The 137,709-nt window shown below is 42.3% G+C and overlaps 2 protein-coding genes and 4 long non-coding RNA genes across 7 annotated transcripts in view; 3 read left to right on the top strand and 3 right to left on the bottom strand.

The window, feature by feature from the left end:
* ssp6 (short spindle 6) overlaps nucleotides 1-3,820 on the top strand; it is a 363,586-nt gene extending 359,766 nt beyond the window's left edge. For both annotated transcript variants that reach the window (XM_068392001.1, XM_068392003.1), the window contains exon 5: nucleotides 1-3,820. This exon is cut by the window's left edge and continues 421 nt beyond it. In XM_068392001.1, the coding sequence (XP_068248102.1) occupies nucleotides 1-2,915 (2,915 nt within the window). In that variant the 3' untranslated portion in view covers nucleotides 2,916-3,820.
* A 14,931-nt stretch (nucleotides 3,821-18,751) lies between these two features.
* LOC137656979 (uncharacterized) lies at nucleotides 18,752-59,773 on the top strand. The gene is made up of 5 exons (XR_011047075.1): nucleotides 18,752-18,943; nucleotides 32,378-32,528; nucleotides 41,724-41,911; nucleotides 58,196-58,318; nucleotides 59,526-59,773. It is a non-coding gene; the product is annotated as an uncharacterized lncRNA (long non-coding RNA).
* A 2,085-nt stretch (nucleotides 59,774-61,858) lies between these two features.
* LOC137656978 (uncharacterized) lies at nucleotides 61,859-84,597 on the bottom strand. The gene is made up of 3 exons (XR_011047074.1): nucleotides 84,487-84,597; nucleotides 83,751-83,886; nucleotides 61,859-61,979 (listed from the first exon to the last, which is right to left on the bottom strand). It is a non-coding gene; the product is annotated as an uncharacterized lncRNA (long non-coding RNA).
* A 6,063-nt stretch (nucleotides 84,598-90,660) lies between these two features.
* Nucleotides 90,661-95,965, bottom strand: LOC137656977 (uncharacterized). The gene is made up of 3 exons (XR_011047073.1): nucleotides 95,814-95,965; nucleotides 90,891-93,250; nucleotides 90,661-90,831 (listed from the first exon to the last, which is right to left on the bottom strand). It is a non-coding gene; the product is annotated as an uncharacterized lncRNA (long non-coding RNA).
* A 1,192-nt stretch (nucleotides 95,966-97,157) lies between these two features.
* On the bottom strand, nucleotides 97,158-106,074 carry LOC137656976 (uncharacterized). Its single transcript, XR_011047072.1, has 2 exons — nucleotides 105,900-106,074; nucleotides 97,158-97,290 (listed from the first exon to the last, which is right to left on the bottom strand). It is a non-coding gene; the product is annotated as an uncharacterized lncRNA (long non-coding RNA).
* Nucleotides 106,075-136,366: 30,292 nt separating this feature from the next.
* LOC137657622 (NADH dehydrogenase [ubiquinone] 1 alpha subcomplex assembly factor 3) overlaps nucleotides 136,367-137,709 on the top strand; it is a 346,628-nt gene continuing 345,285 nt past the window's right edge. Inside the window, exon 1 of the transcript XR_011047169.1 lies at nucleotides 136,367-137,709. This exon is cut by the window's right edge and continues 4,642 nt beyond it. The gene's annotated coding sequence lies outside the window, so the exon portion shown is untranslated.

Genomic DNA, 137,709 nt, shown 5'->3' with positions numbered 1-137,709 from the left:
CATCACCCTTTGTCTCTATGCACAGCCACATTCACCACCCTCAAGATGTTCCTGCCATCCATCGAGAAGATGGTTCAACTTTGGATGACCTAGCAAGAAATTATGCTCGAAAAATGAGCTGTATTAGTTCACCACAAGCCAAAGATTTCAAAGATAAACCTTCTTTTGGGGATACAAGTGACTGTAGGGTAGCGGAAAAAGTAGATAATTTGAAATCACCTTGTCAAATGATGAGTGGCACAAATGTTTTACATAACAAAGATAACCAAAACAGCACACATGGGTTTGTAGGATGGGATAGCATTATTCAAAATGAAGGAAACATTAATTCTAATACTATTTATACTCACATTGTAAATAACAGAATGTCTGTTGGTCTAAGTCCAAGTTACACAAATCCTAATGAATATCATAGTTTACCTTGCACAGTTCCACCCATGTATATACCACCTCAAAGCAGCATGGGTTGCTGTAACCCTCAATGTACTGCGGGTCATTCATCCTCTGTGGTCAGTGGAGAATGGAAACATCAAGCCTTCATAAACATGGATTGCAGAGGAAGCACTAGGTTACCTGATGAAAGTAGAATGAAGAACTATCAGAGTCACAGAAGAGCTCACAGTGTTGAAGCATGGAGGTGGCCAAGAGACAGGGAAAGCTGGCATGAGGGTCAAATACACAAGTTTGGTCATGACCATTTGGGATTCTATCCTGTTCCATTCAGTAATGAGGCAATAACTACGGATAGCAATTATGTTAAAAAATCAAAACAAGGTTATCAATCACGGGCAAGCTTTTCTAGAAAGGACAGCTTTAAGAGAGAACAGGCTAACATACAAAATAGTAGGAGCAGTAAAACCTACGATTCACTCAAAAGAAATTCACCTAAAGCCGATAATGAAAACAGAAGAAACAAACAGGAATACAAGTTAAGTAGAGCAGCTTCAACATCTTGTATGCCAAATAATCAGTGCTTGATGTATGATACCGTTATCAAAGAGCTTAAAGGTTGTGTAAAACAAGACTCTTCAACAATGGAGACGCCTAACTCTGTTTTTGAGAAGACATATTTGATCGGTTTAGAGGATTATGATCATAGCCCTAAGCATTCTTACAATCTACATAAGCAATCTAATTTCAGCTATTCTACTTCCAGTTTGCCACACAGAAGAAATTCAAAGAATAAAAAGAAAAAAGATGGCAGTTTATCTCACCCCGTTAAATGTAGATCTCTCGATGAAGATAAATTGGCAAGCATATCTGGTTCTGATGAAGCACTGAGGATTGAATATGGTTTGGAAGACAATCAGGATATAAGTAATGAGCTCTCGTCACATGTTCGGCCATCAGAGCTTCATTTGCACCAGTTTTTCTCTCTTCCTTACACATCGGCAAAAGTTGCTCCATCTCCCTCTGGAAATATACCTGTACCTGCCCAAAGTGCACAAAAAATAAGGCAAAACTCTGAGGAAAAGCCTTGGGGTCACTCAAGACCAAAGAAGAGTGGTTCTGCAAATAGCCCTCGTAACCCTGGCAGAACTCCCCCTCAAAGACAGTCTTCGTGTACCTCTTTGTGTGATAAATCTTTGGAATTGGCAAGAGATATGTCGCATAAAGATGGACCAACCATGAGTCGATCTGAATCTCTTCGCCTAACATCTCGTCCTTCCTCTGGGTCTTTCAGCACTCCAAGAGAGTGTGCAAAAAGTGCATGTATGCATGGTACCATGCCGAGGCAGTCAAGGGGAATGACTTTTAGGTATGACAGCTGTGATAAAAGTATGGAGGTAAGTGATTTATCTTCATCATATATAATGAGTCGTATTTCAGGAGCTTATCCAAAAGAAGCAAGCATGAATAAAGAAAGTAATGTTTCTGTAACAGATGATAAACATCATAGGTCTCATCCATCTCTAAATGAGATGTTTATTCGAAAGCCTGAATGGAATTGTCCATATTTAGATAAAAGCAAGAGAAGGGATGGAAGTTCAGGAAGAAGAGAGGCAAGCAGTAAAGATGTCGGAAGGGAAACTGAAGTAAGAGGTTGTATGGGCGGCAACTGGATGTTTCCAAACCCAAAACCTGAAGAAACAAAGAGCTGGCAAATGCCAAGAAAAGCTTCAGTCAAATCTTCATCAAAAAATGAACCTTGGCCATCTCAACAAGACCCTACTTTCCAGCAACAAGCTAAACACAATCAACAACAACATAAGAGAAGAAGTCGTCCAAAATCTTTGTATTCATGGACTGGGAGTTGTGATGGGATAAGTTCAGCCACTGACCATTCGGGTAAAACTGTTGTTTCTGCTCGCTCACGATCTTTGTGTACCGATTCTCTCGTAACTCCAGCACGTGATGTGCCAAACTCAGCGGCAGATGTTTATCGATTTGCTCCGTCTCCACAGGAACCTCGCATGCGGTCAGATTCTTTAGAAGCTCGCTGGTCTTCAGACAATTCTCTTGAAGATCACCCAACAGACAGAAGACAACCTAATACCTACTATGATAGTTTATATTCAGAGATATCAAGTGAATCGTCAGTATATGGGACTCCACAACCCCGGGAGACACCACATGATTGTCTTTTACCCAAAGAAGATAGAGGTATTTTATCTGATGATGAAGCATCTGTCGATTTAGATGCTACTCCAAGGCAACGGCGTAATGTTACACCGAGACGAAGAAAATCTCAAGGGAGTCGGTCAAATGAAGATGCGTCAAGAGTTGGGGAAAGGAGTGCCTTGACCCCACCTCCACTTAACCTTTCATCTTCCTACCGCCCAGGCATTCCCCCAAAAGCAGTATCACCTGCCAGTGGCTCATCCAATGGTGACTGGTTTCAGCCGGCAGATGTGAGCCGAACTGTGGGTGCTTTGGCAGATTCCCTAACTACATACCAAGCTAACCTTGTATAAACCTTTTCATTTATTGATGTTTCCCATATTTATAGTACAGTATATATTTTCAGCCATATTCCATTTAGAATTTAATGTTTTATGTTTTGACTGATTTTATTTATTTATATATAGCACACTCCAGTACAGAGGAAATTTGTTTACTTACTGTCTGAGAGAGGATCTATTTAATGTGTATCATTTAATAATTCCTATTAAGAGCATGTTAATGTTTGAAGCATGATTCCCCATGTGGAACAAATTAAAAGTTTTCATATTCTTAATTCTAGCATGAACTGCAACAGTTAAAACAATTCCATTATTGTTTCTCATTTGGAGTTTATGAATTCATAATGCCTATTATCGAGATACTTGTACCTCTCACTGTAAATAAAATAGTGCACTCCCTAGCTTTTATATACTTACTAAAACTTGAAATCTCATTTTCACGTGTTCAGGAGCTTATTTGTATGGTTTTTAATATACAAGAGCTATTCATCTAGCTTTTTGCAATACACATTTTCTTTGTTTTAAAAATTGTCCCTGAACACGTTAAAAGCTTTTACTGACAACGGTTTATGTCATCCTGGTGCTTCTTGTCTCATACTTCCTGGCTCCCTTATAAACTTTTCAGATACTAATACTACTTACAGCATAATATTTCACAAGTATTTCAGTGTGAGATAAGTGGTGATAAGCATGACAAAAACCAACTGTCAGTGTGACCTTGCACTCCTTCAACTCAGATTGACGCTTCATTGCCTGGTCTGGTGGTTTCTTCCTCAGCATGGCGGTCCCAGGGTTTCCGCATCCCCCAGCACCACTTGGTGTCCGGCCGTCAACCCCAGCACCTCTACCATCACCATCACCACCACCAGCACCACCATCATCACCACCGGCAACTGCTTCCTGCCTCCAGCACCACCTCCTCCCCCATGCCCACCTCCTCTAGGGTGCTGCCCCCACCCCTGCAGTTTCGCATACCTCCTGCCAGCCCTTGTAGTACTCAGAACCCAATACAATCCCAACAAGACCTATGGAGTGCCATGACCTCTACCAACTCCCAGTCTCATGCCCCATCACCACTACATCACCACCGTCAGCACCATCAACATCGACAATATCTTCAACTCAGCTGTTCCCCAGGTGCTAAGCGTCGACCTCAAGTGTCATCAGAGTGTAATTCTCCTGCCCAAACATCTCACACTCCAACAGGTTCTACTCCATGTGTTGCTAAGCAGAAATGGCAGCAATGCAAACCTCACTCGTGGGACAACCTCTTGTCCACCCGAGCATTTGGTGGATATGGCTTTGGATATGGGTTTATTGACACAATTCCACCAAGAGGAACTGGCAGGGGAGATAAAATGCGATCTGTCAGTACCCATCGACTGCGAGGAGACGATAAAGAAAATGTGGCAGCGGGTGGGGGAGGAGTGCGGCCTTCTCCACGTTCTTCGGAGAATCTTGTCTCCCCTCTAGATGGCTCATGTTTCTCATGCGATTGTCTAAATATCGACCCTGCACCTCTCCACACCTGCCTCTTCTCCAAACCTAAAAGCACAGAAAGTTTACTAGCACCTCGTTCCCTCCACCCTGCTGCCTCAGACTCGAGCTTAACTGGTGACCACCAGCAACCCCGTCGTCGTTCACGAGCTGCTTCCTTAGCTGACTGTCTCGGTGCAACTAGACATTCACCGCCTGACCAAGATGAAATGACGCATCTGTGACGCTGCTAAGTCGTTTTTATCTTTTGGGAAGAGATGATGTGTCATATATCATTAACATAAGACTTCTGCAATCGCCAGTAAATGAGAACTGATTGACTTTTTAGTGTTTGTCCTGTGCTAAGAGTATCAGAGAAGAAAACATACATTTCGACTTGGACTTTGATGCCAGCTACGAACTTAATGCAACTCTTTTGATATACCAAATATATTTAAATATATATAAATATATATGAATATATAAATATATATATATCTATGAAGGTAATACTATGCCTATGTAGTAATCAATTTGTGATAGTTCAATTAATTTATCTTTGCCAGTCGTGTGCAGCACAACAATATGAGATAGTTAACTAGGAGAAACTGTAAACCACGTTATATTCATAAGTCGAGCTTATTATCATACATTCATGAAGAACAGGAGGATTTACGTTTAAGACTGGTCACTTAATATGTAGTATTTGATTTGAAATGGGTTGTCTTGATAACGATGGCTATTTCGTACTTGAAGTATTAAGATGTATAAGATATGAAGTGATTTATACCACAGATTTTCATCAAATTGAAACAGTAATGTAGTATCTTTGGCAGTTAACGATATGTGTATTTCAATGACTAGTGGAGGTAAACTTGGTCTGGTCCTCTGGAGCCAGTGGTTGCCTGAAGCTGGATAATTAATTCATGAATTATGACTCCAATTGCATTGTGAATCAGGCCCTATATTTGCTCTCTCTTCTATAGTTTTACATCAGTTGCAATTTTCAGTTTGATCTTGTTATAAAACCAAAACAATCACTAGCTAGAAGCTTGAATAATCTTTATCTCAGCCATGTAAGCGAAGAAAGTTACTACTGCATAATTCTCCCTTCCATATAGCAAAAAGGGGAGAAACTCGTCTATCATATAAACAACACAAAATGAGACCCAGAAAAAAAGATCAAACATAATCTGGAGGGTGTCTCAAATGACTAGCTTCCAAAACAGCTTGGGCGGCGTTGTTAATTGAGTGGTTAGCATCCTGAATGTTCCAACCTCACGCAAGTGTATCTATAAGAAAAACATTCAAAGTTTTAACATATTTGAATCAACATTGCTGTCCAAAATCGTATCATACACTTATCACGCTCTTTGGCAATATTGAAATAGGCATTCTGGAATGAAGAAAACTATTGGGCCTTTGATTTTGGTTTTTGGTGGACTGTGCAAGGTCTTGTTTACTGTACAAGGTTTATTGAAGATACTGAGGCGAAGGATAACAAAACCAATCATAGTAATGTTCTGAGAGTATTTCTCAGGAATATCAAGACCAGCAATATATTCTGTTGTCTATGACTTGTTGATAAATGGATAATTGTTTGTAGTAAACAGAAAACTATGAGAAAGTTCCATGGATGAATCTTGCTAATGGAGACTAGGAGAAAAAATCTTGATTAATACAGTATATTTGCATCACTTTGGTGCACTTTAATATCAAAACTCATAAGGCATTTGATAGGTTACACAAATAACAATAACAGCCAAAATGATAATAATATTGATAATTCTGGTGATATTTTGTTACCAAAGCCATTTGGTAGCGAGAGAGGCCGTCAAGAGATCCAGAGAGAGAGAGATAAAGAGAGAGAGGGGTCTTGTCAAAATTCCACGTTCAGTGCTTCCATCTCATTTATCTGTTAGCACCACACAGAATGATAACCAGACTTACATTCATTATTCTTGGCTATATCATCAGTGTTTTTATTTATGGTTCAGTGTTTTCCTTTATAGAGTGTTCTTTTATTTTCATGACTGCGGAAGATTAGATATAACTTAGCATGGAGAACACCATCACGTTAACGCACTGAATGAACAGCTGCTGCCTCATTATTGACTATGTGATCTACCAAAAAAAAAAAAACAATGTGTATACAATTTCTTTTCATTTATGTTGTGCATGGATGTGTTTTAGTGTCTCATTTACTGAGGAGTTTCTGTGTACTTCCCGAAACACCGCTGTGTTATTTTCATTCTCATTGTTAACAATGCTTTCATTTTGTATCATTATGTATACATAGCCTATGACGATCACACGTGGGCCAATTAGACATACACTGTATACATATATACATGTTTGACATTTGGTGTTCATAATTGCATTAAGTGTTTCATCCAGAATCAGTTAAAATTCCTGAATTGTATTTTTTCTCTTTTTTTATATATACCAAAGCTTATGTCAGGACTGGAGGTTTTAATCACTGAGAAATGCTTTAGAGTAAGTGATCATGCAGTGATAGACCATTTATATGATGGATCATTATTTTTTTTTTCCTCTAGACCATTCACTGGAATGTCTGTGTTAATCCCATAAAATTTCATTACTCAATCAAGTCAGAAATCGATATGACAAACTGTCTCTTCCAGATGTTGGAAATGTATCTGCTGAGTCGTCAATTGAATGAGTTTTTTTTCATTTTATATAACATAGGTTCGTTTGAATGGAATTCACAGACCCAGCACCGTGTTATATCACAAAGTCTATTATTCAAATTATAGCCTGTGAAAGGAGTAGCCAATGGCCTGCTTGCCCAGCCCCAGCGCGGGTTTATAGGAGTTAAAGTCTAAATAAAATTATAACTTTTGGAAGGAGTAGCCGATTACCGTTAGTCTTTTAAACTTTCTATTTGATAAAGTTCTTCAAGATTTCTACAGACCTTAAATTCAAATGTATTAGAGTCCTTTCCGGATTTATCACTATCAATATCAGAACGTGGTAACAGTATGACAAAGAGAGACCTCGTTAGCTGTCCGTGAAACTAAACCGAATTAACAAAATTTTAATTTAAGTTTAACAACTGGACTTCAGTTTATCTGTGAGAATCTCGCTTCTATCGATCGATTTGAACTAAAGCAGCAACTACGTTTGACCAAGTAAGATATCTCTATGCTAGAAGCTCTCTCTCTCTCTAAAACCATCCGCTAACCGTTGGGTAGATGTCAGGGGTCACTTGGTCCAATATGGAACAAAGTAAGCGCCGTTGCAAAGGCTATGCCTCACCCGTGAACCTGAACCAGATGTCGAACAGAACGGTGAATATTTCAGACTTGTCTCGACCTCTGGCCGGAGACGAAAACTTCCAAGTAAATCGTGTTTGCTTTGGACAAAATAATTGAGAATTGATAGAACGTAGATTTTTTAAAGCGCTCATTCACAGGTACTGCCGGCGAACGGTCTAGGTATCTGAACCGTGTGCCAGCGTTTCAAAGCGCTACATCTCGAAGTTTAAATGTTTGTCAAATCCTCTGACAGATGTCCTTAAATTTATTTGTATTCTTGTATTCACTATAACCTTTTTTTTCTAAATACTTAAGTTCTTGGCCTATCTCAGTGAACGTGCATTAATTCCCTGTAAAACTGACTTTTGTATTGGCAGGTAATAGAATACGTAGACACTCCAAATGCCGCGCACACCATTGTCACCGAACTCTAGAAAATTAACGGATTAGAAAAAAAATAGAATAGAATAAAAAGCATCGCTAATGGAATATCTAATACCTTTCGGTGGAATTCAAATCTCATAGATTCGCAAGATGGAAAATTTTTGGGTCTAATATGGAGTCTAATAGTTTAGGTTCTCCAGTTGGATGATCGTCGACTCTGTAAGACGCTCCTTTATATATATATATATATATATATATATATATATATATATATATATATATATATATATATATATATATATATGTATATATATATATATATATATATATGTATATATATATATATATATATATATATATGTATATACATATACATATATATATATATATATATATGTCATACATGTTGTAATAAGGTTAAGTATATAGAGTATAGACGGGGGGCTTCTTCGTACCCATCGAATATATAAACCAAATCAGAATTACGAGTTGTTCATTTAAAGTATTAAGTTTTAATAGCAAATATGGCGTTCACTGAACACCCATCCAAGAAGAAATACCTAAAAGTATTTGTAATATCTCAGGTATATTAATTAACATTGTCAAATGCCATTAAAAATTCTCAAATATGTAATATGTCATCTTAAGTTCTTCAACTCGTCAGATGAAAAGAAAAGAGTGTAACATGTAACAGGACTTTTCTATTTCTCTATAGAAATAGAAAAGTCCTATGTGACAGAGACAGGTGATTAATAATGTTTTTATTCTGAAGTTGAAACTGTTATTATAATTAGTGATTTCAGTAAGATATAATGAACCGGAACTAGGACACTGATGTGAATTGGATATTTTTAGGCACTTTTCAATTACTAGAAAAAAATTAAGTAGCATTTGTAAAGAAAATTAACAATATGCACTAACTATAATTTTTATGCATATATATATATATATATATATATATATATATATATGTATATATATAAAGTATATATATATATATATATATATATATACTGTATATATATATATACACATATATAATGTATATATATACACTAATGTTGAAAATAATCATTTAGATTTATATAAACACCAAAAAAGAATGCAAATTTACAAACCACATGAAGGGTTTGCTTAAGAAAAATCTTTTAGTAACCATATTTTGAGATCATGTAAGCAAAAGTATCCCTGCAATATCTCCTGTGTATACATCATAATCAAACGGTAAATGGCAACAATCAAACATAAGTATTCTGATTTGATGATGTCAGCAAAACAGGAGTTTGATCAAGTCATGTAGTGTCCTTTGAAGGCATAGATAAATGAAGTCGATTATTTTTTTGCCATAATATATATATATATATATATATATATATATATCCTTGTTATATATATATATATATACATATATATCCTTGTTATATATGTATATATATATATATATATATATATCCTTGATATATTATATATATGTATATATATACATATACAGTATATACATATATATCCTTGTCATATATATACATATATATATATATATATATATATATATATATATATATACACATATATATGTATATGCATACTATATATATATATATATATATATGACAAGGATATATATATGTCTTGCCATTCGATTCCAATGAATTAAACAAAAATGTCTTATGTAACGAAACCTATGATCATTGCAAATCCCATTAATAAGTGTATGTAACCTGTACCATCAATGAAAAATCCTGGGTGTAAAAGGTGTAAAGATATACAGGTGTATTTCACAAGTGTACTTTTCAGAAAAAAAACTATCATTCAGTGAAATATGGTCATATGTGATTTGTTAATTATGATTGTAATATAATGGAACAATTTAAAGGTATATGTAATTTATGTTGACTAAGCTGGGTATATTGTAAAAGGTAATATTTATATATATATATATATATATATATATGGTTATCTTAAAATTGAAATCACTACTTCAGATAATGCCAAGCAAGATAAAGTATTCTTTGTTAGCGGTTCATTTTTTTAAGTTATCATTTAATTGACGAATCATTTCAAACCTCTTGTCTTAATTGTAAAGCACAATATTGAGGTTGATGTGAGATTTTTATATATATATATATATATATATATATATATATATATATAGAGAATGAGAGAGAGGCTGCAATTGGTGAATTAACTCTAGGAGAAATTATGACACAATAAATGTGATTGTTCTTAAAGACTCCTTATATTATCGTGTGATTAGTAATTGTTAGTGGCTAATATTCACGTGGAATGCAAATATGGCGCCGGGGAAGTTTTCATCCAAGCGGAGACACTCTCTCCATAGATATCTATGCTCTCTCTCTCCCTCTCTTGCAAATGTCGAAAGGTAGTTCTTTACCATTTGATTTTTTTTTTAATCTGTGCTTGTACATACGAACGAATTCATGTAAGCATATATGCAGTATGTGTGACGTATATTAAACATCCACTAAACAGGAATAAGTAAGCAAGAATGTATCAACCTGTTCATATGCATATGACGAAATATACATCTCTTTTTTTGCCATACTCACGTACTTCAATATAAGACAAAACATTATATATATATATAGATATATATATATATATATATATATATATATATATATATATACTACGTGTCTTGTATGTAAGTATGAACGTATGGCTTAATTGCACTTTAGTTGAGCTGCGAGACTCCCATACGTCATTGCTTTGTGCCATAGTTTTCGATAGACTGATAGACGCCTCATGCAGGTTCCGTGTGCCAAAAGAAATAAGATAAGCCTAACAATTTCTATAATCAGTATTTCAATTTTTTTTTTTTTTTTTTTTTTTTTTACATGTAACCAATACTGTCACTATGATACTGAAAGATAAAAATGTTTGGAGTCGTTTGCATTGTCTGAACGGTTCTTGGTTAGTGAATGAATCTAGTCATGTTCAAGTCACTCTTGCCTATTGGTACACTGAGCGTTTATTTAAAAAATGCGTAAATATATTAACGAGTACTTTTGAGCTTACGAACACAGGTGTTTTTATACATTTTTTTTTTACATATAAAACGCCGTCAATAATACAGACAACTCCCTTTTATTTGAAATATGTTACAATTACTAGAATATTTGATTCAACTATTGAGACCTGTATTCGTATTGCTTTCTGCCTTAATTGTAAATAATTACACGACGTGTCTAGCGAGGGCAGTTCACATTCCATTTACGACGCTCAAAGTTAAGAAAATCAGCAGATACATATCATTTTAAGAGGTAATTTTTCGATAAATAGTTGAAGCCTGTGTAGATTGTCTCAATTGCCTGTGACTGTGAGCGATAGAATCCTTCTCAGATTGAGTTATTTTCACAAGTTAACGACATATTTGATACTTTAATTGCAGTACATATCGATGCCGAGAGGCCGGCCCGGCCCCAGTGCCGAGTGATATAGCCAAAAGTCTTTAAATCCTTCATTTTTCGAACAACCGAAACTTATTGGTCTAGTGCGCTCAATTACGTTGTCCAGAAAATCTAATATAGAAGTGCAAGCTTTGTATATAATATACAGTATTGCTATATTACTTTAGAAAGAAAATATACGTAAAAAGATTGATATACAGAACTTTACAAGTTAAAGCGATTTATTTATTAGTATTGTTCTCTGGCGTCGTGTTAAAAGTGGCAGCGAACGGGGACCTTCTTTTGGTAATGTATTTTTCATTTCCCCTTTTTATTGTAAAAAAAAATTATATAAATTTTTCGTTTTCTGTAGCTCACTCAGGCGTCTCACATTTTTTTGTTATTATTATTTTAGATATTTTACAAAGAACTTCTCTTATCTAGGTAGATGTCTTCCTTTAGCATCAAGGTCTCGGATGCGTCACGGTTTATATAGATATGATATTTTGCGCAATATTTAGACCGTTGATGTATTAAAGATTTCCTTTCACAATACTGACGTAAGTTTGTTGACATTATCAGTATTGAACAAAAAGGTTTGAAAGAATAACTGCCTGGACAATTTTATGACTTAATCGATTCATTAAGAACTTTGGTACTGTCGAATGCAAATTATAGAGTAGCGGTAACATATCCCACAATTCATAATGAAAAAAAAAAAAGGTGTCAATGATGATAATGAAATCTGTTTTTTAGCTTCAACGAAATAAAGAATATAACATCCTATTTTTCACAGTAACTGGTTATACTTGGGTCAACGCATATAGAACAACGATTGTGATTCTTATATTTTTCGCTGTAAGAGACTCGGTCTCTTCAAATATCACCTCCCATGGAGCTCTCGGTTTCAGCTACCGCAAAATATCTATTCTTGACACAATAATAATTCATAGATATCACTGGGCAGAAAAATAAACTAGTCATTTTCAAACTGTCCTTGCGCAGAACTAGTCTTAGTTACAAACCTGGTTTGAAATGCAGTTTGCCGCTTTTAGCTAATTATCATTGTCGCAAATCAGTTTGATGATAGTATGATGATAAATCTCCCTTCCCCCTTTCTTGGTATAGTATTTATCCTCCTACTTTAACCTACATTCGCGTATCCTTTCTTTCATCTTGCAATCCAACCCCATTTAACTTTTTACACCATAGTACAATAAAAGGGGTTTTTCTATCGTTTGCACCTCGCTCCTTGCGCTAGATCATATGTTCCATAATCCGTAGACCAATAATATATCGCTACACATTTTTCATAGTTAAGGGGATATAAAAATACAAGCAATTTGTTTTATATCTGTAGGGGAAGCTGAACCTTCAACTTTTCTTAAAAGAAAAAAAAAATGAATTCATGAAATATCGAAGTCCCTTGATTTTAGCAGCTGCTTCGTGAGTCTAGCCTTCTGTAACAAAATTTTGTGAAGTAACAGTCTCTTAAATAAGTAGCGGACCCTATAGTTTAGAGTGCGCTTCACTATTCTAGATATTCACACTTCTAGCAGTAATTCCCCTAACCAAACTGTGCTTTACGTATGTCACCTAAGTTAAGTGATTTATAGGCACAAATGTACCAAGTCTGAAAAGATTATCCACAGAACAACTATCACAATAGTATCGAATCTGTTAAGCTCATGTCTGCTCATTTATAACTTTATCATTAAGCTGTTTCTTTGTTTCTATCTGAACTGTAATGGAATTTCCCTCACATGGCTTCAAAATACTTTTAAATTCCCCTGTGATGATATCCCCTGGCAGGTTCTACAAGGCTCGCTAAATGATTCTCCTTGCACGTTAGAAAACAACCCAACCTTTAAGTCCAACTTCTTATATGAGCCTCTTAGATAAATGAGAACGTGATTTTTTTTGCATAAATAGAATCTGTATATATATATATATATATATATATATATATATACAGTGAATTAGGTTAAAGTTGTGATAAAGAATCCCCTAGTCTTCAAGTGTGCATAATATAAAAGTCCTTTTAAATCTTTTTATTTTTATCTTCATTCACAAGACGACCTAGTTTTTCTCTCTCCATATTTTTGTAGTATCAGCTGGTTCTGATCCTTGTCGATTGTAGAGAAATACAGTAGCAGTTGTGGAGTTGCACCGGGTAGATGACATACGATATTTTAATACCAAAGCTCCTTTCTTTTTTTAAATGACATGCCTGAAATGACCGGATCCAATGTAGTCTTTCATTTTTCTCTTTTGTGTTTCTATCGAACTGATAACTTTCCGTTAATTTGCTATAAGCCAGAATATGTGATTATTATGTACATAGTGAGTTGTAAGAGTACCTAGTCCCAAAGCATTTTTATTACTGACCTCTGGTGTCGACGACAAGAATGAAACGCACTTATGAAAGATGGCGGGATGACAGGCGAATCTTGTGATTTGTAAAATCCATTTTTTTTTTATTCGATGTCATCCTTCAATCTTCATTCTGGCTTTCGCACAATCTTGTCGCGTGTGACGGTGGAAATTATATACCATTCTTCATGTGCAATCATTTCCATACCTACCGTAGGATTTCCAGTGTAATGTATAAAGTATTGTGCATATTCGGAAATGTTCTAATAATCTGCCTTTTGTAGTCACAAGGATTTATTAAATACCTATAAACAATTTGTGTGTGTCTTTCAGTCAAGAACCTCTTCTTTGTTTGCTCGTTTAAGATATTTATTCTAGTTTGAAAATTTAATTCAGTTATGTTTTTATCAGAAGGGACACGTTGAAATAATCAAGAATTGTTAGTAATGATAAGAGAAGAGTGTCAATTGTCCATTTTGCAGGGAAGAGCTGTGTTGAAAATATAAAGAGTAATCTCTCTCTCTCTCTCTCTCTCTCTCTCTCTCTCTCTCTCTCTGAGACGAAACAAGCACTTACAAGAGCAAGTTACTGTAGACTGATCATCACGGTTAGCTCTCTCTCTCTCTCTCTCTCTCTCTCTCTCTCTCTCTCTCTGACACGAAACAAGCACTTACAAGAGCAAGTTACTGTAGACTGATCATCACGGTTAGCTCTCTCTCTCTCTCTCTCTCTCTCTCTCTCTCTGAGACGAAACAAGCACTTACAAGAGCAAGTTACTGTAGACTGGTCATCACGGTTAGCTCTCTCTCTCTCTCTCTCTCTCTCTCTCTCTCTCTCTCTACATCTTCCAAAATCATGATACTAAGATTAGTTAACTTACAATAAGAAAACATGACCACGTATGAAATGGCTCTCTTAAGATTAGGAGCGTTAGTAACATCTTCTTAGAAATGTATTCTTGACAGCATGGAAATGAAGTTTAAGAAGTAAAGAAAGAACAATATTGAAAGGATACGAAAGTTTTAACAAGATTCTGAATGAGTGGTCTTCGCTACTGGAAAGAGGTAAGTCACCCAAGACATTTATTTTTTAATGTTCCCCCATCTGTTCAGTATTTACCTATGTGTATAGTCAAGAAAATCATGGAAAAGGAAAACTATTGAAAATTTGAGAATGATAATGTGCAAATTTTGAAAATGGGAGAATTTGGAACGGTATTGTGCAATTTTTTAAATTTTCATGTTTTGACATTTTCAACTTTTTCGTCAAAATTTAATGTGATTATACTTTTATTTTCGTGATTAGTAGCCTTCCCTAAGGCCAATTTCATCTAATTTCAGACATATTTCCTTTCCAATTAAGAATTATTTGATTATATCGTTGTTATTTTTGTGGATGTTTAAATGTGCATAAAATACAGTACAGTTGCAATCAATGCAAATATTAGCCAAATCAGTAAAACGTACTGTATGAAACGGGGCTTGGTACAGTATATTGGACCGTTGATTACAGTTACAGATGCAGAATATTGCCAATGGTTTGCTATAAGTATTCTAAATCAGCCAGACTTTTTTTGGCGGGTCAAAACGAAATTTTCCTTTCAGCTGGTTCAAGTGTCTCCGCATTCATCAAAATTTATTTTCATCAGTACTTTGAATCTATGAAAATATATGAGTCCAGGGGGGAAATAGAGACACATATTCAACTTCCTGTATCTAAGGAAGGGTACACACGAACCGTTCTATTATTTCATTATTGCAAGCCAAGCTGCAACTCTTGAAAAAAAAACCGAATTTTGCAAATTAATAGCCAAAGGCCCCAATAGAGGGAATAGCCCAGTACTGAATAAAAACAGATGAAGTAAAGAACAAACTAATAAAGACGAATATATATATATATATATATATATATACATTATAAGTCTATCAAACAAGATATGCATTGTTTCTTTACACGAAGTTGCATAAAATTCATCAACTGACAACATTGTTGATGAGTGGTATACGCAAATGTTAAATTATTCTGAATTTTGTAATCAATACATGACTATCATTTGAAACAATGCCCAGTATTTACCGCTACAGAGTATTATTATTATTATTATTTGCTAAGCTACAACCCTAGCTGGAAAAGCAAAATGCTATAAGCCCAGGGGCCCCAACAGGGAAAATAGCCCAGTAAGGAAAGGAAAGAAGGAAAAATAAAATATTTTAAGAAGAGTAACATTAAAATAAATATTTCCTATATAAACTATGAAAACTTTAACAAAACAAGAGGAAGAGAAATTAAATAGAATAGTGTGCCTGATTGTACCCTCAAGCAAGAGAACTCTAACCCAAGACAGTGGAAGACCATGGTACAGAGGCTATGGCACTACCCAAGACTAGAGAACAATGGTTTGATTTTGGAGTGTCCTTCTCCTAGAAGAGCTGCTTACCATAGCTAAAGAGTCTCTTCTACCCTTACTAAGAGGAAAGTAGCCACAGAACAAATACAGTGCAGTAGTTAACCCCTTGAGCGAAGAAGAATTGTTACAAGTAGTTACAAGAATATCAACAACTGTTGCATTTACCCCAATGCCTCAAGAAGGATATATGTAGCCTATTTGGAATGCAAGGATATTCATAACTCATGACTGGTTGCAAAAAATAGATTACCATTGATGTTTTAGTGTACGGTGTATTTTAACGTAAGTAGCGAGTGATAAAATTTCAGTTTAGTTTTTTTGTCAATGACCTTGGATTTCAGGATGCCAGAAAACCTAAAATCAAATCAATCAATTATGACGGCAAATGACGTGAGACACCTATCATTGGTTACACGTTAATGACATCATGAACTGTACCATTGTTCATGAGTGTATTTTCTCCCTTACTACAAGGGGAAGAAGGTTGTTTGCACTATAAATAGACTCCCATTCCAGTCTAAGAGCTCTTTGAATTAACGAAGGCTCGCCACCATTACTGTTACGATAAATTATGTATGGTCGGTTGGTTGCAGATATAGCCTTGCCTGATGCAAGTCACGGCAAAGGCATGATTATGTAATGACTGACGTCATACCTTGAGCTTACTTAAACACACTGTAACTTACTTGGAAGGCTATTGCCTTCATTATCATATGCTTATGCAAGAACAAGGTAGCCAAAGTGTATCTATAATTTAAGGTATGCTTCCATTATCCAGCATGTGAAGCCTCGAAGATCATCTTTGATATACAGTGTGAGCATACCAAGATATTTGGTGAATATACACAGGATTTAAGGATTTTTATTAACTCTAGCGACCCCTCTCATTACAAAATATACAAAATTATAATTTGATTTACAATAGTAGTACAAGATGGCAGTAATAAAAAAGCAAAACTACAATTCACATATTTGATTTTGATTCCAAAGCAAAGATCATAAAGGGAATATAGAAACATTGCTAAAATGTTCGTGATCAAGCTCCTCTTTAGTAGGGCGCGCTGGCAACAGATGGCGCTAGTGCACTATAATATTTTTCTTTTTCTTTGCTGTTGAAGTTCTTGTTTATTTTGTATACTTCAGTCTTCAATGTTCACTGTAAAAACTATTGACAATGCTGTCGCCATATGTGACGAAATACCTGTCTGTATACCAACACTTAAGAATAGACTGCAATTAAATCACTTTTTATTTCTTCGTATTTACCGATGCAAAGATAAGGTAAGGTTGTAAATTAAATGTATATATCATTATAACTTGTAGAATGTGTGTATTTTTCTAAAGTCCGTGAAAATCTTAGTTTACAGATGTAGATATTTTTCTTCTGAAGATATGACTACGTAGTATTAGTGAAATACGATTAGGCCTATAATCAAGCCCTAGTCAATACCAGACCACGACCACTTAACTTCTCTCCTAGTTTAGTTTTGGGCACAGGCTCTATTTCGGATGTGTGATCTAGAATGTCTTCCATATATTCCGTAAATCATATTTGCAAAATTATATATGGCTTAATTTGTTCTCATAATTTATTTATTTCCTTTATTCCTGTCCTCCTTTCCTCACTGTACTATTTTTCCCTGTTGAAGCCCTTGGGCTTATAGCATCTTGCTTTTCCAACTAGGGTTGTAGCTTGGCTACTAATGATAATGGTAATTTAATACACGACCAAACTTTACCTTGCCTTTAGTAAATGTGTGAAAAGTCTTTTCGGGATTTGCCATGTTTTAATCAAACATACGCAGCCGTGTGTAATAATAACAATAATAAATAGCTTATTGCATATCGCACGTGTAAAGAAAGAGTCCCCTCTGATTGTGAGACAATAAAATTATTAATATGGCAAGAATGTAGGTACCTTATTGCTAATAAACATGAATTAATACGAATACAGTATATGAAAAAAATACAAGGTGAATATGCAGGCCCGTAGTTAGTTGTGCTCATTGGCAATAGGTGGCACTGATCAGGTATTTAGGCGTACAGGTTTTTCCTATAGGGCTTTCCAGTATTTTCTTTATTATCTTTGATTCAAAAGAAAACGTTTCGTAGCTTTGTTTTCTATAATTCAATAACGTTTCAAGTTTGGATATAAACAAAATTTAAAATTACATGACGGCTGATATTACTTACATTCAATTAAATCATGGCTGGATTCCTATTCTTGCTCACATTTGTTTTTAGATTAACATTTCATGGCAATAATACCTTTAAATTGAATATAAATGATGGGAGTCAGAAGGGTTCTCAGTTATTATAATAAAACCTACACTAAATAGAGTAAACTTTCATGTCATTTGATGAAATGATTTTGAATGAAATAGCATATGCTTCTCTATCGTATTGTGGGAAAAATTAATACATTTTATCATAAATGGAATCAGTTATTTATAAAAGAGAACCAGCACTTGTGAAAACTCTAATTGGTTGGATTAACTTTGATAGAGAAAGTGTAACATCCATTCCTGCTTCCTTGGTGTGTTTGTAAAGGTAACCGTAGTACCTAAGTCCATAACTTTTCATAGTTGTCATTCAAGAAACTGAAGAACGTTTTGTCAGTCTAGAAATCTACATCAGGTCATCAACATCCTGCACGTGTAGACCCAGTTCAGAACAAAGTTCACCATAATTTCAACCCACTCAGGAAAAGAAGAGGTATGTTAAATATGACCATCTACTACTTGTCTCCATAGCTCGAGAAAAAATAAATTTTCTATGCATTAGACTACTGCAGTTGCATAGAAGCATATCTTTAGTGTCAAAAGTGTAAAATGGGTCTTGGTTTCTCCCAGTGTCTTAGGCTAAACAGGCCAATATTCAAGTTAGACTTTCAAGGTTAGGCCATATGGCGTAAACCCAGAGCTCGGACCACAGATCAGGGCCACATATATGCTGCTGACTGTAAGAATGACTGGTCTTTAATTTTTATATTTTGAATTAAAACCAATGTAGAGCTGCTGGTACCACCACATACTAGATTTTACAGGTTACAGATGGGTAGTGACGTGTTGGTACTACCTATTACTGTAATGACATGCCAGCATGGGTTAGGTTAAGTGGTAGACTTATAGGACAGTGCAGTAAACGATTTGTAGAAAATAAGACTATTTTAATGTATTTTGTAGTTGTTAAGGTTTTTGATGAATGATATCTGGCGGAAGTCCATAGTTTTTGAGTTATGGTGGGTCGACTACCATAACTGAAAAGGTATGGATTTCGGCTAGGAATCGTCATCAATTACGTTCGAAACACCATGAAAATAAGCCGTGTACCAGCCTAGTTGTATGATTTTTAAATCAACTTTTTTAAATTTTCCTGTTTTAGTCAGTCATTTTAAAAACCAGTCATCATAATTAATAAATGGCTACCCTAATGAAAACAGAGTAATAGTGATGAAACACTGTTAAAACACTGCAGTTTATATTGCCCAGGACTTCCTAATGCATGGAAGGGTATTATTACAGTTTCATCCATTATGGGAAATCTATTATAATAATATATTTCCCGAGTAAAGCGAGTCTTTTGTAGTATTTCTGTAAAATATTATCTGTCGCAAATGCCTAGTTCTTTATATATCGACGATCAAATTTTTTCTAAGTCTGTTGTTATTGTTATTGTTGACTGTGTCTTGTATTTACTTAAATGAGCCCTGTAACCACTATAATCCGCAGACTAACTAGGCCACTATAAAGTCTTACACGTTTGGCCAATCACAGCGCCTGCCTACTATGACGTCATACATGTTTGGCCAATCACAGCGCGACAATACATTATCTTACCCAGGCATTTCATTTCGTTCTTAGACATGAAGGCCATAGCAAGAACGTCATCTCATGTTGCACAAGAAGTTGAAATTCCATCTTCTTGTCCTGACTGTTTCCTAACTTACAATGAATTTGTTGTAACTTATTCGGGAAATATTGAAAAACTAGTGGATTTGTGCCAGAGACACAATTTAATTTTACAAAATAAAAATTGTCCTGCATGTTAAGGTACCTTCGCAACGGCTTCACGTTTTCCTCAAAGCACCAGCACATCTTTATGAACCAACAGTTTAAGGTAAGCTTCATTAATTTATAGAGCATATTATAATGGTGATAGTATAACGATGTATACAGCAGTACCATCACTTTGGATTTGGTTTGATGGATGTGTTAGGTAGTGGCTGTAAGGGGAGGGGGGTCGCAGGGGCTAGGCCTAGGTAGGGGTACAGGGCCCTAGGTTAGGTGGTTGTGTTAGTTTCGGTAGTGTCCCAAAAATCACCGTGGCCTTAAGGGGGGGTCGCAGGGGCTAGGCCTAGGTAGGGGTACAGGGCCCTAGGTTAGGTGGGTTTATTAGGTTCAGTAGTGCCCTGAAAATCGCTGTGGCCTTAAGGGGGGGGGGGTCGCAGGGGGAGCGGAGCCCCCCCAGTAGGGCTAGGTAGGGGTATAGAGGGAGGGGGTGGTGGAAGGATAAGTATTCATTTATTGCAAATATCATTTGACGTCCCCCCCCCCCACCCAAAACCCCGGTTCCCACCTGGTGTCCTTCATAATTGTTGGGATGAAGTAGGGTCTTTCTGCATTCTAGAACAACTTGTTGTTTTAACTCCAATTACATAGGAAATCTCTAAATCGGACGGTTTGCGGTCAAAATAAACGTTAAATTCGTTGGAACTACACTATTTCTGATGCAACAAATATATTTTTATTCCAGTTTCCCCATAATGGATGAAACTGTAAATTTACCCATGGAAGACATTATTTTTCATTCCATTTTCTATGGAGTCTTTGTAAGTGTAAATCATATTACAAATACTTAAGAGTGCTAATTTAATGGTCTTTTTTGCTCTGCCTTATGCTTGCTTCGCTCGCTATTTAACATCTCATTGCTCCTATATTCTGGCAGTGGAATATGTTTTCCTCTGCGTTAGTCCTTTGACCTAGTTTTTCGGCGTTACAGTAATTATCAGTTATACAAATGTAACAAAGGGTTCAACACACCCTTGACAAAGGGGTGAGTTGTAGCTTCACGATCCAGCCTCTGTTTGAACACGATCTTGTCTTCCATTTCCCATAATCAGACCAAATATATCAAACACGCATTTATAACCTAACCTTTCATTATTAACATGGTTAATAAGATAAGCGTGATAATTGCATTGTTTAATCCAATATTGAAAACAAATAACAGAAAGGTTTAGAATATGAAACTTTGGGCTATTTATTCTATTTGAAATAGTACAGTAACTTACTACAGAAGCCCCACCTACTAGTGTTTATTCTGAATCAGTGGGTGGAAGCAGGCTCCAGTAGCCTGTGCTAAGATGTCAAAAGGAGTAAAGCAAGACTCTTTTATTACAATTTGTAACGTCGTTGACAGAGGTTTCTGTCTGTAATATATGGGATTCAAAATAGTCTATTTGCTAAGAACTATTTACTCATGAGTGTTCCAATGTCATAACTAATATTGCACTGTTCTATAATGAAACCGATAAAGTGTGGGCTCTTTAGGTTAGGACATATCGTCATTTGGTAAAACAAGATTCAACTTCCTTTTTCAATGCATTTGGCAACCAATGTCTGCTGCTCTCTAAACCTTCCTAGAACTGTCTGTAAAAGAGTGTAGTTTAGGTATTAGGTTCCTCTTGTTATTCATTCCGATCAAGGTATCAACTTCGACTGTCATAAAGTGGTGATTTGTTAGCCTGATTATAGACATAGAACAAGGTTTTGATGGCTTAAATCTGTGACTATAGACATAGAACAAGGTTTTGATGGCTTAAATCTGTGACTATAGACATAGAACAAGGTTTTGATGGCTTAAATCTGTGACTATAGACATAGAACAAGGTTTTGATGGCTTAAATCTGTGATTATAGACATAGAACAGGGTTTTGATGACTTAAATCTGTGATTATAGACATAGAACAAGGTTTTGATAGCTTAAATCTGTGATTATAGACATAGAACAAAGTTTTGATAGCTTAAATCTGTGATTATAGACATAGAACAGGGTTTTGATGGCTTAAATCTGTGATTATAGACATAGAATAAGGTTTTGATAGCTTAAGAACAAGGTTTTGATAGCTTAAATCTGTGATTATAGACATAGAACAAGGTTTTGATGGCTTAAATCTGGGAACTAACTAGTGTATTGGTAAGTGCCTGTTTTCACATTTTTTATGCCAGGAAACTCGCAATTTATCAGTGGCTCTAGCCTGAATATTGTTTATAGTTATTATTATTATTATTATTAAATATTATTATTATTATTATTATTATGTAGTATATAGATGCCTTGACAGGGTTTCTATTTCATTGTATTTCCATCCTACCAGAAATTGTATAGGATGCTAGTTACACAGTACAGTATATCTCAAAACGGTAAATTGTCTGACCTGGCATATTATTCATAATAGAGTTTTATGCTAAGACACTGTAAAGCTCCTGTGATAATCTTCCATCACAATTATTTGCCATAAACAACAAACAAATCATAGCGTGCATCACAGGTACGGTATTATGATAGTTTCAGCCAACATCTTGTGTTTACATTTTTTAATTTGCTATACAGTACAGTAATAACTTCCTGAGGTGATTGATAGGAAAGGCTTGCTCAAATTTATCGGAATTTAATTAATAGATATTTTCTTATCATTACTATTATCCTTATTATTATCCTATGAACACCTGTACAATACCACAACCTGTAATTGTTGCTCTGGGTGGAATTTTGTTTTTGGCAATGACTTCTCTGGGTAAAAATTAAGCGATTATTTTAGGAAACTGCATTAGTTGCATATGCAGTTCAAGTACAGGCTGTATGTGACATTTGAAGGTACTGTATTTGTATTTTACAATCATCAGGCAGTTTCACAAACTTTATCGTAGAACACGTGATTAAAGTGAATAGGTTTCTTCGTGAACATTCAGTCTTTAGAGAAGACCAACATTGGTGTTATTTTAAGAACTCGGTACCAAAGAAAACATGGTGGTTTAATTGCATCCTAAGTGATTTTACAGGAGCTTTTCTGATTCGCAGCTTGCTCCTGTTCGGGTAGATGAAACAAGCAATTGGTACCCAGCCTAACACTTCTGTAACTCCAGATTTTATTTAACTTAGTGAAGTAACTAACCATATGTACATTTTTATTCCATGGTTTGTGAGTTTTCAATTGTAATAATTAAGGTTGAGGGAGGAAGGATCACAGTGACGATGCTCTCCTTGGTAGATAAGTAAGTAGAATCCAGCTCCTAGGTTAGGGTAGGTGGGCATGGTTAAGATGGACAACTTCCCTTATTTGAATTTTTTTTTCTTTATTATGCATTTCTCTACTCAAAAACCTTGATTTCTCATTGTGGAACCAGATTATTTTTGTTCATTAAAGAGATCTTGTACAGTATCTCTAAAATTACTAATTTTTCAACAAAAATAAATGTTAAATTTATTCTTAACTTTCTGTATTAAGTAGGAAATTATATTACTGTATCCAAAATCTGGTGTTGGTTGAAACTAATTTTTCCGCGTCCCATTTTGTAATTTTGGTATGTTAACGAATGGGGATCACTACCGTTCCTTGGTAGATATGGACACTGCAATCTAAGTTAGGTTAGGTTACCGGAGACTAGTATGCATTCTGCCAATTCATTCCAGTGAAAGGACAATGGCTGACATAGTCATCTGTGGCATAGAAATTGGGACTGAAATCCACAAAACTACATTTGCCCAATATTATTATTATTAATTTATTAATATAATGGTAATACAGTAGTATCAACCGAAGATGGAAAAGCAAAATGTTAGGGAATTTTATTAGCCTAGCCAGATAGATTTAGTGGGTTTGCATAGGATCCTTGAAAGACCGGAGGAATCTGTTTAAAATACAAGTTTAGTTTTAGCTAAAATTGTGTAGGCTGGTGATTTTGGGAAGACTGATCTTGCAATGTAATTTTTATTGGCAAACTTAGTCCTTGCCATAGGAATGACTCAGTATTTATTGGTTTGGATAAGGAACAGATTCAATTATAACAAGTTCAAGATTGATACTTATATCCTGAGATGATGCCCCATTTTCTGCAGATATGGGGTTTTTTATTGCTAGCTGTAGCCTACAGTTTCATGTTATTTAGGATGGGAATTACAGAATAGCTCATTTTAATCTTGGCCGCAATGAGTAATCACTTTTGACTAGGATTTTTTCATACTTTTCTTAGTGACGAGTGTTTTTAACTTGACTACAATTGCTTTTAACAGCAAAAGCACTCCAAAAGGTGAATGTGATTAAATTGATTTTGCTCCTGCGAGGATAAAAACTTTTGGGTTCCCAAGGTGCTAAGCCAATTTGTGAAAGGGGATTGTAAGCAGCCCTCACCTCCTCTTGTGAGCATTACTCTTGCTCTCCTAGTGTCGAAAATGATTTTGGAGCCAGCTTGACTATTTTCACATTAGTGTCCCATTCGTATTAAGGTATTGCTTTCATTTATTTGATTACCTTGATTTTTTTTTCCATAATGGGTCCCATGTGGTAAACCCACACCCGCCAAAGAATTGGGCTGACTCATACCAAGTGTTGCTCGTACCTCCTTGCAAAATAAGTAACATTATTTGTCTACTTGGCACACCTGGCACCAGATTGTGAAATGATGTAATCTGGCAGTTGAATCTTTGGAAGTTCAGAAGTGCTAACTTGTTGCAAAGCATTTTCTGTTGGTCATGTTGCCATGTCTCTTTTCATAGTTTATATATGACAAATGTACAATATTTTAAAGTTTTTATGGATCTTGAAATGTTTTATATTCATTACTTTTCATATACAGTACAGCTTAATTATTATTTCCTCGTCTCCTTTTCTCACTGGGATAATTTTTCTGTTTTAGCCTTTGAGCTTATAGCAACCTGCATTTCAAGATAGGGTTGGAGCTTGCCTAGTAGTACTAATAAAACTCTTTTCATTTATTGACGCTAGTCTTTTTACTCATGAGCCCATTTTCTCATGAGCCCATTTTCTCAGTTTAAATTTTATTTAGAAAAGCAGGTATATTAAACACAAACATAGCAAGTTGTGTACTGTAGACACAAGGAGACCACTAATTTACTTTGGTCTAATGATTACCACTAACCCTCTTTTTTCAATATTAAACTTAGCCGGTGATTATATAAGCTGCAACTCTGTTGCTCGACAGAAAACTCTACGTTAAAAATCCGCCAGCGATCGCTATACAGGTAGGGGGTGTACATCAACAGCGCCATCTGTCGGGCAGGTACTCAGTACTCAATGTAAACACAGAACTCAATTTTCTCTCTGTCGGGCTACCAGCAAGACCTACTAATTCGCTGTTGCTAACTGGATTTGTTTTCATAACTATTTGGTGAAGTACACTATTCTAGTTTTGAGCTTTCGCTATGCAGGTGTTTTATCTTCATCTTAAAACTTGAACTCGTTTTGGATAGATTTAATTATGGTGACAAAGAGAGTATGGACTTTCTTTCACTTTTAAATGGCCGACCCTTCCCTTAGACGGAAGTGTGTTTAAGCTTTTAGTAATTATCTTATCACGTTATAGATTTTGCTATATATATTTTATATCTCTCCGCCTTTATTAGGCCTCTTCGATTAACTTTCCATTTTTTATAAACATATAAAAATAAATTTTTAATGCTTTGTTTATATAGAACTTTCCTGAGAGTAGGCGGTCCTAACTTGGAAACCGAAGTTAATCAACGTTGAGCCCTTTATATCGTCTTTAGCTTTTAAAGAGCTAAGGATTTAAAACTTTTTAAATGTAATTTTTTATGAAAGAATTTCTTTGATAGTCTTCGTACTGTTTTCAAAGATGAACTAACGTTTAGTTTTTTATGCTACGCAGTTGTTGACGTTCAGGACGTTCAACATGGGCTCTATCGTTACGATAGAGAGAGAGTGTATCACGGTTTCACTTTGCAGTAAGAGTAAATCGATTCTGACGTTTTGTTCATTCTTTCTTAGCTTAAATGTTTTAAATTCTAATTTAAATGAACTTTTTATTTGAAAAACCTTTCAGTTTTTTCCTTTAGTCAAATAACATGTTTTTTTGACGATATATAATTGGGCTCTTCTCTTAGGTGCGAAATCAAGAGAGAAAAGAGAGAGAGATAGAGACGGAGTGAGAGAGAGGAGAGAAAACGTTTCGTTCAAGCGGTAACGTTGTTCTCGTGTTACTCACGTCCCTAGTCGCTGTACGGGGAGGAAGGATAAAACTTTTTTAGGTTTTTATTCTCGTCCCCAGGCTATGTGCGGTGAGAGATTGAAAACGTAGTTTTATGAACTAGTGTTTAGTCTCTTTCCCAGCCACTGATTTTCTTTTTATCTTAAAATATGTTTTCTGTTTTTTGCTGGTATTATGAGCTTGCATTATACGACTAATTTCGCAATTACTACCTTTTAATGAAGGGTAGAATTGCGTGTTTCAGGTAAAAATAAGTGCAAAACAGAAAATCGAAGTGATAAAGTGATATGCGCAAAGTGTTAGTGTTGCGTCCGAGGCGCAAAGTGTTACAGTGTTGCGTCCGAGGGTTCGTCTGTTCGTGCCTGTCGTTCACCTAGTCCGGGACCTCTTACAAGCTCCCAAGCCCAGGGGAGAAGTAATGTCAAACGACTTATGGGTTCGAGAGGCCTTGACCAACGAACAGACGTTTTCCCTCTATGGTATCGGGTGTATCTTACCAAGATCTCCCCTACCATAAGACAAGAGAGACGTTGTTTCTCCTCGCCATCCGTAGGCTTTTCGCATAAGAAATCTGTCACAAGGTTTCGGAGCCCTTAAGCGAAAGTCAGTCCTTTCAGGACAGGTCCAGCGTCCTGGTTACAGCCATTAGGACAGCTCTGACCCTATGCAGTCATCGGATAACTGCTCGCCGCCTAACAAAATCGTAACACAGACTCCGAGAGTCTTTTTTTTGTAGGCAAAGTGTTGCGGTCACAGACGTTACCCTCGTCTATTACCACAACCATTTCCGTTGATCCTTAAGGGGTTGTATGGCAAAACATGCAGTATATGCTTGCCTCCCTTATGGAAGACTATTCTGCCGATTAGTCCGTTGAGTCTAGCCGTTTATCTCATCGATATCCTGGCTTTCAGCCAACCTAACGTTCCTTTGTGCTTACTGTTGACGTTGGCGTAGCTTAGTCACGTCAGTCAGGTTGTTTAGAACCACACTCGATGCGGTCTCGTGTGGTTTTTCAGCCGCATTTGGACGTTAGGCCACTTGCTGATGCTTCTGTTGACGTTCAAGACGTTCACTAACAATCGGAGTTGACTTGTTTTGACGCTGTGCGTCAACCTCCGCATTCTAGAGTTGTTTTGACTGCTCAGTCTAGGAAGTCAAAGCAGTCTCGAGTGGACGCTGTGCGTCCTCACGCACCTGTTGTGGTTGACAGTACAGTTGTTGACAGTTCACAGACTGTCGAGCAGTTACATGACGTTGCGTTCTGGTCCGCTACTAATGCACCAGTGAGAGACTCTGCTTTTATCTGACAAGGTTCCTGTAGATGAGGAAGTTGCTGTTCTCCCTCCTACTGATATTCCCTTGAGGATTCTGTCAGATGGAGAGGAGCCTAAAGCTGCTTAGCCTCCTATGGACTTTAATTAAATCATGATGATTTTTTTAAGGATCTTCATCCGGATCTTTTTGTAACTGCTGCTCCTCGTTTGCCTAAACGTCAGAGCTTACACTAGACCTAGCTACTTTGAAGCCGTTGTTTTTAAGCTAGTGCTCTCTCGCTCTCCTAGAGAGCGTTACGTTGGCTAGGCGACTGGTTTTTCACCAGGAGGAGTTTGGGGGATACAGCCTTTGCTTTCCCTTCTTTTAAACTGGTTTATAGAGCGAGAGTCTGATATGACACGAGAGATGTTCTCGGCTTGGGAGTTCATGACTCTGCCCAGATAGACTTCTCAATTCTGGTAGACTCTCCCTGGCGCCTAGCCAGGAGACGCTCCAAGTTGTTTACAGGTCAACTTCACAGCTGTTGTCGAGCCTTTGAAGTTTTGCTGTACTATTATGTCACGCATAACAAGGCTTTCAGGGATGGTAAACGGTTCCGCCTCAGTCGCTAACCCCGTCTGTTGCCACACCTGCTCCCGTAGACCCTAAATGGGCTTTGCTGCAAGACATGCAGTCCAAGCTTGCGTCCTTGATAGAGGACTTAAATGCGGAGAAGAACTGTTGACGCTGAGGTAACCTACTCGCGTCTGCCAGTTGAGGTTGTTCCTCCACCGATGCGACCCAGTGTGGGTTGCCAGCCGCACGTTGACATTAAGCGACGCTCGGAGGTGGTTTTTGACGTTCAGGACGTTCAACAATCAGCAGAGGTGACTTGTTTTGACGCAGTGCGTCAACCTCGGCAACCCGGTAGGGTGTTGACTGCACAACCCAGACGGTCTAGACAGTCTCGGGTTGACGCTGTGCTTCCTCGCGCACTCATGGTTGTTGACAGTTCACAGACTGTGCAGCAGTTCCATGATATTGCGTCCGGCTCCGTCACGCATCCACCAGTGCGACCGGATTCAGCGAGCCAGACGTTGCCCACTCCGTTGCCGTTTCCTCATCAGTTTCGGATGAGGAACCCTCTGATGAGGACGTTGCTGAACAACAAGACGATCAGCCCCCAGCCCTGCTATCCATCCAGAAGATGCTGAAGAAGGAACGCTGCTCAGTCAGGCTGTGGATGAGTCTGGTAGGGACACTGTCATCCGTGGATCAATTTGTGTCGCTAGGAAGACTACACTTCCGTCCTCTTCAATACCATCTAGCTTTTCACTGGAAAAAGGACAAGACGCTAGAAGCGGTCTCGATCCCGGTTTCCGAAAAGATAAAGTCTTGTCTGACTTGGTGAAAGGACAATATCAACCTAAGAGAGGGTCTTCCCCTGGCTGTTCAGACTCCCAACCATGTTCTCTTCTCGGACGCATCGGACGTAGGCTGGGGTGCGACATTAGACGGTCGGGAATGCTCGGGGATATGGAACTCGAGTCAAAGGACAATGCATTTCAACTGCAAGGAGCTACTGGCAGTACGTCTGGCCTGGAAAAGCTTCAGGTCTCTCCTTCAAGGCAAAGTGGTGGAGGTGAACTTGGACAACACCACGGCTTTGGCGTACATCTCCAAGCAAGGAGGGACCTACTCTCTGACGTTGTACGAGATCGCAAGGGACCTCCTCACCTGGTCAAAAGGTCTAAACATATCACTAGTAACGAGGTTCATCCAAGGCAACTTGAATGTCATGGCAGATGGTCTCAGTCGGAAGGGACAAATAATTCCAACAGAATGGAGCCTCCACAAGGATGTATGCAAGAGACTTTGGGCCACCTGGGGCCAGCCAACCATAGATCTCTTCGCAACCTCGATGACCAAGAGGCTCCCAATATTTTGCTCTCCAATCCCGGACCCAGCAGCAGTTCATATAGATGCCTTTCTCCTAGATTGGTCACATCTAGATCTATATGCATTCCCTCCGTTCAAGATTGTCAACAAGGTACTGCAGAAGTTCGCCTCTCACGAAGGGACAAGGTTGACGCTAGTTGCTCCCCTCTGGCCCGCGAGAGAATGGTTCACAGAGGTACTTCGATGGCTAGTAGACGTTCCCAGAACACTTCCCCTAAGGGTGGACCTTCTACGTCAGCCACACGTAAAGAAGGTACACCAAGGCCTCCACGCTCTTCGTCTGACTGCCTTCAGACTATCGAAAGACTCTCAAGAGCTAGAGGCTTTTCGAAGGAGGCAGCCAGAGCGATTGCTAGAGCAAGGAGAACATCCACCCTTAGAGTCTACCAATCGAAGTGGGAAATCTTCCGAAACTGGTGCAAGTCAGTATCCGTATCCTCAACCAGTACCTCTGTAACTCAAATAGCTGACTTCCTCTTATATCTGAGGAAAGAACGATCTCTTTCAGCTCCCACTATCAAGGGTTACAGAAGCATGTTGGCATCAGTCTTCCATCACAGAGGCTTAGATCTTTCCAACAATAAAGATCTACAGGACCTCCTTAAGTCTTTTGAGACCACGAAGGAGCGTCGTTTGGTTACACCTGGTTGGAATTTAGACGTGGTACTAAGATTCCTTATGTCAGACAGGTTCGAACCGCTACAATCAGCCTCCCTGAAAGATCTCACCTTAAAGACACTTTTCCTGGTATGCTTAGCCACAGCTAAAAGAGTCAGTGAGATTCATGCCTTCAGCAAGAACATCGGATTCTCATCCAAAACGGCTGCATGTTCTACAACTTGGTTTTCTAGCCAAAACGAGCTGCCTTCTCGGCCTTGGCCAATATCGTTCGATATTCCAAACTTATCGTATGGTTGGAAATGAACTAGAAAGAGTCTTATGCCCTGTAAGAGCTCTTAAGTTCTATTTAAAACGAACTAAACCTTTACGAGGCCCGTCTGAAGCTTTATGGTGTTCAGTTAAGAAACCATCTTTGCCTATGTCAAAGAATGCTTTATCCTATTTTATCAGACTGTTAATACGAGAAGCTCATTCCCATCTGAATGAGGAAGACCAAGCTTTGCTGAAGGTGAGGACACACGAAGTTAGAGCTGTCGCAACTTCCGTGGCCTTTAAACAAAATAGATCTCTGCAAAGTATAATCGACGCAACCTATTGGAAAAGCAAGTCAGTGTTCGCGTCTTTTTATCTTAAGAATGTCCAGTCTCTTTACGAGAACTGCTACACTCTGGGACCATTCGTAGCAACGAGTGCAATAGTGGGTGAGGGCTCAACCACTACAATTTCCTAATTCCATAACCTTTTTAATCTTTCTCTTGAAATGTTTTTATTGTTGTTTTTGGGTTGTCCGGAAGGCTAAGAAGCCTTTCGCATCCTACTTGATTTGGCGGGTGGTCAAAGTCATTTCTTGAGAAGCGCCTAGATTAGAGGTTTTGATGAGGTCCTGTTGTATGGGTTGCAACCCTTGATACTTCAGCTCCTAGGGGTCGCTCAGCATCCTAAGAGGATCGCGAGGCTCCGTAAGGAAGACGTACTTTAAAAGGCAGAGTAATTTTTCAAGTCGACTTCCTTACCAGGTACTTATTTATTTTATGTTTGTTATTTTGAATAACTGCTAAAATGAAATAAAAAATCCTTAGCTCATAATAATGTAAACAATTATTGCTGGTCTCTACCCACCCCCTGGGTGTGAATCAGCTTATATAATCACCGGCTAAGTTTAATATTGAAAAATGTTATTTTTATAATAAAATAAATTTTTGAATATACTTACCCGGTGATTATATATTAAAGGACCCTCCCTTCCTCCCCAATAGAGACCCAGTGGACCGAGGAGAAAATTGAGTTCTGTGTTTACATTGAGTACTGAGTACCTGCCCGACAGATGGCGCTGTTGATGTACACCCCCTACCTGTATAGCGATCGCTGGCGGATTTTTAACGTAGAGTTTTCTGTCGAGCAACAGAGTTGCAGCTTATATAATCACCGGGTAAGTATATTCAAAAATTTGTTTTATTATAAAAATAACATTTTGTTAATGTGTGAATCAGAAATAGAATTTGAGTAGAAGTAAAGTTGAAATTATTTTCATACAAGAATTCATGGAGGAGTCCCCACTCCCTGCTTTCCATGGTACTGTATATTATTTGTTTATGTTGCCAAATATAAAATTATTCATTAATTTGCTTTGGAGAAGGTTAATTTGAGTTAAGTTATGTGCTAGAGACTTCTCTATTATTTACTGGGATATCTGCTTAAGCTAATCAGGGAGACCTCTTTTATATGGTGAATCTTCTCAATTTTTTTCCAGTAAGTATTAGGTTTTGAGTTGTACATTTTTTTTAGATGGGTTAACATCCATTATGTAATAGATAGGATGCTTGCTCGTATATTTGGTCTTTGTACTAGGTAATTCTTATCCGTAATTCATGTAGGAAAGGAAGTACAGTAGATATTTGGATTAACATGAGACTCCTTTAAAAAGAAAAATTCAAATAAGGAGACCGACAATTGATCACTCTGATCTCATTAAAGTTATTGAAGATTATCCCAGATATTAGATGGAAATTTGTATATCATTGTTTTTAGATTTTGTTTTAAGATAAGTTTGTGCATTTTACATTTTAGGCAACGTCCAGCAGCAGCCCAGTGACGACAATTTCAATTATTAAAGTGTCCAACCTTAGAAGACCCATAGAGCAACTTGGAAATGCCTGTACTGTATTTAGTTCAGTACAACATGATACCATTCGAGTATACCCTATCTTCTCAAATACAGGTCAGAATTATTAAAGTAATTAGCATAAGAATTCTATATGTAAATATGAATAGCTACCCACAAGCATAAGCATTTTTCAATGTTTAGTGATCAGGCAAGTCTCAAATTGAGACATTAAGGTTAGGATAGGCTGTTAATATATAAGTTTAAGAGTTGTGAGGGGGAAATAGTCTCTTATTATTCATGAAAACTTGAGATTACTCAAGTGATTGCCATATGTGGATAAGATTATGGTGAGGGTTAGATAGAGATGATTTGGGCATGCTCTTTTCACGCCCCAAGGGAGATTAGTTCAGCAAATTTTGAATTGGCCTACATGGTTGAGGACTATGAAGCATGAAGTAGATGATGATGAATGGAGAAGTATCGATTTAAAAGCTCAAGATGAAGAATACTGGTGAAATCTAACAGACGCCTTTTGTGTTAGTAGGCAAAGGAGATGATGATGATGATTATTATATATGTAACATTGAATACCAGGTATTTCCATCTAGATGAATGTAATTTCTAAGTTCTGTTAGGTCTGGTGCCCTAAATGGTCACTAGAAAGTAAGCACAAGTAGACAATTATCAGACCTAAGTATCTAAGTTGGCTTCTTACCTCTAAATAATTACACCAATGCTCTACACTTGGGTTTTAATATATCCACTTTTCTCTATAATATTGATATTGAGGGCTTAGGAAATATGTAAAGTAAAGATTAATGCCATTACAAGAGAGGTCTTGGTTTAAAGCAAAATTAAAAATGCAACCACACCAAAGAGACCGTTCCAACATCTATCCAGCAAGAGACTTTCTATTCTGACTAAAATCATTTGGCATGTAATTCGTTGAAGGTACTTCATAAATTACTTTGGTTGACTTTTCCCTGCAACATGCTGAGGAAAAGTTACTTTGTTGTTACAATTGGACATTGTATCTACAATTTATCCAACATATCTTAACTCTACTTGAGTCTAAAAAATAGTGGTCACTGTCTCACTGATCAACCCCAAAGGTACCATTTGGTGAAAAAACAATGTTGGGATTCAAGAGAGGACATCAGTAGCTGTTAGGCCTTCCTTACTGTTGCTAACTGATCCCGAAAGTACCAATCGTAAAGTCAGCTCGGTGTTGGCTACAATCTGCAACAGAATGAGGAGGTACTATAGCATGAACAATACCCTATTGACCTACCTAACAGTGCTGAAGATCATTCCGGGTAGTAACTTTCACCTGCTAAGGATGAAGCCCCAGTGGTTGTTACACCCAGTCTCGTGCTTAACTGACCCCAAATTTACGGACCGATGATTTGGGTAGTAACATGAATAGTACCTCGATGTAACCATGGTAACTGAAACACCGGCTCACCCTCTGCTTGACTGACCCCAAAAGTACCCGTTAGCTAATGAGTACTGTTACTCCTTGCAGAATGAGGATAGCTATTGCTTTAAGTCCTGAGGAACGTTTACGAAAATCCTTCTCGAGTAATTGTCTTATTCAGCTTCTCCTTATGGAGGAAATGTCCTACAAAGAGAAATGAGAAGTGTGAAGAGGTTGGTAGAGGAGGAATAGAGAAAATAAACTTCCTCTCTTGTTTGCCAACCGTTTTTTTCGTGCTGTCACAGAGAAGTCATAGTTTGGGAAACCAATAATGATTGTCCTGCCTCAATGGAGGAACCTACAAGAGCTTCTTCTACTGCAACACAAATCACTTCACTGGAATTTTGTTACAAGGGCTGCACTGGGAACACTCATTGACATTGCACTACACAGAGGTAACCACCTAGCGAACAATGTCGATGCCAGGTTTGCCCGCCAGTTGAATAATATTCATTATCAAGCATGCAGGGATGAGAAATACGCTGTCTGATTTGAGTAATTCTGTTGAGGGCTGTGGATTTACCACAAGAGCTCCCATATGTCCAAAATGATCAGGTCATCTAACAAATGTAAGTATTTCTGTTGAGGGCTGTGGATTTACCACAAGAGCTCCCATATGTCCAAAATGATCAGGTCATCTAACAAATGTAAATAATTCTGTTGAGGGCTGTGGATTTACCACAAGAGCTCCCATATGTCCAAAATGATCAGGTCATCTAACAAATGTAAGTAATTCTGTTGAGGGCTGTGGATTTACCACAAGAGTTCCCATATGTCCAAAATGATCAGGTCATTTAACAAATGTAAGTAACTCCCTCCTAAGGAAGTAAAACTACCACAAAGTTAGACTTGGAGTTCACAGTCTTTCTGATCTGAGGTGCGAGAACAAAAGACTAAGGGAAGATGATGGTTGCTTACAGTCAGTCATTCCCTCACAAAAGCAGGTGCATAACACTTTGGGATAAGATTTTTATCATAGGAACAAAATTCCCTTTATCACTTGCATACTTTTGGATGCGGTTCCATTATCACAAGCGAGAGCGCACTAAAAAAATACTTGCCACTCCACATAGTAAAATAAGTAAAGATCCAACAGCCGAAAAAGCATCATGATAGTACATCTGTATTCATTGCAGCTAAAGACAAAAAAACAGGTATGCTGGGACAAGCAGGTGGGTGGGACTTACCACTTGAACCACTTATCTTTTTAACGATTAAATAACCTTCCCAGCGTTGCTGAAGTCATATCCCTATTTTAAAGGGCAAAATATTTGCAGATGCATTCAAACAAACTATATTTCTGATTTGTTTCTTCACAAATTCAAACTAGATTTCTTTAATAAGAGTATGATTTCAATGAAGCTGGTACCTGAAATTGCTAATAAAATTTATAATGGTGTCTGTAGTTACTGGTGGGGAAGCCCCGCCTCCTACCATCCTACTGAGTAGCCACTTTGATTCAGCCGCTGAGTAGTACAGATGCACTTTTGGTGTAACAAATTGAGCTATATTTATGCTTTTTCTTTTTTCTATTTGCAAGTTTAAATGGAACTGTGAAAATGGAGAAACCACATGCTGGTATGTGGTCCTGCCCAAGAATTCTAGGTTGCAAATACAGTATGTTACTTTAATATTATTATTATTATTATTATTATTATTATTATTATTATTATTATTATTATTATTATCCAAGCTACAACCCTAGTTGGAAAAGCAAGATGCTACAAGCCCAAGAGCTCCAACAGGGAAAAATAGCCCAGTGAGGAAAGGAAATAAGAAAATAAATGATGAGAACATATTAACAATAAATCATTCTAAAAACAGTAACAACGTCAAAACCGATCTGTCATAAATAAACTATAAAAAGACTTGTCTCAGCCTGTTCAACATAAAACATTTACTGAAACTTTGAACTTTGGAAGTTCTACTGATTCAACTACCCGATTAGGAAGATCATTCTACAAGGAAGGATTCCCATTATTCGTGCCCTTCTTAATGCATGCCGTCATCATCATGTGATGTGTTCAGCCCTTCGCATGCAGGCTACTGTTCGTACACTCTCTCTAGCTAGAAAACACTCTCCTAGAGTGGAATTAACTGTTGCCAGCAATCTCTGGCTAAAAAATACTCTTGAGAGATGGCTCGACTCTCTGTGTGCACTCCTCAGTTTGCTCGCATGCATGTCCTTTAGGTAACGGATGTTTACATATCGAGAAAGTCTTCCTTTCACATGTAATATTTATTCGCTGTTCGGGTCGCACTTAATACTCTTTAGTTTGAGCACACTTGCCTCTTGCCATGTGATCCTCAGGAGAAGATTCCTAGAGCGCAGGTCAACGAAAAAGGTGAAGTGTGAAATTTTACTTACAATTGATCACTTTGAGCACAAGCTCTATTGCACACATAAGGTCCACTTTGTCCACCCCTCCTCTGGAGAGCTCACACAAGCCAAGAAGTTGACACATGAGGTTAAGTTCACCATGAGCTAGTTCCCCCTTTAAAGGAAATGAATTGTCCTCAAGACTAGAGAGGACAGGTATTAGATTCCTCTTTGGTTGAGGTGATAAGGGGAGCAAAGGGCACCTCAAAGGCTGTAAGGGACAATCCAGTCTCATTGATTTTTTTGGATTACCAACTAGGCACAGATTTTGAACCAGACAGAAATGCCGAAGAACATCCTGCAGAACGAGGTAACTCTGCACCACTGAGGAGTGAGTATTCAATAGATACTATTGACCCTATGGTACCTGATCCAGGTCCACCCCCAGTGAAGATAGAATATCCGGAGACTGAATTCACTTTCTTTAAGGTGCAGGCTCTCATAAGACAGGTTCATGTCTTAGAAGAGGCAATGAGTGCTTCAGTAAATTAGCTCAAGGGTTCTATAGATCATCTGTATGGATCCTCACAAGGTTTGAGGCTTGTTCGGGAACTCCCCTGGTCAGAAATGGCCAATGAGGCAATAGACAGCATTGACATTCGGGTCTTCGGCAGGAGTAATTCTCTTTGAGCCCAACTATCAAACAGAATCTTGCCCCCGGCATTATCAAGGCACCAGAAATTCTGTCCCAGAAGAGGACATTCCGTTACCACTACCAGTTGACGTAGCTGTCACAACGCCTACTCTAGGGACATAGCTTATGAATTATCAGTTAATGAATATTTGAAGGGTAATGACCATTTCATAAAGAGTGAAACATTAATAGTTTGAAGAACCAAAGAAGTGTTTGGTGAAATGCACTAGCTATGTGCCAGTTGGTCTCACCACCAATAAAATGAACTTTACAACCACCATGAATATTTTAATCAATTTAAACGTAAAAGCTTATCAAAAGGTTTATATGAATAAAAAGAAGTACTTGATTTTACAAGTTGCTCTTGTTTGTCACATTTGATAAGTACAAATACCTTTAAGGAAATATTGGGTACTGTCACACATGCTTCCTTAATCATTACCATAGGGCTATTAATTTGCATTGTTCACTTTGTACGTACTGCTCATAAGTTATCTATTAACTGTAACTTGTAGTAGTGTTCGCCTTAGCCAATTAATATCTTGTAAAGAGTAGAGGTCCCCTTTTTGTTTTTGTTTCATTTGTTGATGTCGGCTACCCCCCAAAATTGGGGGAAGTGCCTTGGTATATGTATGTATGTATTAATAGCCCTGTGGCTAAAATTCACGAAGCATATGACCGTATCTAATATTTCCCATCATCTTATCATCCTTACTTCATTGTTGATCCTCTCGGTGCAGTTCTACCCTCAATATTAGTAGAGCTCTTGACTTCATTACCCTCCATATTTTTTTATAACTTCTTCCACTATGAATTTTCTCTCTTGGTAATTGTTAAATAAAATAAATAAAATTTCTTTCAATTAAATGGAGAAATTTTATAAATATGTTAGGGCTTCACTGTTATTTTATTTTAGTTTACTGGATGATAGAAATTTTAAGTAAATAATAAGTAAGATTATTAAATTATATTAATTTTTTATTAAAGTTGTCTGGATGGTATTAATTTTCTTATAATTTTAAATATTTAACTTAGCCGGTGAATATATAGCTGCAACTCAGTTGCTCGACAGACAACTCTACGGAAAAACTCGCCAGCGATCGCTACACAGGTTGCGGGTGTGCCCAACAGCGCCATCTGTCGACCAGATACCCAGCTCTCATGTAAACAAAGACTCTATTTTCTCTCTGTCGAGGTGTCGACAAGACGTACTTTACTCGCTGTTGCTAAACTGGAGTTTTTCACATCTAATTGGTGAAGTACTATATTCTAGTTTCGAGATTCGTTTTCGAAAAGGTGGTCTACCAGTTTCGGGCCCTGTGCTTTGGCCTAAGCACAGCTCCTCTCGTGTTTACGAGGCTGATGAGGAATGTAGCCAAATTCCTCCATTTATCGGACATCCGAGCCTCCCTTTATTTGGACGACTGGCTTCTCAGAGCCTCTTCCAGTCGTCGCTGTCTGAAGGATCTAAAGTGGACTCTAGATCTGATCAAGGAATTGGGTCTCCTTGTCAATATGGAAAAGTCACAACTGGTCCCATCCCAAACTATTGTGTATTTAGGGATGGAGATTCACTGTCTAGCTTTTCGGGCTTTTCCGTCGGCCCCCAGAATAAGTCAAGCCCAGTTATGCATCCAGAACATGCTGAAGAAGGAACGCTGCTCAGTCAGGCTGTGGATGAGTCTGGTAGGGACGCTATCATCCCTGGAATAATTTGTGTCATTAGGAAGACTACACCTCCGTCCGCTTCAATACCATCTAGCTTTTCACTGGAAAAAGGACAAGACGCTAGAAGCGGTCTCGATCCCCATTTCCGAAAAGATGAAGTCTTGTCTGACTTGGTGGAAGGACAGTATCAACCTAAGAGAGGGTCTTCCCCTGGCTGTTCAGACTCCCAACCACGTTCTCTTCTCGGACGCATCGGACGTGGGCTGGGGCGCGACATTAGACGGTCGGGAATGTTCAGGACTGTGGAACTCGAGTCAGAGGATCATGCATATCAACTGCAAGGAGCTGCTGGCAGTACATCTGGCCTTGAAAAGCTTCAGGTCTCTCCTTCGAGGCAAAGTGGTGGAAGTGAACTCGGACAACACCACTGCCTTGGCGTACATCTCCAATCAAGGAGGGACCCACTCACTGACGTTGTACGAGATCGCAAGGGACCTGCTCATCTGGTCAAAAGGTCAAGACATATCACTAGTAACGAGGTTCATCCAAGGCAACTTGAATGTCATGGCAGATTGTCTCAGTCGGAAAGGGCAAGTAATTCCAACAGAATGGACCCTCCACAAGGATGTATGCAAGAGACTTTGGGCCACTTGGGGCCAACCAACCATAGATCTCTTTGCAACCTCGCTGACCAAGAGGCTCCCAATCTATTGCTCACCAGTCCCGGACCCAGCAGCAATACATATAGATGCCTTTCTCCTAGATTGGTCACATCTAGATCTCTACGCATTCCCACCGTTCAAGATTGTCAACAAGGTACTGCAGAAGTTTGCCTCTCACGAAGGGACAAGGTTGACGCTAGTTGCTCCCCTCTGGCCCGCGAGAGAATGGTTCACCGAGGTACTTCGATGGCTAGTAGACGTTCCCAGAAGTCTTCCTCTAAGGGTGGACCTTCTACGTCAGCTACACGTAAAGAAGGTACACCAAAGCCTCCTCGCTCTTCGTCTGACTGCCTTCAGACTATCGAAAGACTCTCGAGAGCTAGAGGCTTTTCGAAGGAGGCAGCCAGTGCGATTGCTAGAGCAAGGAGAGCATCCACCCTTAGAGTCTACCAATCGAAGTGGGAAGTCTTCCGAGACTGGTGCAAGTCAGTCTCTGTATACTCGACCAGTACCTCTGTAGCTCAAATAGCTGACTTTCTCTTATACCTAAGAAAAGGACGATCCCTTTCAGCTCCCACTATCAAGGGCTACAGAAGCATGTTGGCATCGGTCTTCCGGCATAGAGGCTTAGATCTTTCCAACAATAAAGATCTTCAGGACCTCCTTAAGTCTTTTGAGACCACTAAGGAGCGTCGTTTGGTTACACCTGGTTGGAATTTAGACGTGGTACTAGGATTCCTCATGTCAGACAAGTTTGAGCCGCTACAATCAGCCTCCCTGAAAGATCTTACTTTAAAGACACTTTTCCTGGTATGCTTAGCCTCAGCTAAAAGAGTCAGTGAGATTCATGCCTTCAGCAAGAACATCGGATTTTCGTCAGAAAAAGCCACATGTTCGCTACAACTTGGTTTTCTAGCCAAAAATGAGCTGCCTTCTCGACCTTGGCCTAAATCGTTCGATATTCCCAGCTTATCGAAGATTGTAGGCAATGAACTAGAAAGAGTCTTATGCCCTGTGAGAGCTCTTAAGTTCTATTTAAAGCGCACTAAACCTTTACGAGGCCAATCTGAAGCTTTATGGTGTTCAGTTAAGAAACCATCTTTGCCTATGTCAAAGAATGCTTTATCCTACTTTATCAGACTGTTAATACGAGAAGCTCATTCACATCTGAGTGAGGAAGACCAAGCATTGCTTAAGGTGAGGACGCACGAAGTTAGAGCTGTCGCAACTTCCGTGGCCTTTAAGCAAAATAGATCTCTGCGAAGTATAATGGACGCAACCTATTGGAGAAGCAAGTCAGTGTTTGCGTCTTTTTATCTAAAGGATGTCCAGTCTCTTTACGAGGACTGCTACACACTGGGACCATTCGTAGCAGCGAGTGCAGTAGTGGGTGAGGGCTCAACCACTACAATTCCCTAATTCCATACCCTTTTAATCTTTCTCTTGAAATGTTTTTATTGTTGTTTTTTGGGTTGTCCGGAAGGCTAAGAAGCCTTTCGCATCCTGGTTGATTTGGCAGGTGGTCAAAGTCATTTCTTGAGAGCGCCTAGATTAGGGGTTTGATGAGGTCCTGTTGTATGGGTTGCAACCCTTGATACTTCAGCTCCTAGGGGTCAATCAGCATCCTAAGAGGATCGCGAGGCTCCGTAAGGAAGACGTACTTAAAAGGCAGAGTAATTGTTCAAGTCGACTTCCTTACCAGGTACCTATTTATTTTGTTTTTGTTATTTTGATAACTTCTAAAATGAAATAAAAAACTCTTAGCTCATAAAAGTGTAAACATATATTACTGGTCTCTACCCACCATCCTGGGTGTGAATCAGCTATATATTCACCGGCTAAGTTAAATATTTAAGAATGATATTTTGATTATAAAATAAATTTTTTAATATACTTACCCGGTGAATATAAATTAAAGGACCCTCCCTTCCTCCCCAATAGAGACACAGTGGGACGAGGAGAAAATTGAGTCTTTGTTTACATGAGAGCTGGGTATCTGGTCGACAGATGGCGCTGTTGGGCACACCCGCAACCTGTGTAGCGATCGCTGGCGAGTTTTTCCGTAGAGTTGTCTGTCGAGCAACAGAGTTGCAGCTATATATTCACCGGGTGAGTATATTCAAAAATTTATTTTATAATCAAAATATCATTTTTCAGTAAACCACAACTACACACAAAAATTGTGAGATTGACTATAGCTATTTTATTTGCAATATTATTACATTAATTCTCATTATTGCATAGACTGCAAATTTTAGTGATTATCCTATGCAGCCCAGCTTACACTACTGTACTTCTCCTGATACAGTATATTAGGTAATTAAGAAACTAAAGTGTCCAAATGCATATTCAATTCCAATGACCAATAACGGGAAGGAATTAATACTTGAAAGACATGAATAGTATTTTAAGATGAAACAAATGGTTTTAAAGTAGAAAAAAGGTATAGAACATGTCACAGATTTCAATATTTTGCTTAATTTTTCAGATTGAAGGAATTGTAGAAACTATGGTTATGGATAACTAAGTGTCCATTGTGAAGTAATAGTGAATTGATATTTTGTTACAAAGCTGTTAAAGTATCAAATATTATGATGTGGAAAATAAATGGATTAAACCTTGTCATCTTCATAATGCAGTAAGGAAGGAGTAGAATGTGTGTAAGGAAATTACCAGGTAAGGCTTAAACCCTATTCGCTTTTTATTAGGTTGAAGTACTCGGTACATTAGGTAAAGGTATTCATATTAGTAATCAAAATGAACTTTTCATTAGCCATAATATCAACTGATTTATTTTTAGTGTTATTCTCAATCCTGTTGTTTCACTGTGTAAGTTTCTTTTAACTGAATATTTACTTTACTTTGATTTTATTTTTCCACTTTTTAACTAATCTGGCTTGGAAACTACTTTTGTCACCTTTCTTTGCTCAAATTCTTTATTCTGCTACTGGCATTGCTACTTGCTTTACAATCTTAGATGCTGCATTCTTCTTCTTGCTGCACCAGTTATAATGTTACTCCTGCTACTAGTGGTGATAACATTTTCTACTATATTAAATTGATCTTTTATTATCATGTTTCTTTCTTCTTGTCAGTCATATTTGTAATCTTTAGATTCCAACTATCATTTTTCTCACAGCTGCTTTCTGTTTAGAAGCCACTTATTTACTTCTGTTGCAGCTGACAGTAACGTTTTCTATATCTTTAATTAATTGATTTATTTATTTATTTTAATTTTTTTTTCTAGCTCTTAATTTTACAGTTAGATGCTATATTCAATTTATATTTTTCAATATTAATCTTACCCAAGATCATGTAGCTGTCAACTCTGTTGCCCGACAGAAAAATCTAAGGTCGGGATACGCCAGCGATCGCTATACAGGTGGGGGTGTACATCAACAGCGCCATCTGTCGAGCAGGTACTCAAGTACTTCTTGTCAACAAGAACTCAATTTTTCCTCTCGTGCCACCGGCAAGACCTACTTGGATACGCTGTTGTTTCTGGAGTTGTTTTTCACGATTTTGGTGATGTATTCGCTCTAGATTTTAGCCTTCGCTATTCAGGAACCTTTATCATTAGCTTATCAAGCTTTTTGATTAGATTTGGATTAATTGTTAATGAACTTTGCTAGTTTTTGGATTTCCCCCTTGACTATTTCTGGAATTCAAGATGTCTGACCATTCTCAAGTCCCTAAGTACAGGCAGTGTAGTGTTAGGGCTTGTTCTAGGCGTCTTCCGAAGGCCTCCATAGATCCTCACACCGTTTGTTCCAATTGTAGGGGTAAATCCTGTCAATTAGAAGATCGATGTGAGGAATGCGCTGGGCTTTCGGAATTCGATTTTAACGAATTCCTAAAGAATGCACGTAGGCTAGAGAAGGATAGGATCAGGAGGAGTTCTTCTCGCTCTTTTGATTTTTCCTCTCCCCATGCCCCTCAACCTACTCCTTCCCCTGTAGTGGTGACTCCCGACCCTGCTACTAGTGCTCAACCCTCCATGGCGGACATGATGCGTGCCATTCAGGCTCTTGGTGACAGAGTGGAGTCATTAGCTAATGACCGTAATCAACTTTTGGCCGATGTCAAAGAGTTGAAAGCGCGAAGTGCAGTGGGAAGTGTAGTGAGTGCAAGTGAAGTGAAAAGTGTCAGTGTCAGTGTTGCGCATGAGGGTACTCCTGTACGTGCCAGTCGTCCTCCCAGTCCGGGACCTCTTGCAAGCTCCCAAGCCCAGGGGAGAAGCAATGTCGAAGGACCAAAGGGTTCGACAGGCCTTGATCAGCGTACGGATGTACCCTCAGTGGTTGCGGACGTATCTGTCAGAGATCGTCCCATCCACAAACAGACGAATGAGCCCTATTATTCCTCGTCTGTGGAAGAAGTTTCGAGGAAGAAACGTTGGACCAAGGTCTCACGACCTCTCAAGCGTAAGGTCCCTTCCGAGCGAGTCCAACGGCCCAGGTGTAGCCACTGGGTCAGTTCGGACTCGCCGCAGTCTTCCGAAGACTGCACACCTCCCAAGAGAGGTAGAGTGGTTCCGCAGCAGGCAACTACTCAGTCTGTTGCCGCACCAACCACGGTAGACCCTAAGTGGTCCATGCTGCAGACTATGCAGTCTCAGCTTGCTTCCTTCATGCAGGAGTATCGTGCTGAGAAGGTTGACACTGCACCTGTTAACCTACAACCTGCCACGGTTGTGCGCTCAGCAGATACTGCGGCTGCCTGCTCCCACACTCCACCTGTGAGAGCTCCACCACCGATGCGCAGTCGACCCTGCCAGACGCATGTTCATGCTGCACCCTCCGTTGACATGCGTGAGCTTCCGCATCAGCAGTGGGAAGGTGCTGTCGAGCTGCCGTGTTTTGACGCAATGCGGCATGCTCCGCAACCCACGGCAGTCCCTCCCACGCACCAGCACTCCGCTTTTGTTGTTGCCAGCTCGCAGACTGACCAGCAGCGGCATGATGTTGGATCCGCAGCAGCTACGCATGCACCCGTGCTGCCGGATTCAGCCGTTCAGCTTTCTGCTCCACCTTTGCCACTTCCTCCTCAGCTTTCGGATGATGGAGTATCTGATGACGATGAAGCTGCGCATTTGGACGATCCGCACTCCGACTTAGAAGAACCCAAGTCTACGCCTCCCTCCTTAGACTTTAGGAAAGTCCTTGCCCTGTTCAGGGACTTGTATCCGGAACAGTTTGTGTCTGCAACCCCTCGCTCTCCGCCCTCCGAGTTTGCGTTAGGCATGCAGTCAGCAGCTCCTGCCTTCACCAAACTCGTTCTCGCACGCTCATCCAAGAGAGCTTTGAGGGTTATGGGAGAGTGGTTGCAGTCCAAGAAGCAGCTAGGAAAGACTGCTTTCATCTTTCCGCCTACCAAGCTTGCTTCCAAATCTAGCGTCTGGTATGCCACGGGAGAGGAACCCGGCTTGGGAGTTCCTGCCTCTGCCCAGGGCGACTTCTCAAGTCTGGTTGACTCTCCCCGCAGGCTGGCTATGAGACGATCTAAGATTTGCTGGTCCTTTTCTGACATGGATCATCTGTTGAAGGGAGTTTTTCGTGCTTTTGAGATCTTCAACTTCCTCGATTGGTGTTTGGGAGCTTTAAGCAGAAAGACTTCCCCTTCTGATAAGGACTCTGCCATGCTTATCATGTCTAGCATGGACAAGGCCATTCGGGATGGGTCTGGTGAGCTTGCGGCTTCGTACGTGTCGGGAGTGCTTAAGAAGAGAGACCATCTTTGCTCCTTCTTGTCTGCTGGGATCACTCCATGCCAGAAGTCGGAGTTGTTGTTTGCTCCGCTTTCCAAGTGTCTCTTTCCGGAAGAGCTGGTCAAGGGGATGGCTGCCTCGTTGATCCAGAAGGACACCCATGACCTGGTGGCGTCCTCCGCACGTAAGGCCAAAGCTTTACCTTCCGTGCCTAGACCTAGGATGGACACACCAGCGTCTAGGTTCATCCCGCCCTTTCGTGGCAGAACCTCCAGCAGAGGAGGTACCCGTGCCGACAGTCATCGTGGCAAATCGAAGAAGGGTTCCAAGTCCTCAAAAGGCAGAATCTGACTGCCTACCTCTCCAGACAGCAGTGGGAGCCAGGCTCAAGAACTTCTGGCAGGCTTGGGAGAACAGAGGTGCAGACGCTCAGTCTGTGAAGTTGCTAAGGGAGGGGTACAGGATTCCGTTCTGCCGCAGTCCCCCTCTAGCAACTTCTCCCATCAACCTCTCTCCCAACTACAAGGAGAAGGACAAGAGGCTAGCGTTGCAACAAGAGGTGTCGCTCTTGCTACAAAAGGGAGCGGTAGTCATAGTCCGGGACCATCAATCCCCGGGCTTCTACAACCGTCTCTTCCTGGTAGCGAAGAAGACAGGAGGTTGGAGACTGGTGCTGGACGTCAGTGCTCTCAACGCTTTTGTCACCAAGCAGACGTTCACAATGGAGACTACGAAGTCGGTCCTAGCAGCGGTCAGGAAGGAAGACTGGATGGTCTCGTTGGATCTGAAAGACGCGTACTTTCATGTTCCCGTCCATCCAGACTCCCAACCTTTCCTAAGGTTCGTCTTTGGAAAGGTCGTGTACCAGTTCCAAGCCCTGTGCTTTGGCCTAAGCACGGCACCTCTTGTGTTTACGAAACTGATGAGGAATGTTGCCAAATTCCTTCACTTGGCAGACATCAGAGCCTCCCTCTATTTGGACGACTGGCTTTTAAGAGCTTCGTCAAGTCGTCGCTGTCTGGAGAATATCAGATGGACTATGGATCTGACCAAGGAATTGGGTCTCCTGGTCAATATAGAGAAGTCCCAGCTCGTCCCATCTCAAACCATTGTCTATCTAGGTATGGAGATTCAGAGTCGAGCTTTTCGGGCTTTTCCGTCGGCCCCCAGGATCAGTCAAGCCCTAGAATGCATCCAGAGCATGCTGAGAAGGAACCGATGTTCAGTCAGGCAGTGGATGAGTCTAACAGGGACACTTTCATCGCTGGCCCAGTACATCGAGTTAGGCAGACTCCACCTCCGCCCCCTTCAGTTTCATCTAGCTGCTCACTGGAGAAGGGACCTGACGCTAGAAGCGGTCTCAGTGCCCATTTCCGAAGAGATGAGGTCTTCACTGACGTGGTGGAAGAACAGCATTCTTCTCAAGGAAGGTCTTCCATTGGCTGTTCAGACCCCCAACCACCGTCTCTTCTCGGACGCATCGGACACGGGCTGGGGTGCGACACTGGACGGACAGGAATGCTCGGGCACGTGGAATCAGGAGCAAAGAACACTTCACATCAACTGCCAGTTCATCTGGCCTTGATAAACTTAAGTCCCTCCATCTAAGCAAGGTGGTGGAGGTGAACTCCGACAACACCACAGCCTTGGCGTACATCTCCAAGCAAGGAGGGACTCATTCGAGGAAGTTGTTCGAGATCGCAAGGGACCTCCTCACTTGGTCAAAAGATCAAAAGATTTCGCTGGTAACGAGGTTCATTCAGGGCGACATGAATGTCATGGCAGATCGCCTCAGCCGGAAGGGTCAAGTCATCCCCACAGAGTGGATCCTTCACAAGAATGTTTGCAGCAGACTATGGGCCCTGTGGGGCCAGCCCACCATAGATCTATTCGCTACCTCGATGACCAAGAGGCTCCCGATGTATTGTTCACCGATTCCAGACCCAGCAGCAGTTCACGTGGATGCCTTTCTTCTGGATTGGTCCCATCTAGACCTGTATGCGTTCCCTCCGTTAAAGATTGTCAACAGGGTACTACAGAAGTTCGCCTCTCACGAAGGGACACGGTTGACGTTGGTTGCTCCCCTCTGGCCCGCGAGAGAATGGTTCACCGAGGTACTGCAATGGCTAGTGGACGTTCCCAGGACTCTTCCTCTAAGAGTGGACCTTCTGCGTCAGCCGCACGTAAAGAAGGTACACCCAAGCCTCCACGCTCTTCGTCTGACTGCCTTCAGACTATCGAAAGACTCTCAAGAGCTAGAGGCTTTTCGAAGGAGGCAGCCAGAGCGATTGCCAGAGCAAGGAGGACATCCACTCTCAAGGTCTACCAGTCAAAATGGGAAGTCTTCCGAAGCTGGTGCAAGGCGAATGCAGTTTCCTCAACCAGTACCTCTGTAACGCAGATAGCTGACTTCCTTTTACATCTAAGGAATGTAAGATCCCTATCAGCTCCTACGATCAAAGGTTACAGAAGCATGTTGGCAGCGGTCTTCCGCCACAGAGGCTTAGATCTTTCCACCAACAAAGATCTACAGGACCTCCTTAGGTCTTTTGAGACCTCAAAGGAGCGTCGGTTGGCCACACCAGGCTGGAACCTAGACGTGGTTTTAAGGTTCCTGATGTCAGCAAGGTTCGAACCGCTTCAATCAGCCTCTTTTAAGGATCTCACATTGAAGACTCTTTTCCTAGTTTGCTTAGCAACAGCTAAAAGAGTCAGTGAGATTCACGCCTTCAGCAGGAACATAGGTTTTACATCTGAAACGGCTACGTGTTCCTTGCAGCTTGGTTTTTTAGCTAAAAACGAGCTTCCTTCTCGTCCTTGGCCCAAGTCGTTCGAGATCCCAAGCCTGTCCAACTTGGTTGGGAACGAACTAGAGAGAGTACTTTGCCCAGTAAGAGCTCTTAAGTACTATTTAAGACGTACAAAGCCATTACGAGGACAATCAGAAGCTTTATGGTGTTCTATCAAGAAACCTGCTTTACCGATGTCTAAGAACGCAGTTTCTTATTACATCAGGCTTTTGATTAGAGAGGCCCATTCTCATCTGAAGGAAGAAGACCTTGCTTTGCTGAAGGTAAGGACACGTGAAGTTAGAGCTGTCGCTACTTCAGTGGCCTTCAAACAGAACCGTTCTCTGCAGAGTGTTATGGATGCAACCTATTGGAGAAGCAAGTCAGTGTTCGCATCATTTTACCTCAAAGATGTCCAGTCTCTTTACGAGAACTGCTACACCCTGGGACCATTCGTAGCAGCGAGTGCAGTTGTAGGTGAGGGCTCAACCACTACATTCCCATAATCCCATAACCTTTTTTAATCTTTCTCTTGAAATGCTTTTTATTGTTGTTTTTTTGGGTTGTACGGAAGGCTAAGAAGCCTTCCGCATCCTGGTTGATTTGGCGGGTGGTCAAATTCTTTCTTGAGAAGCGCCTAGATTAGAGGTTGTGATGAGGTCCTTTAGTATGGGTTGCAGCCCTTCATACTTCAGCACCTAGGAGTCGCTCAGCATCCTAAGAGGATCGCTAGGCTCAGTAAGGAAGACGTACTTAAAAAGGCAGAGTAATGGTTCAAGTCGACTTCCTTACCAGGTACTTATTTATTTTATGTTTGTTATTTTGAATAACTGCTAAAATGAAATACGGGATACTTAGCTTCTAATGTTAACATGTATGCTGGTCTCCACCCACCCCCCTGGGTGTGAATCAGCTACATGATCATCGGGTAAGATTAATATTGAAAAATGTTATTTTCCTTAGTAAAATAAATTTTTGAATATACTTACCCGATGATCATGAATTTAAGGACCCTCCCTTCCTCCCCATAGAGAACCAGTGGACCGAGGAGAAAATTGAGTTCTTGTTGACAAGAAGTACTTGAGTACCTGCTCGACAGATGGCGCTGTTGATGTACACCCCCACCTGTATAGCGATCGCTGGCGTATCCCGACCTTAGATTTTTCTGTCGGGCAACAGAGTTGACAGCTACATGATCATCGGGTAAGTATATTCAAAAATTTATTTTACTAAGGAAAATAACATTTTACCCCCAAGGTTTTAGTTTTCTTCTGTTGCTTCATATTTATATAAGGGATTTTGATGAAGGAAAAATCTATTTCTGGGAAGAGACCTGTGACGCCCGGTGAAAGTGTCCTTCTTTACACTTTTCTAATATAAATCTTCCAAATATACTAGAGAAAGATAAAAGCATGGAATGCAGAGGTTACTACCCTCGCGCGATCACCTTGTGGGTGTCGTGTATACAACAGGGGCGTGTGAAAACCACTATTCACAGGCTGTCTTCCATTTAGATAATCCCTTCATCAAAGGGGAGGGCCGTGACAGGCCCTAGAGAACACAGTTGGACTACCCCACCGACACCTACTACGCGCGCCCTCCAGGTCATCCTTCTGCAAGCACATATGGCTTGGCAAGGAAAAAAGGGGGTGGGTCCGTACAAAACAACTGGGAAGGGTTTCACCGGGCTTCACAGGTCTCTTCCCAGAAATAGATTTTTCCTTCCCCAAAATCCCTTTTCTGGGGCGACCTGTGACAGCCGGTGAAAATGTAGTAGAGAATGCCTTCCAAGCCCAATACAATAATAACATAATAAGGAGAATACAAACACCATGTAAGCCAATAATATAATACTGTAAGTAAACATAAAATTACAAACTAGCCAAAAGACATAGGGGACGTAAGGCTAAAATAAGTATGAAGACAAGGAATCATCCGAGTGTCCAGTCGCAAAAGGTATCAATCTTACATGCCTAAGCATATCTAAACATTAAAGGAATGGTAAATACAATAACAGTTAAATCATAGGAATTAAACATGGTAAATAACTTAGGGCTAACGAACCACCCAGGAGAGTGGCGACGTGGTGTGAGTGGCGGGTTGGAGGGAGGAGAGAAGAGATGGAATAAAGGAATAATCAGAGATTAAGGGGAAGAGATAAGACTCCCCGCTGCAACCGTAGGGTATTTAAGGGCCTGTAAGTTCTTTAGATAGTGGCGTTTGAAAACCATAGGAGATTTCCAACTCGTATATTTTTTAAGGTCATCAAAGTCCATGTTCTGGAAGTAATTGATGGATGTAGCTATTGACCGTATATCATGAGCATGGGGAAATGATTCTGGGTTAGCATGTTTAATGAAGTAGAGGATTTGTTGTCTAATACCTTGAATGGTCATAGTACCCCCTTGTTCCCTGATAAATAAGGGGCCAGACGAGCGGGTGGCAGATCTAGCTAAAAAGGTCCTGAGAGTAGTGACTGGACATAGCGAAGGATCCTGGGGAAGAGAGATAATCTTCCGAGGGGACCACCTATTTTGCGGGTCCTCATTTTTAGCTAGGAAAGCTCTGTCTGGAGAAAGCAGTACTTCGCCTGAAGGGAGGAAATCTATGTTTTCCGGGTTATGTGAGAGAGCTGCTAGTTCTGAGAATCTAGCACCTGAGGCCATAGCTGTTAGAAATAGTCTTCCTAAGCAGAGTGATATAAGAGCAGGTCTCATTGTCCATGTCTGACGCAAGTTTGAGGACATCGTTCAGAGACCAAGAGACTTTTTGTGGCCGATCCTAAGGTCGAAGCCTAGCACACGCTTTTGGAATAGATGAGAAATAGGAATCTGCCAGGTTAATGTTAAACCCAACAAGGAAGATCTTCTTCAAAGCTGACTTGATGGTGTTATAGTGCTAGCTGCCAGGCCCTTGTCAAATAGGAACCTAAAAAACGAGATGGCTAAATTCGGAGTCATACGAGTATGGTCTGAATTCATTAGGAAATCTGCTAATTTCTTAACAGCCGAATCATATTGACGAATTGTCGAGTCCCTTTTGTCCGCTTCGATGAAGAGAATGTTTTCCGGATCAATGTTTGCATCTTTACGAGCTGCAAACTTCATGAAATCCACAAAGTTAGGGTTTTGGCTATCCTTGAGGAATCTGAGAGTCTGTGTTTGGATTACTTGGGTCAGTTTGGGGAATGGAATCCGAAAGGGTTGGAGTTTCAACTCGAGGAGGAGAGGAAACCAACTGCTCTTTGGCCAGTGAGGTGCTACTAAAGCCACTGCCCCCCGGAAGGAGCATAGTTTGTGCAATACTTTCATTAGAAGATTCACTGGTGGAAATAGGTAAATCTTCCTCCAATGGTTCCAATCCAGGGTTAATGCGTCTATGGCATAAGCCTGAGGGTCCATGTTTGGTGTCACATTACACGGAAGTTTGTGATTCATCTGAGTTGCGAATAGATCTACTTGGAGGCCCGGAACCAGTTTGAGTATCCACCGGAATGAAATTATGTCCAGAGACCATTCTGATTCCAGTGGTTTCGTCCTGGATAGTGAGTCTATCACATTCTGGACTCCCGCTAGGTGAGTTGCTGACAGGAACCAGTTTTTTTCTGTTGCCAAGGCGAAGATAGTGACCAGGATCTGATTCAGGTTGGGTGACTTGGATCCTCCTCTGTTGATGCAGTGTACTACGGCTGTGCTGTGTGACACTACTCTGATGTGGGTCGACCTCGGAGGAGAGAATCTCTTCAGGGTCCAGAACACTGCCATGGCTTCGAGAACATTGATATGGGACTGTTTCATGGCGGGTGACCAAGAGCCCTGAAACATCTGATGTTCGTAGTAACCCGCCCATGCACTCAGAGACGCGTCTGTATGAATTGTCACTTGTGGAGGTGGGAATTGAAGAGGAACCGATTGCTTTTTTCTTTAGTAACTCTGTGGTGTACTCTCTCAGTATGGTAGTGGGTTTCTGGAAGAAGGCCACCGGTGGAGGAGGAGAACCTTGTGACCATTTCCACCCCAAACCTTTGGAGACTATGCTGTGAGCCCACGGACTGAAGGTCCAATGGTCTCGAAAGTGGTAAAGTCTCCCCCCTACCGGGACTATATCATTGCGAGGGAGTGAATCTAGGTCCTTTCCCTCCTCGAGCACCCCTTGTCCTAGGTCTGCCTCGTTGACGGAAATGTCCTCTACCCCTGTAGCTACCTCTTTGGTGTTCACGAAAGGGACCTGAGGGTTCGTAGCTAGGGTTGTATGCGGGTGAGGGCATCCAAACGGGGTTGGGTTGGGTACCTGGGGGAGCAGTGAGGTAGACCACCTTGTTGAGGGTGATTCGGTTGTAGAGTCAACGAAGCAGCGGGAGACTGTGATGACGAGTGGGTAACAGACGATTGATGGTAGTGACCTCGGCTCATCTTGTAAGGGGCAAATCTCTGTTTCTTCCTGAAGAAGGTTTGCTTTTGAGCTTCAACCTTCCTTTTGGCAGTGAGGCCCCACCTCGCATGCAAATTTTGGTTTGCTCTCGCAGCGTCTTGTAGAACCTTGTTCACCTCCTCCTGAGGAAAAAGGTTTTTATCCCAGCAGGGGGAAGCTATCGGTCTGTTCGGTTCATGCCTGATCGAGGCCTCAGATAGAACGTGTTTCCTGCAACTAACCCGAGCCGAACAAAACTCTTGTAGGTTGATTTGGAAGGACAGAGACAAGTTCTTTGTGAATACCCGGAACAAGGTCTCAGTCGGATAAAGCGAGGCTAGAGACCCCATGGAGGTAATGGAGTGGAGAGACCTAGCTAACCTATTCCGTGCCTCAAACTCAGTCTTGTGAAGATTTCCGGTAATTTGGGAAGCTTCTTGGAAAACAGATTAGAGGCGCAGTCTGGGTCTAACTTCCCTACTTTGAAAGTAGAGGGGGCATCATCCCAGATAGTAACGGTACTCGGGATGAGCATGGAGGTGGGGTCCGTCTCTTTAAGAGCCGGCATGGCAGAACCACCTTTGATAGCTTGAAAAGTAAGACCTGCCACTTTATCTGTAATAGGCAAGGTAATAACGGGAGAAGCTGTAAATATGGTGTAGGCTCCTTTGTGTAGGGTGAGCTTGGAATTAGTGCACCCCCAGTCCAACAACGTCCTGGCCCAAAGAGCTTGGGCCTGCTCTGTAGGAAATATTACCGTTTCCTTCGGTACCTTGTCTAACCTAACCAAGGCATGTTCTTTCAATCGGATGATGCCGTTGAATGGGAATTCTAGTCCTGGAGGGTAAAATTCTAGGTCCTCTAGAGGGCGGGTACCTATGCCCTCTAGAGTTATGGCACCATCTATATATGGAGCATGTAAGGCAAACCTCCAAGGGTTGTTTTTATCGAAGGGGGGTAACTTCGATACGTCTGGGGCTGAATGAGGAGGCATCTGAGTTCCTGAACGGATCAGATTCGCCACCATATCTTTGAGCTCCGTCATAGCTCCTTGGTTTGTCCTAGAATGTTGTTGTAGATGCTGTTGTATCTGCTCTTTCACAATATCCCTGACCATGGTGGCGGATAAGGCGGGCTCCTGAGCCCAATCCGCTGACAAAGCCCTGGACTTAGCGGACTTCGTCTTTTTAGTAGTCACGGTTTTAGGTAAAGTAATATGAACATCAGGATCCTTTGAGGGTCCCCAGGCCGGTGACACTGATAATGGCAAATCTGAAGGCTTAAAGGTACGTAGTGGCTTCACCTTGGGTCGTACAGGAACGGAGGGATCTCGAGGAGAAACCGTGAAAGGGAGCAGTAGAGGAAGGAGTGAGGGATGAAAGGGGGTCCACCAACTCGTCACCACCTACCTGCTCATCCATGGGTTTGTCGTCCAGATCTAGAAAGGACGCGTCCTCCGTCAATAAAACCTCTTCCTCCATTAGAATGGTTGCTCTAACCGCCTCGATTAATGGGGTCGCTGTCTCCGGTGGAACTGCTGCAGTAGTAGAGCCCGGGAATAGGCGAGAAGCCATGTCTCCATCAAGGAGATAGGGTGCGCCAGACGGCGCATTCCTCCCAAAACCTGACACCTACGGACGGAGAGTAGCTCTTGCCTCCCGGAGAGATTCATCATCAGCCTGAAAGAGGTGAGGGGATTAGTGATGAAGCAATAATCGATGTAAATATATAAAGACCAATTAATTCATCGCAAAGGATATTAACAGGAACAAACTAGAATCAACTTACATCTTCGCTCAGGAGTAGGGATGACAGCTCATTGCAGAGCGTGCATGACTCCGGGAACCATACCATGTAGGGGGCTTGTCCCGGTTCCCGAGAGAAGGATATGGCGCAATGTGCAAGGGACCGGCATAGATCATGGCCCAGGGGATCAGTAAAGGCAGCGGAGCAGCCCTTGGCAGCGCAGCAGACTTTCTGTATAAGAAAGAAGACATAAGTCTGGATGTTCCTTGAGACTCTGGTCAGTGACAAATGAATCAACAGAAACAAAAAAATTTAATTATGTGTGAGTTATATATTAGCTAACAAATTAATATTAACAACCCGTAACCACGTAACATGTAACTATAAACCTCATCGGTAAAAAATTGTTAACTCCGGTTCTGATCGTCTGATTGATCTCTGTACCGGAGATCCGGTGACAAAGGTCCGTCATCGTGAAATCGTGAACCTCAGCGGTACGATAATATTAACCTCAATGCTGAACGTTTGTGTTATCTCCAGTGAAGCCGGAGATTCGATGAAAAAAGGATCGTAATAATGTAATTGTGATCAATCATGACAAAGTTTCGTGTGCAAAAGGCCACAGCCGGAGTCTGAGTGCCGGATTTGACCGTTGCACTCCAAATATCTGACTAGTTCTCACCCAATGAGTATCCATTATAGCGGAGTATAACTCAAGGCGGCGCTAAGGGTGTCGGCATAAAGCGATCCCAAATAATAAATCATACACTAACGGAGCCTATTAATAGTGCTAGCTATATTAACAGTAACCACATCAATAAAACGTGAATATCATTAAACGTAATATCATCAACCTGGAGAATAAGAGGAGGCAGGAATAACTCGTGATCGTATGAAACGGAAAACGGGAAATCCACCTCCCCTACTCAAGCTTAATAAAGAAAACGAGAGAAGGGGTAACTCGTAACTGTAGTAACAGAAAACGAGCACTCTATGCTCACGCTCTCAAGGTTACATGATAAAGAACCAAAATCACACAATAATATGATAAGAATAATGATAAAATTGTAATAACCAAGAACGAAGAATAACGACAACGTAACAAATAAACATAAAGATATAGTCTAAAACGAGCACCTTCCTGAGGCGTGTACATAACTATAACAAAGACTAGATCGATATTCTTCGTAGGTCCAAATTGGACTTTCTAGCAAATAATACCATAGTAAAAACCAATAGAAAATAATGATAATAATATTGGTCATAAAACGTAAGTGATATAACCTAGATGACAGAGTACCAGATGGGCAATATTAACTTGAAAAACTACCGAAGCGAACAAAACCAAAATGGCTGCCGATACCGAGGCAGGCCAACCGCTTCCCAAACTAAAATCCACAATTCTGGAAAAAGAACAAATGCCCGGTACTGAAATAAACTGTCAAAACAAACTATGGTACTTAACATTGGTAAAGGTGAAGTAGCAGCGTCAGTCATGTTGAATTAACGACAATCACTTGCGAAAAACACCGAACAAAACAATTAACGACTTAGCGGGAAGTCCAAAACAGAAGGATGACCTGGAGGGCGCGCGTAGTAGGTGTCGGTGGGGTAGTCCAACTGTGTTCTCTAGGGCCTGTCACGGTCCTCCCCTTTGATGAAGGGATTATCTAAATGGAAGACAGCCTGTGAATAGTGGTTTTCACACGCCCCTGTTGTATACACGACACCCACAAGGTGATCGCGCGAGGGTAGTAACCTCTGCATTCCATGCTTTTATCTTTCTCTAGTATATTTGGAAGATTTATATTAGAAAAGTGTAAAGAAGGACCCTTTTCACCGGCCGTCACAGGTCGCCCCAGAAATAATATTGTTCTACTAATGTTATGTGCTGCTGTCTCCTCATTGCCTTATTCTTGCGACTTACTGAACTTCTGCTGGCAGTTTCTTTATGCTTTAGATACTGTTTTCTTCCTATTGCTACAATCTTATTAATTGTTTCCACCTGCCATTTCTTCTATCATTTCTATTCCTTTCATACTATTGTACTTGTTCATTACTATAGACAGACAGGTCTTGTCTTCTAGATTTTTCTATTACCGTACTTATATTGTTGTCTTCTGTTCTGTGTTTTGGGACTGCCGCCATTGTTGATTTATTTTTAATATTTTTATGTTGACCAGGCTGACATGAGTCTTTTTATAGTTTATATGTGACATATCTGCTTTTGACATAGTTAATAGTTTATGTATGACATCTATTTTGACGTTGTTACAGTTTTTAGTGATTTATTGTTTTGTTCTTATCATTTATTTATTTCCCTATTTCCTTTCCTCGCTGGGCTATTTTTCCCTATTGGAGCCCTTGGGCTTATAGCATCTTGCTTTTCCAACTAGGGTTGTAGCTTGGCTAGTAATAATAATAATAATAACAATAATACTGTAATCATTCAAGTAGTGTGGCATCTGTGTTCATTGCTGTCCATCTTCATGCAGATCTAACTTCATTGCTCATTATCTTCCTGCAGCAGTTAACTCATTATCCTCAATCTTCCTGCAGCTATGACTTCATTTTCCTCAATCTTCCAACAGCCCAGACTTAATTGGCCACCATCTTCCAGCAGCTCTGACTTATATGGCCCTACCTCTAACAGCTCTTCTTCATCACCCTACATTTTCCTATACCTCTTGACTTCGTTGCCTTTCATCTTTATACAGCGCTGACTTCATTGCCCTCCATCTTCTATCATTCTTGACGACTTTGTCTTCCATCTTCTATTACCCTAGACTTCATTCCCCTCCAGCTGTGTGTCTTTATCTTCATTTCCTTCCATTTTCATGCTGATTTTATTTCATTACCCCCCATCTTCATTTAGGTTTGACTTTATTGCTCTCCATCATCTGGTAGCTTTGACTTAATTTTACTGAATGATTCATTTTACTAAATGATCCTGTAACCCTTGATGTCATTGCCTTCCATAATCCTGTACCCCTTATCCTGCGTCTCCATTTAGGTTTGACTCCATTGCTCTCAGTCATTAGGTAACGAACTTCATTGTCCTAAATGATATTGTAACCGTTGATATCGTTTCCCTCCATCTTCCTGTACCCTTTAACTTCGTTGCTCTCCATCTGTGTAAATCTTCCTTCATTTCCATCCATCATTATGAAGTTCCTGACCTTTGAATTCATTGCTCTCAATCTTTGTTCAACGAGAGTTTAATTGTTCTCCATCTCCATGCTGCTGTGACTTAGTTGCTCTCTACGTTTTCATGCTGCCCTGTCTTCCCTACATCTTTTTGCAATCCTAAATACATTGCCCTTCATCTTATTAGCTCAGTATTTTTTGGTCTCCACCATCTGGAAGTTCTGATTTCATTTCCTTATATCTTGTGTGCAGCAATAACATTTTTTCCCCTCCATCTATATGCAATTTTACTTCATTGTTCTCCATATTTGTGTAGCTGACTTAATTACCCCTCTTGCTTTGTGCATCTGTGGTTTCATTTCCCTATACAGTATCTTATAGTTCTGACTTTGTCCACCATCATAGTGCAGCTCTGATTTCATTACCCTCCATATTCCTGATAACTCCTCCGGATTTTCTATCTCTCTATATAACAATACAGTAGATGTTAAGAACTTTTATTCTATGAATTTTGTATGTTTATTATTGTCCAGTATGTATTTATCTTTCTATATAACAATATATGTTGAGGACTTCTCTTACACTATGGATTTTCTATGTAACAATAAATGTTGAGAACTTCTGTAATAATTGTTACACCGGGTGGTCCAGAGTGGGATTTTTACCTTAAGGGGATTTTTCTTATTACTGATTCTAGCAAGTAGCTGGCTATACATACATAATTTCTTTCTGGTCATGCTGACAATTAATTTCTATATAATATAGGTTAGTGATTGGCACTAGTATTTAACTTCTTAAGTTATAGTAAACCACAATGACAATTGTGAAGAAATTTGAGACTGTAGCTATTTTATTTTCATTATTATTATTCCCCTAATATTGTATCAATTCTCATTATCGCAAAAGTTCTGCAAATCTGTGGAATGATTTATCTTATGCAGCCCAGCATACGCTACTTATCCTGATGTATTATGTAGCCAAGAAGCTCAGATGTTCAAATGCATATTCTATTCAAATGATCACCTGTAACTGCAAAGAAGTACAGTAATACTTCAAAGAAATTAATAGTTTTAAGAAGAGTAAATGGTGTTAAAATAGCAAGAAGTGTGGAGGGTAAAGAAGATTTACATAAGTTTTCATTATTTTGCTTAACTTTTTCAGATTGAGGGAATTGAAGAAACTGGTTAAGGATACTGAAGGGAAATACTGGTGATTTAGTATTTTATTTTGAAGCTTTAATAATCAAGTAAGAAAGCAATGAAACGGATGTAAGAAAATTACCAGGTAATTTAAGTGCATTTGTTTTATTAGGTAAAGGTATTCATATAAGTAATTACAATATATTTTTTTGTCATATAAAGTTTTTCTCATTGTTTTATTTTAATTAGCTCATTTTAATTTGACCTTGTTTCATTTTGATTAGCTCATTTTAATTTTACCTTGTTTTATTTTAATTAGCTCATTTTGATTTTACCTGTAGAATTACTTGCTATATTTAATAATTTAATATTTATTTTACCCCCAAGTTTTTACATTTTCGTTTGCTTCATATTCTATGTTGAGTGCCAATGTTTTTTATTAGTTTCTGATGTCAAGTGTTAACATAAGTCTTATTACTGCATTCATTGCTTTATTCCTGCTACTTGCTCAATTTATGCTGGCATTTTCTCGATGGTATTAGTTTTCTTCCTACTGTTGCAACCTTCTTCACATTGTTTTCACCTCCATTTCTTCTATTATTTGCTTTTCATATTACCGAGTTCATAGATAGCTCCCATCTTCTAGCTTCTGCTTTCTGCAACTCTACCTTTATAAGCTCCATTTTTTTTTTTTGCTCATTGCCTTCCCCTTCCGCTTTGATCTTACTTTCTTGGAGCATCTTCCATCGGTTCTGACTTTGTCGTCGCCTTCTCTGTGCATCCCTGACTTTTATTGCTCTAACTTTGTTGTCGCCTTCTTTGTGCATCTCAGACTTTTATTACCCAACATTTCACTGCTCATGATGCGACCCTGACTTTATCAGTTCAGAATTAATGGTTCTACATCATCCATTACCAGTGACTTCATTTCTCTCCCTATGTGTAGCTTCATTTCCATCCCTATGTGTAGCTTCATTTCCATACATCATCTAGCTGTTGCTCCTGCCTTCATTGTCCAACATCTTGGTGCAGCTCGACTTTATTACTGTCCGTATTCCTGATGCTTTTCACTATGGATTTTGTTAAGCAGTCTGGGTGATATAATCCCAATTAGAAAAAAGATGAAAATAAGTTATAATTTCATTATTGCATAAATTCTGCAAATATGTTAAACGTGTAAATCTGAGCTGCTTTATTCAATTCCCAATGAATGCAAGAAGTAAGACAGTAAGACTTGAGACATCATGAATAGCATAATAGCATTTCAAGATAAAGTAAATGGTATTAAAATATCTTGACATCTTAAGGTTTTATACAGTATATATATTTTGTTCATTACTCAAATTTTCCAGGTTGTGGGAATTCAAGAAATTAAATTGATGACAAGTATCAACTGATGTGTGAAACCATTGCCATCATCATGCTGAAAGAGAGGAATGGAATGGCTGTAAGAAAATTTGATGGTTTAACCATGGTTTTTATTGGGTATAGGTATAAATAATATTAAAGTATTTTAAGTAAAATCATTATTTTTCCATTAGCATTATAATAACTGTCTTGTTCTTAGTTTTTGTATTCTCTATGTAATGTTCCACTATTTAATTTATCTGTTTCTTGGTCACTTCTAATTTCTTCATCTACTGGCAATCTACAATGTTTGGTGCCTCTTACTGCAACTTTTTCATACATCCGTTCGTTCTTCTTCTCAGTCTTATGTAATACTGTTATACCAAATGTTTTTCTCACACTGTTATACCAAATGTTTTTCTCACAGCTGCTATCTGTTTAGAAGTCCTTTGCTTTCTTCTGTTACAGCTGGGCTTCATATTTTCTGTTGATTATCTGCTCTTTGTTCTACTACCATTATAAAGTTGTTTTGTCCTCAAGATTTTATTGCTGCTCATTTCTATTTTTAGTGTTTTCTGCTGATGTTATATATATACCGCTGTCTTCTGTTTTCTCTTTACTGCCTTCATTATCATTGTGGCTATTTTCTTTTCTTTATCATACTGTTTCCTCCATATTTATTTTGCCATCATTATGTTTTTCTTAGTACCGTTTTGTTCATTGCTAATAAGAGGTCTCATCTTCCAGTTGTTGCTGCTGTCACCATTGTCTACTACTTTTTGCTATACTGTAGTATCATTCAAGTTGTCTGGCATTCATGTTCATTGCTGTTGATTAGACTTAATTGCTCAAAATTTAAAGTTTTTATTTTATCAAGACTTCATTGCTCATCATCTAAGTGCATCCAAGATTTCTTTGCTCTAACTTTATATCCTTTATTCTTTATCACCACCCATGGTTTCATTGTCTTCATATTTGCTGAAGCTCTGACTTCAATGTTCTCTATTTTGCAATCTTGGCCACATTGCCTTCATCTTCCAGTAGCTCCGACTTCAATGGTCTCCAACCTAAATTCATATACTGCATTTAGCTTCGTTTATGGACTTCTGTGCAATTAGTCTTCCATTACCAATGACCTTAGTGCCCTCCTTCATGCAGGTATAGCATCATTGCCTTGCATCTTTAACTGAATTATTCCTTTCCAATTTCATGCAGTTATGATTTCCTTGCCTTCCGTGCAGTCCTTTTTTTGTGGAATTGTGAAACGTCCTTGCCCTCAATCTTGCCTGCTTACTGGAGGTTTCACTGCTGTGTCCCTGGTACTAATATTACTTTTATTGCAGTTTCCTTTCTATCGCCGTCGGGGAATCTTTTGCTGCTGTATCCCCAATAATCATTGCTGCAATCTATTTTTTCTATAACTTCAATCTCTAATTTTATGCGATTGTATCTCTCTGTGCTTTGCTATTGGTACTGTAGTCTTTAAATATCCAGCTTCTAGTTTTACAGCAATCTGCTGCCTTCTTTCTCAGTGTTTGCTGCTGTTAACTTTTCAACTATTACCTCCATGCTCCTTCTTGATAGATTTTGCTGTTGCTGTATTCATTGTAATTATTATTGATTGTGCAGGTTTTATGACTATTCTTCAGCCTTCATTCTAGTGTTAATGCTGTTTAGAGTTCCAGGGTTTAATTAATTTATTCTTCAACCTTCATGCTGCTTAGACTTCCACCTTTATTTGTATTTCTGGTGTTCTTTTACATTCAAGTCTTCCCCCATATTCTCAACTTTCTTCAACAATTTCTGCTGCCACCAACTTCTGCTTTCGAATATTTGTTAAACTAATTGGCTTTCCTTAAAATCTCCAGGTACTGGCCTTCATTCTTCTATTGCTTCCCTTCTTTTCCGTCTAGCTGGCATCCTAATTAATTTTCTGCCGGCACTCTTCTGGAAAGTAGGTAGCAAATTGGAAATATATTACTTCACTTCTTTGAAGGTATAATTGATCTTAAATAACAAACAGAAGTTAAAAATACTTTTGATATGTTACCATTGCATATTGATAATAAATTTCAGTTATATCTCTGCCTTTTCATTTTTTTTCCTGTAGTTTTAGGGAATTGAGAGGTCAGAAAACTAGTGATACTTAACCAATAAGCAGATGAAACATAATTGAGGCTTAAATGCTTGCAAGTGTATAATGGAAAACCTATTTACACTAAGTGTTTAAAGATTTTATGGTGTTAAAATTATCCTCTTGACACTAAGGTTTTATGTATATATTTTGCTCACTGCTTGAATTTAATGCATTAATACAATAACACTTACCAGGTAGACAATTGATTAGATTGGTTGAGAAACTCAGCAGGCCAGTTGTTTGCTTAACAGGTAGTATCCTCAACTTATGCTCTCAGGGTCTTGTTTGAGTTCTGCCTTGATAAATGGGCTGTGTCCAACACCTGGTGGTTTGCAGTAAAAACTTGTCATATTTTAACAGATGAGAGCATAACTTTTTCTAATGAACCTCCCATGGGGTTTTTAAAGCCAGAGTAGTGTTAACCCTTTTACCCCCAAAGGACGTACTGGTAAGTTTCACAAAAGCCATCCCTTTACCCCCATGGACGTGTACTGGTACGTCCTAGCAAAAAAATTCTATAAAAAATTTTTTTTTCATATTATATTTTTTGAGAAAATTCAGGCATTTTCCAAGAGAATGAGACCAATCTGACCCCTCTATGACAAAAATTAAGGCTGTTAGAGCAATTAAAATAAATATACTGCAAAATGTGCTGGGAAAAAATAACCCCCTGGAGGTTAAGGGTTGGAAATTTCCATATAGCCTGGGGGTAAAAGGGTTAACATTTACCCAAAATTTTAAAATATTCCAGGGGAGAACCCAAACTATTATATATTAATGAGGATATTGGACAGTAGGTTTAAAAAAAAAAAAAAATTGAAATTGTGAAATATTTAGAGGCACCAAAGATTTTTGACGTCCAACTTATATTGTCCTACATCTTTGTACCCTCGACTTAATTGCCTCCCATTTTTGTGAATCTGCCCTTCCCCTCTAACTTTGTGAACCCCTATCAATTGCCCTCCATTTTTCTACAGCTGTTGCATTGTTACACAACTATATGCAGTTTAAATGCACTGCCCTCCAACTGGAAGCTTCACTGATTTTCAAGTGTTTCATTGCCGTACAGATAGAGCTTCATTCCCCTTCAGCCATAGCTTTATCGCCCCTGCAACTATGGTTTCATTGTCCTCCAGGTCTTTAAGGTGGAGCTTCATTGCCCTTCAATTAGTTTAATTTGCCTTCCAGGGTCTTTAAGCTGGACCTCTATTGCCCTTCAGATGGATCTTCATTGCCGTTCAGATAGAGCTTCACGGTTCTTCAGCCTCTGCTTCATTGCCCTTCAACTGTAGTTTCATTGTCAAACTGTGACTTCAAGCAAGAGCTTCATAGCCATTCAGATGGAACTGTGTTGACCTTCAGATAGTTGCATTGCCCTGTGACAGCAAAATCATTGCCCTTCAGATGGAGCTGCATTGCCCTGTGACTTCATTGCCCTTCAGATGGAGCTGCATTGCCCTGTGACTTCATTGCCCTTCAGATGGAGCTGCATTGCCCTGTGACTGCAGCTTCATTGCCCTTCAGATGGAGCTGCATTGGCCTGTGACTGCAGCTTCATTGCCCTTCAGATGGAGCTGCATTGCCCTGTGACTGCGGCTTCATTGCCCTTCAGATGGAACTGCATTGCCCTGTGATTACGGCTTCATTGCCCTTCAGATGGAGCTGCATTGCCCTGTGATTACGGCTTCATTACCCTTCAGATGGAGCTACATTGCCCTGCGACTGCGGCTTCATTGCCCTTCAGATGGAGCTGCATTGCCCGGCAACTATGGTTACATTGCCCTTCAGATGGAGCTGCATTGCCCTGTGATTACGGCTTCATTGCCCTTCAGATGGAGCTGCATTGCCCTGCGACTGCGGCTTTATTGCCCTTTAGATGGAGCTGCATTGCCCGGCAACTATGGTTACATTGCCCTTCAGATGGAGCTGCATTGCCCTGCGACTGCGGCTTCATTGCCCTACAGATGGAGCTGCATTGCCCTGCGACTGCGGCTTCATTGCCCATCAAATGGAGCTGCATTGCCCTGCAATTATGGCTTCATTGCCCTTCAGATGGAGCTGCATTGCCCTGCGACTGCGGCTTCATTGGCCTTCAGATGGAGCTTCATTGCTCTTCAGATGGAGCTGGATTGCCCGACAACTATGGTTACATTGCCCTTCAGATGGAGCTGCATTGCCCTGCAATTACGGCTTCATTGCCCTTCAGATGGAGCTGCATTGCCCTGCAACTGCGGCTTCATTGCCCTTTAGATGGAGCTGCATTGCCTGGAAACTATGGTTACATTGCCCTCCAGATGGAGCTGCATTGCCCTGCGACTGCGGCTTCATTGCCCTTCAGATGGAGCTGCATTGCCCTGCGACTGTGGCTTCATTGCCCTTCAGATGGAGCTGCATTGCCCTGCAATTACAACTTCATTGCCCTGAGGATGGAGCTGCATTGCCCTGCAACTGCAGCTTCATTGCCCTTCAGATGGAGCTGCATTGCCCTGTGACTGCAGCTTAATTGCCCTTCAGATGGAGCTGCATTGCCAGGCAACTATGGTTACATTGCCCTTCAGATGGAGCTGCATTGCCCTGCAACCATGATTTCATTGCTCTTCAGATGGAACCGTATTGCCCTGTGACTGCAGCTTCATTGCCCTTCAGAGGGAGCTGCATTGCCCTGTGACTTCATTGCCCTTCAGATGGAGCTGCATTGCCCTGTGACTGCAGCTTCATTGCCCTTCAGATGGAGCTGCATTACCCTGTGACTTCATTGCCCTTCAGATTAAGCTGCAGCGCCTTGCGACTGCAAATTCATTGCCCTTATTCTGGAGCTGCATTGCCCTGTGACTACGGCTTCATTGGCCTTCAGATGGAGCTGCATTGCCCTGCAACTACGGCATCATTGCCCTTCAGATGGAGCTGCATTGCCTTGTGACTTCATTGCCCTTCAGATGGAGCTGCATTGCCCGGCAACTATGGTTACATTGCCCTTCAGATGGAGCTGCATTGCCCTGTGATTACAGCTTCATTGCCCTTCAGATGGAGCTGCATTGCCCTGCGACTGCGGCTTTATTGCCCTTTAGATGGAGCTGCATTGCCCGGCAACTATGGTTACATTGCCCTTCAGATGGAGCTCCATTGCCCTGCGACTGCGGCTTCATTGCCCTTCAGATGGAGCTGCATTGCCCTGCGACTGCGGCTTCATTGCTCTTCAGATGGAGCTGGATTGCCCGACAACTATGGTTACATTGCCCTTCAGATGGAGCTGCATTGCCCTGCAATTACGGCTTCATTGCCCTTCAGATGGAGCTGCATTGCCCTGCAACTGCGGCTTCATTGCCCTTTAGATGGAGCTGCATTGCCTGGAAACTATGGTTACATTGCCCTCCAGATGGAGCTGCATTGCCCTGCGACTGCGGCTTCATTGCCCTTCAGATGGAGCTGCATTGCCCTGCGACTGTGGCTTCATTGCCCTTCAGATGGAGCTGCATTGCCCTGCAATTAAAGCTGTATTGCCCTGAGGATGGAGCTGCATTGCCCTGCGACTGCGGCTTCATTGCCCCTCAGATGGAGCTGCATTGCCCTGTGACTGCAGCTTCATTGCCCTTCAGATGGAGCTGCATTGCCCGGCAACTATGGTTACATTGCCCTTCAGATGGAGCTGCATTGCCCTGCAACCATGATTTCATTGCTCTTCAGATGGAACCGTATTGCCCTGTGACTGCAGCTTCATTGCCCTTCAGATTAAGCTGCATCGCCTTGAGACTGCAAATTCATTGCCCTTATTCTGGAGCTGCATTGCCCTGTGACTACGGCTTCATTGGCCTTCAGATGGAGCTGCATTGCCCTGCAACTACGGCGTCATTGCCCTTCAGATGGAGCTGCATTGCCCTGTGACTTCATTGCCCTTCAGATGGAGCTGCATTGCCCTGTGACTGCAGCTTCATTGCCCTTCAGATTAAGCTGCATCGCCTTGCGACTGCAAATTCATTGCCCTTATTCTGGAGCTGCATTGCCCTGCGACTACGGCTTTATTGGCCTTCAGATGGAGCTGCATTGCCCTGCGACTATGGCGTCATTGCCCTTCAGATGGAGCTTCATTGCCCTGTGACTGCGGCTTCATTGCCCTAATTCTGGAGCTGTATTGCCCTGCGACTACGGCATCATTGCCCTTCAGATGGAGCTTCATTGCCCTTCACCTGCTGCTTCATTGCCCTTTAGATGGAGCTGCATTGCCCTGCAACTATGGTTTCACTGGTATTCAGATGGAGCTGTATTGCCCTGGGACTGCGGATTCATTGCCCTTGAGATGGAGCTGCATTACCCCTGCGCCTGTGGCTTCATTGCCCTTAATATTGAGCTGCAATGCCCTGTAACTGTGGCTTCATTGCTCTTCATATGAAGGCTACATTGCCCTACGACTATGGATTCATTGCCCTTCAGATGGAGCATTAGCTGCATTGCCCTGCGACTGCGGCTTCATTGCTCTTCAGATCGAGCTTCATTGCCCTGTGACTGCGGCTTCATTGCCCTTCAGATGGAGCTGCATTACCCTGCGCCTGTGGTTTCATTGCCTATCATATGGAGTTGCATTGCCCTGCGACTACGGCTTCATTGCCCTTCAGATAAAGCTGCATTGCCATGCAACTATGCTTTCATTGCTCTTCAGATGGAGTTGTGATGCCCTGTGACTGCAGCTTCATTACCCTTCAGATTAAGCTGCATTGCCCTGCAATTGCAGATTCATGGGCCTTCAGATGGAGCTGCATTGCCCTGCGACTACGGCGTCATTGCCCTTCAGATGGAGCTTCATTGCCCTGTGACTGCGGCTTCATTGCCCTAATTCTGGAGCTGTATTGCCCTGCGACTACGGCATCATTGCCCTTCAGATGGAGCTTCATTGCCCTTCACCTGCTGCTTCATTGCCCTTTAGATGGATCTGCATTGCCCTGCAACTATGGTTTCACTGGTATTCAGATGGAGCTGTATTGCCCTGGGACTGCGGATTCATTGCCCTTGAGATGGAGCTGCATTACCCCTGCGCCTGTGGCTTCATTGCCCTTAATATTGAGCTGCAATGCCCTGTAACTGTGGCTTCATTGCTCTTCATATGAAGGCTACATTGCCCTACGACTATGGATTCATTGCCCTTCAGATGGAGCATTAGCTGCATTGCCCTGCGACTGCGGCTTCATTGCTCTTCAGATCGAGCTTCATTGCCCTGTGACTGCGGCTTCATTGCCCTTCAGATGGAGCTGCATTACCCTGCGCCTGTGGTTTCATTGCCTATCAGATGGAGTTGCATTGCCCTGCGACTACGGCTTCATTGCCCTTCAGATAAAGCTGCATTGCCATGCAACTATGCTTTCATTGCCCTTCAGATGGAGCTGCATTACCCTGCGCCTGTGGTTTCATTGCCTATCAGATGGAGTTGCATTGCCCTGTGACTGCAGCTTCATTACCCTTCATATTAAGCTGCATTGCCCTGCAATTGCAGATTCATGGGCCTTCAGAAGGAGCTGCATTGCCCTGCGACTGCGGCTTTATTACCCTTCAGATGGAGCTGCATTGCCCTGCGACTGCGGCTTCATTGACCTTCAGATGGAGCTGCATTGCCCGACAACTATGGTTACATTGCCCTTCAGATGGAGCTGCATTGCCCTGCGATTACGGCTTCATTGCCCTTCAGATGGAGCTGCATTGCCCTGCAACTGCGGCTTCATTGCCCTTTAGATGGAGCTGCATTGCCCGGAAACTATGGTTACATTGCCCTCCAGATGGAGCTGCATTGCCCTGCGACTGTGGCTTCATTGCCCTTCTGATGGAGCTGCATTGCCCTGCAATTACGGCTTCATTGCCCTTCAGATGGAGCTGCATTGCCCTGCAACTGCATTGCCCTTCAGATAGAGCAGCATTGCCCTGCAGCTTCATTGCCCTTATTCTGGAGCTGCATTGCCCTGTGACTACGGCTTCATTGGCCTTCAGATGGAGCTGCATTGCCCTGCGACTACGGCTTCATTGGCCTTCAGATGGAGCTGCATTGCCCTGCGACGACGGCGTCATTGCCCTTCAGATGGAGCTTCATTGCCCTGTGACTGCGGCTTCATTGCCCCAATTCTGGAGCTGTATTGCCCTGCGACTACGGCGTCATTGCCCTTCAGATGGAGCTTCATTGCCCTTCACCTGCTGCTTCATTGCCCTTTAGATGGAGCTGCATTGCCCTGCAACTATGGTTTCACTGGTATTCAGATGGAGCTGTATTGCCCTGGGACTGCGGATTCATTGCCCTTGAGATGCAGCGGCATTACCCCTGCGCCTGTGGCTTCATTGCCCTTAATATTGAGCTGCAATGCCCTGTAACTGTGGCTTCATTGCTCTTCATATGAAGGCTGCATTGCCCTACGACTATGGCTTCAATGCCCTTCAGATGGAGCATTAGCTGCATTGCCCTGCGACTGCAGCTTCATTGCTTTTCAGATGGAGCTGCATTGCCCGACAACTACTTTTACATTGCCCTTGAGGTGCAGCTGCATTACCATGCGCCTGTGGTTTCATTGCCCTTTAGATGGAGCTGCATTGCCCGGCAACTATGGTTACATTGCCCTTCAGATGGAGCTGCATTGCCCTGCGACTACAGCTTCATTGCCCTTCAGATGAAGCTGCATTGCCCTGCGACTGCGGCTTCATTGCCCTTCAGATGGAGCTGCATTGCCCGGCAACTATGGTTACATTGCCCTTCAGATGTAGCTGCATTGCCCTGCGACTGCGGCTTCATTGCCCTTCAGATGGAGCTGCATTAACCGGCAACTATGGTTACATTGCCCTTCAGATGGAGCTGCATTACCCTGCGACTGCAGCTTTATTGCCCTTTAGATGGAGCTGCATTGCCCGGCAACTATGGTTACATTGCCCTACAGATGGAGCTGCATTGCCCTGCGACTGCGGCTTCATTGCCCTACAGATGGAGCTGCATTGCCCTGCGACTGCAGCTTCATTGCCCTACAGATGGAGCTGCATTGCCCTGCAATTATGGCTTCATTGCCCTTCAGATGGAGCTGCATTGCCCTGCGACTGCGGCTTCATTGCCCTTCAGATGGAGCTGCATTGCCCTGCAATTATGGCTTCATTGCCCTTCAGATGGAACTGCATTGCCCTGCAATTATGGCTTCATTGCCCTTCAGATGAAGCTGCATTGCCCTGGGACTGCGGCTTCATTGCCCTGCGACTGCGGCTTCATTGCCCTTCAGATGGAGCTGCATTGCCCGACAACTATGGTTACATTGCCCTTCAGATGGAGCTGCATTGCCCTGCGATTACGGCTTCATTGCCCTTCAGATGGAGCTGCATTGCCCTGCGATTACGGCTTCATTGCCCTTCAGATGGAGCTGCATTGCCCTTCAGATGGAGCTGCATTGCCCTGCGACTGCGGCTTCATTGCCCTTATTCTGGAGCTGCATTGCCCTGTGACTACGGCTTCATTGGCCTTCAGATGGAGCTGCATTGCCCTGCGACTACGGCTTCATTGGCCTTCAGATGGAGCTGCATTGCCCTGCGACAACGGCGTCATTGCCCTTCAGATGGAGCTTCATTGCCCTGTGACTGCGGCTTCATTGTCCTAATTCTGGAGCTGTTTTGCCCTGGGACTGCAGATTCATTGCCCTTGAGATGCAGCTCCATTGCCCTGCAACTATGGTTTCATTGGTATTCAGATGGAGCTGTATTGCCCTGGGACTGCGGCTTCATTGCCCTTGAGATGCAGCTGCATTGCCCCTGTGCCTGTAGCTTCATTGCCCTTAATATTGAGCTGCAATGCCCTTAACTGTGGTTTTATTGCCCTTCATATTTAGCTGCATTGTGACTGCGGCTTCATTGCCCTTCAGATGGATCTTAAATGCCCTGTGACGGCGGCTTCATTGCCCTTATTCTGGAGCTGCATTGCCCTGTGACTGCGGCTTCATTACACTTATTCTGGAGCTGCATTGCCCTGCGACTACGGCTTCATTGGCCTTCAGATGGAACTGCATTGCCCTGCGACTACGGCTGCATTGCCCTGTGACTGCAGCTTTATTGCCCTTATTCTCGAGCTGCATTGCTCTGCGATTGCAGATTCATTGGCCTTCAGATGGAGCTGTATTGCCCTGCAACTATGGTTTCATTGGTTTTCATGAAGATGGAGCTGTATTGCCCTGGGCCTGCGGCTTCATTGCCCTCGAGATGCAGCTGCATTACCCCTGCGCCTGTGGCTTCATTGCTCTTCAGATGGAGCTGCATTGCCCTGCGACTGCTGCATCATTGCCCTTCGCCAGCTGCTTCATTGGCCTTCAGATGGAGCTGCATTGCCCTGCAACTATGGTTTCATTGGTTTTCAGATTGAGCTGTATTGCCCTGGGCCTGTGGCTACATTGCCCATGAGATGCAGCTGCATTACCCCTGCGCCTGTGGCTTCATTGCCCATAATATTGAGCTGCATTGCCCTGTAACTGCGGCTTCATTGCCCTTCATATGAAAATGCATTACCCTGTGACTGCGGCTTCATTGCCCTTCAGATGGAGCTTAAATGCCCTGTGACGGCGGCTTCATTGCCCTTATTCTGGAGCTGCATTGCCCTATGACTGGATTTATTGCCCTTCAGATGCATCTGCATTGCCCTGCAACTACGGCCTCATTGCCCTTCAGATGAAGCTGCATTGTCTAATGACTGTGGCTTCATTCCCCTACAGATGGAGCTGCATTGCCCTGTGACTGCGGCTTCATTGCCCTTATTCTGGAGCTGCACTACCCTGCGACTACGGCTTCATTGCCCTTCAGGTGGAGCTGTATTGCCCTGTGACTGTGGATTCATTGCCCTCAGATGCATCTGCATTTCCCTGCGACTAAGGCCTCATTGCCCTTCAGATGGAAATGCATTGCCCTGTGACTGTGGCTTCATTGCCCTTATTCTGGAGCTGCATTGCCCTGTGACTACGGCTTCATTGGCCTTCAGATGGAGCTGCATTGCCCTGCGACTACGGCGTCATTGCCCTTCAGATGGAGCTTCATTGCCCTGCGACAATGGCTTCATTGCCCTTCAGATTAAGCTGCATTGCCCTGTGATTGCAGATTCCTTGGCCTTCAGATGGAGCTGCATTGCCCTGCGACTGCGTCTTTATTGCCCTCCAGATAGAGCTGCATTGCCCTACGGCTTCATTGCCCTTCAGATGGAGCTGCATTACGCTGCGCCTGTGGTTTCATTGCCCTTCAGATGGAGTTGCATTGCCCTGCAACTATGGTTTCATTGGTGTTCAGATGGAGCTGTATTGCCCTGGGACTGTGGCTTTATTGCCCTCCAGATGGAGCTGCATTGCCCTACGACTACGGCTTCATTGCCCTTCAGATGGAGCTACATTACCCTGCACCTGTGGCTTCATTGCTCTTCAGATGGAGCTGCATTGCCCTGTGACTGCTGCATCATTGCCCTTCGCCTGCTGCTTCATTGGCCTTCAGATGGAGCAGCATTGCCCTGCAACTATGGTTTCATTGGTTTTCAGATGGAGCTGTATTGCCCTGGGACTGCGGCTTCATTGCCCTTGAGGTGCAGCTGCATTACCCCTGCGCCTCTGGCTTCATTGCCCTGTAACTGCGGCTTCATTGCTCTTCAGATGGAGCTGCATTGCCCTGTGACTGCTGCATCATTGCCCTTCGCCTGCTGCTCCATTGGCCTTCAGATGGAGCTGCATTGCCCTGCAACTATGGTTTCATTGGTTTTCAGATGGAGCTGCATTGCCCTGCGATTACGGCTTCATTGCCCTTCAGATGGAGCTGCATTGCCCTTCAGATGGAGCTGCATTGCCCTGCGACTGCATTGCCCTTCAGATGGAGCTGCATTGCCCTGCGACTGCGGCTTCATTGCCCTTATTCTGGAGCTGCATTGTCCTGTGACTACGGCTTCATTGGCCTTCAGATGGAGCTGCATTGCCCTGCGACTACGGCTTCATTGGCCTTCAGATGGAGCTGCATTGCCCTGCGACAACGGCGTCATTGCCCTTCAGATGGAGCTTCATTGCCCTGTGACTGCGGCTTCATTGTCCTAATTCTGGAGCTGTATTGCCCTGGGACTGCAGATTCATTGCCCTTGAGATGCAGCTCCATTGCCCTGCAACTATGGTTTCATTGGTATTCAGATGGAGCTGTATTGCCCTGGGACTGCGGCTTCATTGCCCTTGAGATGCAGCTGCATTGCCCCTGTGCCTGTAGCTTCATTGCCCTTAATATTGAGCTGCAATGCCCTTAACTGTGGTTTTATTGCCCTTCATATGTAGCTGCATTGGCCTGTGACTGCGGCTTCATTGCCCTTCAGATGGATCTTAAATGCCCTGTGACGGCGGCTTCATTGCCCTTATTCTGGAGCTGCATTGCCCTGTGACTGCGGCTTCATTGCACTTATTCTGGAGCTGCATTGCCCTGCGACTACGGCTTCATTGGCCTTCAGATGGAACTGCATTGCCCTGCGACTACGGCTGCATTGCCCTTCAGATGGAGCTTAAATGCCCTGTGACTGCAGCTTTATTGCCCTTATTCTCGAGCTGCATTGCTCTGCGATTGCAGATTCATTGGCCTTCAGATGGAGCTGTATTGCCCTGCAACTATGGTTTCCTTGGTTTTCATGAAGATGGAGCTGTATTGCCCTGGGCCTGCGGCTTCATTGCCCTCGAGATGCAGCTGCATTACCCCTGCGCCTGTGGCTTCATTGCTCTTCAGATGGAGCTGCATTGCCCTGCGACTGCTGCATCATTGCCCTTCGCCAGCTGCTTCATTGGCCTTCAGATGGAGCTGCATTGCCCTGCAACTATGGTTTCATTGGTTTTCAGATTGAGCTGTATTGCCCTGGGCCTGTGGCTACATTGCCCATGAGATGCAGCTGCATTACCCCTGCGCCTGTGGCTTCATTGCCCATAATATTGAGCTGCATTGCCCTGTAACTGCGGCTTCATTGCCCTTCATATGAAAATGCATTACCCTGTGACTGCGGCTTCATTGCCCTTCAGATGGAGCTTAAATGCCCTGTGACGGCGGCTTCATTGCCCTTATTCTGGAGCTGCATTGCCCTATGACTGGATTTATTGCCCTTCAGATGCATCTGCATTGCCCTGCAACTACGGCCTCATTGCCCTTCAGATGAAGCTGCATTGTCTAATGACTGTGGCTTCATTCCCCTACAGATGGAGCTGCATTGCCCTGTGACTGCGGCTTCATTGCCCTTATTCTGGAGCTGCACTACCCTGCGACTACGGCTTCATTGCCCTTCAGGTGGAGCTGTATTGCCCTGTGACTGTGGATTCATTGCCCTCAGATGCATCTGCATTTCCCTGCGACTAAGGCCTCATTGCCCTTCAGATGGAAATGCATTGCCCTGTGACTGTGGCTTCATTGCCCTTATTCTGGAGCTGCATTGCCCTGTGACTACGGCTTCATTGGCCTTCAGATGGAGCTGCATTGCCCTGCGACTACGGCGTCATTGCCCTTCAGATGGAGCTTCATTGCCCTGCGACAATGGCTTCATTGCCCTTCAGATTAAGCTGCATTGCCCTGTGATTGCAGATTCCTTGGCCTTCAGATGGAGCTGCATTGCCCTGCGACTGCGTCTTTATTGCCCTCCAGATAGAGCTGCATTGCCCTACGGCTTCATTGCCCTTCAGATGGAGCTGCATTACGCTGCGCCTGTGGTTTCATTGCCCTTCAGATGGAGTTGCATTGCCCTGCAACTATGGTTTCATTGGTGTTCAGATGGAGCTGTATTGCCCTGGGACTGTGGCTTTATTGCCCTCCAGATGGAGCTGCATTGCCCTACGACTACGGCTTCATTGCCCTTCAGATGGAGCTACATTACCCTGCACCTGTGGCTTCATTGCTCTTCAGATGGAGCTGCATTGCCCTGTGACTGCTGCATCATTGCCCTTCGCCTGCTGCTTCATTGGCCTTCAGATGGAGCTGCATTGCCCTGCAACTATGGTTTCATTGGTTTTCAGATGGAGCTGAATTGCCCTGGGACTGCGGCTTCATTGCCCTTGAGGTGCAGCTGCATTACCCCTGCGCCTCTGGCTTCATTGCCCTGTAACTGCGGCTTCATTGCTCTTCAGATGGAGCTGCATTGCCCTGTGACTGCTGCATCATTGCCCTTCGCCTGCTGCTTCATTGGCCTTCAGATGGAGCTGCATTGCCCTGCAACTATGGTTTCATTGGTTTTCAGATGGAGCTGCATTGCCCTGCGATTACGGCTTCATTGCCCTTCAGATGGAGCTGCATTGCCCTTCAGATGGAGCTGCATTGCCCTGCGACTGCATTGCCCTTCAGATGGAGCTGCATTGCCCTGCGACTGCGGCTTCATTGCCCTTATTCTGGAGCTGCATTGTCCTGTGACTACGGCTTCATTGGCCTTCAGATGGAGCTGCATTGCCCTGCGACTACGGCTTCATTGGCCTTCAGATGGAGCTGCATTGCCCTGCGACAACGGCGTCATTGCCCTTCAGATGGAGCTTCATTGCCCTGTGACTGCGGCTTCATTGTCCTAATTCTGGAGCTGTATTGCCCTGGGACTGCAGATTCATTGCCCTTGAGATGCAGCTCCATTGCCCTGCAACTATGGTTTCATTGGTATTCAGATGGAGCTGTATTGCCCTGGGACTGCGGCTTCATTGCCCTTGAGATGCAGCTGCATTGCCCCTGTGCCTGTAGCTTCATTGCCCTTAATATTGAGCTGCAATGCCCTTAACTGTGGTTTTATTGCCCTTCATATGTAGCTGCATTGGCCTGTGACTGCGGCTTCATTGCCCTTCAGATGGATCTTAAATGCCCTGTGACGGCGGCTTCATTGCCCTTATTCTGGAGCTGCATTGCCCTGTGACTGCGGCTTCATTGCACTTATTCTGGAGCTGCATTGCCCTGCGACTACGGCTTCATTGGCCTTCAGATGGAACTGCATTGCCCTGCGACTACGGCTGCATTGCCCTTCAGATGGAGCTTAAATGCCCTGTGACTGCAGCTTTATTGCCCTTATTCTCGAGCTGCATTGCTCTGCGATTGCAGATTCATTGGCCTTCAGATGGAGCTGTATTGCCCTGCAACTATGGTTTCCTTGGTTTTCATGAAGATGGAGCTGTATTGCCCTGGGCCTGCGGCTTCATTGCCCTCGAGATGCAGCTGCATTACCCCTGCGCCTGTGGCTTCATTGCTCTTCAGATGGAGCTGCATTGCCCTGCGACTGCTGCATCATTGCCCTTCGCCAGCTGCTTCATTGGCCTTCAGATGGAGCTGCATTGCCCTGCAACTATGGTTTCATTGGTTTTCAGATTGAGCTGTATTGCCCTGGGCCTGTGGCTACATTGCCCATGAGATGCAGCTGCATTACCCCTGCGCCTGTGGCTTCATTGCCCATAATATTGAGCTGCATTGCCCTGTAACTGCGGCTTCATTGCCCTTCATATGAAAATGCATTACCCTGTGACTGCGGCTTCATTGCCCTTCAGATGGAGCTTAAATGCCCTGTGACGGCGGCTTCATTGCCCTTATTCTGGAGCTGCATTGCCCTATGACTGGATTTATTGCCCTTCAGATGCATCTGCATTGCCCTGCAACTACGGCCTCATTGCCCTTCAGATGAAGCTGCATTGTCTAATGACTGTGGCTTCATTCCCCTACAGATGGAGCTGCATTGCCCTGTGACTGCGGCTTCATTGCCCTTATTCTGGAGCTGCACTACCCTGCGACTACGGCTTCATTGCCCTTCAGGTGGAGCTGTATTGCCCTGTGACTGTGGATTCATTGCCCTCAGATGCATCTGCATTTCCCTGCGACTAAGGCCTCATTGCCCTTCAGATGGAAATGCATTGCCCTGTGACTGTGGCTTCATTGCCCTTATTCTGGAGCTGCATTGCCCTGTGACTACGGCTTCATTGGCCTTCAGATGGAGCTGCATTGCCCTGCGACTACGGCGTCATTGCCCTTCAGATGGAGCTTCATTGCCCTGCGACAATGGCTTCATTGCCCTTCAGATTAAGCTGCATTGCCCTGTGATTGCAGATTCCTTGGCCTTCAGATGGAGCTGCATTGCCCTGCGACTGCGTCTTTATTGCCCTCCAGATAGAGCTGCATTGCCCTACGGCTTCATTGCCCTTCAGATGGAGCTGCATTACGCTGCGCCTGTGGTTTCATTGCCCTTCAGATGGAGTTGCATTGCCCTGCAACTATGGTTTCATTGGTGTTCAGATGGAGCTGTATTGCCCTGGGACTGTGGCTTTATTGCCCTCCAGATGGAGCTGCATTGCCCTACGACTACGGCTTCATTGCCCTTCAGATGGAGCTACATTACCCTGCACCTGTGGCTTCATTGCTCTTCAGATGGAGCTGCATTGCCCTGTGACTGCTGCATCATTGCCCTTCGCCTGCTGCTTCATTGGCCTTCAGATGGAGCTGCATTGCCCTGCAACTATGGTTTCATTGGTTTTCAGATGGAGCTGAATTGCCCTGGGACTGCGGCTTCATTGCCCTTGAGGTGCAGCTGCATTACCCCTGCGCCTCTGGCTTCATTGCCCTGTAACTGCGGCTTCATTGCTCTTCAGATGGAGCTGCATTGCCCTGTGACTGCTGCATCATTGCCCTTCGCCTGCTGCTTCATTGGCCTTCAGATGGAGCTGCATTGCCCTGCAACTATGGTTTCATTGGTTTTCAGATGGAGCTGCATTGCCCTGCGATTACGGCTTCATTGCCCTTCAGATGGAGCTGCATTGCCCTTCAGATGGAGCTGCATTGCCCTGCGACTGCATTGCCCTTCAGATGGAGCTGCATTGCCCTGCGACTGCGGCTTCATTGCCCTTATTCTGGAGCTGCATTGTCCTGTGACTACGGCTTCATTGGCCTTCAGATGGAGCTGCATTGCCCTGCGACTACGGCTTCATTGGCCTTCAGATGGAGCTGCATTGCCCTGCGACAACGGCGTCATTGCCCTTCAGATGGAGCTTCATTGCCCTGTGACTGCGGCTTCATTGTCCTAATTCTGGAGCTGTATTGCCCTGGGACTGCAGATTCATTGCCCTTGAGATGCAGCTCCATTGCCCTGCAACTATGGTTTCATTGGTATTCAGATGGAGCTGTATTGCCCTGGGACTGCGGCTTCATTGCCCTTGAGATGCAGCTGCATTGCCCCTGTGCCTGTAGCTTCATTGCCCTTAATATTGAGCTGCAATGCCCTTAACTGTGGTTTTATTGCCCTTCATATGTAGCTGCATTGGCCTGTGACTGCGGCTTCATTGCCCTTCAGATGGATCTTAAATGCCCTGTGACGGCGGCTTCATTGCCCTTATTCTGGAGCTGCATTGCCCTGTGACTGCGGCTTCATTGCACTTATTCTGGAGCTGCATTGCCCTGCGACTACGGCTTCATTGGCCTTCAGATGGAACTGCATTGCCCTGCGACTACGGCTGCATTGCCCTTCAGATGGAGCTTAAATGCCCTGTGACTGCAGCTTTATTGCCCTTATTCTCGAGCTGCATTGCTCTGCGATTGCAGATTCATTGGCCTTCAGATGGAGCTGTATTGCCCTGCAACTATGGTTTCCTTGGTTTTCATGAAGATGGAGCTGTATTGCCCTGGGCCTGCGGCTTCATTGCCCTCGAGATGCAGCTGCATTACCCCTGCGCCTGTGGCTTCATTGCTCTTCAGATGGAGCTGCATTGCCCTGCGACTGCTGCATCATTGCCCTTCGCCAGCTGCTTCATTGGCCTTCAGATGGAGCTGCATTGCCCTGCAACTATGGTTTCATTGGTTTTCAGATTGAGCTGTATTGCCCTGGGCCTGTGGCTACATTGCCCATGAGATGCAGCTGCATTACCCCTGCGCCTGTGGCTTCATTGCCCATAATATTGAGCTGCATTGCCCTGTAACTGCGGCTTCATTGCCCTTCATATGAAAATGCATTACCCTGTGACTGCGGCTTCATTGCCCTTCAGATGGAGCTTAAATGCCCTGTGACGGCGGCTTCATTGCCCTTATTCTGGAGCTGCATTGCCCTATGACTGGATTTATTGCCCTTCAGATGCATCTGCATTGCCCTGCAACTACGGCCTCATTGCCCTTCAGATGAAGCTGCATTGTCTAATGACTGTGGCTTCATTCCCCTACAGATGGAGCTGCATTGCCCTGTGACTGCGGCTTCATTGCCCTTATTCTGGAGCTGCACTACCCTGCGACTACGGCTTCATTGCCCTTCAGGTGGAGCTGTATTGCCCTGTGACTGTGGATTCATTGCCCTCAGATGCATCTGCATTTCCCTGCGACTAAGGCCTCATTGCCCTTCAGATGGAAATGCATTGCCCTGTGACTGTGGCTTCATTGCCCTTATTCTGGAGCTGCATTGCCCTGTGACTACGGCTTCATTGGCCTTCAGATGGAGCTGCATTGCCCTGCGACTACGGCGTCATTGCCCTTCAGATGGAGCTTCATTGCCCTTCAGATTAAGCTGCATTGCCCTGTGATTGCAGATTCCTTGGCCTTCAGATGGAGCTGCATTGCCCTGCGACTGCGTCTTTATTGCCCTCCAGATAGAGCTGCATTGCCCTACGGCTTCATTGCCCTTCAGATGGAGCTGCATTACGCTGCGCCTGTGGTTTCATTGCCCTTCAGATGGAGTTGCATTGCCCTGCAACTATGGTTTCATTGGTGTTCAGATGGAGCTGTATTGCCCTGGGACTGTGGCTTTATTGCCCTCCAGATGGAGCTGCATTGCCCTACGACTACGGCTTCATTGCCCTTCAGATGGAGCTACATTACCCTGCACCTGTGGCTTCATTGCTCTTCAGATGGAGCTGCATTGCCCTGTGACTGCTGCATCATTGCCCTTCGCCTGCTGCTTCATTGGCCTTCAGATGGAGCTGCATTGCCCTGCAACTATGGTTTCATTGGTTTTCAGATGGAGCTGAATTGCCCTGGGACTGCGGCTTCATTGCCCTTGAGGTGCAGCTGCATTACCCCTGCGCCTCTGGCTTCATTGCCCTGTAACTGCGGCTTCATTGCTCTTCAGATGGAGCTGCATTGCCCTGTGACTGCTGCATCATTGCCCTTCGCCTGCTGCTTCATTGGCCTTCAGATGGAGCTGCATTGCCCTGCAACTATGGTTTCATTGGTTTTCAGATGGAGCTGCATTGCCCTGCGATTACGGCTTCATTGCCCTTCAGATGGAGCTGCATTGCCCTTCAGATGGAGCTGCATTGCCCTGCGACTGCATTGCCCTTCAGATGGAGCTGCATTGCCCTGCGACTGCGGCTTCATTGCCCTTATTCTGGAGCTGCATTGTCCTGTGACTACGGCTTCATTGGCCTTCAGATGGAGCTGCATTGCCCTGCGACTACGGCTTCATTGGCCTTCAGATGGAGCTGCATTGCCCTGCGACAACGGCGTCATTGCCCTTCAGATGGAGCTTCATTGCCCTGTGACTGCGGCTTCATTGTCCTAATTCTGGAGCTGTATTGCCCTGGGACTGCAGATTCATTGCCCTTGAGATGCAGCTCCATTGCCCTGCAACTATGGTTTCATTGGTATTCAGATGGAGCTGTATTGCCCTGGGACTGCGGCTTCATTGCCCTTGAGATGCAGCTGCATTGCCCCTGTGCCTGTAGCTTCATTGCCCTTAATATTGAGCTGCAATGCCCTTAACTGTGGTTTTATTGCCCTTCATATGTAGCTGCATTGGCCTGTGACTGCGGCTTCATTGCCCTTCAGATGGATCTTAAATGCCCTGTGACGGCGGCTTCATCGCCCTTATTCTGGAGCTGCATTGCCCTGTGACTGCGGCTTCATTGCACTTATTCTGGAGCTGCATTGCCCTGCGACTACGGCTTCATTGGCCTTCAGATGGAACTGCATTGCCCTGCGACTATGGCTGCATTGCCCTTCAGATGGAGCTTAAATGCCCTGTGACTGCAGCTTTATTGCCCTTATTCTCGAGCTGCATTGCTCTGCGATTGCAGATTCATTGGCCTTCAGATGGAGCTGTATTGCCCTGCAACTATGGTTTCCTTGGTTTTCATGAAGATGGAGCTGTATTGCCCTGGGCCTGCGGCTTCATTGCCCTCGAGATGCAGCTGCATTACCCCTGCGCCTGTGGCTTCATTGCTCTTCAGATGGAGCTGCATTGCCCTGCGACTGCTGCATCATTGCCCTTCGCCAGCTGCTTCATTGGCCTTCAGATGGAGCTGCATTGCCCTGCAACTATGGTTTCATTGGTTTTCAGATTGAGCTGTATTGCCCTGGGCCTGTGGCTTCATTGCCCATGAGATGCAGCTGCATTACCCCTGCGCCTGTGGCTTCATTGCCCATAATATTGAGCTGCATTGCCCTGTAACTGCGGCTTCATTGCCCTTCATATGAAAATGCATTACCCTGTGACTGCGGCTTCATTGCCCTTCAGATGGAGCTTAAATGCCCTGTGACGGCGGCTTCATTGCCCTTATTCTGGAGCTGCATTGCCCTATGACTGTGGATTTATTGCCCTTCAGATGCATCTGCATTGCCCTGCAACTACGGCCTCATTGCCCTTCAGATGAAGCTGCATTGTCTTATGACTGTGGCTTCATTCCCCTACAGATGGAGCTGCATTGCCCTGTGACTGCGGCTTCATTGCCCTTATTCTGGAGCTGCACTACCCTGCGACTACGGCTTCATTGCCCTTCAGGTGGAGCTGTATTGCCCTGTGACTGTGGATTCATTGCCCTCAGATGCATCTGCATTTCCCTGCGACTAAGGCCTCATTGCCCTTCAGATGGAAATGCATTGCCCTGTGACTGTGGCTTCATTGCCCTTATTCTGGAGCTGCATTGCCCTGTGACTACGGCTTCATTGGCCTTCAGATGGAGCTGCATTGCCCTGCGACTACGGCGTCATTGCCCTTCAGATGGAGCTTCATTGCCCTGCGACAATGGCTTCATTGCCCTTCAGATTAAGCTGCATTGCCCTGCGATTGCAGATTCCTTGGCCTTCAGATGGAGCTGTATTGCCCTGCGACTGCAGCTTTATTGCCCTCCAGATAGAGCTGCATTGCCCTACGGCTTCATTGCCCTTCAGATGGAGCTGCATTACGCTGCGCCTGTGGTTTCATTGCCCTTCAGATGGAGTTGCATTGCCCTGCAACTATGGTTTCATTGGTGTTCAGATGGAGCTGTATTGCCCTGGGACTGCGGCTTTATTGCCCTCCAGATGGAACTGCATTGCCCTACGACTACGGCTTCATTGCCCTTCAGATGGAGCTACATTACCCTGCGCCTGTGGCTTCATTGCTCTTCAGATGGAGCTGCATTGCCCTGTGACTGCTGCATCATTGCCCTTCGCCTGCTGCTTCATTGGCCTTCAGATGGAGCTGCATTGCCCTGCAACTATGGTTTCATTGGTTTTCAGATGGAGCTGAATTGCCCTGGGACTGCGGCTTCATTGCCCTTGAGGTGCAGCTGCATTACCCCTGCGCCTCTGGCTTCATTGCCCTGTAACTGCGGCTTCATTGCTCTTCAGATGGAGCTGCATTGCCCTGTGACTGCTGCATCATTGCCCTTTGCCTGCTGCTTCATTGGCCTTCAGATGGAGCTGCATTGCCCTGCAACTATGGTTTCATTGGTTTTCAGATGGAGCTGTATTGCCCTGGGACTGCGGCTTCATTGCCCTTGAGATGCAGCTGCATTGCCCCTGTGCCTCTGGCTTCATTGCCCTTAATATTGAGCTACATTGCCCTGTAACTGCGGCTTCATTGCTCTCCAGATGGAGCTGCATTGCCCTGCGATGGTGGCTTCATTGCCCTTCAGATGAAGCTGTATTGCCCTGTGACTGTGGATTCATTGCCCTTCAGATGCATCTGCATTGCCCTGCGACTACGTACTCATTGCCCTTCAGATGAAGCTGCATTGCCCTTTGACTGCTGCTTCATTGCTCTTTAGATGGAGCTGCATCGACCTGTGACTGCAGCTTCATTGCCCGTTACATGGAGCTGCATTGCCCTGCGACTACGGCTTCATTGCCCTTTTATAGAGCTGCATTGCCCTGCAGCTTCATTGCCCTTCAGATGGAGATTCATTACCCTTCAGATGGAGCTGCATTGGCCTGCAACTGTGGCTTCACTGTCCTTCAGATGGAGCTGCATTGCTTCATGGAGCTGCATTGCCCTTTGACTGTATAGTGCTCTACTACTGCAGCTCCAATGCCCTGGGACTGCGACTCCATTCCCCTGCTACTATGGCTTCATTGCCCTTCAGATGGAGCTTCATAGCCCTTCAGATTGAGCTGCATTACCCTGCGACTGTGACTGTATTGTGCTCTACTACTGCGGCTCCAATGCCCTGTGACTGCGACTTCATTGCCCTTCAGATGGAACATCAGTGAACTGTGACTGAAGCTTGATTGCCTTTCTGATGGTTCTGCATTGCCCTGCGACTGCGGCTCCAATGCCCTGCGAAGACTTCATTGCACTGCGACTGGCTTCATTGCCCTACGGATGGAACTGCATTGCCCTGCGACTGCAGTTTCAGTGCATTTCAGGTGTAGCTGCATTGCTCTGCGACTGCAGCTTCATTGCCCTTTAGCTGGAGCTGCATTACCCTTCAGATGGAACATCAGTGAACTGCGACTGAAGCTTCATTGCCTTTCTGATGGTTCTGCATTGCCCTGCAACTGTGGAATAATTGCCCTTCAGATTGAGTTGCATTGCTCTGCAACTACGGCTTCATTGCCCTTCACATGGAGCTTAATTTCTTTTCAGATAGAGCTGCATTACCCTGCGACTGCCGCTTCATTGCCCTTCTGATAAAGCTGCATTGCTCTGTGACTGCAGATTCATTGCCCTTCAGATTGAGCTGCATTGCCCTGTGACTGCGGCTTCATTACCCTTCAGATTGAGCTGCATTGCCCTGCGACTGCAGCTGGATTGCCCTTCAGATGGAGCTGCATTGCTCTGCGACTGCGGCTTCATTGCCTTCCAGATGGAGCTGCATCGACCTGTGACTAAAGCTTCATTACCCTTCAGATGGAGCTGCATTGCCCTGCAACTGTGGCTTTATTGCCCTTCATACGGAGCCCCCATTGCCCTTCAGACAGAGCTGCATTTTACTGCAAATGCAGCTTCATAAGGACCTGCATTGCCTGTGGCTTCATTGCCCTTCAGATGGAGCTTGACTGCCCTGCGACACAGCATTACTCTTCAGATGGAGCTGCATTACCCTGTGACTGTGACCGCATTGTCTTCAACATGGAGCTGCATTACCCTTTAGATAGAGCTGCATTGCCCTGCAACTGCGGTTTCATTGCCCTTTAGATATAGCTGCACTGCCCTGCATCTGCAGTTTCATTGCCCTTTTGATAGAGCTGCATTGCCCTATAGATAGAGCTGCATTGCCCTGTCACTGTCACTTCACATGCCCTTCGACTTCGACTACCACTTCATTGCCCTCCAAGTCTTCGAGTTGGAGCCTCATTGCTCTTCAGATAACGCCTCACTGTTCTCCAGATATGGCTTAACTACCGTAGCTTCATTGCTTTGTTGGCCTGCAGCAATACAGTGGCTTTATTGCCCTTTGGAAGTGGGTTCATTGCACTCCAGCTGTAGCTTCATTGCACTTAATTCTCCTGCAGCTATGGCTTCATATACCTCTTTATTATAGCTGCATTGCCCTCTGGTTTCAACTCTACCTTCATTGTCCTTTGGCTGTGACTTCATTACCTTCCATCTACCTGCAGCTGTAAGCTTCATTTCCCTTTGTAGCTTCGTTACCCTCCAGCTGTAACAACATTAACTTTTTGTTGTAGCTTAGTTTTCCTTTAGAGCTAAATCCTTCAGCTTTTTTGCCCTTAAGCAGTAGCCTCATTACACACTATCATCAATCAGTTACAGCTAAATTTCCCTTCAGTTGTAGCTTCGTTGCCCTGCGTCTTCCTGCAACTGTATCTTCATTGACATATTCTCTTTCAGCTGTAGCTTCACTGCTCTTCAGCTGTTGCTTCATCTTTCTACAGTTATAGTTTCCTTAGCCTCTATCTTCCTACAGCTGTAGTTTCACTTACCTTTGTCTACAGCTAAGTTGCCCTCCAGCTGTAGCTTTATTACCTTTTGTGTGTTGATTCATTGCCCTTTGTAACTTCATTTCTCTTTGTCTGTAGCTTCATTTCTATCAAACTTCCTGCAGACTATCTCCATTGCCCTTCTGTGGTGGCTTTATTGCAGTTTTACTGATGCATCAGACCTAAAGTTCATATAATATAGTATTAGTTATTTACAATTTATTTGTTCATTAACTGAGATCAGAAAAGATGCCTCATTTTGTTTCTGGCAAATAATCAGTGCAAAGAAGTTCCTTATTTATTGCCTAGTCATTACACATTGGCATGTAAAGCTACTTGAAAGTAATCTTGACTAAGAACCAATAAAAGTTTTTTGGCACAACCAAGGAGCTACATTTTGCTAATTAATTTCCAAAATTCTGCCATTATCATCAGAGGAATCGTCATTAAAATTGTTACACATTTAAGAAACAAAAAAAAATTAACACTTCTGCCAGCATCAGGAAATATTCCATTCATGTCTCCAAATGTGCAAGAATTATTTATTCTCTTATTAAAGACACCTATTAACATACTAAATAGCTTCTGAAATTACTGGTGCCATTTTGCAACTTTTAATACCACAAAGAAAATTTTTAAGATTGATAAAGGTTTGCACGAAGAGCTGAGCATCATTGTCAGACATAATGTGCAAAGATTCTATAAGTTCGGTTCAAATCATGAAATTAAATATACAATTCAAACAAAATCCTATTCTTGATACATAGTTTTGCCATGCTCACCATCACCAAATCCTTTGATTCCTCTCTTAGGTCGTATAACTGATTATTCCAACAAAGCCCATCAATGAATGAATGAATGATTTAAAGTTTTCAGGCATCCTGACATCTAAGGTCAGCCCATCAATGACTACATTTCTGTAAAAATAAAGATATAATTGCAATTCAATTACAAACAATAACAATTTCATAAAGTACCCCCCAAAATTACAGGTAATTTCACATTGTAAGAATATTCTACGAGGGAAAAGGAATACTCAAAGTTTATTATTAAATACTTAGGAGATTCAAAGGATTTACAGTTATTGTATTATGCAAAATACCTTGACATATGAGCACTCAACATACAAGCATTTCGAGATACGAACCATCCTTCAAACAAAATTTTGCATAGAGATAAGAGTACAATCTTGAGATACGAGCACACTGACAGATGCTAACGTTAGGTCTCAGAGTACTAGGGAGTGCTCTAAAGCCCATATCACTCGTTCACTTCATGTGATCATTGACCAGCAACATTCTGACATTGCTGCTATTTTGGTCCACAACCCCAAATCAATCTTTAGACATTTTATCTTCAATCATAGATCACCAAATTGGTATGTGTCATCTTTCACTGTTAATACAGTAATACACAACTGTAAGGGGTGCCTTTTTAAAAGTTTTTTTTTCCCCTTCTGAATTTCATAAAGATGTGTTATGAGAAAATAAACACCTGAAACTGAATGACTAAAATCCAAGTGTGAGCAAACAGTATGCACCTCGACGCCTCCATGATGCAAGGACAAAAGGCTAATAGAGACTTGGACAACTGCAAAATTTTCATATTTCCTGTTAGTAGAAAATTATGGGACTATTCTTGAGAAATCTGTTTCCAAAGAGATACTGGAATGATCAGAAAGTACAAGCATAGAAGTTATGATCAACAAAGGTCAACTATGGTGGAGTGTACTGTAAGCCTAAAGAGGAGCACTAACAAATTTTATGCAGACAACTAATAATAAGCCACCAAAAGCCTGGAGGACAAGAAGATAATCAAAGACAAGACCAAATAAAATCTTAAAATAAATCCACGATCCCAACTTGCCTGGAAACCCTTACTGGTAGCCATATAACCTGGAGAATGAGGGATTGTCTTAAAATTCAATAACTGGAATTCCCAAAAAAATTTAGATAAACCTAAATTCTTGAAAAATACTTTCTTGAACATTGGCCAGGCAGTTATTGTCAGTTACCCAAGCAGTTATTGACAGTTTCAGATAACAGTTAAAACTGCTTCAAAGCTTTGTCCTTGTGCAACGACAGTTTAAGAAAAGATCTAATTTCTTAAATATGAGAAAATTCTATTTCAACGAATGAAGATTCTATACTTTCTACTGACAAGACAAAACTTCTCTCGTCCTGTTAACAGTGATGGAATTTATTAAGCAATCAGCAGTGAGTGGGTTTCTCCATTCCCAGTTCATGTCAGATGTCCCAAATTCAATAAAACACAGTCCTGCTGCTTGGCCATATTTGTTGGCATTATTGATGTCAACAATTATTTAGGGTCATATCAAATTTCCTATAATACCTGCAACAGTTGGGGAAGGGGGTTCAGTACAGTATATAGTACTTTATATTTCTAACAGCTGAATGGATGGTAGCATGTAGACTACATCACAGACTTCTCGGTCAAATGGTTGACCTGTAATATGCTGATAACCTATTTTGCCCCATACGCCAGAGTCAATGCAACATCTTTAGACTTCATATCTTCAAATATACTGTACTGGGAACTTTACCTAAAAGTAAAGATACAAATACAAGAACAGTCATAGAACAACAAACTACACCAAATCAAAATGTGCCAGTCTTCACTGTTTACCGATAATGATAGGACATGAAATAGTGCTTTTTGCGGGCTGAGAACCAAGGTGGTTTTTATGAACAAACTCCCAAAACTGACTAAAATCCAAGAATAAGAACAACAGTATGCATTAGGACTTTCCTCCATGGTGCAGAGACATGGACTTTTTATGAACTATCGCCAGAAACTAGAAAAAAATTTATATTTCCCAATGTGAGAAAATTATTGGCTTAACCTTGTGAGACCAGATTCCAAGCAGATTCTGGAATGAAAATTATTGGCTTAACCTTGAGAGATCAGATTCCAAGCAGATTCTGGAATGAAAATTATTGGCTTAACCTTGAGAGATCAGATTCCAAGCAGATTCTGGAATGAAAATTATTGGCTTAACCTTGCGAGATCAAAATTCCAAACAGATTCTGAAATGAACAGAAAACACAAGCATAGAAAATATGATCACCAAATGTCGATTATGCTGACGTGTTAAGTACGCCATAGGCCTGAAAAGCAGCACCCATGAATATTATACAGACAACTAAAACTGTTAATGAGAGCCTGGAAGACATAAAAGATCTTTAAAAGGCCAATCCAAATCTATCAAAAAAATAAGGAATCTCAACTAACCTGGAAACCCTCGCCATTAACCATATGATCCGGAACCATTAACCAGTTGATCTGGAGACCAGTGTGTTAACAAGGAGATTACTGCTCCACGGATTAAGAGTTACGAATTAATACACCAGAAAATAGATCCCCACAGCCATAAAATCCTCATCCGAGGTATCCAACATTGGCAAGGTATGCATGCCCAGATTTGACATGCCATAGAAATACACACATGCATTGAGCAGTAGCACCTTGTCAGAGAAATCACAAATAAGCAAAATGTAATCATTGGTAATGATGGACTGCTATTGGAAAGCTACATTAGATTAGATTACTACACTAGTTTCACACAGTCCCAGCTTTACGTAATTTATACAATATTTAACAATTGGTAAAAGAGATGGGGAACTTTTTAAATTGTTTTATAGTGCCTTCCAGAACTATTCCCCATAATACGGAAAGGGATTGCAGAGAAGTCTGCTATGAAAAAATTTCGCAGTGCTTCAGTCTGAAGGTATAGCACCAAATCCCCAAGCATCAGATTAGGACTTCTGTATGCATTGTACAACGTGAGGTGATCTTTTTCCACGTAATAGTGTTTTTTGCATTCAATTTCTTGATATGGCAATAGAGGGACCTAACTTCTTGTAGTTAGTGTAATTTTCCTTAGAGATACATAAATGAAACTTTTATATGTCCATTTTCCTTCATTTTAGATAAAATCACAGGTTTTCAAGACAGTAAAATCTGATCAAGCCAAGTGAAATTACTTAGTACAGTAACCTGATATTAGGAGGTTATTTAATTTTTGGGGGGAATTTATCTGATATGACTGACAAGGTCATTAAATTAAAGCTGAAAATTCATCTGCAAAGGCCCAGCCTTTGCAACTACATATAAACTTATTTATATTTAATCAAATAACTTGGCAGTACCTTTTGAGAAAAATCACTTATCTCTGAAAAAACTCCCAAGAGGGTATTACCTCATCAGCGCTGCATGACATTACGAAAGGTAAGCAGGCCTCCCATTTTAAGCAGCCCTTTATCTTCCACTGATGAGTAGGCCCTTCATCTAGTATATCTAAAGTTATTTCAATTTCTTTGTTCATTTAATGTCCATTGGAACTGGACAACAGAATTGAATGTCCATTCTGTTCCTGGCAAAACATCAAAGCATTAGTGTCAGATTTGTTGAATAGTAATACTATATCAACTGGCAAAGCCAATAGAAAGTCCCTATCTCAACAAAGATAGGATACTTGATTGAGGAGCTGTGAAATACCACAAATTCCAAAATCTTGCCATTATCAGATATGACATAAGAGCTGTCAGAGAAAAATTATTTGAGAAATGTTTTGGACACTCTTGTTAGTATTAAGAAATCTTCCATTCAGATCTCTGAAGGGATAAGAAATATTTTCTTCTTACAACTACATAATAATATACTAAATTGTTTCCAGAATAAATTATTATGGCATTTCGCAACTTTTGCTAGCCCATAAGAAAAATCAAACTGAAATGTTTGCATGAAGAACTGGGCACCAACAAGCTAAGTTCATTCCTTAAAATTGGATCAATGGGTTTGTTTTATATGAAATTAAAAATATATGCATTAAGAATTTATTCCAACAAAGAACTGTTGTTCATAATAGTTCTGATAAACTCACTTGTCACTGAATCCTTTGATCCCTCTACTAAGCTCTAAGACTGAGTATTTCAGCAATGCTATCCAAAACTATTATCTGAACTTCTGTGAAAATAATAAGACTTACCACAACTGCAATTACTTTACATGCCGTATCCTTCGCTCACACTACAATTGCAATAATTTTACATGCAGTATCCCTAGCTCACACCTAGGTTTTGAAATTTTTATGAAAAGCTATAGTGTTAGTTTGGTTCCACTCATTTTTTTATGAGTTCATGCTGAATATTTATCAATGCAGACAATATTTAGCACATTTAGTTTCATCACCAGCATTAAACTTATCAGTAGGATAACATGAATAATCTTCATATAATTGATAATCAAAACTACTAATTGCTAACATTTCTACTTAATGCTAGTGCAAGACATCTCCAAAATCATGCAACTAAATTAGCATTGAAAACTAACATTAAAAATTAATAGTATGCACCTACAAAACCTATTTCTAAGCTCAAATTCAAAATAAGTCAAAAGTCATGTAGACCACTAGCCAAGAGGGTCACCATGCAGCCCTCTGTCATAGCAGAACCAAACCAATTTTTTTCAAGGCTTGACAGGACTATTATGCAAATGATAGTGGTAACTATTTAAAAACTGGAATACAAAGTGTCATTTTCATAGGTACCACCATCTGCGACAGCTGTTCTGAATCGATACATAAAACCATGTATATCATCATGTATCTGGTGCTAATTATCATAGAATCATAACCTAAACTTATGTTTTTTAGGTTAATGAATCTATCTGATGAAATTTTTAGTCTACCATTAACGACAATTTTTCATAAATTTGAAGTTCCAGCCGCAAATCCTCTTTCACCAATTTAACACGCATCAACATCGCTATCATAGCATTGCAAGAAAGCACCATTTCCAAAACAAACTATGGTACTTAACATTGGTAAGGGTGAAGTAACAACGTCAGTCATGTTGAAATAACGAGAAATTCTTCGAAAAAACACTGTGCCCAAAAAAACTATGCTTGCTTCAAGTCCAATTAAAGAAGGATGTCCTAGAGGGCGCGCGTGGTAGGTGTCGTTGGGGAGTTCAACCATGTTATCTAGGGCCTGTCACGGCCCTCCCCATTGATGAAGGGATTATCTAAATGGAAGACAACCTGTGAATAGTGGTTTACACACGCCTTTGTTTAATACACGACACCTACAAGGTGTTCGCGCGAGGGTTGTAACCTATGCATTCCATGCTTTTATCTTTCTCTAGTATATTTGGAAGATTTATATTAGGAAAGGTATAAGGAAGGACCTTTCTCACCGGGCGTCACAGGCCTCTTCCCAGAAATAGATTTTTCCTTCGTCAAAATCCCTTTTTGCTAATCATCATCATCATCATCATTGCTGTCACGTGGCTGGCCCTGAGTGTTGATAAATTCTTTAGGTAGAGTGCTACCATCAAATGCCAATGGGTCCCACTTCCTATCAACTAGAGTCCAACTGCGGCTTTCATTGGCAATAGGAATAGCAGGCTTCTGAATTTGAGATGGCTAACAATTATCAAGCCTTATATATGGCTCCAGGCTTTTGCTATCAATGCCTGGTCTATCATAAAGAGTACAGGTAAAAGGATACAACTCATCAAAATCCAATGGCACGTTCCAGGAGCCAGCTAATCTGGAACGGGAAACTTTAAAATTGACCATCTTCAGAAAGATTTACAGAGGTTTCAACTATCCAATCCCCTTAAAGCAGCTGGTTGAATCACAACCTACGAAAGCACAGAGAAAATCATGCATCTTTATGCAAGTCTGACTCTAGCTTCCCATGCCAGTGTCAAATAAAATACAGACATCTTCTATCTTCTTCGATGCATAGTACAATATTAGGAAGAGGATATCACTTTCCTGGCTCTAAACTACCATGCATACAGTATAAGATGATCCTAAAAAGTTAGATTCTTTCAATATGCTGTGTAGTTATTAAGAAAGTTAACATAAATGCAAGTACAAGTATCTATAAGTGACAAAGATCAAAACTCTATACAGTACAGAACTGTACCTTTAAAAAGTTTTCTCTATGGTCTACTGCAGCGAAGGAAACTAGTTTTGAGGATTGTGTGGGCATCATCCGTCTTCAGCAGGAAGGCATGTCCATCACACACTACGGTAACTTCTCTGTCACACAGTCTGAGACTATATACTCTGGCTCCAGAGCTTGGACAGTACTGTAACTGAAAGATGCCGTCTTATGATATCATAGATGTAATAGCTGCTTCATAAGAAGTATTACCTGCTGCTTGGTGGAATAATTAATTACTCAGGAAGGCTTTTCAGTCTTCAGGTCGTTTAGTCTTATTAAAAAACTTCTCGCCGCAGCCTCGTCAGTAGAATTCCTTGGCCTCTGTAAGGACAATTTCATATTTAACAGATAATTTCATCTATACAGTATGTATGTTAATTCATTGTTAATTATAAAATCCTTGTGTACTGAAAAAGTGGTTTCAATACAATACTAAAAATATTATTTAACATAACTTGCCTTCACAGACTCTGGTATGCTCGTATCTGTGCCAAATACTGCAGCTCCTTCATTGTAGATCAAGTGGAAGACCTGACATATCAGCATAAAGTTACTTGGGATAACTTTCATCATGTAGAAGCAAGCACTTCCATTGCAGATTTTGAGAGTTTCTCTTCTGGTAGGTTCTGCTGCCTTATCAAGGTTTCTCATGTGATTAATTAACTTTGATTTATTAGTTCTACGGGAACCATCAGCAGTTGCTAAACTGTAGGGAACAGACGACATTGGGAAAATGACCAGCTCTTTTGACTTCAACTTGATTCCCAGTTGTTGGCATTTCAAGAATAACTGTTCAAGTCATATTTCCTTCATGTTTGAACTTTACAACTCTTGTTCACTGATTTCTTGGAACTTTCCTTATTCATGGATCCAAGTGTCTAGAGGTTTCGTTTCTTAATTAGTTTAAAAGTTGCGTTATTCTTCAGTCTGCCTTTAATAAAAGAACCACATGCTTTTGATCCGACCTCCTCTGCTCTAAGCAAATCATACTTTGTCATGTGTTGCCGCCTTACCAGAACACAGAACGAATAGATTATCCTTTCTGTCTACCGTGAATATATTAACGAAACCAACAACCTCTATGACCCTTCTAGTGTACCTTTGGCTCCTAGCAATTTCTGTTGGCATCCCGCGAATGTACTTGGTTTACGAGTATGCCTGAGATGCTACTACCGCTTAAGTTTTCTCCATTGTTTTGTCCACATCTGAACAGTTTCCTGGAATGAAAGAATGTGCAACACTAATTACACCTTGTTTCAGCAAAAAGTACTTGCACATGATCCATGTAAGACAGCCACAGCCGAGTGGTCTTTCCGAGGGATCCTTTTCTGCATTCTTCACGGTAAACGTGGAATCCGTCGAGGTATTGTCATACTACCTCCTTGTTCGTGGCCAATTCAACGCTATTTCCGAGGGATCCTTTTCTGCATTCTTCACGGTAAACGTGGAATCCGTCAAGGTATTGTCATACTACCTCCTTGTTCGTGGCCGAGTAAACGGTATTGGGAGAACAGTTTGTTAAATCACCAAGAATCTTCTGACCATCTTGCGAGACTAATAAATGGATACCAAGATGTCAGGTGTTTTCCCAGTCTTTGAGAGAAAGCCTTTGCTACCAGGAACTAGCTTGTGTGTGGATTGGCCATTCATCCTGGCTAGGATTCAAAAAATTTACTTCATGCTAGGTTCACGTTAGGAATCCTCACCACCTGGACAAGTCACACGAGCGACATTTTGTGGTTTTGGTGTACCGTCTTGTAATAGTCTGGCAATTCTGTGGACTAGAGATGAAGAGAACTTTCCATTTGGTTCTTTCTATTGATTGCAATTCGACACCAAGATCAGTACGAGACTGAAGGTCTTTCTACGTCTTGCAGCATTATCTATGATGTATGAACCGAATCCTTTCCAGTAACGGAATTCAGAAGCCGAATGAAACTTTCCGAGTGACACAGATTTGTATTAAGGAGCTCTAACAATCTAGTTGAGAGAAGTGTTATGTCTCTGCAATTGCTTTAACTAAGCCTGTCTCCATCTCCAAGGTGTAGAAATAATTCTCTCACAGTTTCCCATTCTATTCAAATTAGTTACAAGATGTAGATTGTCATCATTCCTCACTCTGTTTGTTGCTCCAGATCTAGCCATCCTCCAAATTCAAATAAGAGAGAGAGACCCCTTCAGTCCAACATCCTTTTACTTTTATCTTCTTGCATTTATCAGATACAGAATATATAATCAGGTGTGAAGATTATACTTTCTCTAAATGTTCTCTTGGCCCTAAATAGGACACTGTCATTTCTGAGCAAGGCGATTTAAATTCATAGCTAAGCTCTTGTTGCATTCTCTGCGATAACAATAGCGAGACTAACTTGTCAAGAATTTGATTACAGTAATCAGTCATTCTGGATGTTGAAGTTATCGACTCTGCTTGGCACATGAATCACACACTAGACTTGTGCAAGTTGATGTAATACAGTACTGCTAGTCCTTCAAGTTTCTTGGAGGGTTGGCTAGATGTAGAGTCTTGTCACTATCCGACATACTTCCTACTCTCCATCCCCTTCGGGCATCTGGAGAAAAGGCATTATTTAGTATAGGCATAAATTTTCTGTCCCTTAGACTGAAGGTGAGAAAGTGAATATATAAAGGTTATATATCAGTCATAAAACAATTTTTGCAACCGTAATCTCAAATTTCTGAAAAATGTCTAAATAAAGGGTTCACTTATGAATTCCTCACCTAAAAAATATATATCAAGATACCATAATTATGATTCTATGATAATTAATACCTACAAAATATACATTTAGATACCATGATTATGATTCGATGATAATTAAAACAAGAGGTACGATGACACACATCATTTTACATATGGCTTCAAAAGAGCTGTCATACATGAGGGTACCTATAAAAATGCTCAAAAATTACACATTGTATCCAGTTTATACACTGTTACCACTCAGATTTGCATAAAGACACGTCAAGGCTTTCAAGTTTTGTTCTGCCACAGGGGCCTCTTTTGCTTGGTGGTGTAATTATGAATGCACCAGGAATCAAATACCAAAATTTATTGTAAAAAAGAAACACTTTAAATCTATGAATATTCCCTAAAATACACAATGTCCATACACACCATCTGTTTATTATGGGCTTTATCCAGAAGAAAAAGACTTTGTATGCATTTCATACAAAATATGAGCTACCCATTATAGACATGAGTGAAAGAGGTAGAAAATAATTCAAGGTAGATAACTGGTAATCAGCCAACTCGCAATCCCCAGCACAGGGGAGAAAATATCTTTATTAGTAGGAGACATCCTAGTGATAGAAGGAAAAGATGGATACCAAACTCAGATTAAGCAAATACTGTATTTAACTTTGTCCCACAATAGTTTAGAAAGTGCTTAGGGTCAAAAAGCATAAATATTAACCAAATTCAAATTGAAACCAATACACTTATCCTTATTTCAATTAGTGTGCAACTAACGTGGAAAAAGAATGTTACTGTACAACAATAAGGGTTCAATAGGTTAAGAAGTTAAAAAAATATAAACAACGCATGCAAGATAAAAGTTGAATAAATGTAGAATATACACTATACATGCTGAAAATTCTTGAGTTGTATGGGTTACCCCACCTCCAAGCAGTTCACAGAAGGAACTGCCACTTTTGTTGCAAATCTACCAGGTAACCAGACTGAAATAATGATGCTATGAATGTCAAAGTCTTGAACTACTTTCAAAATTTTCAAGAAAAATACAGCATTTTGATCAAACTAGATTGATTAAACAATTACTGTATTTGCACACTAATTAGTCGATAATTAGGCCTAATTAGCTAATTAGATGTAATCCATTCTTCAGAACATGTCCTAATTTTACCACATTCACCTACTGAGCAATTTGAGTGGTTGTTAAGCTTCCTAGGCTATCATTTCTCAAATTATTGCAGTTTTTCAAAATACCTGAGGTATACAGTAGTCACTTGACCCGATCTTTTGACTTTTGACCACCCCTAAGTCCCAATTTTATCTTTTGTCTATAAGATTGCCAAAAGTGTAACTCACAACTCTAAATTCTTTTGGAGATACAATACAATACACTTAACCAATTTCCTACTCTTCATGGATATATTTAAACAAAATTACACTAATTTGCCCCAGTTACTACAGCTAATTTCTTATCAACTCCAGGTGCTAAAATCATAAAAATCCTTCTGGTTTTTCTACCGAGCATTTTAAGTGGTCTTAAAGAGCTTTCCAAGCCAATTAATTCTCTCTATATATTCATTTTCATGCCATTTTTTTTATAATAAACTGAGATACAAGTCAATACACCAGGAAATGTTTGGACTTCTGACCACGTCTAGGTCACAAATTCAACTTTCATTTGAAAGTCTGTACAAGGGCAAGTCTCGACTCTAAGCACTTATGGAGATGCACTCAAACAGATTTGCCACAAAAAAGTCTATCTATCTATCTACATATCTCTACAGTATTCTTTCTATCCACTGGATGCTAAAAGTAGTATACAAGTATAATATAGGGGCTGGCCAGTCACAGAGTATCCAAAATATTTCATATACAGTCAGCCCTCATTATTAGTCAGAGAAACAGGCACAAAGATCGAGAATCGGCGAATGCTTGCTGCCCTAGGGTGGGTTAACTCGCTGACCAATACGAGTATTCTGAGTATTGTTTTATAGTGTGAACACACTTCAGTTACTTCACACAAATTACAAGAGTATTGTATGTTCGTAAGGTATGCTAAGACAACTCGTCACACTTTTCGACTAGTATACCAATACCACGTGCCAACAAATATTGTTGTTCCTATCTAACAATACTTGCTGATACTGTAGTGTATATCACTGTAATACTGTACATGTACATTAAAACTACAGTCAACTCAAATAAGTTAACATGGCCCATCACTTGAGCGTTTGCTGTTTTCGGCAGGTCAACTCTACTAGTTTCAACTCGCCGTATATGTATCCTACATCTACATAACTGAAAAGTATGCCATTTGGTATATGGCAGAGTACTGTTAATACAGGAATTTATAAGAATACTATAGTCATCCTACCACAATAAAAAACAAAAGAAAAAGCCAACAGTACAACACTAATAACCGTTTATGTACGAAGTTATACACAGTAACATGATGTGAAGCACGATGCAACCCTTGAAGTGTCTACGGTTTTGCATGTAATAGCAAAAGTACAGTTAAAGTAACTTTGGAAAAACACTGTACGGCAAACTGTACAGGCCCTTGACAAAACTGTGAAAAAAATACATTGTAACTGTGGCTACATATATATTTCTTAAATACAGTATGTACTGTTACTGTACATTATGTACTGTATTTACTTAAAAAAAGATTTTTTTTTGTAAATACAGTAAAAACATTACATTTACAAAAATCAGTTTAAATAATGCAGTGCTGTATGACAACTTACTGGAAAATATTCTGTATAGAGGTAGAGCTGGTATGAGCCATCATTGCTGCCGAGAAAAAATATTCTGGATGGACAAGTACAGGATTGCATAAAAATAATATACTCTCCTGTACAGTATGTATGGAAAAAAAAACTTTGTAAAAATAATGTTAAGAATGTTTACATTATTTTTTTTATTGAAATTCAAAGTTGTAGTACTTTTAAAATACTGTACAGTACAGAGTTTAATCTATATTTTACTTCAATGTACAACTCTTATTAAACTGCACGAGGAAGAGAATCGCCTGCGCCATGACCATCGGTTGCGAAATCCTTATCCATGGAATGCATGAACTTCAGAGCAAGTATCAATGAATCGTTCATGCTGTAGGCCTTTTGCCTCATTTGTCCACCATCCACGACATCCTTACGAACTTCGAGCGCGAGGTTTTCATCCTCCTCAACTGATTCATCGGCCTCCTCTTCTCCCCTTGCCAGCCCGACTAATTCAACCAGGTTCTCCTCAGTCAGCTCCTCGTCATGGCCATCAAGCAACTCCAATACATCGTCCTCAGACATTTCCTTGAAGGTTTCGACTTCTACTGTCCTTGCTAAGGTCATAATCTTGTCAACTGTTTGCTGTAAAGTTTCATCAGGACTGAAGCCAACAAAGTCCTTCACACACTCTGGCCACGGACGTTTCCAACAAGCATTCTTGGGCCTGACTGACGTCGTGGAATAAATCCTCGACAACAAAATAGTTATTCATGGCTACTTGGAGTCCCGCCATCACTCGTCTGCTGTAATGAAGCTTGAAGTTTTCGATCACCTCCTGGTCCATGTTGGATGAGGTATGAGGTGATCATAGGAAAGACAACCACATGCACATTAGAATTCATTCTCCAGTGGAGGATGGGTGTCCGGGATTATTGTCAAGGGTAAGGAGGACCTTGAACTCCATACTCGGCAGGTAGTCCTAAGCCTCTGGCAAGCAGTATCGAGACCAGTTCAAGAAGAGCTTGCTTATTGTCCACACCCTCTTGTTGTGTATTCCTTAATCCGACAGCAAATTAATATTGCGTTGTTACATGCACTGGCCCTTGCCGACTTACATATAAAGCTGGGTTTTATAAGATGCCCTGCAGTGTTTTCACACAAAATCAACATACACCTGTGGAAGACAGAAAAAGTCAAGTTTTGTAAGACAGAAAAATGACAAATTCATAGATAATTTGTATTTTTCCTAACTATACAAACCTTAGCTATCTAATATGGTTAATTACTTGCGGCGTAGCTGAAATGATGAGCCATTAGATTTTTAACAAGGGTTTACTACCCCACCGCTAGTTAGCGGGGTGTAGGGAGGGGTAGCTTGCTATCCGCCCCCCTCACACGCACCTGTGATTTAGCTCACTTTGCTTAGAGCTCACTTTGCTTAGAGCTCACTTTGCTTAGAGCTCACTTTGCTTAGAGCTCACTTTGCTTAGAGCTCACTTTGCTTAGAGCTCACTTTGCTTAGAGCTCACTTTGCTTAGAGCTCACTTTGCTTAGAGCTCACTTTGCTTAGAGGTAGGACTTCATGGGGGATAGGGTTGGCGGGCAAGTTTGATTAAATAGCTAAGGTTTGTATAGTTAGGAAATACAAATTATCTAAAAATTTGTCATTTGTTCCGTAACTGAAATACAAATCACGCTATTTAATATGGGCGACTCAACCATTAGGAAGGGTGGTAAGTCCTGGCCAATACTGGCTTTGGCTTTTGCCCAGGGACTCAGTATTCGAGTGTGTCAGTACTCAAAAATAAGGAGTCCCTGCACCTCGCTAGCATCTTGCTGTACAAGTGCTGCGGCCTACATAAGCTGTGTGTGAAAGTATGCAGTGTGACACGTCCTAGGAAGTTGACCTGGAGTTCTTTAGATGGAACTCAAGGCTAGGACTCTCCCAATACCACCTCGTCAGGGTATGGGTATGTGACAGTATCAACTTAATACTAGGAACACAAGGAAGCATGGTTTACCTGCAGTGGTTTGGAGTCAGCTATGCAGAGGACCCAGGATGCTGCTTTCCCCAAGAGAGGGGAGGATGAAGAAAAGAATAAGGGCCAGACAAACCTTTTCATTCATGCAGACTAAGACCGGGTAACAATGCCCTTAACCTTCTGCTACTTGTCCATTAAGGAGCCTGAGGTTTAGACCAGCTGTTGTGCAGCCACCACAGGGCCGATAGAGAACATATCGAGTCTCCCGTGTGTCACGTCTTGCAGGTAGTGGGCTGTGAAGGTCGTCTGACGCTTCCACACCCCTGCTTGCAGGACCTGCGTCACTGAATATTCTTCTTGAAGGCCAGGGACGTAGCTACGCCCCTGACATCATGTGCTCTAGGGCGACGTGACGGAGGAGGGTCAGGGATCAAGGATAGGTGGATCACCTTAAGAATCCAGGCCGAGATGGTATTCTTGGTGACCCTCCTCTTCGTTTTCCCAGTGCTCACAAACAAAGCTTGCACTTGGGGACGAACTGCAGCCGTTCTCTTAAGATATAGCCTCAGACTCCTTACTGGGCACAGTAGGAGATGGTCTGGGTCATCTGTTACAGAACTAAGACTCGAAACCTGGAAAGAGTCGAACCGAGGGTCCGCCACTCCCGGATTCTGAGTCTTGGCAACAAACTCAGGGACGAACCTGAACGTTACCTCCCCACATCCCCTTGAATGGGCGATGTCGTATGAGAGACCATGAAGTTCACCGACTCACTTGGCCGAGGCCAAAGCTAGCAGGAACACCGTCTTCCAAGTAAGGTGGCGATCTCAAGCCTGCCGTAATGGTTCGAAGGTAGGTCTCTTAAAGAGACCTGAGAACTCGAACCACGTTCCATGGAGGAGGTCTCACTTCCGACTGAGGGCAGGTAAGTTCATAACTCCGTATGAGTAGGGAAAGTTCCAGGGAGGAAGAAATGTCCACTCCTTTGAGCCTGAAGGTCAGACTTAAGGCTGAGCGATAGCCTTTCACCGCCGAGACTGAAAGGCGCATTTCTTCCCGCAATTACACAAAAAACTCTGCTATTGCTGGAATAGTGTCATCGAGTGGAGAGATACCCCTTCCACGACATCAACCACAGAAGACTCGCCACTTCGCCTGGTAGACCCCTGCGGGTGACCTTCGCAAGTGCCCAGACATCCTGTTCGCAACTTGCTGCGAAAATCCTCTCTCAGTGAGGAGATGCTGGATAGTCTCCAGGCGTGAAGTCGAAGCGAAGCTACAGCTTTGTGAAAGATGTTGGCGTGTGGTTGTTTGAGTAGCTCGTGTCGTGGAGGGAGTTCCCTCGGAAGCTCCGTTAAGAGTTGCAGAAGGTCTGGAAACCATTCTGCGTGATGCCATAGCGGAGCTATTAGGGTCATCGAGAGATTGACCGATATTCTGGTCTTGTTGAGCACCCTCCTCATCAGACAGAACGGGGGGAAAGGCGTAGACATCGATGTTGTCCCACCGTTGTTGGAAGGCATCTTGCCAAACAGCCTTGGGATCTGGGACTGGGGAGCAGTACAGCGGAAGTTTGAAGTTCAGTGCTGTAGCGAACAGATCCACAGTTGGGAACCCCACAAAGTCAGGACTTTGTTGGCTACTTGACGATCCAAAGACCACTCGATACTCACTATCTATGTCGCTCTGCTCAGACTGTCGGCGAGCACATTCCTCTTGCCTGGAATGAAGCGAGCCGAAAGTGTGATCGAGCGGACTTCCGTCCATCTCAGTATCTCTACTGAGAGATGGGATAACTGTTTTGAAAAGGTACCTCCCTGCTTTTTGATACAAGCCACTACTGTGGTGTTGTCGCTCATCACCACCACAGAGTGGCCCGCCAGGTATTGTTGGAACTGTTGAAGGGCCAGGAATACAGCCTTCATCTCTAGCAGGTTTATGTGGAGGTACTTTTCTAATTCTGACCACAGGCCTGAGGTCTTGTGGTTCAGAACATGAGCCCCCCACCCTTTCTTTGAGGCGTCCGAAAACAACATCAAATCCGGGGGGAGGACGAGAAGATCCACTCCCTTTCGTAGGTTCTTGTCTGCCACCCACCACTGAAGATCCGTCTGTTCCGCAGAACACATAGGGATCATAGTGTCCGGGGAATCGTGACTTTGATTCCACCGGGACTTGGGTCACCACTGGAGAGATCTCATTCTGAAGCGACCATTGGGAACTAGACGAGCCAGGGATGAGAGGTGACCGAGGAGTCGTAACCACGATTGGGGTGGAAGTTCTTCTTGTTTGAGGAAAGGTCTCGCGACCCTCCTCAGCCTTGTTATCCTGTCGTCTGATGGGAAGGCTTTGTGGAGATTGGTTTTTATGATCATGCCTAGGTATACCAGTCTTTGAGAGGGCAGCAGAGAGGACTTCAAGATTTACCATGATCCCTAGATCTTGGCTAAGTCTCAGAAGTTTGTCTCGGTGACAAAGAAGGGCTGCCTCCGAGTCTGCTAGGATCAGCCAGTCGTCCAGGTAACGGAGGAGACAGATGCCGAACCTGTGAGCCCACGAAGATATTAGGGTGAGCACACTGGTGAACACCTGCGGTGCTGTGGAGAGACCGAAATACAGCACCTTGAACTGGTAGATCTTGTTGTCTAGGCAGAATCTTATGTACTTCCTCAAAGACGGATGGACTGGGATCTGGAAGTACGCGTCCTTCAGGTCCAGTGTGCACATGAAGTCTTGCGGTTTTACTGCAAATCTGACCGTGTCTGCCGTCTCCATGCTGAATGGGTCTGCTTGACAAACCTGTTCAGGGTTGAGAAGTCGATGACTGGTCTCCAGCCTCCAGAGGACTTCTTTACAAGAATGAGTCGACTGAAGAAGCCTGGGGACCCGTCGACTACCTCTTGGAGAGCGTCCTTCTTCAACAAGGTCTCGACTTCTGCCCGAAGGGCTTCCCCCCTTGCCGATCCCATGGCAAGGGAGCTCAACAACATTGGATCCGCTGTCAGGGGAGGTAGAGATGTCGTGAACGGGACGCGATATCCCTGACTGATTACAGAAATCGTCCAGGAATCGGCACAGAGTTGCTGCCACCTTCTTGGGCAACTTTGTAGGCATCCCCCCACTGGTGGACATGCAGGGGTACTGCCAATCCTAGCGTTTCCGGCTACGGCCACTCCCTCTAGGATTCTTTCCTCCCCTAGAGGAATTTTTGCCTTCAGGAAAGGGCTTAGACACCTTTGTCTTTGCTGCAGCTGCCTTCTTCGTACTCCTGACAGGACGTGGTTGCTGGGTCGATGGAGGTTTGTAGGGCCTCAATGTTAGGGCCCTATGGAGAAGGGAGTCCTGGTTGGACTTCCTCCACCTCTCAGCAGCCTGCTCCACATCCTTAGGCTCAAACAAGTTCTTACCGAGGATGGAAGAACGTCTGAGCCTGCTAACGTCTGTACTGGGGACCTTTTGGTGGAATCTCTCAGACACTGTGTCCCGACGTTTCAAGATAGTGTTAGCCCACAAGCTCGAGACTTGGTGGGCTAGAAACTCGATGGTACGCGTGCCTGAGAGCAAAAAGGTCTCCAAAGCCTTCCTGATGCTTTCTTTGGACAAGTCCTCAGACCGCACCAGAATGCCCAGAGACCCTAGCCAGATGTCCAGCCATGAAGTTGCCTGCATAGCACACTTTGCTACCTTCTCCTGGCTCAGGATCTCTGTTGCCGAATACAAGACATGCCGGTTGGAGTCTCTCTCTAGAGGGACTCCCCCGGTAAGCTCTTCCAGAGAGTGGTGCAAAGGAAGAGCTAAACAAGTCTCCTCCAAGATCTCAAAGTACCTCCTCTGATGGACGCGAGGAGGCGGGAGGAGCTTCTTACCGGTGCTGGATCAGCTGGAGGAAGCAAGCTCGGAGAGCTGGCCTTTGACCTTGTCTCTGGCACTCTTAACCCCGTGACCAGGGCAAAGCCACACTGGCCCTCGAGGGTTTTTGTGTAGCGTAGACTTGGTCCAAGACCGTGTCCTTGCCCTTACGAGGGGGAATCTCCGGGTCCGGAAATCCATTGAGATTCCTCACGAGGGTCAGAAATTGCCAGAATGCATGCTCTGACTCCTGCAGCTCTCCTCCTAAAGGGCTGGCAGCAAAGTCTCCTGTCCACAGAGGCTCTTCCTGGGGGGACTCGTGGATGTTCTCTGAGGGTTTGGCTGGCTCCTGTCTAATCCTTGATGAAGACTTTGGCAAAGTCTTAAGAGTCCTTAGACTCCCTCCTGGGTGGGATACAGGACTCCAGCAGTGATGGTGGAAGGCTCTTCTCAACCCCTACCCGAGAAGACTTCTCGGGGCGAGGTGGGGTTTCCCCCATTGGTGCGATGGGGGAACTACCCGCCTCCCCCGATTCCCCAGAGGATGGGAAATCCTCATCCGCAGGGGAGGGAGAGAAAGTCTGTGGGGGAGAGGGAGCCTTCCTCAAGGACTTCCGAGGAGTTGGTTTCGCCCTTGGAGAAGTTACCACGGTAGAAACTCCTCTCTTCCTCTTCAGGGGAGACGAAGCCGCCACTGATTTGTGACCAAGTTCAGAGAATACAAGCTCAAAAGCCTGCACGAGAGCTCTGACGATGGTACCAAACCAGGGTTGCTGACTGAAAGTCGCGCTGTCAGACACTCCCTCTGGAGGGAAGGGGATCGTTCAATCCCTAGGAGGAGTTACCAAACGAAGGTTTGCCTGAAAAGATACTGAAACAGAAGGAGAAGAGTCCTTGGGCCTATCCGGAAACCTCCCCTCCTACGACAAGCGCGCTGTTCTGCGCTTGCGGGGTGGGGAACGAGACGACGATGACCTGGCCGCGCGAAGTCCTGCAGCCTCATGTGTGGGATCGCGCTGGTGGTCGCGCGATGGGCCCTACCCTGGGTCGTGTGCAGGAGAATGTTTGCGCGTGGGCGAGCGATGGCGTGTGGTGGCATGGACAGGCAATGAGAAGTGGCGCGTAGAAGACTGGATAAGCGCTCGCGAGGGCGATTGTTCGCGCGCGCGCAGGATCCTGCCGAAGAGCCCGTGAGAGCGATAACGTTGGGCGCGCGCGCGCAGGAGAAATATCTCTAACGCGCGGGTGAACGGCGCGCACATCTGGCTGAAGCAGTGGGCGAGTAGGGCGCGCTTGCGCAACCTCGTGGGCGCGCGATGGAGACTGAGCGTGATGAAGCACAGGTGAGTGCTGGCGAGCAGGAGATGATGTTACTACACCCAGATCCGAAGATCGTGGGCGTGCCTGGAGCGCAGGAGATCGTGGCCGCGCATCAGGATGTAGGCGCACAGAGGTGCGCTGTCGGTCTGGAGAGAGCTGGAGTCCCAGTGAGCGCCTGTGTACTACCTCAGGAGACTCCAGGGCTGTGCGCTAGCGCGCAGGTGAGCACTGGCGCGCTACATCAGGAACAATAGGAGGAGCGCGCTTGTGCGCAGTGGCACATTGAGGCACTGGAGAGCACTGGAAGTCTGGAGAGCGATAGAGGTCCGGAGAGCGCCTGTGCGCTATCTCAGGAACCTCCCTTGAAGTGCGCCGACGAGTAGGTGAGCGCTGGCGCGTTATAACAGGAACCAATGAAGAGCGCTTGCGCGCAGGTGAGTGCTGGCGCTATTGCAGGAACTACTGGAGGTGCGTGCTGGCGGTCGTGGGCGCGCAGGGGATCCCTGGCACGTAATGACAGCAGCAACTGCAAGTGCACACACGCGCGCAGGTGAGCGCTGGCGCGCTAAGACAGGAACATCTGCTGCAGGTCGTTGGCGCTCAGGGTGTGCCTGGCGCTTAAGGGACCGAGACACAAATTTGTGCTCGTGCCCTTTATGCCCCGAAGGGACAGTTGCCTGTTTAATAGTAGGGTGAGAAGGCGCCCACAGTGACGGCAGGTCAGCAGGTCTGGAGGGTGGAAGGTTGGCGTGTCCTGTGTAAGGACGACCTTCCACCGAAGATCGCGAACGATCTCCGGAGAGGTCCAAGGAGGTAGCTGGCAGGGTCGGCGAACGACAGCGAGGTTCTTCTGCGGAGAACTGCGGAGATGACGAGCCAAAGAGGTCCCTCCTAACACCCTTGTGAGGTGAAGGAAGACTTCTACGGCGAAGGGGAAGGAGAGCTTAACGCCTTATACGCCTTCTGGGGGCCGTGGGGTCAGCGGACTGACCATCAGCAGTCCTCCGAAGAGGAGTCTCTGTGAGTGAACTCCCCCGAGGGGGAGAATCACCGGCAGGAGACACCGTAGGACTTAGTTCCCCCCTCGAAGGATGTTCAGAGGGAGGAACTAAGCCTTCAGCTACCACAGCAACATTAGGAGCAGAGGTTTGAGACAACTCATCGGAAGCCTCTGCCACAACAAGGTCGACGATAGACAGAGGATCGATCTCTGCTACCGTCGGCGACTGTTTGACAGCTGCTTCCAACTTGATCATGTCAAACAGGGCTTCCTTGGAGGGCGAACCCTGAAACCCCAAGGAAGCTCAAAGCTGTAATAAATCACTATTAGTTACAGGCATAGAAATATCCGGAGGAGGAGGAGCTGCCTCGCTATGGGAGGCAACTCCCTCTCCCGCACCCCGGGATCGGTCAATAGAACTACGGTGTACGCTACCACTCGACGGCTTCTCGGGAGAAACCGGTCGAGCGGGAGCTTCGGAGGAGGTTTGTGCCAGGAAGAAGAGTCCTAGGGATTTTCTCTTTTCAAAGAAACCTCTGAAGGAGAAATATCCCGTTTAGATTTCTTTTTCCGGCGCCGAGAAAACCTCTCCCACTGGGAGGTAGACCACTCACTACACTCACCATATACATTAACTCTGCTGGCAACTACAATAAAGACACAAGGTGTGGGGATCCGTGTCAACCGCCGACATAAATGTGCCACAAGGGCGGTCAGGTAAACCAGGGCACTTACGCATAGCATTGGCCAACTTCACATACACTCTGTAAAAAGAAAAAGCAAAGAAAGTTTAATAATGGTTGATCAACAAAAGCGAGGGTGAAAGCGGACACGTCCGACTGCCACCCGAGCCGATAGCAAAGCGAGCTAAATCACAGGTGTGTGTGAGGCCACCCCCCCACTAACTAGCGGTGGGGTAGTAAACCCTCGTTAAAAATCTAATAGCTTGTCATTTCAGCTACGCCGAAAGTAATTACCCATATTAAATAGCGTGTTTTGTATTTCAGTTACGGAACAAAGTAAAGTTTCGTAACAGTCTTTCATAGCACAGTGTAAATATATACTATGCTGTAAAATATTTTTCAACAAGTGACGAAGAATAAAAAAAGAAAATTTACATGCATTTACATGAATTATGAAACGGGAAAAATTTCTAGCACTGGCATGCCTACCTGTCCTTTCAGACGGCATTCCTCCCGAGTAATGAAAGTATTTTGCGGCACCTCCAAAATAAGCCTATCAAGCAATAAAAAGCTAATACTATATTAAAATATGTACAATATATGTAATGTAAAATGATTCAAATTTAAACAAAACTAATACATTAAATTACGATTTTACTTTACAGCAGCAATGTAATTCTTAAACTTAACATGGATGCTACGAATGCCAATTAACTCTGCAACCATTTAAATGATAATGTATGAAACAAATACACACTATACTGTACAATGTTAATACCGAGCGTAAATTTACTCGCACTGCAAAACTATACTGTATATATAGTGCCGTACAATGGACACTTGTCTATACTACACTTTATATTCTATCGTTACAATTTAGCAAAGTGTAAACAAATAACATAAAGAAAAAGAAAAATAAAAATTTAAATATAAATGTTCACAAACTTACCAGTTTCATCCATATTCCAAACTTGATCCTGCTTGTACCCTTGTACCACGAGTTTCTGAATTTCGTCAGGGAAAGTATTTGCCGACTCACGGTCCACAAAGGCCAACTGCCCATTCATTCTTATGTTCAAGGCACAACACTGTACCAACCGTGTGTCACACTATCATACATAGTTCATTTTTGGGCTCAAGCCATGGCGTCCTGATGGAAGGTTCCTTTTTGGTAGCTTCCTTGGGTATAAGACTACTAAGATATTCCCAGAGAATTTAACCACAGGTTATCACAGAATTCTAACTTCTGGAGCGAGTATCTCAAAGGTTTCCCCTTAAGACATCGTAATACAACAGGGGACGCGCATGTCTGAACGCGCCACATAGCTATCTTCACCCCGAACAGAGTTAATGCTTCGGTGTGTAAGGACTGAGAATAGCTGGGAGCCGTTCCACAGCTAATCTCACTCGTGGCTACTACTGATACTCGAGACGTAAACAAACGGACGCCATTGCTCTAATGACGTCACGCCCGTCTTCATCCTTTGTTTAGTAGCTGCCCTACTTAGACGGATTTTCCCTGTGTTAACTTTATCGTTTTGCATCTTCGCTATGTCGTTACCTTCAGCCTCGCCTTCTTCTGGAAAGTTGAGTACAAGGTTCCAGTATTGTTTAATTAAGCTCTGGCCATAAAGTAAATATTACTTTTCGAGATAATTGCTGTTTTGTGGCAGAGCTGTGCCTCTACCGGACCCGCCATTTTATGGCGTCGTTGTTGTTATGCATGTCTTATTTAGTTAGCCACAACAACGTTTCCGGCATTATATACTAATCGAATACATTAGTTTATTTAGTCTTCATAGCTAGGAACTTTTATATCGTGTTTAGACGCTTTTTATCGGTCATCGATTGACCTCATACCAGTCGGCTACTATAGCCCCCAGGCCAGGAGCCTACATACAAGTGTTCATGCATGATTTATTAGTGATCCTAGACTAAGTTATGAAGATAGTGGCATTATTTTACAATACTTTTGACAGTGATGCAAATGTTTTCGCCTTCAGGGACCATATAGGGGATAGGCTAGTCAGTGACTCTTTCTAGCCTAACCTAATGTTAGGACCCCTATATGCTTCCTTCATCCCCTGCCTTGGCATTCCCTCTATTTAGCCTTGATTCCTTTTCTGAGTAAAGGGATTAATTGTCTAATAGAGTATATATCGCCTCTCTGTCCTCCCTAAAGGAATGAACCCCCTTTAGGGTTGCGTCCGAGAGTGAGGTTAGGCTAGCCTACCTCTATGGCTAGGATAGTCTATGACTTTCCTGCGATAGCGATATGTCTTCTTCCTTTCCTAGTTCAGGACTTTTAGCCCTGCTCTAGGTTAGGTTAGGAAGGTTTCTCTGTTCCATGCTAAAACTGTACTCTTGCACCGTTTTAGCTGATCTGCCTGATCTTAGGTTAGGGAGTGTCCTCCCTTTCCTTAGTGGCCGCTCTGGTACAGAAACCCTTCCTGGGAAGACTTCTCTCTTCTCCCTCCCCACCTATCTCTTGTATAGCCTAGCCTATGCTTAGGTTAGTTTATACCCATCTGTCCCCTGTCCTACAACTCCTCCTTAGGGTGGAATAGTAGGGCTACCCGAGCTTCCTTGTGCAGTCCGCTCTGGTACACATACCTTCATAGTGTCCTATAAGGTTAGTTACTAGTATAGCTCTGCATATGGGAGTCTCCCCCCCTCCTTGGGTGTACCCTAGCCCTCCCTTGGGCTACCTTGCTCCCGGTCCCTAGTGACCCTGCTCATGGATGTTAGAGCCTGCCTCTATCATGGGTACACCCCCTCAGGGAGGGGGAGGGATGTTTGGAATCCTGATGGTACTTCCTACATCCCTTCCCCCCTCCCCCCTGTCTCTCTCCCTATCCGGGTGCCGGTCTCTTGCCGCCTCTACTGTCGGCAATACCTGCCTCCTATTTGGTGACTCTCCCTAACCTTGCCGCCAGCCCCCCGTGTACCGAGGGACTGCCGGCTGCCGCCGGCTACTACCGGCGGCTCTCCTCCTCCTAACTAGTCGTCCGCTTGCCGGTCGACCGCCGGAGTGCCGGCATATACTGCCGGCAACCCGATACAGCCTTTACCATCCTTATCCCAGTCACCAACCTGGCATCCTCCGACTGCCGGAGCCGCCGCTCCCTGCCGGCGTGCCGCCGTTGTGCCGGCGGCCGCCATCCTGGTATTTGACTGACTTTGAACATTGTCTGTCCTAATGCCAGAATCTATGCTGGAGCGAGCTCCGGCATGCCGGCGGCTTGCCGGATGCCCCGGAGGCGTCAAGAATACTTGCACCCCCTTACTGTAGCTATCATAAGACTATGATAGCCCTATATCGCAAACAGATAAGCTGCTTCTGCTATTAAGATCAGTACCTAGTACTGCTCTATTAGTGATCATGCTGTCTCTTTGCATTCTTCTAATTCCAGCATGCTATGTGCATCTTAGCACGGCTGGTTGCCAGAAGCAGTTACCTTTTAAATGAGGCCTTCTGGCCCTTAACTGGGAACCGAATGAATTCGGTCCCAATCTTGTCCTTGGAATTTTCCATGGAATTCCAAAATACTTGGAATTCTAGGAAACTATATCCAGTGCCCTCGGTCACTCGGATTATCCAGGGACCAAGCTTATGGTAACCAGCCGGGCGAGATGCATGGAGCATGTTCTCCTTTACTATTTTCATTCTCTATGCATCACACCTTCTTAAGTTAAAATTAATGATTAATATTAACTTAGTTTAAGAGCCATTCTTATGACTCCCCCATACTCATTTTCTCTTTCTTCCACAGGAGGAGCAGATGAAGTGTGATTTCGCCTTCTGCACTGTGAAACGCCCGCAGTTTTACGGGCATACGGCTTGCAGGACTCACGCCCCTTGTGCAGACAAGAAAGGGGATTTGAAGTTTTGGAATCCACTGGATTGTACGGTCTGCCAGGCTCACCTAGTTGAGGCCTTCCATAACCCTCCTTCAGCGGAGGTTAGAGACATTTCTCGTGAAAAGCTGCGCAAGTGGGTGCGTGGCTTCCAGAAAAATGCTACCGGACCGTACCTGGCCACCGAAGAACTGAGGTCACTATTGTTCCCTAAGGCCTCCCCTGACTCAGTGGTACCCAAAGATGTGATCCCCACTGTCCAAATTACGGTGGAACCTGATGTGATCATGGCTCAGTCCATGCACGAGTGTCGTTTGGATTCCGAAGATGACGAACAGATTTCGGACGTCTCGGAAGACACGGAGAAGACGCTTATGGCTCAAGGAGCCGAAGATGACGAAGACAAGGTGGAGTACACCGAGTCGGAGCTAGGAGCTGCTCCCTCGTCCATCCCCCCTCCTACTCCTACACCGACGGAAATGTCTATTCCGTCTACCTCCTCGACTCCGGATCCTTCTTCTTCTACTCAAGAACTGATCCGGCTGATTAGAGCCGTCATGGACGACAGGCTGAAGGAGAACCAGGAGTCCATCAGGTCGATGATAGGATACAGAGAGCCGAAGAAGATTTCGGTCAAGGATCTCCCCGCTTGCTCTCATGCCAACCCGTGGAGGTATGCAGAGCATATGGTTATTGCGACCGGCAGGATCTTTGTCAGTGATAAGATCGGCACGGTCCCTTTGGAAGATGTGGAGTTCTTCCCAAGCTTTGAGGCCTACCCGGACTGTTACGTCCGGCTTCGTTCCGAACCTGCCTCGAAGGAAGAGACCGAACCTAAGGAAGAGATAGTGTTCGATCTCGCAAAGGCCCAGGCTATGCTAGCCTCCGCATTCAAGAGTAGAGGCTTTACCTGCTCTAAGCTTCCGGCATTGAGCAAGAAGCACCCTACTTACGTTGCACCTGATACTGCGGTTCTTCCATTCTTGGAAAAGGCCTTAGCTGCATGCCTTAAAGCGGCGGAAGAAGGGAAACCCTGCCCTGCACTGGAGGAGTGCAGACCCTTCTCCATCGTGACCCCCCCTGACGCTCGACACTGGAAAGATGTTCAGCATACTTTCGTCGTGGGAAGGCTCGATCCTGACGTCGCCGGACGTCAGTTTAATGAAGACCTCCCTAAGCTCAACGATCACCTCCTTCGCCGGGAACAAGACACGAAGGAGAGGCTTGCGGCATCTCTTTCTCATCAAGTCCAACTGGAAGTTATGGCCTGTGACACTAGAGTACCAGATCACTACATGGTACTCTCCAAATCCCACTTACTAACGGTAATGAAGGACTTGTACCACTTCATAAAGGCTCGAAGAGCCTGTCGTGAATTCGTGTTTGCCGGTGCCACCGTGAAACACGAACCCCGGAGGCTGATTTCCTCCAATATCTGGGGAAAGCACCTGTTTCCTTCTGACCTTGTGAAGGAAATAACTGACAGAGCCGCCACGGAGAATAGGAACCTTCTCCACAAGTGGGGCATGTCCAGGAAAAGGAAACCCTCTCAGGACGACGGACCTCAGCCTAAGAGGAAACCTCAGAAGTCAAAACCCCAGCAACGTCAGCAAAGACGTCAGTTTCCGGGACCCGCTACCTCCCAAGTGGTTGCCCAACCACAACAGACCTTTCAATTGGTCCCCCAACCGGTGTTGTCACAGTCACCGGTCTTCACCCCTGCCTTTGAGCAACCATCAACTACCTTTCATGCCAAAGGTAGAGGCTCATTCAGGGGTGCAAGCAAAGACGCATCTCGCCGTCCCTCCAGAGGTAAAGGAGGAAAGGGAGCTAGCGGCCGAGGCAGCAAGTCCTCGGGACACCAGAAGCAATGAAGTGCTTCCGGTGGGAGGAAGACTCCGCCAATTCCAGGATCGTTGGACCTTCGATCCCTGGGCACACAGCATCATCAAGAACGGTCTAGGCTGGAGTTGGACGCAACCACCCCCGATCTTCCAGCAGTTCTTCCAGCAATCAACCCCCCTTCTGGAAGAATATGTTCTAGACCTCTTGAACAAGAAGGTGATAAGGAAGGTAAAGTCCACCAGGTTCCAAGGGAGACTGTTTTGTGTTCCCAAGAAGGACTCAGACAAACTCAGAGTCATTCTGGACTTATCCCCCCTCAACAAGTTCATAGAGAACAACAAATTCAAGATGCTGACGCTTCAACAAATAAGGACCCTTCTGCCTCAAGGTTCCTACACGGTCTCTATAGACCTGGCGGATGCCTACTGGCACATTCCAATGAACCATCACGCTTCCTCCTACCTAGGATTTCGACTCCAAAGGAAAAGCTACGCCTTCCGGGCCATGCCCTTCGGCCTCAACGTGGCCCCTCGGATCTTCACAAAACTGGCGGATGCCATAGTACAACAGCTCCGCCTAAGAAACGTCCAGGTGATGGCCTACCTCGACGACTGGCTAGTCTGGGCTCCATCGCCCGAAGAGTGTGCAAAGTCTTGCAACGAAGTTACCCAGTACCTAGAACACCTGGGATTCAAGATCAACGAGAAAAAATCTCGCCTCTCTCCAGCTCAGAAGTTTCAGTGGTTGGGAATCCACTGGAATCTTCAGTCACACCGCCTTTCCATCCCCCAGAAGAAAAGGAAGGAAATAGCAGGGTCTGTCAAGCGACTACTGAAATCCAAACGCATTTCAAGACGACAGCAGGAACGAGTTCTAGGCTCTCTACAATTCGCCTCAGTGACAAACCCAGTGCTTCGTGCACAGCTAAAGGATGCCGCGGGAGTCTGGAGACGCTCGGCATCCATCGCTCGAAGAGACCTCAAGAGACGGCTTCCAAACAGACTACGACGCCTCCTAAAGCCGTGGTCGGAAGAAAAGGCCCTGAAAAGGTCCATTCCTCTCCAACACCCTCCTCCATCACTCAACATCCACACGGATGCCTCACTGGAAGGTTGGGGAGGTCACTCCCACCAGAAACAGGTTCAAGGTACCTGGTCTCCACTATTCAAGACGTTCCACATAAACATCTTGGAGGCCATGGCGGTCCTTCTAACTCTGAAGAAGTTATCCCCGCCGCCCTCGATCCACATCCGTCTAACCCTAGACAACTCGGTGGTAGTTCGTTGTCTCAATCGCCAAGGCTCAAGATCGCCCCAGATAAATCAGGTGCTTCTCCCAATCTTCCGTCTGGCGGAGAAGAAGAAGTGGCACCTGTCTGCAGTTCACCTACAAGGATTCCGCAATGTGACAGCGGATGCTCTATCTCGGACAAACCCGATAGAGTCGGAATGGTCTCTAGACGCAAGATCGTTCTCCTTCATCTCTCACCGAGTCCCAGAACTTCAGATAGATCTCTTTGCAACGAGCGACAACAATCAACTTCCTCTGTACGTAGCCCCGTACGAGGACCCCAAAGCAGAAGCAGTGGACGCCATGTCACTGGACTGGAACAGGTGGTCCAAGATCTACCTGTTCCCTCCCACCAACCTTCTGTTGAAAGTCCTCTCCAAACTGAGAACCTTCAAAGGGACAGCGGCCCTAGTGGCTCCCAAGTGGCCCCGGAGCAACTGGTACCCCCTGGTCCTGGAGCTGCAGCCCAAGCTGATCCCTCTCCCGGGCCCAGTTCTCTCTCAACAAGTACAGAAGTCGACTGTCTTCGCTTCATCATCGAAAATCAAGGACCTTCATCTCATGATTTTCTCTCCCTTGCCGCAAAGAAGAGGTTTGGGATCTCGAAGAAAAGTCTAGACTTCCTAGAGGAATACAAGACCGAATCCACGAGACGGCAATATGAATCATCCTGGAGGAAATGGGTCTCCTTTGTCAAGGCAAAAAATCCTAATGAAATCACAATTGATTTCTGTATGTCCTTCTTCATTCACCTTCATGGACAAGGATTAGCAGCCAATACGATTTCAACCTGCAAATCGGCCTTGGCTAGACCAATTCTATATGCTTTCCAAATTGATCTGTCCAACGACATCTTCAACAAACTACCAAAAGCATGTGCTCGCCTACGTCCAGCACCCCCTCCGAAACCGATCTCCTGGTCACTAGACAAGGTACTCCATTTCGCCTCCAACTTGGACAATGATTCATGCCCCCTCAAGGATCTGACTCAGAAAGTTATATTTTTATTTGCTCTCGCTTCGGGAGCTCAAGTCAGCGAAATAGTGGCATTATCAAGAGAAGAAGGACACATCCTGTTTACCGATTCAGGAGAAGTGACCCTCTCCCCTGATCCGACGTTTCTCGCTAAAAATGAATTACCCACCAAAAGATGGGGCCCTTGGAGAATATGCCCCCTGAAGGAGGATGTCTCTCTATGTCCAGTAGAGAGCCTCAAGGTCTATCTTCGCAGAACTTCGAACTTTGGTGGAGGCCAACTCTTCAAAGGAGAAACATCGGGCAGCGACCTGTTAACAGATAACAATCCTTATTGCCTGTTCCCTCCTAACCTTGTTGTCTTGTAATGATAATCATTAATGCTTGTTACCTTGTAACCTTGGTGTCTCTGAGACTTGAGCTTTGGTATTGCTCCCGTGTATGTTTTAATTAATAAAGTTCCTGTGTGAAGAACTGACGTCTCTCTCTACCCCCTTGGATATTATATGGTAGCAGAGCGTGGTTCGAGGGACTGCAGCGATTGTCTTGGAGATTAAATTTTACTAAGAAATATAAAAGAAAATGATGAGCAGCTAAAGTTCCCGAACATCGGGGAGGGGGAGTAATCCAGAAGTTCAGTAAGTTGCTGCAGATGTGAAGCCGTCTGTGAGAAGGAAAACCAATGGATTTCGGCTTATGAACTGGAAAGGACGTATTGGTTCTGTCGACCAGAGTGCTTCGGGGAGCAGATATCATGGATAGATGAAGAAAACATGCTGAACTGTTGATACATGGTGAGGCAGACGACCTGAGCCTGAAGTTGTGTGAGCCGAAGAATGGTAATTACGAGTCTTCACAACAGCTTAATTCTTTTGCTGTTGAGAGTGTTTGTGAGTGCTTGGGGATCTTCTGGAAGAAACCTTGAACCCTGATGTTATCTACAATAAAGTGAAACAGTCATAATGGCGTCTTCAGAATACTCTGCAGTTTCCTTACCAGGATACATTGAAGATGAAAGTGAACTTATGAACCAGTTGACCCGACTGGCTAACTTTGGAACCATAGACAATGCTGGAAATTTTATTTTCAAATTTTGTCATAAGTGTAAAGGCCCGGTATTGGGACATAAAGAAAATGGAGATGAGAGCAAGTGTGAAAATAATGATTTGAATTTATGTGAAGTGGAACAGGTAAAACGGTGGCTAGAAACAAATGAACTTTTTGAGGCAGCAAAAAACCAGTTAGATCAAAGGTATGAGGCCAGAATTTGTGGACAGTGCAATAAACTATTTAAAAACAGAGCAACCAATATTTCGCACCAGAAAAACTTTCACAAAAAGTGGGATTTCGGTAAAGAAACAAACAAGACAATGTATGAAAAGAGTGATATGGATGAAAGACTAGACAAATTATTGAAAATCATTGAAAACAATTTTGAGATAAACCAAGTTGGAAGTGGAAATAACCATGTTAATTTAGTTAAAAATCGGAAAGCTCCAATCTGGACTAATGGCCAGGATTTTGAAAGTTATTGCCATCAACTAAGGCTATGGGATTCACAGACAACCATTCCTCCAATTCAAAAATTTTTCGAATTGGTGGATAGTTTAAAAACAAACAAAGAGATTAGAGGATTATCGTTATTTGTGTCAAGAGAGGTTATAGAAAAAGTAAACACTAACAGTGTAACTATCATTGAAGACGTGATAAACTTGCTAAAAGGTAAATTTGAAAAAACAACCTTGGAAAAAATGTCTGAATTGGTTTCCGAAATACAAAAATTTGAACAGAAAGACAAAGAAACAGGTGAAGAGTATCTGAATAGATTTGAGAATCTTTTAGTGAAAATGGATAGAGCAAACTTTGGATCAAAATGGAAGTTATGGACTACAGTTTTGTTTTTAGATAAGTCTAAATTAGAAACAACAGAAAAAATTTCAATTATGAAACAACTAAAAAATGTAGAAGATAAAGTGACAATAGAAATATGTAAAAAGGAGTTCAAGGAACTAAAGATAGAAAACCAAAGACCCGAAAAGGAATTGGACGTATTTTATACAAATAGACAAAGATCTACATCGAGATCAAATGAGCAAAGAAATGGGAGACCATACTCCCGTTCGCGAGATAGAAGCCAAAACAGGAGAGAGTCAGGAAGCAGATATCAGAGTAGAAGATATTACTCTCGATCAGGAGATAGAAACCGAAACAGAATAGACTCCTTTAAACGAAGAGAACCTTCGGAAAGGAGAAGTGAGGATCGTGAAGAACTTGAAAGGAATCGGCAAGATCGTCCGATGGAGGGCGGCAGGAGGCTCAGATCAGAATCGAGAGAGAAAAGGTGTAGAAATGAATGCTGTCTGAATAGATTAAGTAACATCAGATTTGTGAGTGTTGAAGATGAGAGAGGAGAAGTAGAAATGCCTGAAATTTACTTCACGGATGAAATCAATGAAACTGAGATGATTATTGACAATGGTGCACCCAAAAATGTGGCAGGAATTAAATGGATAGAAGAATATCTGAAGAAAAATCAATTTGGAAAAGGACAAGTTAATGTTAAAAGAATAGAAAAGAAAAAGTTCAAATTTGGACCAAGTAAAGTTTATGAATGTCACAAAATGTTTGAAGTTCCGCTGATAATTAAAGGAAAGAAAAATGGAACAGAGTTCAGTAGACTACGAGTGCAAATTTATGCTATTGAAGCTAATATCCCTTTTTTGTGTTCTAAAGAACAACTCCAGAAATGGAGTGCCTCTCAGGATTACGAGAAAGGAAAGGAAAAACTAGTTATCAGAAGCTTGGTTCCGAACCTAGAGATAGATTTGATAACCACTAAAGGTAACCACCTTGCCGTTGTCTTGGAAACCAATAAAGAATGTAGCGAAGAAGAGATTGTAATGTTTGCCAAGAAATTGGAAAGCAATAAAGAGATATCAGAGTATAAAAGAGTAAAAAGGGTGCATCTGGTATCTGGCCATAAGGGAGAGACTCAACTCCTCCATTTGTTCACATTGGCAGGAGTAGTATCCAACCGAACCAAAAAGGTTATTAAGAAAGTTGTTAATGAATGTATACCCTGCCAAAAGTATAAAAAATCATTGGGTATACCAAAAGTTGCCATCCCAACAGTGACGGAATTTAATCAAAAGGTCACAGTTGACCTAAAGCAAGTAAAGGAGAATAACATTCTGTGGATGGTAGACGCCTTCACAAAATTAATAAGTGGAGTTGTGCTAAAGAACAAAGAAGCAGTTACTGTTTTGCATGCCATCACCCAGAACTGGTGCGAGAAATACGGATATCCTACTGAGGGATTTTGGGCTGACAATGGATCAGAATTTCAAAATAAGGAAATGGAAAGTTTGGCTTCTGCAATGGGAATTACGATAAGGTTTGGCCCAACATATTCTCCTTGGAGTAATGGTTTGAACGAACGAAATCATTACAGCGCTGATCTAACTGTGAAGAAAGTGATGGAAGAGAATGATAGAATTACATTAGATGAAGCAGTTTCTAAAGCGGCCTGGTGTCATAATACTAATATAACAGTGAAAGGATATGCCCCATTACAGTTACTCACTGGGAGAGCTGTAGTAGTCCCTGGTATAACAAGTGGAAATGTAGCCACCGAATCTTTAATCTCTGAGTCAGAAGCAGTCAGAAGACATATTGAAAATCAAAAAGAAGTGAATAAGAAGTATAGAGAAATTGAGTATGGTGAAAAGTTGAAAATTGCCTTAAACGCAAGAAATGCGTCTTTTAATGATTATCTATATACACCTGGGGAGAAAGTATTTTATCAGCACAAAGGTGGAAAACAATGGTTTGGTCCCGCTACGGTGGAAAAGATGGAAGGGAGAAGTGTATGGATTTTAGCAAATGGAGATATGAAAAAGGTAGCTTCTTGTCATTTGCAACCTTACGGAACGTTAAGGACTTCAGCTCATGAGAAAAAAGATGAGATTGGGTCGAAGGATGAGGCAGCTCTTACTGACCAGTCCGAGAGTGAGGAAATTAATTTAGAAAAGAGAGAAGAAGCGACAGTTGTTAGTAAACCTGATTTGGCAGAAGAGAATTATGACAAAATGACCGTGAAAGATCATCTTCCATCTGAAAAAAGGCCGAAGAAAAGTAAAATTATAATTATGACCTTCAAGAATGGCGAGGAACACAAAGGAAAGGTGACTGAAGTGAACAAACCTAACTCAAAGCGTAAATTCGTGTGCCTCATAAAACTAGAGGGAGGTAAAACAATTGAAGTTGACTTCGAAAATGAAATAAGGGACTGGAAATATCTTATAAATGAAAAAGAAGAAGAAACCGAAGTACAAGAGACCAAGGAAAATTTCGAACTAGATAACATTGGTACTTACTGGATGAAAATGTCAAATGACGAGTGTTTGGTAGAGGAAATAACCACATATGTGGTAGAAGTTCCAAAGAGTCGTCATCATGAACGTGAAGTTATAAACGCTAAAGAAAAAGAACTTGAAAATTTTGAGTATTATGAAGCATTTGAAGAAGTAAAAGATACAGGACAGGAGAAAATTGGTTCAAGGTGGGTTATAACTGAAAAAGAGAGACAAGATGGGCAGAAGACCAAAATAAAAGCAAGGTTAGTTGCTAGAGGATTCCAGGAAACTGAGAAACCAAAATCAGATTCCCCAACCGCCTTGAGAGAGTCTTTCAAGACTTTCATCGCAGTATCGGCTAATGAAGGATTTGAACTGGAGAGCGTCGACATTTCCGCAGCTTTCTTACAGGCCGAAAAACTGGAGCGTGATGTGTTTGTTGAACCGCCCAAAGATGTAAAACAGGAAGGAACCATTTGGAAACTGAAAAAGCCAATCTATGGGCTTGAAGATGCAGGTAGGAAATTTTGGCTTAAAGTTGACAAGATTTTTAAAGGAAGAGGAATGAAAACACTGCATGGAGATAACGCCTTCTACTACCTCCATGACGGCAGATCATTACTTGGTATGATTTTATGTCATGTTGATGATTTTTCGATTTCAGGAAAAAGAGAATTTGTGGATATGATCAAGGATCTTTTAATGAAAAATTTCACGATTTCAAAGGTGGAGTCATCTGAATTCAGATTTACAGGGATTGATATAGTTAAAACAAGAGAAGGAATAGAAGTAAGCATGGAGGATTATGCCCAATCCATTGAGGAAATCAAAGAAATAAGGAAAATTGGAAATGACGAACCTCTGACAAAAACCGAATATAAAGTTTTCCGGAAGTATGCAGGAAAAATCCAGTGGTTGGCGGAAAATGTCCGACCCGACTTGGCTATTGTTGGATTGAACATGTCTATGAAAAATAAAGATGCTACGATCGGTGATCTAAAGAGAATAAACAAGATAGTGAAGAAAATTAAATCAAAAGAAAGCAAAATAAAGTTTGGTAAAATAGGGAAGAAAGAAGACCTGAAAATTTATGGCCTCGGTGATGCGAGTTACAGATGTGACTCAAAGTCAGTTGGGGGTAACTTGATTTTAATGGGAAACAAGAAAACTGATATAGTAGCTCCTATATATTGGAAAACAAAAACCATCAAACAAGTGTGCCATTCTGCCAAAGACGCCGAAACGAGGAACTTAACTAAATTAGTAGATGACAGTGTTTATTTAGCAAAAAGTGTTGAACAACTTCTGTTTGGAGAAAAAGGAGGAAAAATCCCAGTAAAACTGTTCACAGACAGCAGACCAACGCTGGAGAGTATAGCATCATCAAAACAAGTAGAAAGAAAATTGTTAAGAAACGCAGTGGCAGACTTGAAGGAGAAACTAATTCATAAAGAAGTAGAATCATATAGTTGGCTGAATACTAAAGACATGATAGCAGACATATTAACAAAGGAAAATAAAGAGAGTGATGACTTGGTGGAAGTCTTAGTTAAGGGAAGACTTAGAGTGGCTGTAAATGAAGATAATCTTGTTCATTTTAAAAACGATGAGTTCAGGTTAGAAAATGTTAAAATTAAAGACAAGGGAAACAGGTTTTAAATATGTGCAATTTCTTTTGCAATTCTTAGATATTTATGCAATGGAATGTTGTACGTGATGTAGACTGTTATTGTTCTTTTATTATGAAATGCTATTGTTTGTATTCATATTACAATGTACGTTTAGTTTGAGCTTGAGAACAATTTTATATTTGTTACAATATTTTATCCATTTTATTATAATTAGTAACTTTTTTATACAGTAGATCTGTTTGTTTAACGAAGTAAAACAAAAAAGGAGGCCGGGGGAATAACAGATAACAATCCTTATTGCCTGTTCCCTCCTAACCTTGTTGTCTTGTAATGATAATCATTAATGCTTGTTACCTTGTAACCTTGGTGTCTCTGAGACTTGAGCTTTGGTATTGCTCCCGTGTATGTTTTAATTAATAAAGTTCCTGTGTGAAGAACTGACGTCTCTCTCTACCCCCTTGGATATTATACCTGTCACTGAAACAATTAAGAGCGAAAATCACCTACTTCATTCGCAGAGCGGATCCGAACAGTACACCCGCTGGTCATGATCCTAGAAAAGTGGCATCTTCTCTGAATTTCTTTCAGAGCATGGACTTTGAAAGCCTTAAAAACTTCACGGGCTGGAAGTCCTCGCGAGTTTTCTTTAAACATTATGCGAAACAAGTGCACGAAGTCAAACATTTTGTGGTAGCCGCAGGTAGTGTTATGAAACCTGCACCTAACTCTGCGTAGAACAGTGAGTTACTTGGGACTCTAACTCTTCGGGTGCCTATGTTGACCCTCGAGCGATTCATAGTGATGTCTAAAAACACTTAGTGCTTTTATAACTGTTCTTATCCCAGGTGAAATGTCATAGTGTCACACAAGTGCCGCATGCCTTGAGCATGATGTGTTATTTAAAGACTTGCGTTCCTCGAGAACGAGTACCTACTAATATCCTGAAATTCCTTTTCAGATTCAAGAGCAAGCCTTTATTTCTATGTACATTATTATTACTGTAAATGAACTTTACTTTTGCTGTAAATTATTTAATTTCTGCATTGTGAAATAAAATTTCTATTTTATTACTTATGCGTCTCTTTCAGCTCCTACTTACTATGAAATACATACCTGTCATAGTTTTATTTATTCCTCCTTTCTTATGGTTATGAAGAATTTAAGATGTTTAATCCTAAATTATATTCACCCTGACTAAGTAAGGTTCCTACACGAATACTTACTTCTGATAACCAAGAGATGAACTCTATACACAGTGCCCAACCACCACTGGTCTAATTTCAGAATGTTCCTATACAAATACCAAACATTCCGCTTCATCTCTAAGTTCTTCAAGTTCTTCTCTCAGGATGAATAGCCCTTCAATACCACTTTGACGTCGGCATAGCCCATGGGAACTTCACTGCCAAGGGGGGCAGGATACTTCGTTCCTATGGTTCTTTATCTAAGATTACTTTGCTGTTTTGTCAATGCCTAGGCACTTAATACTGGGGGAAAATCTACCACGATACATTGATTCTCTGGTACTCTTCCATCAGGACGCCATGGCTTGAGCCCAAAAAACGGATTTTGAGCGAAGCGAAAAATCTATTTTTGGGTGAGATAGCCATGGCGTCCTGATGGACCCTCCCTACTACTTCGTCCAGTTTTGTTCCCACCCTGTGCTACTGTATCATGGTGATGGGCAGTAACTGGCTTCAGGATGAAGACGGGCGTGACGTCATTAGAGCAATGGCGTCCGTTTGTTTACGTCTCGAGTATCAGTAGTAGCCACGAGTGAGATTAGCTGTGGAACGGCTCCCAGCTATTCTCAGTCCTTACACACCGAAGCATTAACTCTGTTCGGGGTGAAGATAGCTATGTGGCGCGTTCAGACATGCGCGTCCCCTGTTGTATTACGATGTCTTAAGGGGAAACCTTTGAGATACTCGCTCCAGAAGTTAGAATTCTGTGATAACCTGTGGTTAAATTCTCTGGGAATATCTTAGTAGTCTTATACCCAAGGAAGCTACCAAAAAGGAACCTTCCATCAGGACGCCATGGCTATCTCACCCAAAAATAGATTTTTCGCTTCGCTCAAAATCCGTTTTTGTGCTTGTATCTTCACTCTCCCTCGCACTAAAAAGAACCTGAAAAAGCATGTCTGTTTTTCTCATCGGTAACAGTGTCAATTTTAAACATGAAAATTCTTGTTGCCTCGAGCTTTTGTATATAAAGGAGAGTGTTCAATAATAAACTCACCGAGTTGCTTTCATCCTGTCCGAGTCACAACCTTCTCTCGGCCCGTCACATTGGTGACCCCCGGAGCGACTCGCTCCTCCCACCTCCCCCCCCCCCGCTTCTCCCCGTTGCTATGACGCCATCTACACATACCTTCTGCAGAAGTACTCGCCGTCGCCAGCCGCCCGTATAGCAACGCTTTCTCAGCTCTCTCAACAACAATTGGGGGACCAAAGGGCTTCGCTCGCCCTCAGAGAAATGACCAGTACCACTCGCCTGCAACCTGCCGCGGACGGCTCTCCTCGTGATGTGAACCTACAGTGAACCCAAGTTTATCGCGGTAGATAGGTTCCAGACCAGACCGTGATAGGTGAAAATCCGCGAAGTAGTGACACCATATTTACCTATTTACTTAACATGTATATTTAGACTTTTAAAACCTTCCCTTGTACGTAGTACTGTTAACAAACTACCCTTTAATGTACAGAACACTTAATGCATGTACTACAGTACCCTAAACTAAAACAGGCACAAATATTAAAGGCGATTTTATATCATGAGTTTCCTAAACACGCCAAAAAGCACGATAAAAAATGGAAACCAATGTTTTGTTTACGTGTCTCTGGTCATAATGAAGAAACAAACGCATTTAGTGTACACATCTGTGTATAGGTTAGTTTTTGCATCAATTATATTGATTATACAGCATGTTGATTTTGTTATTACCAATGTTTTACTTAGGACTTCCAAATGAAATGTTTTTCTTTATGACGCCGCCTGAAACGACGGCGTCATAAAGTACGCTCAGTAAACAACCACGCTCAGTAAACAAAGAAGGCATTTAACGCGCATGATGAAAGTGATAAATAATGATATTACAGTAAAAGCTTTTAGAAAATATGTTATTACAAATATTATTTACAGTATCTATATAAAATCATATACAGTACATACTGTACGTAGCAAAGCAGGAAAACAATTTACGAGAGAGAGAGAGAGAGAGATTGTTTTACGTACGTAAATGTAAATTTTAAACAAAAAAAATATGATAGGTTACATGTATACTCTTCAGACTTTTAAAACCTTCCCTTTAACTTAATGCATACAGTACTAAACTAAAACAGGCACAAATATTAAAATGTTAGAATATTAAAGTAAAAAATGAAGATTGTTACTGTACTCACCACGAAAGAAGTTCAAGAAAAACTCTAATGATGATGGCGATGAATTTGCTGCGCAGTAGAAATGATGATGAAGCTGATGATATCTTCTACTGTGCAGCCAATGATAGTATTTTACGTCTCTTCAGACGGAGGTGTCTTTTCCTGGGACACCTCTTCAAATTCTTCCTGGGAAACTTCTTCAATTTCTTCCGAAGGCGTACTAGCAGGAGGAACTGGCTCTTTTTTGCGAGGCTGGAAGAACATTGTGATCGGAAGTTGCTGCCGCTGCTTCTTTTTTCGCTCTAAGAGCATCCTGCAGGGAGTCATGTCTTCATCGATCTTGTTGCAGAATTGCATAGACCGAACCATATCCTCGTCCCACTCTTGCAACATTTCTTTCACCTCCTTTATATGGTTGCAGACCTTGGCAAGCCGTTCTAATGTTAAGCCCGTTTCTTCAACGTTTACTTGGGTCTCTTCCTGTGTTTCGCTCTCTTCTTCACTGGCCGATTTCGTCAGGTCTTCTAGGTCTGCGTCAGTTAGCGGCTGGGAATGGAAGTCCAACAACTCGTCGACGTCTTCAGTCGTCATGTCGCCAAACCCGTCACCTCCAATTATCGCAGCCAACTGCACAGATTTGCGTATTGCAGAGTGTTGGATTTCAGACGGAGTAAATCCCTCGTCGTCGTAAACAATCTGGGACCACAACTTCTTCCAGCTCGCATTCACAGTTGCAGGTTTCATTTCTTGCAGTGCCTTCTGAATGTTCTGCAGGCACGTGGCTATGGTGTACTGCCGCCAGTACGCCTTCAAATTAAAATCTTCATCTTCATCTTCTTGGGCAGCATCCACACATGCAACGAGGTCCGCCAAGGTATTCTTCGTGTAGAGGGCCTTGAACGCCCTGATAACCCCCTGGTCCATCGGTTAAATTAATGACATGGTGTTGGGTGGCAGGAACTCAACCTGAACGCCCTCACGCGACAGGTCAGTTGCGTGTCCACCAGCGTTATCCATGAGGAGAAGGATCTTGAATGGCAAGGCCTTCTCCAAGAGATAGGCTATTGACTGACTTGCGGGATGAAACACTGGTGGAACCAGTTGGAGGTCAGCATCTTCGTAATTCATGCTTTTGGATTATGCATCCAGTACACGGGAAGGAGATTCTTATTCTTATTTTTCAAAGCGCGAGGATTTTCGACTTGTAAATAAGCCCCGGCTTTAGCAAAAATCCAGCAGCATTGCCACACATCACGAGGGTAACGCGATCCTTGAATGCTTTAAAGCCAGAGGCTTTGGCTTTTTCTTTGAACAGGAAAGTTCGCGACAGCATTCTCTTCCAAAACAAGCCGGTCTCATCCATATTAAACATTTGTTCCAGCTTGTATCCACCTTCGGCGATAATATTCTTGAACGTCTGGTTCACGTAAGTTTCAGCAGCGGCAGTGTCAGCGGAAGCAGCCTCGCCATGCAGGGAAACGCTTTTCAGGGCGAAGCGTTTCTGAAACTTCGCGAACCATCCTTTGCTGGCGGAAAAACTTTGTTTCTGACGCTGGGAATCAGTAGATGTCCCTGGTTGAGGTTCATCTACATCATCATCTTCTTCAGCACGGTCGCCATCGTCGTCTTGAGGTTCCTTTGGCGCAAAATTCTCATACAAGCTCAGAGCCTTGGTTCGGATGGTGTTCGTATCCAAGGCTATGTTCTTCTTCCGGCAGTCGGCAATCCACACTGCTAAAGCACCTTCCATGCGTACGATCGTTTTATTACGCATGGTAACGACTCGCTTCGCTGATCTGCTAAAGGTGATGGTAGCCGTCTTTCTAATGTTCGCCTTGTCCTTCTTGATATAGCGAACGGTGGATTCGTTGACTCCAAAATGGCGGGCTGCGGCCGCGTAACTTCTACCGTCTTTTAACGTATCGAGAAGCGTCACCTTCTCAGCAATCGTCATCATCTTTCGGTGGCGTTTAGGCTCACTACCAGCCTTAGTAGAAGCAGAACGCTTGGGAGGCATTGTACAGTAGGGTTTAACAGAAAGTTCAACAAAAAATTCAACTTAAAACAGTCACGCACAGCACAGATTAAAGTTCACAATAACTTAACATCTACACAGCGATACGGCGGGAGACAAAGTGACCGCGAATACGTAGAACCTGCGGGTTGGAGATGCGGGCAAAACACCAATCACAGGCTAGATAACAAAACTTAGGTTCTGATTCGTCATCTATCAGCGCTCGAACCAATCACAACTCGTCTTATATGCTACGTAGGTTACCAATTCAAATTACAAGGTACCCTACGTATACAGTAATAATAATAATAATAATAATAACAATAATAATTTTAATAACAACAACAACAATAATAATGATAATAATAATAATACAGCTTTACGTACGCTATTTTACACTTGTTTTGTTGTAGGATATGTGTGTGTCTCTCTCTCTCCCTCTCTCTCGTACGCTTGTTCGAGATGTGATTTTTGCAACAATGAATATTATTGGATGCAGTACTACTATGTACGTATACATACAAAAGATTCATGGAAAAGATGCACATCCATTACATTTGTAGTACAGTAGTGGCCATCAGCAGCCTTACACCATTCTAATATGGTATGACTGCATCTGATTTGCGTTTCATGTTCGATTTAATTTTGCTACGTACTGTATACAGTACTGAATTATCGTATGATCACATTCTCTTTTCGTGTTTTATTTCTTTCTGTGCTGAATTATATGTCATATGTAATGCAATGAACAATCAGTAAGAGCAGATATTACTAATTACAGTATTAATGGAATTACAGGTAACAAAATATCGTATTTGGGGTCTTCAGATATCGCGGTTTTTTCGAAATTTCCGGAAAATCCGCGATATGTATATATATATGGATTATGAAAAAAACCCGCGAAGTGGCGAATCCGCGATGGTCGAACCGCGAAGTAGAGAGGGCTCACTGTACTTCGTGCCCTTTGGGTAAGCCGTTTACCCAAACCTGTACGCACTGGTATACCCGATGGCGATAGTTTACACATAAAGGACTTGATGACCAAAGCTGACGCCCTTATGGACGTCCACTTCATGACCTTCAATTCCTCCATCAACGCTTCCACTCGTGACGAAGAGGACACCAATTCAACTTCAACCAAAGCCGATGTGAATTCCGTAGGGCACACACGCCCGCGAATGCCGTAGGGCACACACGCCCGCGAATGCCGTAGGGCACACACGCCCGCGAATGCCGTAGGGCACACACGCCCGCGAACGCCGTAGGGCACACACGCCCGCGAACGCCGTAGGGCACACACGCCCGCGAACGCCGTAGGGCACACACGCCCGCGAACGCCGTAGGGCACACACGCCCGCGAACGCCGTAGGGCACACACGCCCGCGAACGCCGTAGGGCACACACGCCCGCGAACGCCGTAGGGCACACACGCCCGCGAACGCCGTAGGGCACACACGCCCGCGAACGCCGTAGGGCACACACGCCCGCGAACGCCGTAGGGCACACACGCCCGCGAACGCCGTAGGGCACACACGCCCGCGAACGCCGTAGGGCACACACGCCCGCGAACGCCGTAGGGCACACACGCCCGCGAACGCCGTAGGGCACACACGCCCGCGAACGCCGTAGGGCACACACGCCCGCGAACGCCGTAGGGCACACACGCCCGCGAACGCCGTAGGGCACACACGCCCGCGAACGCCGTAGGGCACACACGCCCGCGAACGCCGTAGGGCACACACGCCTACGAACGCGAGTGCCGTAGGCCACACACGCCTACGAACGCGAGTGCCGTAGGGCACACACGCCTACGAACGCGAGTGCCGTAGGGCACACACGCCTACGAACGCGAGTGCCGTAGGGCACACACGCCTACGAACGCGAGTGCCGTAGGGCACACACGCCTACGAACGCGAGTGCCGTAGGGCACACACGCCTACGAACGCGAGTGCCGTAGGACACACACGCCTACGAACGCGAGTGCCGTAGGACACACACGCATACGAACGCGAGTGCCGTAGGACACACACGCCTACGAACGCGAATGCCGTAGGACACACACGCCTACGAACGCGAATGTTGTAGGACACACACGCCTACCCCGTGACGAGCCGGAGCGGCAACAAAGCCACCCATTCATCTACCACTCGCTCACGCCCCAACCAACGACTTCTACAGCCACTCACTGCCGCTAATTGGCGCAGTTTTTGCTACTACCCACTCCAGATTCAGGGCGCCCTATTCAACATGTACAGTATGTCATTTTTAGGGGGGGAGCCATGTACCAACCATGTGTCACACGATCGTACATAGTTCATTTTGTGCTTGTATCTTCGCTCTCCCCTCGCGCTAAAAAGAACCTGAAAAAACATGTCTGTTTTTCTCATCGGTAACGGTGTCAATTTTAAACATGAAAATTCTTGTTGCCTTGAGCTTTTGTATATATAGGAGTGTGTTCTATAATAAACTCAATCAGTTGCTTTCATCCTGTCCTTGAGTCACAACCTTCTCTCGGCCTGTCACAACACTGTTTAAACGTATGGCGTAGCCCGGGATGTGGTGCCTTAACCAGTGAACGGTCGAGGTTCATTTCCCATGCAATTGTGGTGCAGACACTTTGCTTATTCCTGGATTATGAGAGAGTTGATGGCAATTTCTTTGCAATGCCGAGCCTAGATCAACAGAAACAGGGCATTTTCCATTCTGTTCAAACCCTTTTCCCTCACCTTTGATACAACCTTCGTGCTGTGAGGAGCACTGGCAGCCACAGCAACACGAATCTAAGTTGCATTCTTTTCAATGAACTCCAGGGTACTCTAATTAACATAGTAAATCTTCCTATGGCTACATATTTTATTGCTTCCTTACACTTATATTAGGACTTAATTTTCTTCCAAAATCATGATCTTCTTCAGCTGTTTAGAAGAACCTTTGGAAGTTGAAGCAGTACTTTTGGGGGCCCATGAGGTGGACAAAGCAAAGACAAAGTCATGAGAACACAAAGAGGACTGGAGCTGGAGATTTGTATACAAGGATAGAGGATATGCGAGAAAGAGGTCGAGTCATCAAGAGATGGGGTGTTGTACTGTGCGGAAAGAGAGAAGTAGCACGAAGAAGGCCTGGTGCAAAGAACCGCAAAAGTGCACCAAGAAGGCCTGGTGTAAAGAACCGCAAAAGTGCACCAAGAAGGCCTGGTGCAAAGAACCGCAAAAGTGCACCAAGAAGGCCTGGTGCAAAGAAGCAAAACTGCAAATAAGGGAATTTTCATTTAGGTTACAAGGTTCTCTGCAGCGCGAAATGCCGAATCCGCAAAGAAAGAGCCTGCAAATAATGATGGCTAACTGCAACCGAGATTCTCAGAAGCTTGCTTATTTTTTTCGAATGCAAGGAATGGTTTGTTCACAAAATTGGGGTTATTATGGAGGAAAGGTTGGGACTTTTCCAGGCCATAAAATTATACTAAAAGTGTGTGGAGAGGTAAAATGAAAACCAAGCTCAAGTAATGAGTATAATAAATTAATTGGCAAAATTAATTAGAATTTGACCAAAGGCACAATAAAACAGAAATACTGTTTATCAAAGAACATTGGAAGTAAAAGTCAAAAGTCTTTGAACTTTCTCTATAGCAATGGCTTCGAGGTGGACTTTATAGTCTGGAGAGATACTCAAGCAGCAAGGTCAATCCTATAGGCTACAGTAGAAGAAAACAGAATATTCATCAAGCCCTACAAGAAAATTGGACAGTTTTGACCAATGTCTAAATCGTGTATAAAGAAGATTATAAACCAATTTCTTGTCCAATAATTCAAGATACTGCTGAAAAACCCAAGGAAGAACAATATTCGAACGTAGCCAAAACCCTTGCTACGTAATTATCAGTCGATTGCTTTCATTTACTACCAGCTGGAAATAGAAATTTATATTCCAAACATTATACATGAAAAATAAGTTTCATATTCTATTTTGTTTTTATCTATTTTATCATAGTATAGATATCACTTTCATTGTCAACCATTATTCATACAGACTTTTGTATTTTGTGTGTGTGAACACCAGCACCGTAATCTGTGTCATCTTTCAACCTTGTATGTTAGCAAACTAAAGCAAGATGGTATTTCAGACTTCATTTTCACCCTTCATTAAGAGTTCAACAATCTTTGTAATTCTAACCAATATATTCTGAATATTGCTTTCTAAAACAGCGGTTTCAAAATCACTTGACACAAAGTCAAACTTACTAGAGATACACAGGGGGTGGGCAAATGAAATGCTTGGGAGGGGAAAGACATCAAGATTTAAAGTTCTATGAATTTCTTTCGCTTTTTTTTTTTTTTTTTTTTTACAATACGACCTTGACACTTTAGGCATGTTGCAAAATAAATAAAATGCGAAATTTACTGAGTAAAAAACGCAAAGTCACGATATAAAGACAGTATGTGACTAGCATGACGCAATACTCTTTATTTGTTTACACAAGATTGGCCATAAAAGATTGACGAGGAAAATATATCGTCAGCTGGACAAATTTTACACTTTTGACCAAATTAGTTATCATTTAAAGACACTTCACGCATCTTTCAGCATAATCAGAACACAAAAATTACGAGTAAATAAACGTCCAAACAAATTATATCAGCAAAAGAATGTATTTGATTGGGAAGGGGGGTGACAATGATCTTCATTTACACTTCAATTGATGACGATACATGATCGGGTTTCTTTTTCTGTACGTATTTTACGCTCTTTGTCTCTATAATTATCGTTCTTGCATATAACGTATGATGCAAATACAAATGTGCTCAAATTAATATGGCGAGCATATACGGCAAGAACAACGTTATTTACATAAGATAAGAGACTGTTTACAAAATACCGGCAACAACATTCGTAAGTTCCTTTTTCTGGATCCATTCAAAGTTTTTGTTCCATATAGTTATCGTCTTTGACACTTCATGCATCTTCTGGCATAATAAAAAATAAATGATACAGATAAAAAACAATGATATAAGCAAAGCATACCTTGTTTTATGCGACTCAGTTTCACAAAATCTTTCCGAGACTGATGGTCCACATAAATATCTAAAGAAAATGGAAATTATGGCGTTCATCCCATTAAAGAAAATGGTCCAGTTTAATGGTAAACTCTTGTAAAAAAACATTCTTGAAAAGGGGTCAGAAAATACGTAATCAGTTCAGAATAAAATGCTTGCAGGATCTGGTGCAGTTACGTATAGATAGGAAAAATTTATTTCAACCATTAAAGTTTTTTCATAAAACTATTATGAAACGAAATATACATACTACCCAAAACTATTTGGAAAAAAGACACTCCCCCAAAACTATTTTAAACAAAATATAGACATACTACCCTAAAACTATTTTGAGCCAAATATTCGTTATAATAGTAAAATGAGAATAAACTGAATTTTCAACATTTAAATCCGAGGTCGTGAGTCGTTCCCCTGAAATGGGAGTTAATGAAATCTAACGATAAACGACACAGCTAGAACAACTACATTTGTTTAATGGAGAAAATATAGCTCTATTAACAAATGTAAAAAGGCAAATACTTATAAAATTGCAATGAATAAAAAGTACTTATTCACTATTAATCAGCATTTAAAAAATTAAGCCTTCATCGCCATAAGCATTATGGTTTCCAATCGAATATGAACACAAGGAGAAGTCCCTTTTTATAGATTCCTTAAGCAAAAATGGCAGATATTTCCTGAAACTGATAATGAAGACCCTCACCAACACTTATTCGAAATATTTATGTATAATTACACACTTTTAATTCATGGTAGGACTGAAAGCAATTTAATGGGAGGAAAATTACAATTGAATCTACAACTCTGCATGATTTTTTAAAGTTATAATTATAAAAAGATAGAGCATAAACCATGGAATTAAAAATCTATCAAAACTTAAAACTGTATGAAAATCTATAAATGAACTCCGCTTTAGCAGGTATTTAATTACCTTGAGTTCTCCAAACGTTACTTTTTCATATAAATCATCTATTTCATGACCCTCATCGTCTTAAATAAATTCAAATCTGCAGAATTTTATTTCAGAACTGAAAAACTACCACTGATATTTTAGTTAAGATGTCTGTGCTTCTACAAGTGGTATAGCTGATGGCCAACGTCTCTTATTATGATAAAAGACTGATGATTTAAATAAGTAATTCCGAATTATGCCAAGTTGATGAGATCTGATCAGGGTTCTGACAGTTTTTTTTTCTACCAATATAGCTTACAAAAAGTAAAAATATTTAAAAAATTAAACCAAGCCAGTCTTTAATGAAAAATGTTTAATAATATATTAAATTTATTCATGATAGTTTCCTCAAACCATTAGGTAAATACATGGCCTTATGATTTAATGTTAAATAAATAACATGTCATCTAGTTCATCAAAACTAACCATGCAGTGTTTATTTACATAGTTTATAGTTAATTTTCTTTCAAGTCCACTGCGGTTATAAAAGCTTTACTGGTGAAGCGAGAGAATTTCATGGTTGGTCGAACTAAAGAAATAGTCATGTGAAAATTAGGATTATGCAACAAAGACTAAGAGAGTAGCCACTGAAAAAACTACTAAAAATCAGTCAATTTTTTTCAAGACTTTTCTTCGTTATACAGTAATAAAGAATCCGTGCAAAGTTTTTTTTTTTTTTTTCTTATTTCAACTTTTGAGAGATTAAATATCCCCATGAAGCACTATGTTTAAGGATATTAAAAAGAAATAGCTACCTTCTTGTACTAAAACCTTTTATCTGTCCACTCAGTATAGCTCTATATTGTCCCTAGATTTGAAATGCAAAGGGGTGAATTTTGAATATCCTGAAGACAGATTTTTTTTTTAATTTATCAAGGGAAAAACTATGTACAGTTAATCAAATTTGTTCAACCGTAACTTACATAATAAATGTTCACTTACATTTTTTTTATGATATACTCTTGTTCATTAAAATTAAGTTTTCCCCAACACATTTCATCGAAAATCTGAAACTAACCAAACACCACACTGTTAAAAAACGTAAACTTAATCGGAAATTCTCTAAAATAACTGTTCTCTGCTTATTTCTGTAAAATGCAGGCGCCGTATTTTTAGCAGTACTTTGTTAACATCTTTTACGGGTTTGTGACCGCAGCATCCCTCCCATCCTTCACGTTAATATTTCAGTTTTTAAAACTATAAATGCCTGGCAACATTTATTCCAGGATTTTTACCTTAATTCTACCAGTGCAGTCTGTGGATAAGAACAGTAGCCCAGTACTTTGTAATATACTAATCGATTAAACTATACTTTTAACAAAATTTTAAAAATCTTACTTCCTAGACAGAAGAAACACCATCCCTTCTGAACAAATCTTAAGAGATGTCAATCATTAGATTTATGCAATTTAAGATTTGGTGGCTTTCCAAAGAACATGGAATTTCACCAGAAATCAATACAGTGAAATTTGCAGAAATAAGTTCAATACAGACAAAAAGAAACTATATTGAAAATAAAGTTAATAACTATATCGTAAGTTCGTTGTAGATTGCCTTGCTTGAAGAGCAAGAACGGGTTCTTGAGTTGGCAGCCCGTGCAATTAATAGCTAGGAAAGGTCGATATGAAATCGAACCTTTGAGAGATTACACATGCCAAGAGGTGAAGCAATCTATAAATTTACCTATCTAAAGTTTCCCATGAAACTCACGTTCAACTTTATTTTTGGCATTGTGCAAATAGTTCTCATATAAAATTTATATTAAATATACTTAATAGTTCCAAAAGTTGGATTTTCTATAAAAATATATATATTTGGATTTTACAGCTACCAATTTTCTATCAACATTTATTTTTGGAGTTCACTATCAAGATAGAAGTTCCATAAACTAAACTACCTAGGGGCACAATATTTGATCATAGAAGTCACAAGAAAATATAGTAAATATTACGAATATGATTGATTAATAGATCTCAAATTAAAAAGAAATTAAACTAATATCACGATAAAAAGATCAATGCCTTAACCGTGCTAGATATATACAAATGTGATTAATTAAAATGCAAAATTTTACCTGAAATACCATTTCGAAATAAAAGCTACCGTAGTCTAAGCGATATCAGGCAGGGCAGCCGATCGGGACTACGGTCTACCACAAAGCTAAAGCCCCTATTACACTTATCCGGTTTTCTACGGCGCCATCAGTCGCGATGCTTGCATATGGTCAAACTGTAGGAAACCGGATAAGTGTAATAGGGGCTTTAAACAAAGGCCTTCAAAAGAAGGTAACCGTGCTTACTCCATAAAAAATGGGGGAAAAAAAGAACGTCAGAAGAAGAAAACTGGTTAGATTTTATATCATCTTGCAAGTGTAAGGCTCATTAAGGTAACCCTGCTCAGCCTTAATTACTAACGAAAACAAGTCATGATCAACATCCCAACTGGAGGAGCAATCTTGCTTGTTGTAACAATTTGGAAGTCAAAGTCCCAGCGATTCCCAGACTTGCGAGTAGCTTCACTCGTGATTTTTTCGTAGCCTAATTCAGAAACCATTTAAGAAATTATACCAAAATAATCGAAAGGAGAAAGAATTTAACCACTCCCTGTGATATTTATTGAAAGCCTAAGCAAGCATAAAGGGTAACTTCTCCTTTCCCACTTATATCTACATTATTGGGTCAGTTGTCTGATGCGCCCTCACCAATGTCTTCTATCAAAGGTATATTCTTTAACCATACCTCTTCTCTCCATTTCATCCTTCACCTTATTTCGCCATCTAATTCTCTGCCTCCCTCTTGATCACCTCACCCTCAACAGGTTCCTTCCAAACCCTCCTCACTCCCTCCCAAACATTACTCATTAGCACTTGTCCACACCATCTTGGTCATAACACAATTGTCACCTCTGTAATGTTTACTATGCCAGTCATTCTCCTTATTTCAACATTTTCCAATCTTTCAAGCAGTGAAATTCTCATAACCCATCTCAGCATTCTCTTCTGTTCTCTCTCAGCTTTGCTTCCCCTCCTCGTCTTAAAGAGCCCACATTTCCGATTCATACAATGGCTACTCTCTCAGCCTCATTTATTCTATTCTTAGTATTAAGGTGACAGCGGAAGATTTACTCATCCCAAGAACCAAATGTTGCACGAATTCAATTAATTCTAAAGGTCTAAAGATTTAAAGGTCTTTTGTGTATACCAGAGGCAAGGGACAGTGACAATCTCCTGGCAGGACAGTGCCCTAGAGACTGGTCATACATACACAAGAGCCCACGCCCTCTCTCCACCCAAGTTAGGACCAGGGAGGGTCAGGCAATGGCTGCTGATGACTTAGTAGGTAGACCTGCAGACTACCCCCCAAAACACCCCCTCCTTAATTCATAGGGATAGGGAGGTTGCAAACAAGAAACTATCGAGCTTTAGGTGGTATTTAAACCTAGTCCAGCAGATCGCCAATCAGGGAAGTTTCCAACAAGTTACCATTTGAGCCAGCAGCCAACCAACATCTTAAATGAAAAAACTGTTAATAATTTGATCCAGAAGTTAAACCTTCGTTACTTGAGAAAATGCCTTCGAATCTAGTAAGAAAAACGTAAAACAATGATATGCAGTCCGAGAATTTATAAATAGTTTATGTATTTTGCGAAAATTTTATCAATTAAGACAGTATTTTGTCAACATACTACTAATTGTTCCCTTCGAGAGAGACTGGCGACTGATGTTACTAAGTCCAAAACGTATGATAAATGGTATGGCCGTACATTTACCACAATTACGAGGTACAGTAGTTACGATAATAAGAGGTTACAAATTGCAGAAATAACTATAGCAATGGACCCTAGTCATTACATCAATTGGGATTTTTATTTATTTTAATTTGCAGCGTGGCTATACCCAAAGGACTATTTGAATACCAAAAAACGTCGAGTAACATGCCATTTTTACGAAAGGGAAGTTCATTATCATAATCATCATCATCTACACCCACTGACGCAGAGGGCCTCAGTTAGATTTCTCCCGTCGTAAATCTTGAGGTTTTAAATCTGTACGTCTCCATTCGTTATCTCTTACTTAACAATTCATAGTCCTCAGCCATGTAGGCCTGGGTCTTCAAACTCTAGTGCCTTGTGTAATTTTATTTAATATAAAATGTAGGTCTCAAGCCAAGCACTGGGGTATCAAAGGCCATTCAGCGATCTATAATGAGTTAATCAACCATACATGTACTCTCACATTTGGTATTTCAACTTCCAAAACCAATCACACAACTTTCATACAATAATATTCAAATTTAAAATAAAGAGGAGTTAAAAAAATGAAATAATAAAACTAAAGCTCACGAGCCCTTTTTGAAAGTTTCGCTCAAGAATACTTTGAGCACTAAAATGACAATGACCAAGTATTTCAAAATTCAGTGGATAGTTGAAATACCAGATTTTTAGTAGGAGTTTTAGACATCACGCCAGTAATGAATAATTATTTCAAGACCATCTAAATTCTGTAAAGTACCGTAGTGAGAAAATTAATAAGCATACGATGCCGCTGTTAACCTATTGTAAATAACAATGGCTAGTTTGACAAAGTACTATCCGATATTTTCATGAACCTTAAGATTTGTACATAAATTACACATTATTGCAAGAACAGTTTCAATCCCTCCTCTAATTGTGAACACAATTGATTACTGATAAATATAAAAAATCTTCTGTCTACTAAAATAAGTTAATTCCAGATACTGTCCCAAAAAGCTCCCTTGCCCGTCAAATTTGACTAATCTTTGGAGAGAAAAAAAAAAATGATAAATTCAGGGGCCTAATAAAAGTGCTAAATTCATCAATCAACAAATATATCTGGAGATTCACCATTTTTGAATAAATGCAATTTTTCATCACCCAAGGCTAATTACGCATTTATGTAGCATAACTAAGTGTGCAAGTACCAAAGTAAATATAAGCCGTAAGATACTCTAGAGTAATTGTAGGCTATTAATACAAAATACACTTTTTCCATTAGTAATTTGACATTTTTGGGTTTAAGTAGAGTAAAAGTAGGCTATTCTAAACGACAATTTCTATTATACATGTACAGTGCCCTTCTACCGAACCAATGCCGCAAGAAAAAAAAAAAAAGAAAAAAAAATACCAGGAGAGCACAGACCTCCGTCATAATCTATCTTCAAAATTAGCCATATTCTGACGCATCCTAAATTAGTCATCAAAATCCATCCGTAACTTTCAGAGTTACGCAGGCGACAAATAAACAGACTAGTGTGAAAACATAACCTCCTTAGCGGATGCAATTAGGTAGGATCAACATACAATATATACAAGATATCAAAAACAATGAAAATGCAAAGATGTGTTCTTAAACATTTATCAACGTATCAACCATCAATGCAAAACATATTGGGCCGAACTTAAAACTTAGACGAGATGAGGTATCACATAACCTGAACTCAAAGAGCCTGTCATATAACAACCCAATATTGCAATACTTAAACACCACTAACCTTGATCAACTTGCAATTCACTGATAGTTAAGCGTAATGGCTCTGAGTTAACCTTTACCTATCTTTACTGTTAAATCTCCAGAAAGATAGTTTTTTTTTTTTTTTTTTACTCTAGAGTCCTTGCGAAATAGATGCTGCCATCTGTTGGAGAATTTGAAGATTCGTATCCATCACCGAAACAAATATACAGGGTGATACAAAAAGTAAAAGGCAATGGTGTTCCGAAGTTATAATTCGTAAATTTTACAACATTTATACTAAACATGTTCTTTTTATGCCATTACTAAATTACAAAAGTATATGGTACTCCTATAAACACAATTAGACAAACTTATACGTATTTTTAATCTATACTAAACCAAATGTGGAAGTTATTTATAGGCTAAATGTGAAAATGCAGGTTATTTGCACACAAATCTCGGTTTCGTGGATGAGCGTTTAAAAAAACATATAACGTAAACATATTGTTGCAAAATATTCTAATAAAAAATCATCAAATCGTAATGACTTTATCTTCAGACTGCAAATTCCAAACCTGTGAAGAATTTTCTTCACTCTTCTTCTTTCCATCGTATTTTTAGCTCTCTTCTACTAATACTATAGCTATCCCTTAAACATTCTCTCCTACATCTAGTTTTCTTTAACGAAATATAGGGAGGACTAACCTAAACTTGTTGACAGTGGCGCACGCCATGCTCGTGACGTCACAGCGTAGATACGCACGTTAGAGGGCCTTAGTTGTAACCCCGGCGTATGTTGGTTCTTTCCTTAACTACATGGGTCGAGATTAAATTCATAAACTGCCTTTTTGATACAAATTCCAATAATGCTAAATTAATGCATCTTATATTTCTCAATACCAATTAAGGTTTGTTAATTTTAAGATGTATGCCCATCGTACCAGTCCATTGCTAATTAATCATTTTAAATATTAATTTTTAGCAAGCCAGAATAGGTAGTATTATTGTATATATAACCTCCCTCAGAGCAGCAAGATTTATCTGAGTATTTAGTACAAAATCCTGCCTCCTCTGCACTCCTTGCAACAAAATGTTGCCCTGTCCTGAAGTCCCGATATGGCATCCCCAATGGATTACCATGCGCATCGAGCTCCTCACCTGTCTGGAAAGGTGAAGCCAGGTGATCTCTTCGACCGTAGTGTCGACGCCATTCTACGAAAAGCTGCCCTGGCCTGCTGACCTGCCTGGTCATTGAACCCGGCCACTGCTGGCTCACCCCTCGCACCCCCTCTTCCAAAACGTGTCTCACCAACGAGTCCTGTTGCTGCCGGTCGGAGAGATTGAGAAGAGGTCCCTGGTGTACCTAGTTGCAGCCACAGTGAGAATTCTTGGGGTGAGCCAGGCAAGAGTGCAGCGTGCCAATTAGTGCAACAACCCGGTCAACAGCTATATCGGGCATAGGACTAAACTTCAAAGGAGTGCAGGTACTACATCAATGGCCATTTAGTTTTCCCCCATTTTTTATTAGCTTAGACTAATTTTAACTTTATAGGATACCTGGCTAATTACACTATTCGGACTGTGTGCGGTGGGATTGTGTGTATATATTTTTTCTATACAATTTTTTGCGTTTTGAGATTAACATAGTCTCTGGGTCACGTGGGCCACGTGCCAGACCCCATTTGGATTTTTATTATTGTAGACCACGTGTCTAACTAACTAATTTTCATCATTTTGAATTGCTTTCTTTTTATACCATTTTTGCCTTTGTTAAGATGTCCGTTTCTTTCATGTAAATTTGTGAAATAAATCAATATTAGGTTAATTAAACCTCTTTAGTATTTTTGCTCCCTCATTTATTTTAATGTGTGAAATGAATAGTTAATCACAGGACAAAGTACTCAGTATTTAAAGAGAAAACCTAAGTAAGTCTAT

The sequence above is a fragment of the Palaemon carinicauda genome, chromosome 18, assembly GCF_036898095.1.
Source record: "Palaemon carinicauda isolate YSFRI2023 chromosome 18, ASM3689809v2, whole genome shotgun sequence".
Classification (NCBI taxonomy): Eukaryota; Metazoa; Arthropoda; class Malacostraca; order Decapoda; family Palaemonidae; genus Palaemon; species Palaemon carinicauda.
This window is presented reverse-complemented; position numbering and strand designations above follow the sequence as displayed.